The 143,358-nt window shown below is 42.3% G+C and overlaps 15 protein-coding genes across 16 annotated transcripts in view; 7 read left to right on the top strand and 8 right to left on the bottom strand.

Moving 5' to 3' along the window:
* LOC310933075 (sodium- and chloride-dependent betaine transporter-like) overlaps positions 1-899 on the top strand; it is a gene marked incomplete at both ends in the record, with an annotated part of 11,329 nt that extends 10,430 nt beyond the window's left edge. Inside the window, one exon of the mRNA XM_083896497.1 lies at positions 780-899. Within this exon, the coding sequence (XP_083752623.1) occupies positions 780-899 (120 nt within the window). The remainder of the gene's footprint in view (positions 1-779) is intronic.
* A 1,218-nt stretch (positions 900-2,117) lies between these two features.
* LOC310933073 (sodium- and chloride-dependent betaine transporter-like) lies at positions 2,118-20,017 on the bottom strand (the record flags this gene model as incomplete). Its single annotated transcript, XM_083896495.1, has 14 exons — positions 2,118-2,243; positions 2,329-2,496; positions 3,760-3,860; positions 6,015-6,117; positions 6,211-6,348; positions 8,067-8,179; positions 8,270-8,394; positions 8,484-8,587; positions 10,071-10,205; positions 12,814-12,946; positions 13,056-13,164; positions 13,256-13,393; positions 17,533-17,667; positions 19,888-20,017. The coding sequence occupies 14 exons, from the start codon at positions 20,015-20,017 to the stop codon at positions 2,118-2,120; spliced, it is 1,758 nt and encodes a 585-aa protein (XP_083752621.1).
* Positions 20,018-29,102: 9,085 nt separating this feature from the next.
* Positions 29,103-47,561, bottom strand: LOC310933320 (guanine nucleotide-binding protein subunit alpha-13). Its single transcript, XM_083896785.1, has 5 exons — positions 47,264-47,561; positions 38,619-38,848; positions 34,875-34,925; positions 29,773-29,973; positions 29,103-29,589 (listed from the first exon to the last, which is right to left on the bottom strand). Exons 1-5 carry the CDS (start codon positions 47,544-47,546, stop codon positions 29,218-29,220), a joined length of 1,137 nt encoding a protein of 378 aa, XP_083752911.1. The 5' UTR covers positions 47,547-47,561; the 3' UTR covers positions 29,103-29,217.
* Positions 47,562-49,626: 2,065 nt separating this feature from the next.
* rgs9a (regulator of G protein signaling 9a) lies at positions 49,627-59,117 on the top strand (the record flags this gene model as incomplete). The annotated part of the gene is made up of 17 exons (XM_083896034.1): positions 49,627-49,695; positions 50,306-50,402; positions 51,689-51,739; positions 51,825-51,931; positions 53,222-53,273; positions 53,601-53,659; positions 53,813-53,889; positions 54,101-54,182; positions 54,311-54,373; positions 54,946-54,975; positions 55,082-55,143; positions 55,528-55,641; positions 55,939-56,054; positions 57,541-57,628; positions 57,722-57,860; positions 58,740-58,822; positions 58,961-59,117. 17 exons carry the CDS (start codon positions 49,627-49,629, stop codon positions 59,115-59,117), a joined length of 1,446 nt encoding a protein of 481 aa, XP_083752160.1.
* A 301-nt stretch (positions 59,118-59,418) lies between these two features.
* On the bottom strand, positions 59,419-71,780 carry cog1 (component of oligomeric golgi complex 1). The gene is made up of 15 exons (XM_083896425.1): positions 71,402-71,780; positions 70,267-70,514; positions 69,998-70,179; positions 68,809-68,985; positions 68,488-68,644; positions 68,078-68,288; positions 67,637-68,000; positions 67,118-67,551; positions 66,559-66,705; positions 66,308-66,469; positions 66,053-66,177; positions 61,463-61,571; positions 61,184-61,293; positions 60,977-61,082; positions 59,419-59,614 (listed from the first exon to the last, which is right to left on the bottom strand). The coding sequence occupies exons 1-15, from the start codon at positions 71,726-71,728 to the stop codon at positions 59,477-59,479; spliced, it is 2,997 nt and encodes a 998-aa protein (XP_083752551.1). The 5' UTR covers positions 71,729-71,780; the 3' UTR covers positions 59,419-59,476.
* Positions 71,781-72,277: 497 nt separating this feature from the next.
* On the bottom strand, positions 72,278-89,768 carry LOC310933072 (uncharacterized protein; the record flags this gene model as incomplete). Its single annotated transcript, XM_083896494.1, has 22 exons — positions 72,278-72,697; positions 72,828-73,001; positions 73,239-73,412; positions 73,578-73,751; positions 74,474-74,647; positions 74,729-76,586; positions 76,714-76,964; positions 77,942-78,050; positions 79,396-79,532; positions 80,958-81,208; positions 81,323-81,500; positions 82,361-82,534; positions 82,637-82,810; positions 83,683-83,856; positions 83,930-84,103; positions 84,281-84,454; positions 84,544-84,717; positions 85,175-87,008; positions 87,168-87,358; positions 87,453-87,569; positions 87,745-87,867; positions 89,638-89,768. The coding sequence occupies 22 exons, from the start codon at positions 89,766-89,768 to the stop codon at positions 72,685-72,687; spliced, it is 6,933 nt and encodes a 2,310-aa protein (XP_083752620.1). The 3' UTR covers positions 72,278-72,684.
* A 1,502-nt stretch (positions 89,769-91,270) lies between these two features.
* On the bottom strand, positions 91,271-94,039 carry ppp1r35 (protein phosphatase 1, regulatory subunit 35; the record flags this gene model as incomplete). The annotated part of the gene is made up of 5 exons (XM_083896493.1): positions 91,271-91,569; positions 91,646-91,736; positions 91,819-91,919; positions 93,221-93,311; positions 93,854-94,039. The coding sequence occupies 5 exons, from the start codon at positions 94,037-94,039 to the stop codon at positions 91,271-91,273; spliced, it is 768 nt and encodes a 255-aa protein (XP_083752619.1).
* A 2,915-nt stretch (positions 94,040-96,954) lies between these two features.
* On the bottom strand, positions 96,955-101,044 carry lin7b (lin-7 homolog B (C. elegans)). The gene is made up of 6 exons (XM_083896429.1): positions 100,806-101,044; positions 99,151-99,269; positions 98,918-98,989; positions 98,619-98,828; positions 98,349-98,512; positions 96,955-97,598 (listed from the first exon to the last, which is right to left on the bottom strand). Exons 1-6 carry the CDS (start codon positions 100,879-100,881, stop codon positions 97,577-97,579), a joined length of 663 nt encoding a protein of 220 aa, XP_083752555.1. The 5' UTR covers positions 100,882-101,044; the 3' UTR covers positions 96,955-97,576.
* Positions 101,045-102,434: 1,390 nt separating this feature from the next.
* snrnp70 (small nuclear ribonucleoprotein 70 (U1)) lies at positions 102,435-111,759 on the bottom strand. Of its 2 annotated transcripts, none has more exons than XM_083896277.1 (10): positions 111,574-111,759; positions 111,102-111,248; positions 110,938-111,000; positions 109,435-109,489; positions 109,277-109,341; positions 109,129-109,191; positions 108,660-108,741; positions 105,219-105,320; positions 105,001-105,100; positions 102,435-104,052 (listed from the first exon to the last, which is right to left on the bottom strand). In XM_083896277.1, the coding sequence occupies exons 2-10, from the start codon at positions 111,246-111,248 to the stop codon at positions 103,302-103,304; spliced, it is 1,428 nt and encodes a 475-aa protein (XP_083752403.1). In that variant the 5' UTR covers positions 111,574-111,759; the 3' UTR covers positions 102,435-103,301. The 2 variants fall into 2 exon arrangements, with proteins under 2 accessions (XP_083752403.1, XP_083752402.1); XM_083896276.1 differs by having other exon boundaries at positions 111,102-111,255; positions 111,580-111,759.
* Positions 111,760-112,863: 1,104 nt separating this feature from the next.
* scaf1 (SR-related CTD-associated factor 1) lies at positions 112,864-121,046 on the bottom strand. The gene is made up of 6 exons (XM_083896360.1): positions 120,889-121,046; positions 115,872-119,395; positions 115,229-115,311; positions 114,710-114,985; positions 114,478-114,606; positions 112,864-113,726 (listed from the first exon to the last, which is right to left on the bottom strand). Exons 2-6 carry the CDS (start codon positions 119,293-119,295, stop codon positions 113,571-113,573), a joined length of 4,068 nt encoding a protein of 1,355 aa, XP_083752486.1. The 5' UTR covers positions 119,296-119,395; positions 120,889-121,046; the 3' UTR covers positions 112,864-113,570.
* A 1,997-nt stretch (positions 121,047-123,043) lies between these two features.
* Positions 123,044-124,381, top strand: LOC310932824 (tubulin beta-4B chain-like; the record flags this gene model as incomplete). Its single annotated transcript, XM_083896193.1, has 1 exon — positions 123,044-124,381. One exon carries the CDS (start codon positions 123,044-123,046, stop codon positions 124,379-124,381), a length of 1,338 nt encoding a protein of 445 aa, XP_083752319.1.
* A 2,019-nt stretch (positions 124,382-126,400) lies between these two features.
* On the top strand, positions 126,401-127,738 carry LOC310932926 (tubulin beta-4B chain-like; the record flags this gene model as incomplete). Its single annotated transcript, XM_083896331.1, has 1 exon — positions 126,401-127,738. The coding sequence occupies one exon, from the start codon at positions 126,401-126,403 to the stop codon at positions 127,736-127,738; it is 1,338 nt and encodes a 445-aa protein (XP_083752457.1).
* A 2,255-nt stretch (positions 127,739-129,993) lies between these two features.
* On the top strand, positions 129,994-131,331 carry LOC310933070 (tubulin beta-4B chain-like; the record flags this gene model as incomplete). Its single annotated transcript, XM_083896492.1, has 1 exon — positions 129,994-131,331. The coding sequence occupies one exon, from the start codon at positions 129,994-129,996 to the stop codon at positions 131,329-131,331; it is 1,338 nt and encodes a 445-aa protein (XP_083752618.1).
* A 3,028-nt stretch (positions 131,332-134,359) lies between these two features.
* On the top strand, positions 134,360-135,697 carry LOC310932732 (tubulin beta chain-like; the record flags this gene model as incomplete). Its single annotated transcript, XM_083896077.1, has 1 exon — positions 134,360-135,697. The coding sequence occupies one exon, from the start codon at positions 134,360-134,362 to the stop codon at positions 135,695-135,697; it is 1,338 nt and encodes a 445-aa protein (XP_083752203.1).
* Positions 135,698-139,931: 4,234 nt separating this feature from the next.
* On the top strand, positions 139,932-141,269 carry LOC310933069 (tubulin beta-4B chain-like; the record flags this gene model as incomplete). The annotated part of the gene is made up of 1 exon (XM_083896491.1): positions 139,932-141,269. The coding sequence occupies one exon, from the start codon at positions 139,932-139,934 to the stop codon at positions 141,267-141,269; it is 1,338 nt and encodes a 445-aa protein (XP_083752617.1).
* Positions 141,270-143,358: the final 2,089 nt, after the last annotated feature.

Here is a 143,358-nt window from a genome sequence, read left to right as displayed (position 1 = left end):
ACACCAGATCAACACATTTACGGAAAAATCTTTCAATTAATATTTGGCAAAATCAGCAACTGCCGTTGTAGGTCACTTCCATTGTGGCGTTTGTATTAGTGTTGTGGTGTTTGTGTTTGCGTTATGTCGTTTGTATTTGCGTTGTGGCGTTTGTGTTTGCGTTGTGGCATTTGTGTTTGTGTTGTGGCGTTTGTGTTTGCGTTATGTCGTTTGTATTTGCGTTGTGGCGTTTGTGTTTGCGTTGTGTCATTTGTATTTGCGTTGTGGCTTTTGTGTTTGCGTTGTGGCTTTTGTGTTTGCGTTGTGGCGTTTGTATTTGCGTTGTGTCGTTTGTGTTTGCGTTGTGGCTTTTGTGTTTGTATCGTGTCGTTTGTATTTGCGTTGTGACGTTTGTGTTTGTGTTGTGTCGTTTGTTTGTGTTGTGGCGTTTGTGTTTGCGTTGTGGCGTTTGTGTTGTGGCGTTTGTATTTGGCCTGACACCTCGGGGCCCCCGTACAACTCCCCCTACTGGCGACACAGAGAAAATGGGGGGGGGGGGGGGTTCAAAATACACTCCTGTAATACAAAGATTTGACTTTGAAAAAAACACAGCATCAAAGAAAATAAACAAATACATATCAAACAAATAAATCAACAGAGGCACCCACAACAAGTGGTCACGGGGCCCTAACGGGCTTAGTTCCCTTATGCCTTTGGGCCGGCCCTGATCCTCACACATACATATTGGTTCTGTTTAATGTATTTAATGGTGAATTTAAACATGTTTTTGTCCTCAACAGCGTCTGTTGCTGCTGTGGCTTCCTGCTGCAGAACCTGACGTCGCAGTGACAAACAAACTAAATCTAGGGGATGAAACAGAGATGACGCCGATGTCGGTGCCCGACTCTGACGTGTTATGACTCAGTACGGGTGTTCCTGAAGAAACTATTGCATAAAAGAAGAATGAACCTGTGATATATTAACGGGGGCAGCCGTGGATAAGTGATGAAGTGTGTGACGGTCATAAAAACCAGCTTATGAATGGTGACGATAAATGGACAAGCAGCTTTGAGTCTTTAAAACTACAGAAAAGTGCAAAAATAACAACAATACAGATGACATTATTGACCTTAACATAATTATATGTGAGCATGGTACAGCTGGATGGTTCTGAATGATCTGTTTATTGTGCAATAATCTACAATTATGAGACTTTTTTTTTTAATGATATTGTTATGGAGGAAATATCTGCTGTAAGAGTCTAAGTAAATATTTATTGTGCAGCTTTTTTTCTTCAGTTCTTTTGTGCGTTTCCTCGCCAACTCCGTGGAGTTTTTATCGTCGTCGCTCGTCCAAACTTATATAAAGAAAGAAAGAAAAACACAATTATTAGAGATATACATATATACATATATTTTGCATATTATAGAACAGCAGGTTGTTTTTTTTAACAACAGCATATAGGGATTATTTACTAATTTAAACCAGGAAGTGATTATTATTATTATTATTACAGTTCATTTATACAGATTTTAGACATGCTTAATCCTAATCTCAATAAAAGTACAGATGAATTCAGTGATACCACGTACAGCATGGGGTCCATTACCCCCCCTGATAACAAGAATAACCACTATAATACATAATATATTCACAAATAGGTTAGATAATAATATAATGGAGGGATTATTTACTTATTTAAACCAGGAAGTGATTATTATTATTATTACAGTTCATTCATACAGATTTAAGACTTGCTTAATCCTAATCTCAATAAAAGTATAGATGAATTCAGTGATACCACGTACAGCATGGGGTCCATTTCCCCCCCTGATAACAAGAATAACCACTATAATACATAATATATTCACAAATAGGTTAGAGAATAATACAATGGAGGGATTATTTACTTATTTAAACCAGGAAGTGATTATTATTATTATTATTATTATTATTATTATTCTAATAGTTTGTTCGTAGAGATTTTAGACTTGCTTAATCCTAATCTCAATAAAAGTACAGATGAATTCAGTGATACCACCATATCGTCGTGAGCGATCATTTACCGGGTTTTCAAAAAAAATTGACTATTAAAGCAAATGTCTAGTCGTAGAATATAGTAACCCTTTCAGAAACACTCATGCTAACGTGTCCGAGTCACGCGTTTTCATCAGCGTCTTCATCTCCGTGTCGTCGTCCACGTTTATTTCCTTCGTCTTGGTTCCATCGGGTTCTGCGACGGGGAGCCACAGCAGCATCAGACGCTGTCGAGGGCAGAAATCTAAATAAGTAAAGCAGAACCAAAACAACAGAAGGGATATATCGATGATTGATGGACGATGATCTTACTTGTTTGAGGGAGCCCTGGCTGAGGCACATGTTGCCCACGGCCCAGATGGGCGCTAACAGCACAGAGGACAAAGCCAGGGCCCAGCCCACGTGGTACGCCCAGTCTGGGTACACGTAGGTCCCGATAGTCAGGGGTTGATATTCCAGAAAGGAGTTGATGAAGCAAACCTGGAGGGAAAAAAACACAGAAAGAAGCTGAATCAGCACCATGAATGGAGCCCACACTGTGAATATGTCGTTATTTAATGAGAAATTCAAAGAATTTTGTACCAGCCCCAGTCTTTATAATGATCGAGGCCAATCAGGGCCGGGCCCAAGGCATAAGCGAACTAAGCCGCTGCTTAGGGCCCCGTGACCACTAGAGGGCCCCCAAGAGCAATTAACTAAAAAATAAAATAAATAAAGTTTGGATTGCTGTATTTTACCAAAGCTTTTTCACAGTTTTTACATAATTGTCAGATGCTATTATTTAACTTTATATTTTATTTATAAACCATTTTTATGACCTTGTTCCAGGTGCCTTTGTTGATTTACATTATTATTGTAAGTATTTGTTTGATATTTATTTGTTTATTTTATTTAATGCTGTGTTTTTTACATGTACAAGTCAAATATTTGTATTGCAGGAGTGTATTTTGAACCCCCCCCCCCCCCAAGATTGTGCACATTTTTAGATTTTCAGACCTTAATATCTTAATATTTTATCTATAAACTGTTGTTTTATGTGTTGATTCTCTGTGTCGCCAGTAGAGGGAGTTGCTGATTTTTTAAAGATTTTTCTGTAAGTTCTGCAAATCTGGCGTGTGCTTCCATGCAACAAAAAGTTCTCACATTTAGTTTTACAAATGTATTCGAGGACCACGATGCTGCTTTTAAATGCCGCGTGTCCTCCATTGTGAAGCAGAGGGAGTCAGAGATCAGTTTAAGATTTATTTTTTAAAGTAACACGGCCATAAAATGAGGTTTATCAAACATACATCTCTTGGTAATGGCTGATTTATGTCCTTATGTCTTGCATTAATAATCATCACATTTAATGTATTAAAGAAATACATGGAATTGACAAATTGTAGTTTAAGTTACAATTAAGTTTTTATTTTTAAGCCTAATTATTTGTGTTATAGCAGAATTTGACCATATTTATAGACATTTTTTATTGTTTCTAACAGAAGTAAATATCCATATCTTGCCTTTAAGATGTTGTTTTCCCCCATATCACTCAGGACTACATTTAAATATTGACTGATCTCAGTACAGCAGTGTCTCCTTCATGCATACACGTGTGTAATTCAGAGGCTGCAGCAGGTTTCTGCCTCTGAAAGAACAACTTCACGCCGCTTCCTGTCATGTTTCTGTCAGGTTTTGTGGACTCAGTGTCGAAGGACTCTCTTTAGCCATCGCTGCAGGCAGCTGCGTCAAAGTGTAACTCACCATGCAGATCAGAGGGGTGATGTACTGCCAACACACTTTGAAAAGAGCACACGGCCGCTGACCCGCCATGTCTTCAACTGCGTCGAGCATCCGCTCGGCCCCTGAGTGACAGATAAGAGTTATTAATATATACTCAACAAAAATATAAACGCACAAACTTGAAATGGTGAACGTCATGACATTTTGCTCAGATTCTTGATGCGTTTGTTTATGGAATGATTTGTTTTTGCTCAAACCCAGTAGTCCAGTGTCACTCGGCCACTCCTATTGACTACTATTGACACTCCTTATGGTCTGGTCAATAAAGGGCACACCAAAATGTGGACTTTTGTCACTCGTCAATATGCCACAGATGTCACAAATGCATGCCGAGTGCTGGGTTGAGCGTTACAGCTGTGGCAACACGACTGAATGAGCGTCATTCCAGGCCACGATCGACAACCTGGTGACGTCCACGCGTCGCCGGTGTAGCGCTCTGCGTGAGGCTAACGGTGGACACACACGTTGTTGAAGTTTGTGAACTTGGATCATCGACCCCCGTTGTGTTCTTCCTGCCGTTACTCCAGGACTTTTTGTTTTGAAATTGATCCTAATCAGGGTCTCTGCAGGTTTCAACAAGTCAAATTTAAGACTTTTTAAGACTTTTTTTAAGACCATAATGAATACAATTTAAGACCCATTTCACATCCATACTGGCAAAAAAGTACAAAAGACATGGAGGAAATGTAGAGCCACAAATCATTGAACTTGCACTTACCCATCTTATGAAAGCGATTCGGCTTAGCTGTGGGCTTTCGTTAAGTTTTCTCCGCTGCTAAGCTAAACTGTAACACACCGCGGCGCGCGCACAGCACGCTAGCTAGTGGTGCTCGATAAATTCTCCCCAGGCAGCACAGGTGACCTACTTTAGTTCCGTGTTGTAGTTATGTTATCGCATCCTCAAAAATAGAAACATTTCAAAGCGAGACTGAAGTTTATGCATGTTTTAAATAAAAGTCACGTTGATAGATTTTTAAGACATTTCAAAACTGTATTTAAGATCTTTTAGGAGATTTTAGGAGAATTTTGGACAAATTATTATGATATTAATGATTGGATTTAAGACTTTTTAAGATCCCGAGGATACCCTGCTAATGCTCGCAAATTAAAGCCACTTTATTGATAAAGTTATACCGTTATTTTTGCACAGTTACTCTGTTTTGTCACATAACAATAACTACAAGTTTTTCTTTGTGCGTTTATATTTTTGTCGAGTGTAGTAATACTACTCAAAAGGAGGGGCATAACTGTGCTTTGCACATCTGCATGTACAGTAAAGGCAGATGTCCTATTGTGTGACGTACGGCCTCAAATCAATATCAGGATATATTGAGCAGCTCACGTCGATAACGATAAATGAACGATAAGTTTGAAGTTGCTGATGATGTCATCGCCTAATTTGCATTATTGACCTTTTTGCCTGAAATAAGCATGTGCATCGTGACACACAGATATCAGTACTGACACATATCAGACATAACATATATATATATATATATATATGTATATATATATATACATATACATATATACATATATATATATATATATATACATATATATATATATACACACATATTTATACATATATACATATATACACACACACACACATATATATATATATATATACATATATACATATATATACACATATACATATATATACATATATATATATGTGTGTGTTATGTTTGATATGTATACGCTAAACACGTGCGAGTGTCTTAAAGGGACATGAACATACCGGTAAAACTACTTTTATTTAGTTTTCTTTCAAAAGAAAACAAAAGTTTGTTTTTTTGTTGTTTTTTTTAAATTATCGAATACATTGAAAACGGCAAAATGTCGTCGATTATCGCCGTAAATTTCGCATTTTCGATATATATCGCACCAGACCTAGTTCTGAGTCTGAGTAAAATCAAGCTTTTCTTAGTCAGACTAACACATCTGGATCATTTGATTCATAATAGTCTGATTACTCTAGTACTTTTCCTTAAAGCTTTGTTTTTGATAAGACACACCTGATAATGACAGACAGAGACGCTGCGGATTTTGCCTCCAGGGAAAACCTCTCCTCCGTCTGGACTTGTGCTGATAAGACGCCGTTTTACTGTCAGAATGACTGACAGGTAGGTGTGTGTGTGTGTGTGTGTGTGTGTGTGTGTGTGTGCGTGCGATAAGGAACCGGTTCATGTTTATGACTCATCTCTTACCAAAAGCCCAGCCCACAGCCACACTCTGGATCAGAGACACGAACAGCAGACACGCTCCACTGCAGCCGTAGTAATCGATGAGCTGGAACAGGTAGACGCCCCCCTGTGGACAACAGAGGACACTGACTCAGCACAGAGAGAGACATCTGAGGACTGATATCATCACACACTCGTGACTCGTGGTGTTGTGAGTGACCTGTGTGGTCAGAGGGATCTCCATGAGGAATAAGAGCCAGCAGATAACAAGCAGGAAGATTTCTCTGCGCCACGGTCGTCGTAACATTCCCGGGAATATGTCGATGGCTGAGGAGACGATGGTTTCCAAACCTGAAAACTGACACGTGGACAAAAGACAGAGAGGACAGAAGAGACAGAAGAGACAGAGACAGAGACAGAAGAGACAGAAGAGACAGAAGAGACAGAGACAACAGAAGAGACAGAAGAGACAGAAGAGACAGAGACAGAGACAGAAGAGACAGAAGAGACAGAAGAGACAGAGACAGAAGAGACAGAAGAGACAGAGAGGACAGAAGAGACAGAAGAGACAGAAGAGACAGAAGAGACAGAAGAGACAGAGACAATAATCCTTGCATCAATATGTACATAAAGATGTGTATGTGTGTGTGTCTCTTCCTGTGTGTGTTTGTCTATGAATGTGTGTCTCACTCTCTCTCTCCCTGTGTGTGTCCATGTGTGTATGTGTGTCTCTCCCTGTGTGTGTCCCTGTGTGTGTGTGTGTGTGTGTGTGTGTATGTGTCTGTCTCTCTCCCTGTGTATCTCCCTGTGTGTGTGTCCATGTGTGTGTTTGTCTCTCTCTCCCTGTGTGTGTGTGTCTCTGTGGGTGTCTTGCTCTCTCCCTGTGTGTGTGTTTGTGTCTCTCCCGTGTGTGTGTGTCTCTCCCTGTGTGTGTGTCTCTCCCTGTGTGTGTGTGTGTGTGTGTGTCTCTCTCCCTGTGCATCTCCCTGTGTGTCCATGTGTGTGTTTGTGTGTGTCTCTCTCTCCCTGTGTGTCTCTGTGTGTTTCTCTCTCTCTCCCTGTGTGTGTCCCTTCGTGTATCTCCCTCTGTGTGTGAGTTTGTGTGTGTCTCTCCCTTTATCACTCTCCCTGTGTGTGTGTGTGTGTGTGTGTGTGTGTGTGTCCCTGTGTGTGTTTGTCTCTCCCTTTATCACTCTCCCTGTGTGTGTGTGTGTGTGTGTCCCTGTGTGTGTTTCTCTCCCTATGTGTGTGTTTGTGTGTATGTCTCTCCCTGTGTGTGTTTGTCTCTCCCTGTGTGTGTGTCCCTGTTTGTCTCTCCCTATGTGTGTGTTTGTGTGTGTGTCTCTCCCTGTGTGTGTTTGTCTCTCCCTGTGCGTGTGTCCCTGTTTGTCTCTCCCTGTGTGTGTGTGTGTGTCTCTCCCTGTGTGTGTTTGTGTCCCTGTGTGTGTGTGTGTTTGTGTGTCTCTCCCTGTGTGTGTGTGTTTGTGTCTCTCCCTGTGTGTGTGTTTGTGTGTCTCTCCCTGCGTGTGTCCCTGTGCTTGTGTGTGTTTGCGTGTCTGTCACTGTGTGTGTGTGTGTTTGTGTGTCTCTCCCTGCGTGTGTGTTTGTGTGTCTCTCCCTGTGTGTGTGTGTGTCTCTCCCTGTGTGTGTGTATGTCTCTCCCTGTGTGTGTGTCCCTTTGTGTATCTCCCTCTGTGTGTGTGTTTGTGTGTTTCTCCCTTTATCACTCTCCCTGTGTGTGTGTGTGTGTGTGTGTGTGTGTGTGTGTGTGTGTGTGTGTGTCCCTGTGTGTGTTTGTCTCTCCCTATGTGTGTGTCTCTCCCTCTGTGTGTGTGTCCCTGTGTGTGTTTGTCCCTCCCTATGTGTGTGTCTCTCCCTCTGTGTGTGTGTCCCTGTGTGTGTTTGTCTCTCCCTATGTGTGTGTCTCTCCCTCTGTGTGTGTGTCCCTGTGTGTGTGTCCTTGTGTGTCTCTCCGTGTGTGTGTTTGTGTGTCTCTCCCTGTGTGTCCCTGTGTGTGTGTGTGTGTCCCTGCGTGTATGTTTGTGTGTCTCTGACATTGTCTCACTGTGTTCTCACCACTGTGTCCAGGCCCAACATGATGAGCATGATGAAGAAGCAGGCTCCCCACAGCTGAGGCAGAGGCATCATGGCAACAGCCTGAGGAAACGCAATGAACGCCAGCCCAGGACCTGAGAAGAGACCAAAGAGACACATATTTGAATTCTCATCTTCTGCACCGACAGTATGAACATGGATTCATATAAATCATCGGCTTTCACCTGAATCCACAACCATGTCGATGGTCGTTCCCTGAGCCTGAGCCATGAAGCCCAGAGAGGAGAAGACTGCAAAGCCGGCGACGAAGCTGGTGCCACTGTTGAGGACACACAACCACAGACTGTCCCTGCAGACACACACAACATCAGTGTTCATGGAAATATGATAGAGACAGCGACAAGTTAAAGAAAACTCTATGAACTACGCGTGGCTTACTTATAACAGTTGTTCTTGACTTTGTTGTAGCTGCCCAGAGTGATGATGGTTCCTGATGCGACGCCATAGGACCAGAGGACCTGACCGCACGCTTCCATCCACACCTTAAAGACAAAAATATAACATTTTAAAACTTTAGAAACATTAAAGGTGCATTATGTAATAAATCTAAATCAACTGGCCATAAAATCCTCCTAATATGTCACAGAGACTCAGGAATAATGTTCATATAACAAACTGAACTCACCAACAACAACAGTACAGACAAAATATTTGCATTTAAAAAAAAATATTTTGCAGACTGCAAATCATGTTTATGTTTTGAAATCATGTTTTGGCATGTGGCGCCACCTACCGCCGTCTACCAATCATTGCACTCAGTAGAGTCTCAGCTGCCGAGCAACCACGGGTTGCCAGTTACGTCAGAAAACTAAACCTAAAAGACCTCAGTATTTTGAATTTGAATGTAGTAACTGTTTTTGGCCACATTCTTACATATGGCACCTTTAACCCTAGAACACTAATCGCTCAAATTCAAAACACCATCATTAACGCCGGGTGATTTTTACCCGAGATAATAAATTCACCCCATGAAAAGTACTTGTCATTAAAATATATCAAAACATGACAAATTTGAGTAGTGTTCTTTTATTTTAAACTGTGTCATGTCTAACAAAATGAAAGAAAAGCACCATGAGGGGACAAATATAAAAATGCTCCAAAATTACTGGAAAATTAGGGAATTTGGGAACAAATTATTTTTTTTTTTAAAACAAAAAATTTCAAAAAAATACAAAATAATGAAGATGAAAACGTTTTAGTTTTCAGGAAAATCACATACATTTATTTGCTCGGGTGAAAACCTGGCAATGGTGTTCTAGGGTTAAAATGTACACTACCATTCAAAAGTTTGTGGTCACCTATAAAAATGTTTGTGTTTTCCATTAAAAGTCAGACTTTTATTCATCAAGAGTTTCAAAATGAATAGAAAATACAGTCAAGACATTGAGAAGATTAGAAATAACGATTTTTATTCCAAATAAAACTGTTTTCAGCTGTGCTAACATCATTGCACAAGGGTTTTCTAGTCATCCAATAGTCTTCTAACACCATTAGCAAACACAATGTACCATTAGAACAGTGGAAATGGGCCTCTATACACCTATGTACATATTGCATTAAAAACCAGACGTTTGCAGCTAGAATAGTCGGTTACCACATTAACAATGTATAGAGTGTATTTCTGATTCATTTAATGTTATATTCATTGGAAAAAAAGTGCTTTTCCTTCAAAAATAAGGACATTTCTATGGTAGGGTACAATTGGAACAAAAACCCAATTATAACAGAGTCATAAAAGAATGAAATATAACCTAAAATGGAGCGTAAAATATGATAATTTACTCTAAAATGATTAAAATAATGTCGATTCCTGACTCAGTGTGTGTGTGTGTGTGTGTGTGTGTGTGTGTGAGAGAGTGAGAGTGTGTGTGTGTGTGTGTGTGTGTGTGTGTGTGTGTGTGTGTGTGTGTGTGTGTGTGTGTGTGTGTGTGTGTGTGTGTGTGTGTGCGCGTGTGTGTGTGTCACCTGAAGGTCTGCCAGACGAGAAAGTTCTGGATACAGATAGTAGACGATGCCCTGCCAGGCTCCCGGCAGCGTCAGGCCCCTGACCGTCAGGATGGCCAGCGTTATGTAGGGAAACACGGCCGTGATGTACACCACCTGAAATCACCACGTACTTCTCTCATTACATCTGTAGCTACAGCGACATCCGAGCTCCTCCAACCACGCTTGAAAATCCTCGGAAATCGGCTACCCGGACCCTTTTTAGCCCAGGTACAAGTGGCCGTAATCTTCCTAATGATTAAATTTAACACGTACATCTGTCCAAAGTAGCGCTTTAGAAGCTACGCCACTGAGCTAGCACCGAAACAAAAATTAGCTTACATCAGCGCTGCCTCTGATTGTGTGTTAGCTATGAATTGAGAGGTGGAATCAGATAAACATGTTTGCTAATGTGGATCAGCTCCTGGTGTCGTACTCCAAAACCTTCATCTCTGAGTTACATTGGAGCTGCAGACTAAAAGTCTGATGCGCTAGCATTTATGCTAAGCGTACCTCGAGCGTACCTCGAGCGTGCCAGTGGAAAAAAATCCAGTTTGACTCAGAAGTTCACCATCACAAAGGATGAATGAAACTTAGATTGGTGATAAAACATAGACTTATAAAAGCTTTGTAATGATTCAGGGTATCTGCGGGGTCTTAAAAAGTCTTAAAAAGTCCTTAATCCAATAATTCGAATTTAAGACCTTAAAATGTCTTAAATTCTCCTAAAATCTCATGAAAGGTCTTAAATACAATTTTGACTTAGGTCTCGCTTTGAAATTTTTCTATTTTTGATGATGCGATAACAGAACTACAACACGGAACTAAAGTAGGTCACCTGTGCTGCCCGGGGAGAATTTATCGAGCACCACTAGCTAGTGTGCTGCGCGCGCGCCGCGGTGTGCTACAGCTTAGCATAGCAGCGGAGAAAACGTAATGAAAGCCCACAGCTAAGCGGAAATTGCTTGCATAAGATGGGTAAGTGCAAGTTCAACGATTTGTGGCTCCAATTAACTTAAATTGTATTCATTATGGTCTTTAAAAAGTCTTAAATAGTCTTAAATTTGACTTGTTGAAACCTGCAGAGAATCCTGTGATTACAAAATTCAGTAACGTGTAACACGTACACCTGTCCAAATTAGCGCTTTAGATGGTACGCCACTGAGCTAGCACCTAAACAAAGACTAGCTTAAATCAGCACTGCCTCTGATTGTGTGTTAGTTATGGCCAGATAAAGAAGTGAAATCAGAGATAAACATGTTTGTTAATGTGGATCAGCTCCTTCATCGCTGACTTACATTGGAGGCACAGACTAAAAGTCTGACGTGCTAGCATTTGTGCTAAGCGTACCTCTAGCGTGACTCAGAACAAGTTCACATCACAAAGCAGAGGATATCAGAAACCTGAGACCGATGATGACGACAAACCTATAGAAGCCTTAGGCTGCATGGGGCTTGACGCACAAGCATGGAATGTCTTATCTTTGTCTAATCTTTTACTGCGACTATAAAGCTCAACTGCTAATGCTGTTACTGTTGCGTTCAAAAGTTTGGGTCACCTATACAATTTGTCCTCGCTTTCCATTAAAAGTCAGACTTTTGTTCATCAAAAGAGTTGCAAAATGAATAGAAAATATAGTCAGGACATTGACAAGATTATAAATAATGATTTTCCTTGAAAAATATAACTGCACAAGGGTTTTATAATCATCCAATAGCCTTCTAACGTGATTAGCAAATACTATGTACCATTAGAACACTGGAAATGGGCCTCTATACACCTATGTACATGTAAAAACCAGACGTTTGCAGCTAGAATAGTCGTTTACCACATTAAACGTCACATAGAGTGGTCGTGTTGCACATATATGTTAGTTATGGAGGTCTACTTACATATATTAACTTGTTTTTATGGTCAAAAACCTCCTAGTTGCTGTGAACTAGCCGATAGAAATCCTCTTTTCTGACGGTGTTTTTCTGCTGCGAGATTTCAGAGTGAACTTTCACCCCCAGAAAACAGAGTCTTGTGATTGGCCAGTACTATCCAGCACATCCGTTCTCAGAAGCGCAGCGCCCCCCTCTGGAACGGCGGATGCACTGCTACTCATTATCAAAACATTGTTTTAACAGTGTTTAAAAATAGCTTCTTCACAACTCCCCGCCGCAGTCACTTTGACGACCTTTGACCCAGAGTCAGAAGACACTGTTGCTCGTGAAACACCTCCACAACGGACGTTATTCTTCTTCTGCGGTTCAATGTACGCAACCGGATGTGCCCGGACTAGTGCCCGGAGCAGGACGATCGGTTGTTCAGGAGAACCGCTGCTTACGTAACTATTACGGGATTTTCAGGGTTAGGGTTAGGGTCTCGTTGAGCCCCGAGATTACAATAAAACACAACGTTCTCAGCAATGGCTGAACTGTTCGTTTCGAACCGTCAGGGCTTCATAAACAAGGTAATGACGCAGATACACACCAAAAAAACAGCGATAATAGGAACTTCCGGTCTAGTTCCGCTTTAACAATAAGGAGAGTGGCCTTTGACCCAAACCTTTGAATGGTACTTTTACCCATGGCACCGAGCAGAATCCCAGTGGGTGTTGGACCCAACCAAGGTCGCTCAGGGACAGCATTTGAAGGTACGGCCGGGGTGGCGAGGATGTCTGTTTTGAAAACACCTTACGTAGGACTATGTTGGCTTTATGTCAAATGTGTTGATGACCAACCTTTCCCGTGGAGCGCACGCCTTTCCAGATGCAGAAGTAGCAGGCCACCCAGCAGGCCAGCAGACACAGCGCCAGCTCCCACTTCACCGCGCCGACCTCGTCGATTCCCCCGGACATGGACAACAGTCCCCTCCTGTTTAGAGACAGCAGACGATGTGAAGATGTGAAGATGTGAAGAGCTGCTACTGCTGCTGCTGCTGCTGCTGCTGCTGTACTGGTTACGAGAGAATGTCAGAACTCACTCCCAAAACTCAGTGACTGAAGACGTGAGATTCCCTGATGTGAAGTTGAGCGTCTGGTTGCCACTGCGTAGCGCTGTCAGGTTCACAGAGGTGAGGTCCACACATCGGCCTGTCGATGTGATAGTACAGAGAGACTGTCAGCGCTGAAAGTGATACAGGGTTATAGTCGAAGGGCTTCCTCGATAGAATCACACACTGACCCGTGTTCCAGGGATTGTCGCAGGTGGCCCAGGGCAGCGTGGCTCTGAAACAGTAGCCGAGGTAGAGCAGCGCCCAGGCCAGGACGACGCAGTAGATCTTGGAGTACAGCTGGATTACGATGATGGAATAACCAGCTCCTTTACAAGAGGAAAAACATGCTTTAGGACTTTGAAGGCGACATCTTGATGGGCATGAGCAAATGTGTGGGGGAAAAGGATAAGACGACCATAACATGAGAAGAAAGAGAACCTGAAGGTGGAAGTAATGCAACGACGTGGATGTCGGCTGCCATGAAACACCAAAGAAACACCCCGTCCTCTTCCACTGGGACCTGAGCAAGTGCTCGCTCCTGAGTCTGGCTGAGACCAGGGCCTTCACAGGGTCTCTGCAGGTTTCAACAAGTCAAATTTAAGACTTTTTAAGACTTTTTAAGACTTTTTTAAGACCATAAAGAATACAATTTAAGACCCATTTCAAATCCGTACTGGCAAAAAAGTACAAAAGACATGAAGGAAAATTGGAGCCACAAATCGTTGAAAATCGGCTTAGCTGTGGGCTTTCATTAAAGGCGCCATATGTAAGAATGTGGCCAAAAACGGTTACTACATTCAAATTCAAAACACCGAGGTCTTTTAGGTTTCGTTTCCTGACGTAACTGGCAACCCGTGGTCGCTCGGCAGCTGAGACTCTACTGACCGCAAAGATCGGTAGACGGCGGTAGGTGGCGCCACATGCCGAAACATGATTTCAAAACATAAACGTGATTTGCAGTCTGCAAAATATATGTTTTTAAATGCAAATATTTTGTCTGTACTGTTGTTGTTGGTGAGTTCAGTTTGTTATATGAACATTATTCCTGAGTCTCTGTGACATATAAGGAGGATTTTATGGCCAGTTGCTTTAGATTTATTACATAATGCACCTTTAAGTTTTCTCCGCTGCTATGCTAAGCTGTAACACACAGTGGCGCGCGCACAGCACGCTAGCTAGTGGTGCTCGCACGTTTTAAATAAAGGTAAGGTTAATAGATTTTTAAGACCTTTCAAAATTGTTTTTAAAGGTGAAGTAAGTAGTTTATAGTGCCATCTAGAGGAGAGGCTGAAATTTACAACAAAGAACTGCTCCTCTGCTCACCCCCTCCCTTCCCTGAGCGCTACGGTGTCGTCAGCCGGTCAAATGTCGTCCTCGTCGTCTTTCTCCGTGTCAGCAGATGAGGTTTCTAGTATTTATTCAGATGTATAAGTGTGTCTTTTGTTTATACCTCATGACTTCCTGCTCCGTCAGTAAAGCGACGCTTGGTTTGTTCTCTCGCGTTTGTCCTTACAGGCTCCGGTAGAAACATGGCGTCTCGCTGCTAACAGTGGCTATGCAACAGCGTGACCATGTTATTTTACATGACTTTTTGAAACACTACCAAAATGAAACAAAAACTATTATACAGCAACTAGACAATGCAGGAGCACATAATATGTATTAAAAAAAAGTGGATTTTGGGTCATATAAACCCATAAATACTACACAGTGTCCCTTTAAGACCTTTTAGGAGATTTTAGGAGAATTTAAGACATTTTAAGGCCTTAAATTCAAATGATTGGATTTAAGACTTTTTAACCCTGCTTCAGACAGGCCCACACCTCACACCTGCTTCTTGCGGCTCTTCCAGATTGCGAGCTTAGCAGATGCCAACCCTCAACCCCCCCCCCCCCCCCCCCCCGAAAACAAACATGGAAGCAGGAGACGGGTTAACGGGGAAGGGCTCCCACACAATACACCACCCGTGACACGAAACACCAGCCCAAAAAAGGCGATTGTGAGGAAAATACCACCACCACCACCAGGAAAGCAGGCTGTCACCGAGACCCCAGCACCTGTCCAACAGAGAGGGGACAAATTAACCACAGCGCCGTGATATCACATGTTCACAAGAAATCCCAAAAGGAATCAACACAATCATCTTCAAAGTAAATATATGTAATATTCAAATGAACTAAAACCAAACTTTATAATCCTGTATCTTTAGAGCAAAGAAACATTCAGCACCTTTTCGAGTTGACTGGAGGCGTTTAACAGACTTTATAGTAATCTCATCTTATCTAATACTTTAACGACAGAATGTTTCAAGTTTTCATCATTTTCCCCGAAGGCCGTTCTGTAAATGAGCTTTATGTGTTTCAGAGTTTTAAAAGTAGAAAAGTTACAGGTCATCCTTCACGTCTCTGGTTTGAGTTGAACAAACTCACTGATAAATAAACATGTGTGTCAAACTGAGTGATAAATAAAGCTTTGTGTCATCTGCATATCAATGAAAGTGTATGTTGTGCTGTCTCATAATGTTCCCTACAGAAAGCATATATAAGGTAAAAAAAAGAAGCAACTTTTTCGTAGAATTACTACTTTTTTTCATAGAATTACAACCTTTTTTGTAGAATTACGACCTTTTTTCTCGTAGAATTACTACTTTTTTTCTTGAATAATTAAGACTTCTCATGTAGAATTATGCCTTATACTGTAGAATTGCGACTTTTTTTCATATAATGACTACTTTTTCTGGTAGAATTATGACTTTTTTCTTGAATAATTAAGACTTCTCTTGTAAAATTATGCCTTATACTGTAGAATTACGGCTTTTTTTGTAGAATTACGACTTTTTTTTCATAGAATTACAAATAATTTTTTTGTTGAATTACTACTTTTTTCTTGTAGAATTACTACTTTTTCTCTTGTAGAATAGCGATGTTTTTCTTGAATAATAACTACTTTTTTTCTCATAGAATTACAACTTTATTCCTATGATATTATTCCATGAGTTGAACAAACTCACTGATAAATAAAGCTTTGTGTCATCTGCATATCAATGAAAGTGTATGTTGTGCTGTCTCATAATGTTCCCTACAGAAAGCATATATAAGGTAAAAAAAAAAGCAACTTTTTCGTAGAATTACTACTTTTTTTTTCATAGAATTACGACCTTTTTTGTAGAATTACGACCTTTTTTCTCGTAGAATTACGACAACTTTTTTCTTGTAGAATTACTACTTTTTTTCTTGAATAATTAAGACTTCTCATGTAGAATTATGCCTTATACTGTAGAATTACGACTTTTTTTCATATAATGACTACTTTTTCTGGTAGAATTATGACTTTTTTCTTGAATAATTAAGTCTTCTTGTAGAATTATGCCTTATCCTGTAGAACTACGACTATATCATAGAATTACTACTTTTTTTCATAGAATTACAACCTTTTTTGTTGAATTACTACTTTTTTCTTGTAGAATTACTACTTTTTTTCTTGTAGAATAGCGATGTTTTTCTTGAATAATAACTACTTTTTTCTCATAGAATTACAACTTTATTCCTATGATATTATTGCATGAGTTGAACAAACTCATTGATAAATAAACATGTGTCATTTGCATATCAATGAAAGTGTATGTTGTGCTGTCTCATAATGTTCCCTACAGAAAGCATATATAAGGTAAAAAAAAAAAGCAACTTTTTCGTAGAATTACTACTTTTTTTTCATAGAATTACGACCTTTTTTGTAGAATTACGACAACTTTTTTCTTGTAGAATTACTACTTTTTTTCATAGAATTACGACTTTTTTTCTTGAATAATTAAGACTTCTCTTGTAGAATTATGCCTTATACTGTAGAATTACAACCTTTTTTGTAGAATTATGACAACTTTTTTCTTGTAGAATTACTACTTTTTCTCGTAGAATTACGACTTTTTTTCTTGAATAATTAAGACTTTTCTTGTAGAATTATGCCTTATCCTGTAGAATTACAACTTTTTTTCTCATAGAATTACAACTTTATTCCTATGATATTATTCCATGAGTTGAACAAACTCACTGATTAATAAAGCTGTGTGTCATCTGCATATCAATGAAAGTGTATGTTGTGCTGTCTCATAATGTTCCCTACAGAAAGCATATGTAAGGTAAAAAGTATAGGCCTAAGCACTGAGCCCTGTGGAACGCCACAATTCCCACAGGTGAACAGGTGAACACACAGTTATGCCTCAGTCTTTTCTTGCTCTTCCTCAAACATTTCATCCAGTGAGTCAAAACCAACCGTGTTTGCTGTGTCAATAAACCTTATAAACCTTATGTGGCATCAGTGAGTCAGCGCTTTCAAAGACAACTGTCCCGTGTCATCCTTTACCAGCTCAACCCTCCTCTGCCACATCTGTCACACAGTCACCAATCGACTGAGCCCAGGCCTAGAAACCTGCAGCCAGCAGAGGCAGCAGAGGCAGTGTTAGCGTTACCTTTTGCTAGCGGGCAGATCTTAGTCCAGCAGGTGATGGTGCTCTCCTGGGTGTACTGACCGATGGCCGTCTCCAGCATGAAGAGTGGTACGCCCAACAGCACGGCAAAGACCAGGTAAGGAAACAGGAAGACACCTGCAGACACACACACACACACAACATCGACTTCACTGATGAGGATTATAGTATCCGGAAGCGTGGAAGTTCTTGTGACATTATGACTTTTTTTCTTGTAGAAATACGACAACTTTTTTCTTGTAGAATTACGACTTATAATGTAGAATTCCGCCTTTTTTTCTCGTAGAATTACTACTTTTTCTCATACAATTACTACTTTTTCTCATACAATTACTAATTTTTCTCATACAATTACTAATTTTTCTCGTAGAATTACGACAACTTTTTTCTTGTAGAATTGCGACATATACTGTAGAATTACGACTTTTTTCTCATAGAATTACGACTTATACTGTAGAATTACGACTTTTTTCTCATAGAATTACTACTTTTTCTCGTAGAATTCCGACTTTTTTCTTGAATAATTAAGACTTTTTTCTTGTAGAATTACGATGACTTATTTCTTGTAGAAATATGACTTTTTTTCTCATAGAATTACGACTTAAACTGTAGAATTACGACTTTTTTCTCATAGAATTACGACTTATACTGTAGAATTACGACTTTTTTCTCATAGAATGACTACTTTTTCTCGTAGAATTCCAACTTTTTTTGTAGAATTACTCCTTTTTTCTTGTAGAATTACGATGACTTATTTCTTGTAGAAATATGACTTTTTTTCTCATAGAATTAGGACTTATATTGTAGAATTACTACTTTTTCTCGTAGAATTACAATTTTTTTTCTTTTAGAATTACGACCTTTTTTGTAGAATTACTACTTTTTTCTTGTAAAATTACGACGACATTTTCTTGTAGAACTACAACCTTTTTTGTAGAATTACGACTTTTTTTCTCTTAGAATTACTACTTTTCCTCATAGAATTACTACATTTTCTCGTAGAATTACGCCATTTTTCTTGTAGAATTACAACTTCTTTTTTGTAAACTTATAAAATTATAAAACAATAATGTGCTGGTTAGAGTCGGCAAACGATGACTTTTCCAAATGCTAACTGCTGTTAGCTGCCGTTAGCCTCAGTGACGCTGACGTAGTTTCCTGTGTCTCAGGAACAGGTCTGTTTTGGCAGGATGATTGAACTGCTGTGGTGCTTCATCCTTAAGGTATTTGGACCAAAGCCTAATGTCACAGACATGTTCATTAGGACACCAGGGAACTATGTTAACATGTAGAAACAGGGTATGATGTGTCTACTTCAAGTGTTGTGAAGTTTGACGCTGCCACTCTTTATCTCATTGGTTCTCAAAGTGCGGCGCGGGGGCCAATGGCGTCCCGCAGAAACATTTCTGGCGGCCCCGCAGTGAATTACAGTTGATAGTTTTAATCCAGGAGCTACTAAGCTTGTTAAATGTTTATCGGACATTACTGGATACAGACCAATAAGTGTAAACAAAAATACTGGGTATTTACCTGGTTTCTATATGGTGAATTTTTGTGTATTATTGGGTTATAAGCTGGTAATAAGCAGGTAGCTACAGCCCCCAATTACTAGCTATTTACCCAGTAAATATATGGTAACAGAAATGTGTTACTTGGTATTAACCTGTAATTAGAAGGTAAGAACAATGGCCAAAATACTGGGTAATTACCCAATAAATTATAAAGCGTTATTATTAATGCTTAAATTACATTATATTAACGCTTTTTCTTTTCTTTATCCCAATTATGCTTTTTCTTTGTTTTATGAGATGTTGTATGTTTGGAAACAAACAAAGAAGAGTACTTAATCTGATTTTATTCCCCAGGTATATTATATCAGGTAAAATATAGTGATGGTGTTACAAAAGTGAACGTTAAGTATTCTTGGGTTAAAAGATCTGATTCAAGAAGCTTTAATTATCCCAGAGGGAAATTTCTGTGCAACAGTTCAAATTAGAGCTGCAACTAGCGCTTCTTTTTTCGTAATCGTTTAATCTGTGGATTACTGAAATGACGATGTTCTCCGATGTCTTTGTTTTTGTCCACAAACCAAAATGATACAGTTTTAGCGATTTCTTTGTTTAAATATTCACATTTAAGACGCTCAAACGATCAGAAATCATGAAACAAAAGCTTCAAACCCGATTCATCGATGATCAAAATAGTTGACGATTCATTTAGTAATCGATTCATTAAAATTAGAACTGAATGATCTAATTTAATCATAAAAAATATATTTTTGAATGATCATTATTGACAGCGTTTTCCCCCCTCAAATGAACAAAGCTCCATCTTTACCTCCTCCATTCTTATAGCACAGGTAGGGGAACCTCCACACGTTGCCCAGACCCACCACGTTTCCGGCCATGGCCAGAATATATTCCCTCTTCTTGGTCCACTGCTCCCTCGTTCCCTCACTGTTCTCCATGGCTGTGTTCCGTCGTCTGTCTCCCGCTCGGCATTACCTGGAATATTATCAATACATTTGCATTTTAGGGGGAGGGACATGAAAAAAAAAAAAGCCTATAATAACATGTTCCTCACGACAAAAAAAACCCCCCCCGCAATTACTCGGTACATAGTTAAATAAGTGATCAGGGTTGGGTTTGGCTCCAGAGGTGAGATGAGGGTGAATGTGGCCTGACTGGATATGTCATGATAGATTTTCCACATCACATGCACATTCACATTCAACTGTAAAGAGCGTGGATGAAGATTGATTTACAAGGCCGTGCGGGGGGGGGGGGGGTGAGGTCCCTGTCTGTCTCTTATGATCCAAAATTCCATCTCAACCTGTTGCTGCTTGTGTTTAACATGTAATGAGCTGCAAAGCGTGTTCTCAGATTTGCCACATTGGCAAAAGGGTCACAGACGTGTGTAATTACATATTTCAAAAAGTCAATTTTTATTATTAAATAAAAAAAAATCGATGTGAAAATAGCCTGAGGGCCATGTCATGTTTAGTCCTGTCTCCATGTATTTGTTTCTCTATGGTATGTGCTGTACATTTACGTTAAAGGAGTTGGAGGAGATGATTATTTGTTTTATACCGACTTGATTGTGTGAAAACTGAAAATTATCCATGGGGACAATAAAGAACAGACAATGACAATGAATTTGTTTCTTTGTCTCTTAATGTTAAAAATGTACATATTAGATTTGTGTGTATAATTTGCAGTTTATTAACTACATGTACAAAATGTCAAAACACATTTTGGCAACAATTTTTCAATAATGCCCTCTCTCTCTCTGGTACTCACTCACTTAAAGGTGAAGTAAGTAGTTTATAGTGCCATCTAGAGGAGAGGCTGAAATTTACAACAAAGAACTGCTCCTCTGCTCACCCCCTCCCTTCCCTGAGCGCTACGGTATCCGCAGCCGGTCAAATGTCGTCCTCGTCGTCTTTCTCCGTGTCAGCAGATGAGGTTCGTGAGGCGAGGGAGAGGGCGGAGCTACCGCGGCCGTAGCAGACGAAGCGGAGAGAGAGGAGGCGAGGACTTCCTGCTACAAGTAAAGAGACGCTTGATTTGTTCTCTCGCGTTTGTCCTTACAGGCTCCGGTAGAAACATGGCATCTCTCTGCTAACAGTGGCTATGCAACCGCGGCCCGGGACCATGTTATTTTACATGACTTTTTGAAACACTACGAAAAATTCCCTCTCTCTCTCTGGTACTCACTCACTTAATGTGAACAAAGTGATAAAAAAAAATGTGCGATTAATTAATCTCATTTATAATCTCACTTAAAAATTGCTGAGAAAAGCCCTCAACTTGAGGTATTTTCATTTAAATTCATTATTACATTATTGTGGCAGATCAAACGATTGATATATAACAAAAACGTGGCTTTATAAAGTAATGTATTGTTTTGACAAAGCCATTTACATTCTGCTGTAATATTGTCAAACTCTAAATCATTAGAAAATACAAATAAAAATCAGGTCCATATAATGTGGAGTTCTTCATTAGAAGCGGTTTGTTTTGATAAACAGCAAAGGTAAGACTACATTTCTGCTTGGGCACCGCGTTGCATTCTGGGACGTGGCGGCCATGTTGATGGCTTCGCCAATGTAAACAAACGGCAGGTGAACGAGGAGAAGAAGCAACGTTGGGAGAAAGAAAATAAATAAATAAATAAATAGATAACGTGTCTGTGATTATGCAGCATGTCTGTGTTTATTAAAGTTACATCTGGTTTCGGGGGGGGGGGGGGGGGGGGCATCCGTAAAGAAGAGATTAAAAAACCATAACGCGTTAAATATGACTGTAATTAATGAATGAATCGCAATTAACGCTATAATTTGACACCCCTTGTTAGTACACCACCGTAAAACTTACTTTAGAATGAGGACTTCACTGTCCATGAAGTCTATTTAGCCTTCTTCTGCTGTTGATGTTGGCTCAACGCACTCCAGCAACGAGCGGTCCTCTCGTTCAAATCTTCCTCTTCTTCTGTGGCGATTCTTCTTCTTCTCCTAATAAATGTGGGTTACAAATATTTGTGGTACATAGCGCCACCTAGTGTACAGGAGGGACTTAGCAGTCAATAGGCGTCTCTCACTGATTTCAAAATGCAACTGGCTCCTTTCGACAAGACGTGCGGTACCGTCATCGGGGGGGCAGAGGCGATTCTAGAGTCTGTAGGGGGCCCTACGCAAAAATTCCCAGGGGGCCCTTCCTTCCAACCAGTGTTCATCACCATTATGTTATAAATAATCTGACACCAACGCAAAAATGTATGAGTTCAAAATATTTTGAAATTATGAAATAACATGGAAAAATGTAATTAAAAAGTATGTGGAAATATAAATGTAAAGAACAATAAAATACTGTAAATAGCTTTAAAAAAAAACTATATAAACTGAGTAAAAAATGCATTACACTGTAAAGAACCCACATTATAAAACACTATAAATATGTAGAACAATAAAATACTGTAAATAACTGAAAAAAACATATATAAACTGAGTAAAAAAAGATATGATTACACTGTAAATAATCCTCTTCATTTTCCAACTTGCAGAACGATAACTTCACACAGGTTAAAGTGAGGTGGGGCCCCTTTAGGGAGGTTTACTACTGAGATGTCATTGCAAATCAACCTTTGTTTTTTAAGGGGGACGGGGAGGCGGCTGCTCACTGCACATTGGGGGCCCCCTATCGGCCCGGGGCCCTAAGCAGTTGCCTGCCTTGCCTGTTCACAAGCTGCGCCCCTGTCTGTAGGGGGGGGGGGCACCTGGGGGTCCAGTGCTACCCCAGCCTCCCCTCTAGCTCCGCCACTGCTAACAATACTCTGATGGCAAAATGAGACAAAGACACTTGTTAATAAAACAATAAACAAACAAACAAACTTGTGTCTGAAATGATTCTCTGCTCGTTCATGCAGCATCATGTAAACTCCATAATCTGCACTACTCAATGCTACCAGCAGAGTGCAGTACAATGTCACAAACGTCACCAGTGCACAGCTTCATAAAACTTTGGCTTTGCATTTGGCAAAAACATGAACTTTCCTTTCCTACTACAATTAGTAAAAACAAAAAAAACGTCATTTACAGATGTTTATATTCGAAATGTTTAATTCATGGAGTTTTATATGTGTAAAACCTCCCTAAAAGGCCATAAAAAGACAAGAAAAAATGCATATTTCCCAGAGTGACGTCACAGCTGTACGAGCATACCAAAGCACGGTCACATGGGAGATGTGAATTAAAAAAAAAAAAAAAAAAAAGGAACTATCCCTTTAAATGTATCTCTCATCTGTATAATAATAATAATAAAAAAAATATCACTTCATAAGTGATTTATTTTTATTGAATATATCAACTATTCATTGTTCCATGTCTAAATAAACACTTTTATTTTGAAATGCAGTGCCCCCTGCAGGTACAGTTGTGTATTTCAAAAAGACAGAGACATTTTTTTTTTATAAAAACAGCTGGATTTATTTCAGAGAGCAGAAGATAAAGACAGTATAAGTTAGACTGTACATGGAAAAGCTTCTATCGTCTATCTGAAAAATACCAAAAAACTGGGAGGAGTGAGTTACCGAGCACGAGGACTTCAGACTGTTTGTGTGGCACAAGTATACACACACACACATATATATATATATATATATATATATATATATATATATATATATATATATATATATATATATATATATATATATATATAAAAATAACAAAAACACAGTATTAAACCTTTGTTAAGTGGTGATTGGACAGCAGAGGCAGAGGCCGGGAAAAGTAGGCACTAAAAACATCCGCGAATTTGGCAAAAATCATAATTCTACGATTTAACACTAGCGCTTAAAAAAAAAAAACGAATCGTCGGTCAGTGAGATCGCGAAGTTTAAGTCACGGCTGATGCATAGTTCGGACTACGTTCGACGTGACGGGCTGCGATGTCACGCCTGGAGGCACGGGACGAAGCAAGTCGGCGGAAAAGTCACATGGCAGCGCCACCTCAAGGCCAAATCCACGCCGACACTCCGACTTGAGACGAGGAAACAGAGGCAGCAGCATTTTCACTTTCACTCATGGGGGCGGGGCAGAGGGGAGGGGGGTGTGGTCTCCAGCTCTGACGTCACATCCACGATACATTAGAAAATGGCGTTTTAAGCCGATTCTCTCTCTTTGCAGTTTTAGAAAACGCTTACGAACAAAAGTATTCCATTTACTCTGGAAGTCGGAAGTGGGAGTGACCTCACCTTTGAATTAAACGCTAAACAAAGGACACAAACAAATCTTGGGCTAGCCATCGTTAGCGGAAACCAGTGGAAATCAAAACTATGCAGTATTTTTCCACACACTAACAGCGTAGCGACAGGTTTACGAATAAAAACAAAAACGGAACGGTACGGTCTACGACTCTCTCCGAATAGGAGTTTTCCTGACAACTGGAACGCACAACTAAAGATTTAACGGAGGTTTTTGTTCATGGCTGAACGTGGGATTTTTTTATCTTAGTTGAAAACACGTTATCCAATCAGGAAGCAGAAGTCCACAAAGAGGCGGGCCTCTCTCCGCTCAGGAAGTTGGGCCGTTTGCAAACCTCTTCTGATCACACGACACAGGCTAATTAATACCTAGCGTGAACACTGAAGGCGGCGAACAGCGTCCCGGCTCACGGTTACGACTCCTGAGCACAACGTTGACGTTTTAAGACACACTGGTGTGGTTTTTTGGCATGTGCTTCGAATACAGAGGTCAGTGAAGGCAGCACTGACCTCTGTATTAGTTTACGGGAGGAGCTAACGAGATGCATTCAAAGACCATAGCAAATTTCCACACAGACAACAGCAGCTACTTCCGTCGCTGTGATGCTCCGAGTTTTAGGATTCATAGTGTGGAAGCTACGAAAGCCGTGGTTCCACCGCGTGGAATGGTTCGGTTTTGGTACAGTACAGTTTGCATTAGGAGTAGCAACAAGTAGTTCCATTCCATTCTCAGTCGGCAGATTTGGGTGACAGAAAAACGTCACTCCATTTTGCGACGGGTGCAAATATCCCACGAAAGTCGAGGCCACAAAACGAGCAGGGGAAAAAAAGAGCTGCTGGATGTCCTCCTTTGTTGTCATCGCAGTGGTACAACGTCGCGCTACGACGCTACCGTCAGTCACAGCTCGCACCCCGTCTGCCAAATAAAAAGCACTGCTCTCAGTCGAAACGCAAGCCTCAACCACGGCTTTACCTTTCCAAAACCATACCGTACTGTACCAAACCAAGCCAAACCATACCAGCAAAAGACAAACAAAAAGGCATCGAGTTCTTCTCGAGACTGCACACGATGTCATGAAACAAATATTTACCATGAGGAACGGACATTACTGGCTGCTTAAAAAAATGCAATTTGAATGTTATTCGTTGGATTCTAAACTCCAGCACATGAGAGCTAGTTTAAGTCATGCAGGGTTCACAGCACGTTGAGCTAAAACGGGAGGAGCTAACGAGATGCATTCAAAGGCCGTGGTAAATTTGGCAAACACTTCTGCAGAAAAAAATAAATAAAAAAGTTGGGCAAAATTTGAAGAATTTCAATACTTTACACTACAACTGTGAAAATTTGCACCTGGTTCAACAAATAACAGGAAGTAGATAGACATGTACACTGGTTTATACCCGAATAAAAGTGGTTTAGGTGGTTTACATTTTCATCATTTCATTTAAAGACAGTGGTGCAGGGGAATCCTGGAGGTTTGTATGAAAAGTTTCCAATCAAACCTTGATTTTTTTGGAATTGAAAGCATTTGTTCAGAAGACGAGCGGAAAGGGAACTTGGCTTGTAACTGGAGGGTTGCTGGTTCGAGTCCCCACCAGGTGATAAGCTGGGTTACCCCCTGAGCAAAGTACCCAATCCCCATTGCTCATTATTGACATGTCCAGTGTAAACCTAGTGCTAGTGCTAGTGCCAAAGCCCGGATAAATGAGAGGGTTGTGTCAGGAAGAGTCCGGCGCAAATCAAATATGAAGAACAAAATAAAACAGAAAAATCAAAAGTTAAATTATCATTTGGTAATGTGAAATAAAATACGTTTTTCAATCTGACAAAAGGAGGATTTGCGGAGAGGTTTGGGAAAGTGATCAGTATTAAACTAACGGTTTTAAATGAGTCCGAGTGCAGTCCTAGTCATTTATTATCACCCTCAGCTAAAGTGTTAGCATAGATCATGTGGAAGTGTCCATGTCTCTGAAAGACAATTAAGGCAGTTTTTAAACATTATTTAAACATTCGAAAGAGTAGCGACAGCGCTCGCGATCCTTCTGAGCGGAGGCTAACCGCTAACAGCGGTGCGTAAAAAGGGCGGGATGACGACGATTCAGAGGATAATGATGAGAAGTTCACATGACCTGCACACAAGAGTGAGAGCAGCAGCCTGCAGTGACACACGGCCTCCTTATCCCTTTTTCCTTATTAGCTTGTTAGCTATTGCTGCGGTAACACCGGACGCATTTCAAAATAAACCGATTTCTGGAGCGCTAATGCTAATGCTAAAAAAAAGGCACAAAAGTGATCCTGCCGTGGCGGGGATGGCATGGCGTAACCGGACCTCATCACTTCCACTATACGACTAAAAACATTTCACTCATTTTGAGTGGCGTGGAGAGCTAAGACGCTAAGTGGTCGTAGGTTTTAACATCAACCCCATCTTACATCGTCTATACTGTATGTGTCAAAGATAGCAAGAGAATAACAAGAGTGTTTTAATGTTAGCATAATCACAGAGCAGTGTGCGGCCCGGTAGTAGTAGTTTGTTATCTCAATTCCTGGGAAAAATGTGTAATAATTCACTTGGAAAATCCCAAAATTTCATGATTCTGACCAAATTAATTAATAAGTGTAAAAAAAATAGGTTTCAAAACCAATATATGTGGACAAAAAAAGGCAAAAACAAGAATTAATCGAACTTATTCAGCATCATGTTAATGTTTTTAAGGAAACGAGTGATGATGTATGAATGTGTGCTTTTATTTGCAAATGGCAATTAATGAACAAAATAATTAGAAATGAATGAGAAATTGTTAATAGTTCCAAAAAAAAAAAAAAAAAAAAAGAGTGGTCTAACTCACCAAAACACAGTCTTAGTGATTTATTTCGAAGTGCCACAAGGGGGAGCTGGCATCTTTCCAGTCAGTCCAAGGCCTCGGGATTTACAATCATCTTATTTACGATGTGGTTTTTTCACTGATAATCTGTGAGGCAAAATCTATTGTTTGTGTTTTAGAGCCATTATATATTCTACTTTAATCATGACATGTTTGTTTTATATATATATATATATATGTGTATGTATCATAAATAGTGCTGGGCGCGTTAACGGCGTCAACGATAGCGCACAACGCGTTTCCATGAAGACTGACCGGAAAAAGACGCGCGCGACGCCATGTTTACGCGACTCCCCGATTGTTAAAACGAGTCTCTAAAGTAACGCTAAACTTTAAAAACAGAGGCACACATACGCAGTTACACAGGTACGCTGGTTACTTGTTAGCGCTGCTCTTTTCCTTTAATAAACAGACCGCTCCAGTTCCACTGTAGGCGCGCTAACGGCGCTAAAGGAGCTAATGCAGCTCACGGAGCCAACTGGTAAACGGCGCCTGGATTCCGGTGTCGCGGCGCGTAAACATGACGTCACGCGGGTCTTTTTTCTAGTCAGTCGTCATGGAAAGCGTCATGTTACGTTAACCCAGTGCCCAGCACTAATCATAAAACTCCGATCAGATTTTGGTACGTTTGCCTTAAAAACAAACTTTTCATAACATTAGCATAACTAAAGGCAAAGGCGTGTGTGGTCAGACGTCGTCAGTCGTTGTACAAATCACAAAGGTTAGTGGTCACGTGTCGCGCTCCTGACGCTGATGCTCCGGATCGAATGACGGTCAGAGTTTTTAGGGTTTTTAGGGTTTTTGCGGACGCGTGACGGACAGAGAGAAGAAGCCTCGTCACAAACGGGCGGAGCCTTTAAATCACAGAGAGGTGGTTCACAGTGAGTCCTGAGAGAGAAAAAAGCTGAGTATGACACGTGAGTGTGTGTGTGTGTGTGTGTGTGTGAGCTCACCAACCCCCAAACTCATGCAACTGTAACAGAGTCCATCAGCCAGTCACACGTCCACAAAGTGTAAACCCCTTTAAAATATAAGTTAAAGGAAAATGCATAGGTACATATACAGTATATTCATAGACGAGAGAAAGGGGAACTAAATGATTAGAAAACTAGAATCAAGTTCAGAACAGGAATTCCTGTGTGTGTGTGTGTGTGTTCTTGTATTTGTGGCATACTGAGGACCAGGGAGGGTTTTTAACCAACAAAGTGAGGTCATTTTTACGGAGTGAGGACATTTTGTTTTCATTGAAATCACTTCCTTAGGTTGTAAACATGCGATACACTGAGATCCTCAATTTGGTACAAAAACCCGCTTTCCAGCACCTGGCGTTTCACACACTTTTTGCTCTGGGGCTCCACCTGCAGACATTTTATGGTACTGCACCCAGTGGGGTCTTTGCAGACGTCATTTATGAAGTAGATATTTGTAAATGTATTGATTTATAAAGTGGAAAAGCTGGTCCTCACTTTGTCAGCACTTTTACCTGGTCCTCAGTATGCAGCAAGTACAATAGTGTGTGTGTGTGTGTGTGTGTGTGTGTGTGTGTGCTCCGCTCTTTCCTGTTCCACCGCTCTCAGAGGAAATCCACACCCCGGCCCTGTGATGTCATCAACAAGCGCCGGTGGAGGCGGAGCCTGGCAACGCTCGCCAAAGCCCCTCCTCCTCTCTCTCTCTCTCTTGTTGTTTGTCAACAAAGCGGTCAAAGAAACACGAGGACAGAGTGAGGACGTGAACCAGAGGGGGGGGGGGGGGGCGGGGTCATTTAGAGGTCATTTACAGTGGTTTTTTTGGGGGTGGGGGGGGCTCTGAGCCAAAAGCAGCCGTTTTAAGTCACAGTGATCAAGCTCAGTAAGGCAGAGAGTTAGCATTGGGAGGGGGCGGGGCAAAGTAGTGGTGGCTTTAATACACAGTCAAAGTTCAAAAGTGACACCGCCTGCCGTTTACAGGCCGGTGGCGGCAGCGAGGCGACGTCTCCGCCCTCGCGCCGACGCCATCCGTCCACCTACTGGTCAGTCCCGCTCACTGCAGCATCAGCTGCTTGAGGTTGTCGTGCAGGATGGTGTCCTTGACGTCGCGGAACACCAGCCGTATGTTCTCCGTGTTGATGGCGGTGGTGAAGTGGTGGTAGAGCGGCTTCTGCTGCTGCTCGCGCCGCTTCTTGCGGAAGCACTCCACCAGGAAGCGCTGGACGTCGGCCAGGCTGGTGGGGTCGCCCGAGAACTCGGGGAAGTAGTCTTTGATGGACACCTGCTTCACCTTGTCCTCCAGCAGGTCCGTCTTGTTCAGGAAGAGGATGATGGAGACGTTGCTGAAAACCCGGTTGTTGACGATGGTCTCGAATATGTTGAGGGACTCGCTCAGCCGGTTGGTCTGCCGGTCCTCCATCAGCACCTGCAGGAGGGGGGGGGCAGAATGCAGACAAGTTGCCCTGGAGTCAGAGGAGATGGTGACAGAGCGCTCCTGGTACGAGACGGCTCCACGCTCACCTCAACCAACGAGGCTACGGTTTCAAAGGCGTGGCTTTAATCTGTACATTGTTGTCCTTCCCGTCTGCAAACGTCTGAATTCACTCACCTGGTCGTATTCCGAGGAGGAGACGAGGAAGAGGATGGAAGTGACCGAGTCGAAGCACTCGAACCAGCGCCGCCTCTCCGAGCGCTGACCGCCCACGTCCACCATCTTGAAAGGCACGTTCTTGATCTCAAAGTCGTACTCGTGGATGCCCTTGGTGGGTTTTCTGGCGAGGAGGATGTCCTGCTGGCTGGGGAGGTAGTCCTGCCAACAACACACGAGTGCAATCAATACAAGTTATTGACACCGTTTACACTCCACATGCTTGCTTTTGTGTGCAGGAATCTCCTGATTCGGCTGTTGCTTAGCCTGGGTGACATGCGTTAGCCAGGCGTGTGGTCAAAAAATGCTTTTATGCAAAAATCGCGACTCTTGTCCTCAATGATTGAGTCAAAACGGCCAAAAATCTTCAGTTTTATGAAGTGCTGGGCACGTCAGCGCGTCAACGTTAGTGTTTCCATGACGACCGACGGGAAAAAGACGCGTGTGACGTCATGTTTACGTGACTCCCGATTGTTAAAATGACTCTCCAAAAGTCTAACGCCAGTAACGTAAAACAGAGGCACACACGTACGAAAAGGGCAGCGCCACAAATAATCGCTCCATTTAGACTGTAGGCGCGCTAATGACACTAATTGAGCTAAGGCAGCTAACGGAGCTAACTGGTAAACGTTGCCTGGGGTCAGGCGCCGCGGCACCTAAACATGACGCCACACGCGTCTTTTTTTTTGGTCAGCTGTCGTGGAAACACATCATGCGCTAACGTGCGTTAACATTGACGCCGCCAACCCCCTAGTTTTATAACAATTGAGCCAAGGTTTGTCGTACACTAGCACAACTTTTACAGCCCATTCCCTGTGCACGTTTAGCTTAAGTAGCTAACCGACAATTGCGTCGTCTCTCCCCAAATATTGACGCTGCCTAATCCTGCGAACACTTTACTGTGACACCACACGACAGCAGAGTAGATCCTCAGATCAGCAGATCTATGAACTGAATCATAAAAATTATTTTATCTACGTCCCCTGACCACGCCTCTTTAAAGTGGGAGGTGCCTACTACACCCTCCCCCAGACTTCTACTGCAGTCTCACATGAGACTGAGATTAGAGCTGCAACTGACTATTATTTTCACATTCGATTAGCCTGTCGATTCTTTTCCGACGACTTTCTCAAATGTCTGGTTTTGTCGACAAAATCAGCGTATTCAGTTTTAATGATTTCTTTGTCGTACGGAGCAAAGACACGAGAAAATATTCACATTCAAGAAGATGAAAAAAAATCTGGGATTTCTGTCACAGTGCAGACCAGTTTAATGTCGCAGCTGCTTTGACACACAACATTCCTGACATACGAACACACGCACACATGCACGCACGCAGACACACACACACACAACTGTGAGGCCGTCAAAGAGACGGAGGGAGGGAGAGGACTGGAAGATTCTCCTTAACAATGACGATCAAGCCAAGACAAATAAAAAAGTGGATCTTTGATGTTGTGATGTCGTATTATTCCCAGTCATGTTTTAGCTCTGTGTGTGTGTGTGTGTGTGTGTGTGTGTGTGTGTGTGTGTGTGTGTGTGTGTGTGTGTGTGTGTGTGTGTGTGTTCTTGTACTTGCGGCATACTGAGGACCAGTGAGGGTTTTTAACCAACAAAGTGAGGTAATTTTTACGGAGTGAGGACATTTTGGCCGGTCCTCACTTTGTTTTCATTGAAATCACTTCCTTAGGTTGCTATAACATGCTATACTCAATTTGTCAAAAATTTTAATTTTGGACGACTTTTTCTCAAATTTTGGACCATAATTTTTTTTTCAAATTTTGGACCATAATTTTTTTTTCAAATTTTGGACCATAATTTTTACGACATAGTATAGAATGACGTTTTTGTCAATTTTTTTTTTAAAATCTGGGTCAAATTATTTTTTTTAAATTTTGGGTCAATTTTTTTTTTTACATATTTGGTCAAAAAAAATGTTCAAACGACATAGTATAGTATGCCGTTTTTGTCAAATTTTGGAGCAAAAAAATTTTTTTTAAAGATTTTTTCAAATTTTGGACGACCTAGAATTGTATGACGTTTTTGTAAAATGTTGGACCAAAAATTAAAAAAAAAAAAAATCAAAAAAGTTTTCCAGCCCTTTCTGCTCTGGGGCTCCACCTGCAGACATTTTATGGTACTGCAACCAGTAGTTCTTTGTAGATGTCATTCATGAAGTAGATATTTGTAATTGTGTTGATTTATAAAGTGGAAAATGCTGGTCCTCACTTTGTCAGCAACCCAGTCCTCAGTATGCAGCAAGTACAAGAATGTGTGTGTGTGTGTGTGTGTGTGTGTCCTGAGAGACAACTAACATTCCTAACATTCCAGAGGTGATGACTCATTCCTGACACAGGCCATGCTTGTGAGTGCATGACAGCACAAAGAGAAATAACGGATAGTCTCCCAGTTTTCCTCCTCCTACTAATCCATTCATCTGTGAGGAGTTTTTTTTTTTTTTTTTTTGGGTCCATTAAATGTCAGAATATGTTGATCCCAAACCCGGATAATGATGATGTTCTCAAATGTCAAATAGTTTTGTCCACAAACCAAGATGATTCTGTTTAATTTGCATAAATATTAACCATTTTAAATATATAATAGGAGTTTCAAATGTTACATGAAATGTGTTTATTTTAAGTGTGGCCTCAATTCAAGTGTTTCTTTGTTTTTTTCCAAAAATGATTTTTTAGCTTCTTATATACAAACATATATATATATATATATATATATATATATACATATATATATATATATATATATATATATACATATATATATATATATATATACATATACATATACATATATATATATATACATATATATATATATATATATATATATATATATATATATATATATATATATATACATATATATATATATATATATATATATATATATATATATATATACATATATATATATATATATATATATACATATATATATATATATATATATATATATATATATATATACATATATATATATATATATATATATATATATATATATATATATATATATATATATATATATATATACAGCTTCTTATATACATACATGTATGTATATATACATACATATATATATGTATGTGTATATATATATATATATATACACACAAACAGCTTCTTATATACATACATATATGTATATAGATATACATATATCTGTATACAAATATACACGCATGTATACATGTATGTATATACATATAAACGCATGTATACATGTATATATACACATATATACATACATACATACTTGTATATGTGTGTGTCTATATATACACATATATACATAGATACATATATATATATACATACCCATATATAGACATACATACACATATGTACACACATACACATATATACACACACACACACACACACACACACACATATATACATATACACACACACATATTTATACACACATACATACAGACACACATATATATATATATATACACACACACAATAAAGAAAGAAATCATTAAAACTGAATTATGCCATTTGGAGACATATAATACTATATATATTAATATATAGTATTATATGTACTATAATAATTTCATCTTCAAGACATTTCACTATTGTCAACTAATCCATAATGAAAATAATTGTTATTTGAGCCCTAAATTCAAATATAAACCTTGAACCCGGGTTAAAAACACTGACATTAACTCCACTGAGAAAGATAAGACCACGTTGTTGTGTTAGTGTTTGTCACGTAAGAGGACACATTAGAGGACACATTAGAGGACACCAGCGTCTGTAAAGTGATGTGTGGACATGTTTCCACACCACAGCTGTCAGAGTAACACACAGAGCGTGACACGTACTGAGAGCACGTTATTAGTGGCAACTTCATAAGTGATTTCATCATGTTCCTCTTTATCTCTGTGTGTGTTTGAGCGTGAGGAAGAAACTCAAATGTCACGTCGAGTCATAAAACTTGATATTTGGAAAAAGTGAGGTTGTAAACTGTCAACAGTCCATTGAGAAAACGAGTCACACGCTTCATGTTATGCATTTAATTATGTCTGCGACCATTTCAAGCCGTCAATCGATTACTAAATTCATCATAAACTCATTTTAGATTTAAATAATCATCGTAATAATAAAGTGACAATTTTCTGCTTTCTGTGCAATATATATATATATATATATATATATATACACACACAATTATTATGAAAATAATCATTAGCTGCAGCCCTACACATTATTTAAAAGGTTGTAAGTGGAAGGCAGCATGCATATATATATATATATATACACACACACAAATATACATATACATATATATATATACAATTATATATTATATACATATACACATATATATATATACACACATACATATATATATATATATATATATATATATATACACACACACATATACATAATTATACACACATATATATATATATAATCATATGTATATACACACATGATTATATATTATATACACACACCACAGCCTCTTAAATAGATAAATATTTTCTATAGATTCTTTGTTTTTATATTTTCTACAGTAATGTATTGTTTTATTGTTTGTTCTTAGGTCTATTAGGTCACACATTTGTATGTTTTATTTATTTATCTCTGATGTAAAGCACTTTGTTTCAGCTGTTGTTGTTTTTAAAGTGCTTTATAAATAAAGTTAGATTGGATCCGTTTCTAATAATGACCGTCGTATATTAGAAACAGCATAGAGTGAGTGAGTGACCAGGAGGAAACGTGGGTGACGAGGGAAACTACAGCGTGGTTTCTCTGTGACAGAGAGGGGGTTTTTTTTATGACTTTACGTCACATGACCACATGTGTTTCATTACAGCTCACAGGGCATGCTGGGTAAATGACTGTGAGGGATGTCCCGTCAGCATCACCTGCAGAGTATTCCACTCTGGCTACGCCACACAGACAACCAGCGAGGACGAGAAGGCGTCAGTTTCACTTCTCTTTTTCCAACATCATCACACTCATCTGCAGCATCACACTTCCTGTGAACTGTGGAGCAGCGAGGGGGGGGGGGGGGGGACTTACCGACTGTGCCAGTCTCTCCAAATTGTCCAGGAAATACTTGACGGACTCCCCCTGAGAGAAAGAGAAGAGATAGTGACTTCACTATAGACAATTTAATGAGACACAAGGTTTTTAATGAGCTACAACATCAGTATAAAAATGACCTTCAACAATAACAAAAAAAATCCCTGTGGCTTATGAATAATATCTAATAATATTTAGTCTATATCCTCATATATGAGATATACGGGGATATAAAGCTGGTTGTTCCTCTGAACTCATAAAACCCTACTGTAAATAAAATTATCTACTGTTTATGATCTGTATTACATGACCTTAAAATACATTTATTATTACCCTATTTTCCGCACTATAAGGATTATAGGCCTTATGCAGTGGGTTGGCAAGCGCCTTATAACCGGATTATAAGGCACACCTTCACTGAATGTCCTATTTTAGAACTGTTTTCATATATAGGGCGCAACAGATTATAAGGCGCATATAGAATAGAAGATATTGCAGTCAAACGTTTGACTGGGATTGTGTTATGCATCCACTAGATGGAGCTGTGCTAAAGGGAATGTCAACAAAACAGATAAAGTCAAACTTTACCAATTGATCCATATATAAGGTGCTCCGGATTATAAGGCGCACTGTGGTTTTTAAGTGCGCCTTATAGTGAGGAAGATACGGTACCTTTCATTTCAGAGAATACCTGCTTTATTTCTTTGACTTTTCAACGTTGAATGAAGGATATTTACATGAAATTGACTCTAAATGTGGTCAAATTCTGTTATAGCACAAATAATTACAGACATTTGACATTTTAAAATGTTTTTTGCTCTATTCCATGCATTTATAGTCATATATTTCATTTGAAATCCATTTTCTACTACTTGTGTGTGTGTGTGCACCTGTAGTTAGTGGATGTGATGGAACCTCCTACAGATACAGAACATGTCCATTAAATAAACTCCACTCACTGACGACACACCTTCCAAACTACCAAAGACCATAGTGTGCATTGCTGAAATTCCTCCACCGCGTTTACTTCCTTTACTTTTAGTCAGTCATCGCAGTTGCTGCGTTTACATGTGGTGCCCATACGTCCATCGTGAACTTCCTCATTTTAGTTTGAAAACTCAAGTCAGGAATTTGTAAACTTTCCTAAATCGGGGCAAAAAACGCTTACTTCATTCTGCTGTGAAGCGTGTGTTTGAATCATGTGAACCCAACATCACTGCATCATTACACTCAATCATTCAATACGCCTTCACTAATAAACCTGGGACACATCAAACCACCTCGTAAGATTTAGTAAAGATGGCTAAAGAGTAAAAATCCGACCAGCATAATCTGGATTAAAAGATGACAGGTGGACATTTAGTGATTCTGAGAAAGATTAATTTTGAGTTTTAAGTCATTTTTACTGGGAGAAAAGATTATTCAAAATCTTCTACTGTAAAAAAATTCAATCCCAAAAGTCGGCAGTGACTGAGTCTCTTTGTGTCAGAGCTGCACACACGCACACAGTGTGAGTGTGCGTGTGTGTGTGACAATCACACACTGTGTCTCAGTTAGTGTCTTACAGCTATTTAATTTGCATAAGAATTTCAACAAATGACTACAGCTACAACTGCAGCTTTAAAGACGCCTTCATCATAAGGGCATTGTGGCTCCATATAGCTATTATTTTATCATTATTGTATTATACGTCTGTCGATCGTTTTCCTGATCAATCGGGTGCTTGTTTGGTTGTTTTGGTCAGATGACGACGACCACTCTTAAATGCCACGTTTTGTCCACAAACAAAAAATTGATTAAATCGAAATAAATAATTATTTATTTAAATAATCAAATAATTTCTGCCATATATTGAACAAAGGAACCAGAAATGTGTGTGTGTATATATATATATATATATATATATACACACACACATATATATATATATACATATATATATATATATACACACACACATATATATATATATACATATATATATATATACACATATATACATATACACATATATACATATATATACATATACACATATATACATATATATATATATATGTATATATATATACACACACACACATATATATATATATATGGATATATATATATATACACACACACACACACACATATATATATATATATATATGTATACACACACACACACATATAGATATATATATATATATACACACACATATATATATATATACACACACATATATACACAGAAATATATACATATACTGGAAATATAAAATAATTGTTGTAGCCCATCATCATATTGCCAATCTAGCAGATTTTTACAGATTAGGACATATTATTCCAACCATAACTCAGTTTTGATTGTGAAGAAACAACTTCTCTGTAAAACAGCAGAGTATCATTGAGTATCATCAGAAAAGAGTGAACACAGGACTCTGTGAACGTGGTGAAGTCCCTGATTTCCCTGCACGACAGTTACACATCATTTCCCTGTGACTGAGACACAGTTAGAGCACAACTTTAACTTGTGGGAAATGATGAGGGAGACGGCGAGGAAGGAAGGGCGTGGGGAAGCAGAGAGAGAGAGAGAGAGAGAGAGAGAGAGCCCTTCATTAGCTGTGTGTGTGTGTGTGTGTGTGTGTGTGTGTGTGTGTGTGTGTGTGTGTGTGTGTGTGTGTGTGTGTGTGTGTGTGTGCGCTCAGCAGCTGCAGCTCTGTGAGGAAGAGCCTTTATCTCCTACTGTCAATGCTCGTCTGTACACTCGACGCTCTGTACGCTGCTTACAAGTGATCTGCGACGCACAGTCAGCGCATTTACGTGCACGTTAAAAGTCAGATTTTAGTCGGACTCAAGCGATAATCTGGTTTTCTTCTCAATATCAGGTAAAAACAGCTGTGTTCATCTATAACACGCTGGTGCATGTCGAGCCCTGAATGAACTTGGGACATCACTAGAGCTGCAGCTAACGATTTGTTTTCGTAAATCGATTATTTTCTCGATTTAAAATGTCAGAAAATGTTAAAAAACGACATCAGGGATGGAACTATCGTTTATTTTCATTATCAACTAATCGGACATTTACTTGTTCCATTAAATTATTTGATTATTTGGTCCATAAAATGCAAAAATCAGTGTTTCCAAATCCGTAAAATGATGATCATGCAACTAGCGATTATTTTTGTAATCGATTAATCTGCCGATTATTTTCTCAATAAATTGTTTGGTCCATAAAATGGAAAGAAAATATTCACATTTAAGAAGCTAAAACAATCATGAAAAACGATTATCGACGATCAAAATAGTTATCGATTCATCATTTCTTTATCTGATGGACTTTATGAAATCTTGACTCAATTCTACACAAACCATGGCCAAGTGGAAACGGAACTTGGTTTGTAATGCAGAGGTTTTGCCGGTTCAAATCCCGACAGGTCAAGGATCTAGGGAGCCTTTGAACGAGGAACCAAACCCCCATCGTCCCCTGGGCGCTGCTCAGTGGCTGCCCACTGCTCCTAGTTCTACAAAGGATGGGTAAAATGCAGAGAGGAATTCCCCTATGTGGACCAATAAAGTCCCAAAAAAAAACAACCCTGAATCTATAAGAACGGGAACTCGTAAGCATAACTGGAAACGAAATTGATCAAATTCAAAAGACGCCCCAGCCCTATGAATAATTAAAAGCGCAGTGGATCACAAAAAAAAACTGTCTGTGTGGAAACACGACTCGCAGCACAGATACCGGGTAACACTCACCAGCTGGAACTCCCTGCGGCGGTCGTAGGCGTTCTGAATGCCCTGGTCGGCCCACAGGGCGCGGATGGACGGCAGGTAATGGTGGAAAACTTTGGGCTCCACCAGGCCGTGACCGCGCGCCATCGCCGACCGGGTGTCAAACGCCATCATGGTGTCGCCGTGCCGCTGGTTGGACGGCTTGCCCCATCGGATGTGAAGCTTTTCTCGAGCGTCCACCAACACTCGGATACCTGAACACAGAGACAAGAGAATATCAATTCAAACTTCATTAGGATGTTTTATAGGGATGTGAATCTTTGGGTGGCTCACGATTCGATTCAAAATCAATTCTCGATTCAACCGATTCGATTCATACGATTCTCCATTCAAATGATTCTCCATTCAAACAATTCTCAAAATTCAAAAATGTTTTCAATGCATATGTTAAGGCGAATTATGGCATCAAAACAATACAGTTTGTATAAGATAATGTGATAATGTGATCACAGAAAGGCAAACTCAATTTAAAAAGTTAAAGTTAACATTTATTTATTCAAAACAAATAAAATCTTAAGTTACTGTATAAAAAAATAACTTGCATAAATAAAAGCTTAGGCTAGCTGCCTTTTTCTCCCAGAAGTTACAAAAATAAACTGTACACAAATAACACAAAGTGGTGTTTTGTGTGGTTTTTCAAAATAATTTTTAAAACGTATTGATTTTTTTAATTGATTTTTTAAGTTTATGAACCGCAATTCTTATGTGAATTGATTTTTTTCCCCACCCCTAATATTTTATGGTGCCTAATGGCTGCACTGCGAGTAGTACATGGTTTTTAATGGTGGTCTGATGAAATAAATAATATTGAGCTCCGTCGCACTAAAACATCGCTGGTACATGTCAGCAATTAAACATGTTAAATGCTAACAGGAGACATTCAAAGACTGTGGGAAATCTAAAATCACTTCTGTAGGATCTACAGCTGTGTTGAGCGTCGAGGTGCATTCAAGGAACCTCGTAAATCCCGTCGTTAACTGAACGCTTAATAGATGCAGCACAATTCAGAAGACTTGTTTTAATATTATGTGGACGCTTAAGCAGCTTGTTATAGATTTACAGCAGCAGAGAGTTACACAATCTCTGCTGACCAATGACATATATATACATATATTTAGGTTTCTAAACTCAGGTCAAATACACTCATGACGCCACATGAGACATTTTAAAGTGTAATACTACCTGTCTGGGTTTTATACATTAACAAATCAATATCCTCGTCTTGCCACAATATATACAAAAATGATAAGTCATACCTTTTAGAAATTGAATTAAACTAAAGAATTAAATCATCCGACATGGTGTAAAACAGACGGTGTGAACTCAATGCTGTGGTAACTTGGCACCATATTTTTTTCATCGCTGTTCAAATAGAGTTGCTAAGGGAGGCCGCCACCGTTCGTCACGTGACTGGTTTATCGGCTTCAATCTGGGATTTTAAGAGAAACGGGACACGTTCAAACACAATAAAGTAAAGGTGTTATCCTATTAAATGACACCGATGATGTTACAGCAGACGAATGTCGCCAACGTGTTGCTTCAGCAAGCTGCACGGCAGCTGCGCGCTGTGCTCTTTGCTCCACTCACCCCACACTGACCCGACCATCAGCTCAGCAGCGCCAGGACAAATCCTGACGCATCATTGGACGACCAAAACATCCATTATGGTTTAGATCATTCTCAGCACAACAACTCCATGTTACACCTGTCCTCTCTTATTAAAAACATGTACCTGAAAGCCAACTGTGCACTTTAAGAAGTCTGCAGTTACAATAATTATCCAACTACAGTAATAACAGCAACGTTGTGGGATGAGTTGTGTTATGTTATCGCACAGATTGTTATCCTCCATGTCCCTGGAATGCAGAGATAGAGCCGTGCTACAGTGGTACACCCTCGGGAGGAGAGCGCTGGGTCGATTACATGTATATTGATTTATTTTGTACCCTACAGAAAACATATACACATCTGCTGCGACATGAATATGAAAAATATCACGTTAATATATATCGGACATCGGCAAAAAAGTCAGTTACGGTGCGTCCCTGATTTTATCGAAACCTCCATCCAGTTCTGCATTTGCCTGGTTTATCGTGTTGGGCCAACATTTCAATGGTCAAAGTATAATAACATCAGAGGTTTAAAAAACTGAAAATCAAAAGACCCCGTTGAAACAACGAATGAATCGTCAACTATGTTGATCCTCGTGATTAAAAACAAGATTTCTGCTCGTTTCAGCTTCTTAAATGTGAATATTTTCTTTGTTTCTTTGCTGAACTGAATCAAACTGAATCATTTTTGGTTTGAGGACAAAAACAAAGACATTGGAGAACGTCGTCATTTCCAGGTTTGACAAACACTGATCAACGTAACTTAACATTTTATGAACCAAACGATTCTTCGATTACTTTCATAATCGATACGTCTATAAAGTCGCAGTTGAAACCCCATAAATTCACTTTTTTCCATCGGTTCAGATAGCGATGTTATTCTCAGGTTGTAAGTTCAGGTGTGTAGCGTTAGCTCGCTAACGTCGCGCTCTGTTGGTCTATTAGTAAAACCCAGACACACGGCACAGTATCAACATCATCTCTGTCCCCGTTTATCATCTGACAACAAAGCACAAAGGATTGTGTGAACTCGCCGCTCGACACGCGTCCACGTGTGACCGCAGATTTAACAGTGTGTTTGCATGTTTACCATCATTCACCACAGAAGCACCACCACTACAAAGCTGTGTGTGCAAATGTGTGTGTGTGTGTGTGTGTGTGTACACACTATGTTTGTGTTTCTAATGAGGCAATAAACACTTATTTCTTATTTACAAATCACATCACAAGTGAAAGCGAGAGGACACACCTGAGCAGCTCATGTAATAAAGTGAGTGTGTAGCCCTCTGTTTGAGACTAAACAAAGTTGTTTTACCTCATTATTTTTGTACTTTTATTAAAAAGATAAAAACAGGATGGAGGAGGAGACATATATCAAACGTCCCTGAACAACAACCAGGTTCATTGCCAGTGTCGTTCACCTCTAAAGGTCAATGTGTGTACGGTATTAACTGCATCTAAACAGCTGCTTTGTTGCTCTTCGTGAAACACCCACGTGTTGATTCAGTAACTGCACATGCATCGATGTTGGCTACAGTAAAACTCCATTCAATATTAATGGCATTAATATGAAAGCGTTTGGCAGAAGCGCATCGATCTGCAGAATCAAAACGTCTTCGACCAGTTCAGTTTTCACTCTGCCTTTAAACTGAAAACGTCCCCTCAATGGTTTCCCCCACGGCTCGTCGCTGATAACAGCTGCTGCTATCATGAAAGGTCAAGGGTCAAGTGAGTGGAGTGACCCGAGGGGTGAAAAAAGTGCCATGTGCAAATATGACAGGAGGGTTTAAAATACTGCAGATGACGCCATTTTAGTCGCGTTTCAAACACTTGTCACACAGGTTTTCTTTGTTTACCAACATTAGTTGACATTAGGGATGAAACTAATGATTATTTTCACATTATTATCATTTAATCTGACATTTACTTGTTTGTTTGTACGTGCTCATTTGCACTACTCCGCACTAGCGCAACTGAGACTCTACCTGTTATTTATTTAATATTGTAAATACCACGAGTGCCTGTTCATTGATTATCGTCTAGTTTATGTATATTTATACTCTCTTTGTTTACCTGAGAATATTTATTTATTTATTAAATATTGTATATTTATATATTTGCACAGTGGGTCAGAGAAGACGGAAATTTCATCTGTGCTGTATGTCCTGTAATTGACAAATAAAAAGTAGAAGTTTGGTCCAAATAATGCAAAAATCCGTGTTTCCAAATCCTCAAAAATGATGATGTTCTCAACTGTTTTGGTCTTGTCTGGTCTACTAATCGAAATTGATCAGTTTTAATGATTTCTTTGTTTTGTCGATCAAAGAATATTCACATTTAAGAAGCTGAAAACCAAAAAAAGAGCTTGTTTTAATTATGAAAAAATACACAAAGCAATCATGAAAACAGTTGTATGTGTCATTGAGTAATTGTCAACTGTCCACTTAAGTCATTTTTAAAGATTACAAACTCTTGCTATGCCATTTTCAATACAATTCATGTCACAAGAGTATATATTTTGCATTATTTTGTGTTTGTAAATAACTTATTCCCATGAGATATTTGATAAATCTCATTAAAATGTCATTTTATCCATGTTATTTTGCACCAACGCATATGAATAAGCTTTAATTCTGGCATCCAAAAAGCTGATTTTGACATAAAAGCCATTCCTAAAGTCACCCAATATTTACTACAGTGCTTTATGAATCGATATATTAAAAAGTCCACACACTCCTCTCCTCAGACCACCTCCACCGGCTCATCATGCAAAGCAAAGTCAAACACACACACACAGGTGGCTGAGATGCTGTGATTTCCTATTATAACCGATCTTTCTGTAATGATTCATCGTGACAAAACGGACAGAATTAAACACCTAAGAATAGAGTTTTAACGCGACACGTGGAACACGTGAGACTTGGTCATTATAGAGTCATGATCAGTCCCTGCACAACAGATCCAGATGTTCCCATTTAATTAAACAGCATTTTACTACCTGGATACGACCACGTATGATCTGTGTGTCAACATCAACGTCAGCCTCCGTGTCCTCACCCGACGTTTATCCCGAGACGACGCCACGACACCTACGGTTTCCTTTTTGGCTCAGGACCACGCGTCGAGCATCAGCGACTTCCTCCTGGCCGCCGCTGAGCAAGCCTTTCCAGTCCGACACAACAACACACACTTCCCTGTTCACGCTACACGACGAGAGGGCATTAACACTGCACTGTGACAAATAAGATGCTTGTGTCTCTGCCAAGTCGTTAGCTCAAGACAGCGAGTGAGCACTAGTGCTAAAATACAGACAAAATATCGCCTAACAAGTAGGTCAGCGATCTCCAAAGACTGGTTTGGGACCCATAGATTCACACATTTGCGGAATCTTCCCTACCATTAAGTGAACTTTTATGTGTTTATGTTTTAAATAAACAAAATATCTTTGGATGAGAACACTGAGGCTTTAGGTCAACACCCCAGAAGGCCATGGATATTCAGCTGCTGCTGATGCTCCATGACGGAGATATTGCAAGAAATGGGTCTTTTATCCGGTCTACATATCTGGCCAATGTGCTTCTGTGCAAATGTATAGTGCGTTTGAGATTGGCCGTGAAGCAATCAAGCTGAAAAGTTCAACATATATACCTACTATGAAATGACGAAATGGACGACCAGGTGTGGATGCATCGTAAGAGCAGATTCAAAGCAGCTTCGCAGCTGATTCACAGATACTGGGCCACTTTAAAATCAGATAGCAATCAGATAACAATCGGAAAGCGCTTCACCACGTGCATTTACACATGGTTTTTCTGGCGTCCACATCAACATCTGATTACCATCCGATCACGGCCAACCCCCTCCTTTCATCACTTCTTCTGCAGAGAACACCATCGCCATATCGACGACAACATTAGCCGCACGTGAAGTCACGCCGTTGTACGGACGACTCTCTCGGAAAAGTGCTGAGACCGTGCCGTTTTGTCTGCCACTTTCACGTTAGCTGCATTTACACTTCTGTTCTACGTGGTCACAACGCATTCCCAAACGCCTCCCGACGGACGCCACACAGAGAGAGAAACTGCAGCTCCACCGGCTTCTCATTCAGTAAATGAACATATCAAACCAGTTTACTCAGAGGAATCAAAACACAATGTTTACACTCACACTGTAATTACCTGGTTACTGTAAACACGTATTCAAACACACAGCACGTCGGCCATCTTTTAACGATGGTGCTGCTGCGACAACAACAACACAAACAACAACAGGCTCAAGAGGACAATCGTTTCATCAACTGATTTTACAACTAGAAAAATACAGTTCGGGAAAACTGAGATGGCAACATAGCGTAAGCAAACAACCACAAGGCAAACAACTGCACATACAACTGTACGTGAAGCCAGCACTCGCCAGATTATATTTACAGTCGGGAGCTGCAACTATCAACTCATTTTATAATCAATTAATCGGTTTGAATGTTTTTTTAATAATTACGCTTCTTAAAAGTGAATATTTTCTAGTTTCTTTGCTTCATATGACACGATTAAAATTAAGATTTGTGTGTGTAACTCAGGTGATGCTTACACACGGGGTTCCTCCGATTGTCGGAAACAAAAACAAATGGAATTCCCATTCAGTGACTAATGTTTTCTGTTCATTCATCTCACTCACACACTCATTCACACACAGACCGACAGCTGATCCATCTGCACCTCCTCCTCACACACACAACGTGTGAAGCCTCAAATCAAACGATAACACAAAAAGCTTAAGGACAACTTGGCTCAGAGAAGACGACGCTGTGTCACTATATACTTACACTACATCACTGATATACACCTGTGTTCAATGACACCTGTTCAAAATGAAGGTGTCCAACAAATCTTTGAAAGTGCGACTCATTTTCCCCCTATACATTGATCAATGTGTGACAACAGAATCAGCACCGACTGTCACAAATCGATTCGGTCTTTTTTTTTCGCCCCATCAACGCCTTTGAAAAACACAAGGTACCGTTCTATTCATTCATCATAGAGACACGCACGCATGAGCACTCGCATATTAAAACAACTGGTTTAGTATAATATAGTGTGCTGTCCCAAGTTGTAAAACGTGAGGTTCACTTGGGCCAAAAAACAGATACTGATATACACAACTCTTTCCCTGCATCCAACTGCAAAACTGATATATTTTTCATGCTCTATTGAGCAAAATAGACATAAAAAAATAATGGTTGTAAAGAGCGCCAGCATAGACGTCAAGGAGGCTGCAGCCTACAGTCATATTGGCGTCACATTGGTGCGTTTGCCGATATCAAATCCAATATCTGCCGATACCGATATTGTGACGATAACACATGTAGGTCCTTCATAAAAACCTGTGTCTAGTCATTTGACGAGGTGATTGGACACATTCAGGCTACGTTTACACTAGCTTTCCCCCTGCGTTTGTGCATTTCGTTTACACACAAGCGGCGATTTCGCCTCTGAAAACTCCGGCAAAAGCGGAGATTTTGGAAAACTCAGTTTTCGCGTTTGCATGTAAACGGAGAAACACAAGAGTTTTAGGCAATCTACGCTGCAAAAATGCAACCTTTTTACATTTGGTTATGATCATTTTTACACGTTTGCATTTGCAAATACAGCTCCTATATTACTCCTATATTACAGAGGAGCAGAGACGTGTTTTGGGTTCCGACCTGGACGGACTGCTGTCTGGTGGGAGAACTTTGAGAATGAGGTTATTGTTCTGGAGGAGTGGCATAAGAATTTTAGGATGTTGCGATTATCGCTGCTGTCACTCTGTCACTTGTATAGTTACGTCCATACATCAAAGGTGAGAGGTCAGTCTTTGTTATTGTCGATAAGGATTCTGATTGGCTTGTACGGCTTTCTCCTTCTACCTACACTGCCGCCCACAGGCTTGGCGTAGTTATGACGGCTCTCGACAGCTTATTTACGCGGGTTAATATAAATGGAACCTTTTTTGAAAACGATGATGTGTGCACAAAGTTATTTTGGAAAACGGAGGAAAGAAAATATCCGCTCGTGTAAACCTGTAGCCTCAGACTGGTCCAAAACCTACTTACCCCTGGGTTTAACTGTGTTTTTGACATCTGCTGCTGCTGCTACTACTGTTATGTTCTCTTCTATAATAACCTGGCCTTGTAGACTACAGTTGAGGAGATGATGTCCTCATGTGCTCTTACATGCACCAAACTTGATGTCACACTGAAGTGGTTGCATCATGTCACGCTGTGCGGTTTGTACTCCACTGACAAACGTGCTGAGATGACAGTTTGTCAGAGGCTGACGGTTAAAAAAACCACCGACCGACACACTGTGTTCACCTCTGCTCCACTTTGTAAAGCAGACTTCATTCAAAGTGCTTCGTTTTAAATGATGCACGTAGAACACAGCTCAAACTTGGTTAGTATAAGGATGCTCAAACTTCGCAGCGGGTTGCTTTGTGATTTAACCGGCATGTCAACGTCAACAAAACCCCCCAGACACAGCAGTCAGCAGGGGAGAGAGGAGAGAGGAGAGAAGGGGAAGCACAGGCTCTCGTTGAGCTGGTGGCAGGTTTACAGTAAACACTTTTGGTGCTGTGTTTCAGCGGGGAACACACGAGCACAACAAACCACAGTGTGTGTGCGTGTGTGTGTGTGTGTGTGACTCCACAACAAAGTGAAAAGAAAAGTCCTCGTGTGTGTAGTTGTGAATAAACACCTAAACACCATCACCACCGACAACAACCAGCGCGGAGGACCACACCACACACAAACACCATGGGCGTTTCTGGAGCAGCTAACCGGACTAGCTTTGGTGGAGCACAGCAAAGTGCTGGCATCGCTTCAGCAGCAGCAGCAGCAGCAGCCACAGCAGCAGCTAGCATGGCTACCAACTTCCCACTATGTTACACAGCCCCAGAGAGTTCAAAAAAACAAGCCCGTGTCACCGCGTTAAAGTGCCGGGGGCCGCTCGGCGTGAAACTTACCTTTAATAACGTTGCTAAAAATCGTGGCTCTGAACTCCTCCTTGGCCTTCTGATCGAAGTCCTTCCCGTGGATAATGCGCATCTGCTTGAGGAAAGTGGACTTGCCGCTCTCGCCCGCCCCGAGCAGCAGTATCTTCACCAGCCGCTTCACGTACGTCTTATCGCGATTAATACACTTATCTATCTCCTTGGACTTCCGCAGCTGCTCCGCCTCGCCGCTCGTGAGGAGACAGTTCGGGAAACACACAGATAAAAGAGAGCGGGACGGCAGGAAGTCCGCCATCTTTGAAACAACTTCATCGATACACACACACACACACACACACACAGACAGAGAGAGAGAGAGAGAGAGAGAGAGGACGAGAGAGCAGGCTGCGCTGTCCCTGCCCGCCTGGTGCCTTCACGGGCCGTCGGAATCCACGGCTTCGCAGAGGCGATTCTATTCTCGAGTCTGTAGGGGCCCTAAGCAAAAATTCCCAGGGGGCCCTTCCTTCCAACCAGTGTTGATTCACCATTATGTTATAAATAAATAAAAAATATGTATTTTTTTCGAAATGAATGAAATAACATGGAAAAACCTTGTAATTGAAAAGTATGTGGAAATATAAATGTAAAGAACAATAAAATACTGTAAATAGCTTTAAAAAATATATATATATAAACTTAGTAAAAAAAAATACATTACACTGTAAAGAACCCACATTATAAAACAATATAAATATATAGAACAATAAAATACTGTTTAAAAAAAACATATATAAACTGAGTAAAAAAGATATGCATTACACTGTAAATAATGTCAGGCTCTGAGTGTCGGGGGCCCCCTATCAGCTCGGGGCCCCAAGCAGTTGCCTGCCTTGCCTGTTCACAAGCTGCGCCTCTGTACATTGTAGATACTAATCAAACATATATAACTAAATATATATGTATTATTTTATTTATATATATTTGGTAAAATATTTTACAATAATAATAACTATTATTATTATTTATTTTTGGTTCACTGATGTTTTGACTTAAGGCAAAGTGTAAAACGGACATTCAAAAAATATAAATGCAATAATAAAACCAATCAAAATTCACCCAGAGTTGAACTTCTGACAAATACTGCATTGTTCATTTATTTTAAGCAATGTACTAGGTTGCCATAACATTGCATATGAAAACTTGTGACAACTTCCTGGAATTTGTGATTTATTTAGTTCAATACACAGAGTTGGAACGTAAACCAAATACATTTACTCAAGTTACTGTATTGAATACTTCTTTTGTGTATTTTGTATTTTTTAAGTACAATTTCAAATTAGGATTTTGTATTTTACTTGAGTACATATTGACCCAAGTATTGTACTTCGTTACTGAGTAAAAATAAAAATTCCGCACCCCACGCAAAGTAACTAAGTAACTTTTACTTAAAGAACATTTCAAATGAACTATTTTATTAAAACAATATTTTAGTACTTTAACATATACATATACATTTACAATACATACTGCATATGCGTGTATTTAAGTGTATCACAAAATACTGTGTTAGTAATAGTAATAGTTGTAGTGTGTGCGCCAGAACCAAAACCCGAAGAGTGTTGTTTTTTTTCCCAGCACACGTGAAGGCAGCACGAGCCCGAACAGTACAGTGGCTCTAGAGGCGCGCTCACGATACAACACGGGAGCGCGCCCACGCTTCCAGCTCTTGGGCGGGTCGCACAGATTACTACAGCATCTCTGAATCTGAGCACTTTTCTAATTAAAGACATCATTTAAATATGAATCAATAATCAAATGAAATATTATTTGCAGCTTTAATACTAAACCGTTTGAGTTAGTCACATATGGGAGTATGACTGTATTGAGTGAATATTTGCAACAACAAAAAAAAAATAAAGTTTATAATTTGAACATTAAATATCTTATCTTTGTAGTGTTTTCAAATAAATATAGGTCAAAAAGGAATTTTGCAAATCAAAGTGTTTTATAATTATGTCTACTGGTCTTTTTACATTAATTAATTGTGTTGATACGTCATCAAAACAACCCACAAATTCTTAGGTGACTGTGACACACTGCAGCCTCAGTGCATGGTCAGTTAAAGCATGGTCAGTTAAAGCATGGTCAGTTAAGTGCTGCCACTGACTCTCTCCTCACAGAAGTTAATTTAAGAACCAGCTTTTCTCTATAATTACTGAGGGGATAAGAGGTTCACTGCTGCTGACTGCTGTGCCTGATAAATCCATCCTTGACATCTTGTCTTACAGTCCTCACACACACTGTTCTCTCCAGTGGACTATTTCACACCGGGATTTATTTATTTATTTAGTTATCTATCTATTCATTTCTGATCGAGTCTCCATTTGTCTGCAGATATGACGATCAGAACAGTTCGCCCTGACTGTGTGCAGCACTTCCGGCCGCGCATGCACTGCCTGAAAAAGGTGAGTGGTTTATCATCATATCGTCTTTGGCTGGGCTTTATATTAAGTGCAATTTATTAATTGTGTATATTAGAATGATCCTTAATGTGCATTTGATGTCAAATGTGAAAGTTGGATTAGATTTCTGTAAAACACTGGCCTTTAAACAATGGAAACTGCAGTTAATACATTTAAACATGTTTTTCTCACCTCAGGCACCAAACGTTGAAGCTAGATTGTAGGTTTCTGAGGCTGGATTATCAACACAAACTATTATTCACTATCTTTAGTGACAGTGAGGATAAAGCAGTAGACAATGGATAATGGAAAATGATGTACCCCAAAGATCTGCTTTAATGACTGTGTTTGGAAACGTATAAACCCCTGAAATTGAGCCAATGCATTTTCAAAAGAAACATATAACATATATATATATAATGTATAAAAAATCCCCAACATCCAACATTGTACACTTTCAATGCATAGATTTCCTGCCAAAATGGCTACCATGCTCTACTTTTTCTAACTGAAACATGGGTTTCTGAGCTGAATATACAGGCGAATGTATGTGACGCTAACAAACTTTATTAACTGTTCTCTGGATGATATCAATAAGTGCACTGTTTTCCAGCTGGAGGTCATTGTGGTGGAGATGCAGGACCCAAAAAGTGGAGTGAAAAGCTCAGAGCAGAAACTCAACGTCACGACCATCCCACATGTCATCACTGGTGAGATCTATCTATCTATCTATCTATCTATCTATCTATCTATCTATCTATCTATCTATCTATCTATCTATCTATCTATCTATCTATCTATCTATCTATCTATCTATCTATCTATCTATCTAGCCATGATACTATCTATCTATCTATCTATCTATCTATCTATCTATCTATCTATCTATCTATCTATCTATCTATCTATCTATCTATCTATCTATCTATCTATCTATCTATCTATCTATCTATCTATCTTGCCATCATACTATCTATCTATCTATCTATCTATCTATCTATCTATCTATCTATCTATCTATCTATCTATCTATCATCTATCCATCCATCCATCTATCTATCTATCTATCTATCTATCGATCTATCGATCTATCGATCTATCGATCTATCTATCTATCTATCTATCTATCTATCTATCTATCTATCTATCTATCTATCTATCTATCTATCTATCTATCTATCTATCTATCTATCTAGCCATCATACTAGCTAGCTAACAATCCATTGTCAGTTAGCCATTGTTAGCAATACCAGTCACTAACAACATGTTTTTTTTGTTAGTGTCCGCAGATTACAAATTAAACCAGACTATGTGTACGACCGATTCACTGTGAAACAAATGAGACAGAAGTGCTGTTAGCGCTAAATAAAAGTAGCAGCGTTTGAACGGTGGCGGCCATCTTAGAATCCTGTCGGGGTTGGTGACGTTTGCTGTGTTCCATTTGTGTGTTTGTTCAGCCTTATTTTTTGGCTGCAAATTGTACTTTTGTCTACAGGTTATTTACAGTAAAATGCGGTGGAACTTTATTAATACGAATCAATAAGTAATACAACCATAATCAGAAAATTGAAAAACTAGAATTAGAATTCTCTTAAAGCACAAGAGTGCGTGGAGCCTCTGACAGGCTGCCTTCACTGTCTAAGCTGCTAACACAGGCTAAATAAGGCTAAACACACAATTGGATAAGATCTGGATGGAGCTTTAGGAGGCAAGGCCGTGCTTTAATCCACTGTAAGTCCAGCAAGGGCAAAGGTTAGCATTGAATATAGAGCAAAGCTACCATGTGATGTGAGTAATAAGCACTACAAACAGTTGAGAATGGTGTGATTCAGCCATAATGACTGTTAGTTTGAGTTATTTATGTGTGTTTGTGTCTTCAGGCTGCTGCTTTTTATTTTGTCCTGCATTGTCCCTACAGATAGTCAAGTGTGGGGGGGGGGTGTGATGGCACCAACTAACACCCCTACCTGTGTGAATTGTCTCATTGTCCACACAGGTAAGGACACAATTGCATGGATTGCCGACAAGATGAAGACTCCGACAGAAGGTAGGAGAATTGTAAACGGAGAAGATTCAAAGACAAAAAAAAATGAAATTGTGACCTCTGCTGCCCCCTGTCTGTGCTGTTCCAGAGGCTAACGTCTTTGGCACCATGTTGGTGGCCTACGGCTACGTCTACCCCCTGCAGAACCACAAGAAGCTGGTCATGTGCAACGACGACAGCCTCTACCGCTTCCAGGTAAAACCGAACCTTTGCCTTTTTTTGCCTTTGATTCTTACTTACTTTGCAAAATAGATACAGACAGTGATCGTATGAAAGTGGCCAACAAATGATTGCCCAGTTAAGGGATATATTCAGACTGACAATATGGGTCCCAAATGGGTTTGTCCATGGTTTCCATGGTGGCCCCTGCCTCTCAGTACCCAGGTAGCGTGGGAAGCCCTACTTGAGACCAACTCGGAAACTGGGAGTAACCTCAGTAATTTTGGGATTCCAAAATGGCTGCCACTCTACAGACACTGCTCACTGCTATTTTTACTCCCATTAATAGCACCTCTGTCGTATATGTTTCACAGTAAATCAGTCATTTGTGTTTGCCCTAACCCTAGCTACACTCAGTGCTTGTGAGCGCCAAAATAGTAGGCTTAAGTCATATGTTTTTGGGCCAATTCCAATTCCTATCTTAACCCTTAATCTTAACTGGCCTCAAAACCAAGTGTTGAGGGTTATTTTGTCACTGAGAAATGGGACACCCCTTAAACGCAGATACGTCTTCAGACTGTAGGGGGCAGAATAACGCCAAAGCTGCGTCCAGTCTGTCAACTCCAAAAAAGAAGAAGAAGAAGAACACATTTACGTCAGGATTATTTATTACGATCCGTTTGTCAGTCAAGTTATTAGGTTGTCAGTTAGTTATAAGATGATACTCATACAAATATTCAGCTGACAGTTACCACACACCACGACTTATTGAAAAGTAAACCATAGCAAACCATCGCTTGTCCGCACCGGCCGACTATTGACAAAAGATCGTAAAATAAAAAAATAAATGTTACACAACAATGACGTCAGTAATCCATAATATGGGCCTAAACTAAGATAATACAATGGTTTTCATTATTTTTATATCTCTATTAACAAAGAAAATACTTCATTTGTAGCGTACTCGTTTAGCTGCATCTTTGTTATGTCAAAATACGCAATGCATTCTGGGTAGCCCTTGCTCCCAAGGGTGGTTTCAGAAAATCTCAATATTGAGGGCGATACAGCCCTTAAACTTGGCCCTCAACTTAATTTTTCTGAGAATCGGGACAGCACTTGCACTAGAGGGAGCACACATTTTTGAGATTGAGGGTTAAGATAGGAATTGGAATTCCCCCCCCTTTATGTAAACATAGTCAGTTTGGTGAATGACTGAGCAAATGTCCCAAAAGTGCTATTACTATCATAGCATTACTGATATGTGTTATTCTTCACGTTGATAGACTGTAGGATCGTCCGTTTCACACAACAATGATCTTTTTTCAGACGCCCTACTTCTGGCCGACTCAGAAATGGGTCTCAGAGGACACCGACTATGGTAAATAGTAGATAGAACAGGAAAAAACAGCAGCTTCAGTGACTCTGTGCAAGGAAACAAACAGGGAGACTGATGAGTCACAAGCTCAGATGCCTGATGTCTAGTTTTATGATGGGCCTGCAGGTTCTGAGTGGTGATTTCACAAAGCACTTTTGTTGTGTTTCTTTAACCACAGAAACTAAGCAGCTAAGTGCCATTAATTCAAATTTCCCATTTAAAATGCCATTATTATTATTATTTTTGCTGATGTAACAGGACTGCTTGAGATTTAGATATTGCCATGTTTTAATGTGATTTTTTTTTTGCATTTCATTTGTGTGATCGCAGCTATTTATCTGGCCAAGAGGAACATCCGAAAGAAAGGCATGCTAGAACCTTATGAACAGGTGCGTTCCTTCTCACACCAGCAGCAGGTGTAGCCCCCTGGTGGTGGCAAACTGCTGTTATTTTAAACAGCTGATGGCTTCTCCAGCTGCAGCAGATGTAGATTGATTCTGCAGCCACTGTGTGTGTGTGTATGTGTGTGTGTTTGAAACCAGGCTCATTACGACCATCTCCATAAATGGCTGAACCACAAGTGGGACTTCATCGTGATGCAGGCCACCGAACAGTACAGGTATGTGAAGGCATCGCACTGAGGAAGTCAGCCCGGGCTTCATAATGCAATACTGCACACACACACACACTCTGTGTGTACATGTGCAGAATATATCTAGGGAGGTAATCTTACTTGTACTAACACTTCATTTTGTGTGTGTGTGTGTGTGTGTGTGTGTGTGTGTGTGTGTGTGTGTGTGTGTGTGTGTGTGTGTGTGTGTGTGTGTCAGGGCTGGTAAGGAGCGAAAGAAGCCAGATCGCGTGGTGTTTGACTGCCAAGAGAGAGCTTACTGGATACTGAACAGGCCTCCGGTCAGTGTGTGTGTGTGTGTGTGTTTATATTCAATGTAGATCTTATTATAGTCATGTAATTATATTACGTTTATCATGGACTTTTCTCTGTGTGTGTGTGCGTGTGTGTGTGTGTGTGTGTGTAGCAGCGGCATACTCACAGTGCGATGGACTGTGGTCCGGAGCGTCTCGTTGATCCTGAAGAAAATCAGGTAACAGGTCAGTATTCACACACACACACACACACACACACACACACACACACACACACACACACACACACACACACACACACACACACACACACACACACACACACACACACACACACACACACACACACACACACACACACACACACACACACACACACTCCTGGCCTAACCTGAAAATGGCCGTTGCTGCTTATTATTTACATCATCACATTCTACAGTATTAGATCATTTTCACATTCTTTACACAGATAATCAGACGCTAGAATCATTTGCTTGATTTTTTTCTTCTTCTTTCTTTTTCTGCTTTCAGACAGATCGTACGCTGATGACAAGCGAGTAATGTGACCAGAAAAAATACCGTCTTTCTTTTACCCTAGACTGTGATTTTTGTGTGTAAAGTAGATTCAAGTGAATGAATGAATGAATGAATGAATGAATGAATGAATGAATGAATGAATGAATGGTCCATCTAGTCTTTAGTCAGTCCCTCCAGGAAATGGTGACACTGTAAATGTAGTTTCCGTTAAAACTAACGTCTCTGTTATTGTTGTTGTTGTTGTTGTCTTCAGAAAATCAGCTTCGACCAGTACAGACGCATGGTAAGACATGAAGTATCATAGCTATATACATATATATAGATATATACATATATATGTATATAGTTTATTAATAAATGGTATTGTTTGTTTTCCTGTTTTATTCCAGAACGTGTTCTTCCAACAAGCCATCATGAGGTCAAAGGTTAAATCAAGCGTGTCTCTTGGAGCGTAAGTTCATCTGCTACCTCCCTTACAGGGAACGTATTATTATTATTATAATAACAATTTAAATGTGTTGTTCTTGTAAGAGCAGGATTAACTGTGTGTAACTAGTTTAGCCAAGATTCTGCAGCTAACTACGTCCAATGCCTGATTTTGAAAAATGCCTAAGAAGTGGGCTGAGAGCTGAGGGAGGTAGTAGATTTTTAATGTATAATTAATAATTTCAATATTTTACACTAAACTGTTACTATTTAACATTATCTAAATACACATATACACTGGTTTATACCTGGAAAAACTACTGTGGTTTAGGGGGTTTAGTTACACCATAGAAACATTTTAAAGCGTGATTAACAAAGCGTGATCACGGTTACGTTTTTTTTTTTGCAGACTGGTCAAGTACGTCACGACGTACAAAACCCACGACCCCTTCCTGGCTCCGTGTTTACCCAGCAACCCCTGGCAAACAGACAGTGATGCTTACTGGAATCTCAACACGAGAAGGTATAGTAGCAAAATAACCAGCCTCATCAGTAAAATGGTACAGTACGAGTCAGACAGTAAGCTGAAAACATCACTCCCTTTTGAAATTTACCAAGGTCCTTGAATGCATCTCTTTAGCTGCTCCCGTTTGACCCTACATTACTTCTACTAGCTCTCATGCACTGGAGTTTAGCAAATTCAAATATAGTATTTATTGCTAGAAAGGCCCATCATGAGTATATTTTATTGATTTAGGTTTTACCACGCTACATGGAGTGATACTGTGTTGTGTGTGTGTGTGTGTGTGTGTGCGTTCAGAGTTGACTTGCCCACTAAGATGAGGGTGGAGCGCTGGTCCTTCAGCTTGTTTGAGCTGCTGAACGACCTGCGAGGCCGAGACGACTTCAAGATCTTCCTGAAGAAGGAGTTCAGTGGTATGTTTCTTTAAAATTTTTAAAAAAAAAACTCAAATGCTAATTACGTTATCACCTCAAAACATCCGAGAAGTGTTGAATTAATGCTGGGCTAAAACTACACAATACAGTATATATATGTTGTGTATCCGATGTTAGGGGCGGGTCAAAATATCGATTTATTGTGATATATTGTCGTCCTTCCTCGTGGAATACAATCATCGATGAGCAGGGCCGGCCCAAGCCTCCATGGGGCCCTAAGCAAAATTTGATTTTGGGGCCCTCTGTTACTGCCAATATTAATAATTATTGATCATTCACACACCTACTATACTAAAGTTATTCTACTTATTCTACTCTGTCACAAATACGAATACACTTGTAAAACTAAGTGTGAGAACTTTTTGTTGCATGGAAGCAGACACCAGATTTACAAACTTACAAACAAAAATCTTTCAATTAATATTTGGCAAACTCAGCAACTCCCCCTACTGGTGACACAGAGAATCAATACATAAAACCAAACAGTTTATAAATAAAATATTAAGATATTAAGGTCTGAAAATCTAAAAATGTGCACAATCTTTGGGGGGATTCAAAATACACTCCTGTAATACGAAGATTTGACTTTTATATGTAAAAAAAACACAGCATTAAATAAAATAAACAAATAAATATCAGACAAATACTTCAATAATAATGTAAATCAACAGAGGCACCTGGAACAAGGTCATAAAAATGGTTTATAAATAAAATATAAAGTTAAATAATCACATCTGACAACTATGTAAAAACTGTGAAAAGCTTTGGTAAAAATGGGGAGCAATCCAAACTTTTTTTTTTTTTAGTTAATTGCTCTTGGGAGCCCTCTAGTGGTCAGGGGGCTCTAAGCAGCAGCTTAGTTCGCTTATGCCTTGGGGCCGGCCCTGTCGATGAGACAGGTCAAATATCAATACTTTAATAAATTAAAAGTGCTAAAGTCCTTACCAGTTTCATTTGCCGGGCGTCGCTACTCGATGTCTCCTCACGGTGGCGCTGCTCACATGAATGAGTGGAAACTTGGGTGGAAGTGACCTGTCTGAAGAAGAGAGAGTTTATATAAAAAGTTATTACAATATTAGACATTAGATATTATTGCGTTATCGGGCTCTGCAAAAATAATGCTAACCTAATAATGTAGTCACATCCCATGAATGTAATCATTTATAACATCATCAGTGCAGATATTATCACATTATTAGGAAGTGCACGTTATTATATTATGGACTTATGAAGAGATTTCTATTACATTTTGGGGGGGAAATAACAACATTATCAGGTTTTACACAGTCAGCAGTTGCAGCGGAGAGTAAATGACCTTAGACAGACTCAAAGTGCAGCAAACAGACAACGTTGAACAAAGTAAAACAAAGAAGTGAGCGCAAAATTGAGGAAGCAATTAGTGTCACTGTGAAGTTCCTAATATGCTCATTATATATCATTTATAAAATAACTAACTGTGTCTCAGGGGAGAACTTGGCTTTTTGGGAAGCAGCTGAAGAACTCAGGTGGGGAACGGCGTCATCTATGAGATCCAAAGCTGAGACCATCTTCAAGTAAGTGTGCCAGTGCTAGTTATGGTTATGGCTAAAGGAGCGTCCTCTGACGTCATATGAACCCTGACCGTGTGTGTGTGTGTGTGTGTTCAGGACCTTCCTGGCCCCCGGTGCTCCTCGTTGGATCAACATTGACGGTCGGACCATGGGTCTGACGGTGAAAGGCCTGGAGCATCCTCACCGCTACGTGCTGGATGCTGCGCAGACTCACGTCTTCCTGCTCATGAAAAAGGTGCGTTAGAGTGATTTAATAACTGAAAGACAAACCAAACCCCGTCGTCTGCAGTGAACTCCACCCAATGCCTGATTTGAGACTGCAGAGTGGTTAAGGGGGCGTGGCCTGGTAGTGAAATCTGACACGGATGATGTCAGAGTGCACCAGTATAGCCAATGACAAAATGTGAACGCAATAGCAGGCGTTTGACCAGAGAGGCAGTAGATGTACATATTTTTATCACAACATGTATAAATTCAATACTTAAATACTACATACTACTTAACAAATGACAAATGACTACAAACACATGTTGACTAGATTTCACCTGGAAAAAAAGACATTGGGTTATGGATTTAGTTTTACTTATACTAAAAGATTCAGCTTTAGCCCCCAAATCTGTCTACCCACCTACCCATCTGTCTATCTATCTAGCCATCATACTAGCTAGCTAACTATCCATCTATCTACAGTATCTATAGAGCTAGCTAGCCATGATACTAGCCAAATATCTATCTATCTATCTATTGAGCAAGCTATCTATCTAGCATCATACTAGCTAGCTAACTATCCATCTATCTACAGTATCTATCGAGCAAGCTAGCTAGCTAGCATGATACTAGCCATCTATCTATCTATCAAGCAAGCTATCTAGCTAGCCGTCATACTATCTATCTATCTATCTATCTATCGAGCAAGCAAGCTAGCTAGCTAGCCATGATACTATCTATCTAGCCAGCCATCATACTAGCCAATAATCATCCATCTACAGTATCTATCTATCTATAGAGCGAGCCATCATACTAGCGAGCGAACTATCCCTCTAACTATCTATAGTATCTATCCATCTAACTATCTATAGTATCTACCAATCTCATCAGTCTTGTGTTGTTGCAGGACACTTTCTTCCGTTACCTCAAGTCTCCGGTGTACAAAGACATCCAGAAGAAGTCGCTGAACCCTGAGTCTCATAACTTCAGGTTAGCGACTGCGCTCTTTTCACTTATTTTTTCCCTTTCTTTTCTTGCTTTTGAATGAATGTGCAATTTTGTGATTTTTACCGCGAAAAAAACAACAACAACAACAACACTCTTCTTCTCCCTCTCTCCATCCACCAGTTCAGCCCAGCTGGAGCAAAACGCTCAGAACCGAGGCGTGGGCATCCATCCCATCATCCTGTGGCACCAGGAGGAGGAAGAAAAGGCTAAAGCAGCCGCTGCCTCCGCTCCGGTCGACGTCAAGGCCATGATGAGCAAAATCGACAGGAAGAAGTAGAAGACGTCCATGGGTACATGAGCAAAATTAGACGTATCAGATGCTTTATAATGTCTGATTTTATCTTATTATTGTCATGTTTTCCATCCATATAAACTCCATATGAGTGTGTGTAAACACTTAATACTAAGCATAAGATTTAGGATTCCCGTCAGATTATATTCAACTATCTATGTACGATCCTGCAAATTCAAAACAACAGAGCACAACAATCTTCTGAGTGAATAAAGATGATATAAACACACATAAAGAAGCCTTTTTTTTCTCCAAAAAAAAAGAAGACAGAATTTATTATATTACATATTATTTTTGACAAAGCTCAGTAAAAAGTCCTGTGTGTGACGGTGAACGTGTCGCGATTACTTGGCCATGCCAGAGAGCCAGCTCAGTTTGAACAGAGACGGAGCCGCCGTGTCTTCGTCCTGATTGGCCAGCTGTCTGAAGAGGCTGCCCGGCCGGAATGTGTCCTCCACGCGGACCACAGAGGGGGGCGGAGCCTGAGGGGGACGGAGGGCAGACAGATGAAGATTTCTGTCATTGTTATGGATTCGTCGATGCACGAGAATACAGAGGACAAGCAAACTGTTTATTTACATTTAATAAAAACATTGATCAGTGTTTCCCAAACCTGGAAATGATAACTCTGTTTTGTCCGCAAACTAAAATCATTCAGTTTTGATCATTTATTTGTTATATGGAGCAAAATAAACTAGACGATATATTAAAATCAGAGAAGAAAAACTCTTCACGGCATTCATTTTGTAAGTGATTAATTAACCAGGGTTCCCACACCTTGGTTGACATCAAATTCAAGGACTTTCCAGGACACGGTCACTGCAGGTTTCAACAAGTCAAATTTAAAATTTTTAAAGACCATAATGAATAAAACGTAAGACACATTTCAAATCCATACTGGCAAAAAAAAAGCAGAAAAGACATGAAGGAAAATTGGAGCCATAAATCGTTCGGCTTAGCTGTGGGCTTTCATTAAGTTTTCTCCGCTGCTATGCTATGCTAAACTGTAACACACCGCGGCGCGCGCACAGCACACTAGCTAGTGGTGCTCGATAAATTGTCACCGGGCAGCACAGGTGACCTACTTTAGTTCCGTGTTGTAGTTATTGTTGTTATCGCATCCTCAAAAATATAAACATTTGAAAGCGAGACTGAAGTTTATGCATGTTTTAAATAAAGGTTTAAGACTTTTTTGGGGGATATAAGACTTTTTAAGACCCTGCGGATACCCTGCAGGACACGGCTAAAGATGGGAAAGTGGTAACTTGTAAGAGCGTGAGTCATGGTTTGCTCTCTTGCTCAACTTTACTCGCTCACCGTTCTGGAATCTCACATCAACGGCAGAGAGAGAGAGAGAGACGGTGGACGGCGTCGGCTTAGTCTACATACATCAAGCAACGCAGGGCGTGAAACAGTAGGTGGCGTCGTAACAAACTACTTTCTTGCATAAAATCCAAGCACTTTCAATGACCCATGTCTATTTAGGGTGATTTTTTTTAAATTTCAAGGACCTGCGGGAACCCCGTGTTAACATGCCGATTGTCATTTGTGCAAATCATCGAATCACAACACTGCAAAACACACACTGCAGAGTTTGTAAAGCAAGACACCGCTACCAACACAACTAACACACACTAACACACACACACACACACACACACACACGGATGGACTTGCCTGTGCGTCTCTCACACTGAGAAATGCTGGAGGACAGAGGATGTGACAGATATCGTTCACCCCGAGTGAAGACAAACAGTGAAAATAAAGAGAAATGGGAGACAGAAGTGCAATAAAACGCTGTGTCCCCCTGCAGCCAGCAGGGGGCAGCGGTCGCTCTTACTCACCAGCTGGCGAGGAACCTCAGAACTCCTGGAGGAGGAGGAGGAGGAGGAGGAGGAGGAGATCTTCGACTTCCTCTCGTTGGACATGCTGAGCGGCAGCAGCCCGAACCTGCAGGTTTGACAGGAAGTGGATGGAAAAAACATCGATGTAAACACAACGTAACCAATCCGAGCCGGATTGTGTTGTTGTTGTTGTTGTTGACCTCTGACCTGATCTGGCTGCTGGCGAGCGGCAGGATGTTGTAAGGTTCCTGAGAGTTGACGCTGCTGCTCCGCGACACAAACTGCTTCTCTGAGCCCGTGATCAGCCCGAACAGCACCTGGAACACACACACGGCAACAGGATGTTAGTCCTCCAGGGAGAGCATGGATCGGGTATAATAAGAGTAATCAGAGTCCCGATTTAAGGTTTGGGCGGAGCCACTGAGGAAATCGTTAAAACATCTGTACTGCAGTTGTTTCTCTGACGATAAAGGGCTAAGAAAGTACCGAGGTCCTCTGCGACAGGCGGTTGAGGTTGGCGTTCAGCAGAGGTGTGAACACGTCCAGGTCAAAGGGGTCAATGAAGCTCTCCAGCCAATCACAGAGCTCGTGGAATCTGGAGGAGAAACAGAGAAACAAACTTTCTAAACACTGCTCAAGGAAGAAATAAAACTTATTTGCTAACAGTTACTATTTCTTGATTTACTTGATTATTTTAAACCTAACGAAATTGAATGAAATGATCCATTTGCCCTAATGCACTTTGACAGTGAGCCGAGTTTAGTCTCAAAAACAAGAAGTATCTCGGAAACACTTGAAATTGACCATCATAATAGTCGGTATCTCCCTGAACAAGGATCCCTTGAAATTATTCGCATATCTCTTAAGGAATAATTTTAATGAATTTTTGAATATCAGGAAATGATCCATTTGCTCTGATGCACTTTGACAGTGAGCTGACTTTTTTCAAAAAAACAAAAAGTATCTCAGAATGACTTGAAATTTACCATGATAATAGTCGGTATCGCCCTGAACAAGGATCCGTTGAAAAAATTTGCATAGCTCTTAAGGAATAATTTTAATGAATTTTTGAAAATCAGGAAATGATCCATTTGCTCTGATACACTTTGACAGTGAGCTGACTTTTTTCAAAAAAACAAAAAGTATCTCAGAATGACTTGAAATTTACCATCATAATAGTCGGTATCGCCCTGAACAAGGATCCCTTGAAATTATTTGCATATCCCCTAAAGAATAATTTTAATGAATTTTAGAAAATCAGGAAATGATCCATTTGCCCTGATGCACTTGGACATTGAGCTGAGTTTAATCTCAAAAACAAAAAGTATCTCAGAATGACTTGAAATTTACCATGATAATAGTCGGTATCGCCCTTAACAAGGATCCGTTGAAATTATTTGCATATCTCTTAAGGAATAATTTTAATGAATTTTTGAAAATCAGGAAATGATCCATTTGCCCTGATGCACTTGGACATTGAGCTGAGTTTAATCTCAAAAACAAAAAGTATCCCGGAATGACTTGAAATTTACCATCATAATAGTCGATATCTCCCTGAACAAGGATCCCTTGAAATTATTTGCATAGCTCTTAAGGAATAATTTTAATGAATTTTTGAAAATCAGGAAATGATCCTTTTGCTCTGATGCACTTTGACAGTGAGCTGACTTTTTTCAAAAAAACAAAAAGTATCTCAGAATGACTTGAAATTTACCATGATAATAGTCGGCATGGCCCTGAACAAGGATCCGTTGAAAAAATTTGCAAATCTCTTAAGGAATAATTTTTATGAATTTTTGAAAATCAGGAAATGATCCATTTGCCCTGATGCACTTGGACATTGAGCTGAGTTTAATCTCAAAAACAAAAAGTATCCCAGAATGACTTGAAATTTACCATCATAATAGTCGGTATCGCCCTGAACAAGGATCCCTTGAAATTATTTGCATATCCCCTAAAGAATAATTTTAATGAATTTTTGAAAATCAGGAAATGATCCATTTGCCCTGATGCACTTGGACATTGAGCTGAGTTTAATCTCAAAAACAAAAAGTATCTCAGAATGACTTGAAATTTACCATGATAATAGTCGGTATCGCCCTTAACAAGGATCCGTTGAAATTATTTGCATATCTCTTAAGGAATAATTTTAATGAATTTTTGAAAATCAGGAAATGATCCATTTGCCCTGATGCACTTGGACATTGAGCTGAGTTTAATCTCAAAAACAAAAAGTATCCCGGAATGACTTGAAATTTACCATCATAATAGTCGGTATCGCCCTGAACAAGGATCCCTTGAAATTATTTGCAAAGCTCTTAAGGAATAATTTTAATGAATTTTTGAAAATCCGGAAATGATCCTTTTGCTCTGATACACTTTGACAGGGAGCTGACTTTTTTCAAAAAAACAAAAAGTATCTCGGAATGACTTGAAATTTACCATGATAATAGTCGGTATCGCCCTGAACAAGGATCCGTTGAAAAAATTTGCATATCTCTTAAGGAATAATTTTAATGAATTTTTGAAAATCAGGAAATGATCCATTTGCCCTGATGCACTTTGACAGTGAGCTGAGTTTAATCTCAAAAACAAAAAGTATCTCAGAATGACTTGAAATTTACCATGATAATAGTTGGTATGGCCCTGAACAACGATCCGTTGAAAAAATTTGCAAATCTCTTAAGGAATAATTTTTATGAATTTTTGAAAATCAGGAAATGATCCATTTGCCCTGATGCACTTGGACATTGAGCTGAGTTTAATCTCAAAAACAAAAAGTATCCCGGAATGACTTGAAATTTACCATCATAATAGTCGGTATCGCCCTGAACAAGGATCCCTTGAAATTATTTGCATAGCTCTTAAGGAATAATTTTAATGAATTTTTGAAAATCAGGAAAGATCCATTTGCTCTGATGCACTTTGACAGTGAGCTGACTTTTTTCAAAAAAACAAAAAGTATCTCAGAATGACTTGAAATTTACCATGATAATAGTCGGCATGGCCCTGAACAAGGATCCGTTGAAAAAATTTGCAAATCTCTTAAGGAATAATTTTTATGAATTTTTGAAAATCAGGAAATGATCCATTTGCCCTGATGCACTTGGACAGTGAGCTGAGTTTAATCTCAAAAACAAAAAGTATCCCAGAATGACTTGAAATTTACCATCATAATAGTCGGTATCGCCCTGAACAAGGATCCCTTGAAATTATTTGCATATCCCCTAAAGAATAATTTTAATGAATTTTTGAAAATCAGGAAATGATCCATTTGCCCTGATGCACTTGGACATTGAGCTGAGTTTAGTCTCAAAAACAAAAAGTATCTCAGAATGACTTGAAATTTACCATGATAATAGTCGGTATCGCCCTTAACAAGGATCCGTTGAAATTATTTGCATATCTCTTAAGGAATAATTTTAATGAATTTTTGAAAATCAGGAAATGATCCATTTGCCCTGATGCACTTGGACATTGAGCTGAGTTTAATCTCAAAAACAAAAAGTATCCCGGAATGACTTGAAATTTACCATCATAATAGTCGGTATCGCCCTGAACAAGGATCCCTTGAAATTATTTGCATAGCTCTTAAGGAATAATTTTAATGAATTTTTGAAAATCCGGAAATGATCCTTTTGCTCTGATACACTTTGACAGGGAGCTGACTTTTTTCAAAAAAACAAAAAGTATCTCGGAATGACTTGAAATTTACCATGATAATAGTCGGTATCGCACTGAACAAGGATCCGTTGAAAAAATTTGCAAAGGTCTTAAGGAATAATTTTAATGAATTTTAGAAAATCAGGAAATGATCCATTTGCCCTGATGCACTTGGACATTGAGCTGAGTTTAATCTCAAAAACAAAAAGTATCTCAGAATGACTTGAAATTTACCATGATAATAGTCGGTATCGCCCTTAACAAGGATCCGTTGAAATTATTTGCATATCTCTTAAGGAATAATTTTAATGAATTTTTGAAAATCAGGAAATGATCCATTTGCCCTGATGCACTTGGACATTGAGCTGAGTTTAATCTCAAAAACAAAAAGTATCCCGGAATGACTTGAAATTTACCATCATAATAGTCGGTATCGCCCTGAACAAGGATCCCTTGAAATTATTTGCATAGCTCTTAAGGAATAATTTTAATGAATTTTTGAAAATCCGGAAATGATCCTTTTGCTCTGATACACTTTGACAGGGAGCTGACTTTTTTCAAAAAAACAAAAAGTATCTCGGAATGACTTGAAATTTACCATGATAATAGTCGGTATCGCACTGAACAAGGATCCGTTGAAAAAATTTGCAAAGGTCTTAAGGAATAATTTTAATGAATTTTAGAAAATCAGGAAATGATCCATTTGCCCTGATGCACTTTGACAGTGAGCTGAGTTTAATCTCAAAAACAAAAAGTATCTCAGAATGACTTGAAATTTACCATGATAATAGTTGGTATCGCCCTGAACAAGGATCCGTTGAAATTATTCGCATATCTCATAAGGAATAATTTTAATGAATTTTTTAAAAAATCAGGAAATGATCCATTTGCCCTGATGCACTTTGACAGGGAGCTGAGTTTAAACTCAAAAACAAAAAGTATCCCGGAATGACTTGAAATTTACCATCATAATAGTCGGTATCGCCCTGAACAAGGATCCCTTGAAATTATTTGCAAAGGTCTTAAGGAATAATTTTAATGAATTTTTGAAAATCAGGAAATGATCCATTTGCTCTGATACACTTTGACAGTGAGCTGACTTTTTTCAAAAAAACAAAAAGTATCTCGGAATGACTTGAAATTTACCATCATAATAGTCGGTATCGCACTGAACAAGGATCCCTTGAAATTATTTGCATAGCTCTTAAGGAATAATTTAAATGAATTTTTGAAAATCAGGAAATGATCCATTTGCTCTGATACACTTTGACAGGGAGCTGACTTTTTTCAAAAAAACAAAAAGTATTTTTTATGACTTGAAATTTACCATCATAATAGTCGGTCTCAAATGTCTCAAATGTTACAGACAAGACTCTAGGAGTTAACACTCTGAGGTAAAGGAGGATGTGATACCTGGGGTCTTGATGGGAGCGCGAGCTCTTGCTCTCCTCCTGTCTGCTGCCCAGTGTGGTGTTGAGGTAACGGAGGTCAAAGAGCAGCTGCAGGGCTCTGTTCTGAGTCATGGGAAACACATCATCCTGAAAGAGAAAGACAGTTCGTGTTATTATGTAAGGCTAAGTGACACAAACATCTGTTCCTTGTGTCCCTGCTGGCAGCCGTGTGATCACCGTCAGGGTCTCACAGTCCAATAGAAGAGCGTGTCCTTACCTTGGTGTGGTCCTGCTGTGACAGGCTGTGGTAATGATGCAGAGCCCCCGTCAGACACGTGTGCAGCAGCTCCTGCTGCGTGGGCCGGGGCAGAGCGTGACCGCCCACCCTGTTCACCTCCACACACAGCTGGAAGAGCAGCGACTGGACAAACCAGGACAGCTGCAGGAGACACAAGACGTCCACATCTGTTTAAAATCACTGTACTTCCTCTGTGTGTGTGTGTCTGTGTGTGTGCGTGTCTGACTCACCTGCACAGGAAGACGGATTTTGGACGTGACGCTGCTCCCAGACTCCGCCTCTTCCTGGATCTCCAGGTCCTCCCAGTTTGTCGCCGTGGTGAGGATGACACCGGCCGACTGTGTGTGCAGCACCGCGCCAAACTTATCCAGCAACACCTGTCACCACACAAAACACCGTAACTACGCGAAACACCGTAGCTGCGTGAAACACGGTAATTACGCATGGTAACTACACAAAACCCCGTAGCTACACAAAACCCCATAATTACGCAACCCCATAGCTACGCAAAACCTCGGAGCTACGCGCACTGTAATTACGCAAAATACTGTAACTACAAAAAACACCATTACTACACAAAATGCTGTAACTACGCAAAACACTGTAGCTATACAAAACACGGTAATTACACAAAATACTGTAACTACGCAAAACACCGCAACTACGCAAAAAAACTTAACTATTCAAAACACCGTAACTACGCAAAATGCCTTAACGTCACAGGTTTTTCTGGATGCAAATTTAAAGAAAACGGAATGCCTTTAATTTGAAGAATGGTGAGCATCTAACCTTGGAGAGGGCGGAGCTCCAGATGCGGTAAGCCTCCATGCTGCAGTTGAGAAGCTCCTCCTTCAGCCCCGCCCACTTGGCCTGGGCGGGGCTGACCTCTGTAGCGGCCCTAGCTTTGCCCAGCTTCTTGCTTTGCCTCGGTGCGACTCTGACCCGGGCCTCAGAGCCGCTCTGCTTACCCAGGACGCAGAGCTTCAGGTTAGGACAGAGCTCGCCCATGGACTGGCACAGCCTGGCCATGAAGAGGACGGAACTGAGGCGGGCGGGACTGGGGTCGGGCGAGGCTGCGGCCAGCTCTGCGTGGATGGAGGACAGGATGTGGTGGACGCAGGTCAGGGAGCCACCGCGCAACGCCTCCTCCACGGCCGGAGAGTCCATGAAGCGGTTAAATGAGGAGGGCGATGAGGCGTCAGCAGCAGGTCCAGAGCCAGACCCTGAAGAACACCGAAGATCATCATTTATCACCAGCACAAATAACCGAACTGAAAACACATCTTTTTCAGTTTTTCCACCACCTACCTGTGTCCTGGGAGGGAAGGTAGTACTGGAGGTCCTCCAGCCTGGCCTTCAGCTTCGCGTCCATGGACGAGCAGAAGTTCTGGACACAAGGCGTCAGGGCCTGGGTCTTCATGGCCAGGCCGCTCCTCTGCTGCTGCTGCCTGCGCTGGGACACGCTCACCCAGCCGGCGTCACTCAGCAGGTCGCCTGGAGACTCGGACCAGAGGAAGGAGGCCACGTCCACCTCGTACTGAGCCTTGCGGCTGCAGCTGGGGTTCGCACCTGCAGGTGTTTGGGTGCTCTGAGACTCCAGGTCCCTCAGAGCCGAGACCAGGTGCTGGACAGAGCTGGAGGAGATGGCCTCGGTTTCCTCTTTGGTGATGGCCTTGAGGAATAAGAGGGAGGAGTTATTGGAGGAATACAATACTATGTACAGTACACAGGAACTGTGGTGACGCCAACCTGTAGGCGCTGAAGGAAAAGCTGCTGGAGGAAGTCGTCCCAGACGGCCAGGGGGCGCTCCAGGAGCCGCTGGCACACCGTGCCCCAGTGTTGACTGATGGAGTCGGTGGAGAGGAGGTCCCACACGGCGTCTCTGATGGCCGCCAGACCCTTCAGGCTTTTCACATAGACCAGGAGGCCGCCGACGCCACGGCAAATGTCCTCCTTACACCTGAGAGCACACCCCGGGTCTGTCAGATTCTGAGATTATTGGCATATGGATTAGAACGACGTGACTGAATGTAAGTCGAAATCAAAGAGTACCTTGAATTTGCACTATTTTACAGACATTTACTGTGAAAATTTCTCTCAAAAGAGACAAAATCTGTCCTTTTAAAACTGCATCATTATTATAGATGTGTGGTTTTTACGTGTTGATCCACTGCTGCAGCGTGTCCCGCAGCTGCTCTCTCTGGATGGGCTGAGCCAGGGTGCGGAGGGCGGGCTGGAACTCGGTGATGGAGGGAGGCAGGTGCTTGAACCAGCCGCCTGTGCTCGTCTCCTCCTGCAGCACCTTCCGGACTTTAGCTGAGGGATGGAGGAGGAGGAGGAGGAGGAGAGGATTTACAGCAGAAGCCAACAATAAAATAATCTCTCTATTAATCCGAGGATCGTCTCGTCTGGGTCGACTACGAGATACATCAACATAAAATATATTCAGAAGCAAGTGCAGATTTTTTGTCACACTGTACCTGCAGGACTGATGGAGGTCACGTTCTCCAGGATGGAGAAGAGCATGCCGCAGCTCAGAGCGCCCTCTGCAGTCCTGGGGACTCCCTCTGGGGGCAGGTAGAAGACGGCGTAGGCCTGGAACAGGGTGGTGACCAGCAGCTCCACCAGGCTGCACACCTGCGCCTTGATCCCTGCACCTGGATACAACAGAATAATAATACATGCTCATGAACTGGTGAAGATTAAAAAATAAAAATTATAATAATAATAAAAAAAAATCCTACTTCTCTGATGATTTATGTCTCTATTGTGCGATAAAATATTAAAACTATGTGTGGGAATCACAGTGCTCCTCACAATACGAGACACAATCCATTGATTCGTCCGTCTCATTATGTCCACAAACCAAAACTATTCAGTTTAAATTATTAATTTGTTAAATGAAGCAAAGAAACTCCTAAATCAGGGGCCTCACAACAACAAAAAATACATTTATGACGCATAATGAATCTGTAAATAACAAAAACAGACAGAAATAAAACACAAACATTAAATCAACATATACGTGAAGACAATTGTAATTAAAACACCAGACAAGCTTATATACATATATTATTAAAGGTGCCATATGTAAGAATATGGCCAAAAACGGTTACTACATTCAAATTCAATGCCAAAACATGATTTGCAGGCTGCAAAATATTTTTTTTAATGCAAATGTCTGCACTGTTGTTGTTGGTGAGTTCAGTTTGTTATATGAACATTATTCCTGAGTCTCTGTGACATATTAGGAGGATTTTATGGCCAGTTTCTTTAGATTTATTACATAATGCACCTTTAAATGTTGAATTTAATCATTTCAAAATAAGAGTTTGAGACCCCTGCCCTATATAGTTCACATTTAAGGAACGGAAAGATCAGAAAACCCCGTTATAAACAATAAAATGTTGTCATAAATGAATATCCGTTAGGGGTTGCAGCTCTATATTAAAATCCATTGTTAATGGGCTGAAATAGTGTTTGTATAAGTGTCAAAAATAGATAGAAGAGCGCCATTTCATGGATTTTCAGGTGGAAAAAAATCATGAACTCGCACATTTTTTTAATAAAATGTCCCCATGAAAATGTGAAGGAATGTTAGACAGCACCAAAGCTTGGACACCGCTCTGCTCTCCACATGCTGACAGGCGCTAGAAAAGAGAGGAGTACCGTGCTGTGGTTGGTTGAGCAGCTGATGGATCGAGGCTTTCCTGGCCAGCAAGAAGTCGGCCAGCGCCTGCCGCGGTGAGCTGTCCTCCAGCAGCATGGTGGACACCAGGGCCTCGGCGATGGCCTGGTCCGACACGGCCCGTCCCCGCAGCAGAGACCTGCTGTCCAGCAGAATGGTTGACCTGCAGAGAGACGTGCTGCTTACTGACCTGTGATCATCACTCACTTATAATCACGACCATCATGAGAGAGAAAACACACACGAGTACCTAAAGTGACCAGTGGTGGCTACCTGGCGGACCAGGATAGGGAAGCGGGCCAGGACAGGGCTGTAGTGGCCCCCCGTTGCCTTGTCCAGCTGCAGCAGGCTGTGCAAGTGGCAGCACAGCAGGTGCAGCTGGGTGGCCTGCAGGTACTGCGACGCCTCCATGGCGCTCCAGACGCGCTCTGGGATCTCCAGCAGGAGCTTTATCTGGGCCGCCATGGTGTAGAACTTGTCCTGCCACTGCCTCTGGTTCTGCAAAAACCAGAGATAGTAAAAAAGGGATCGTAAACAACTCCCTCTCCCACACCAAAGCCCATTATCGAGACAATCAGCGATTTTACATCGATAAACAAAACAAGGTTTTGTTGCATCAGTACTTTAGTATTAGAAATACTTTGCTGTGTTTGACCACAGCGCCACAAAATACACAAACAAGGCAGCAGTTGTCGAGCTAGCGTTAGCTTACAACTGAGCAGAAGTCAATGAGAGGGCCTATATTTTAGGACGTAAGGAAATATTAGCATAACATAAACATAAAAACCTGCTAATAAATATCTGGTGTTCATAAGTTCATTTAAAATATTATTTTAAATTGACGCGTTTTCCAGCAGAGGGCGCTATGAACACAGCTTGACCTGCATTCATGCCCTGTTTGCTCATGTGAAGAAACACAACAGCGATTACTTTGTGTTGACACACATATATATATATATATATATATATATATATATATATATAGACTAAACATGTTAAAATGGTCCTTTAATAGTAAGCCCTGAGGGATTCAACATGGCTTTAAATAAAAACATATACAGCCTCTACTGAATTCTATAATTGGCAGCTAAATATCTCGCAGTCTTTTTTGGCTGACAGCTAACCGGAAGTAGACGGACTAGCTTACTGAAAAGCAGGAAGTGGCCGTGCATATTAGTACAATAATAGTAATAGCGATGCTCTGTCCACGCCGAACTGATCGAAAGTTCACTCTCACACACACTGCGCATAAAGCAACAACATAGCTGCGGTTACTGGTTACGAATCACGTGTAAAAAGAATGAACTGTCACTTTTTTAAGTGAAGTTTGGTGAAGCTAAGGTGATTTCTCTGGCCAGGTGTTGTCACTCCGGTTCTCTCCTCACCTCCTGCCTGCTGCTGCTGCTGCTGCTGCTGCTGCTGCTCACAGCGGCTCGGCCTTGTTTCAGACCGTGACAGTACTGGTGCATGTCCTGGATGGACAGGACCACGCTCTCCGAGCACTGCCGCATCTCTCCGATGGTGTCGGCGGCGTCTATGAGGTCCCGGTACCGCTCACCGACCATCTGCCGCAGCTCCTCCTTCTTCTGCTCGATCTCGCCGCGGACTTTGCGCTCGACGCGGCGGATCTCCTCGGTGTTGTAGCGCTCGAAGAGCGCGGCCGGGTTCTTAATCTCCGACACCCGCAGGGACAGCGCTGGGTCGTTGGCCATCGCTCCGCCACCAGAACATCAACAACAACAACAACTTCAGAACGCTGAGGGTACTCCGCCAACCCGGAAGACTAAGCGGATACACACTTCCGGCTTCCACGTCAATATAGGTGTGACGCAGTAGTAAATGACGCGTTCATTGGTTAATAAATATTTCTGTCATTGTCAACGTCACCGCCCACCTGCACCGCTGAGCCAATCACATGTTTCCAAGCGTTTAACCTTTATTTTCACATGAATTGAACCATAATAAAAATGTGCAAATGTGTCACAGAAGGACAACGGACTTCATTGATATATAATATACAGTAATAGCTTATTATTTCCTACTAAAGTGCATTGCATTCATTTGAAAAAAATTAAAATAATAGTAATAATAATCATTATATATATATATATATATATACATACGTGTATATATATCATTTATATATGTATATGTATAATATACATATATAAATTATATATACACACATATATATTATATGTATGTGTGTATATATATATATATATATATATATATGTATATATATATATATAATTTATAGACATGTACAGTATATTTATGACTAGCCTCTATCTACATTAACTGTACAACAAGAAAACAACTACAAAGAATCACAAATATGTGGTTAAGCTCTATAACGGACTCGTATAACGAGATTCCAGATGTCAGAGACACATCATCAGTTGTGTACCTTGGTGTTATTATGATTATGAGTGTGCTTAACATCTTGGGGTCTATTTGGGCGTCATTCTGCCCGATCACAGCGTTCTGCAGGTCTTCATGTGAGGTCTTTTCTGCTCAGGCACATCGTGGCTTGTCTATAGATTCCAACATAATTATGTCTTTGATCAAACTAAAGGTTGTGTGTGTTGCGTCAAAGTCCCTGCAGTCATACTCCAGTAGTGGGTCGTCAACATCATCCTCTTGAGGTTATTCACCTTCACCGAGATCATCGCTTGTATCTATTGAGGGAAGAAGACAACAGTGGTGATCCTTTCATCAGTCAGTGAAGAACTGTCATAGATGATTTATCTGACATATATATACATGTATATATATTTATATGTTTTTTTGACCAAAGCATCAACTGACCTCAGTGTCTCCAGTGCACAGTCTGAACTGTCCACGAGCTCAGACAGAGGCTGTAAATGCACATCTTGCAGCTTGTTGGAGCTCAGGTTCAGGACTTTGAGATAGGAAGGGTTGACCCTGAGAGCTGAGGCCAGAGAAGAACAGCTGACGTCTGACAAACTGCAGCTCCTCAGTCTGAATAATAAAGAATGAATAGAAAAGATTAGTTTTGTTTTGTCCGTATTCTGTCTACTCAACTCTGGTCAGAGAGTGTCGTCACTGGAAGAATCAAAGCTGTAGAACTGTATAATGGAAAAGTGCTGGTCACTTTCAACAGTGAGTTAGTTCTGAATGTTCAAGTGAACGTTGATAATCCAACGGCCAGTAATGACCTGCAACTGGAAATATGCATCGACATGTGAATGAACTGACCCCAGATTTTCCAGCTGGCAGCGTGGACTCTGCAGAAAACCACACAGCTCCTTCACCCCTGAATCCTGCAGCTTGTTGGAGCTCAGGTCCAGGATCCTCAGGTGTGAGGGGTTTTCTCTCAGAGCTGACGTCAGAGAAGCACAGCTGGTTTTTGACAAGCCACAGCTCACCAGTCTGAATGAAGAGTGAAACGTGGAAACAAGAGAACTCATAGAATCACTTAAATGACACAGCGAATGACGATGATTTATGCAAACCCCATTTCCAAAAACATCATCGTCACTTAACACTTGCAAAACTCTGCAACCCGACAACAGGATGCAGCGTCGGTGAACGCACCCCAGAATCTTCAGCTGACATTGCTGACTCTGCAGAAAACCACACAGCTCCTTCACTCCAGAGTCCTGCAGCCTGTTGTCGCCCAGCTCCAGGTGTCTCAGGTGAGAGGGGTTGGATCTCAGAGCCGAGGCCAGAGAAGCACTGCTCACTTTGGATAAACCGCAGTCCACCAATCTGAGTAAAGAACGATGAAATATGGAGATTTAGTCCCCGTCCCAATAACACTCCCCTAACCCTACATTTTGCGCGTTCACGTGAAGGGTGGAGCAAGGGGAAATGTGATATAAGTTTTTAATATAATGTTAAAATAAGTGACGATTTATGAAAGCAGCTAGCTAACTAGCTAGCGAGCGGCTACACGCAGAGCGCCCCGAGAGAGCACGCCCGCCACGCAGAGCTGCATGACGGGCAAATGTTCTCGAAGCACCCCCGCCAGCCAGCTCTGCTACATCTGGGTAGTTTTGTCAGTGTTTGGATGTGTGTACCGGCGTTCACTTGAACACGAAAAACCCTGGACTTGTCAGGTTTACGAGAAAAACGAGCGTTGACGGAGTAAAACAAACAGCTGATCCAACGGCATTTTTCCTGAATGAAACTAGTAGCACGCTCCACCGGTTGAATTGTCAACATGTGACGTAGGTTAGCACGTTCGTTACGTTCACTACGCTAATTTGCATGTAGTGATGTCCCAATACCACTTCCCTCAACGATGGGAATTTACGGTTGAGGGCACTCAAAACCAAGGTATTGGGATGTATTGGGACGGAGCCTAAATAACGGTTATTTACTATCACACATCTTTAATAACCCTTCAGGGTTAGAGATAAGGGTTAGTAGGGATAAGGTTAGGGTTAACCCACCCCGTGGGGTAAAGTGTCTTTGTTGAACAAACTCACGTCAGAGTCTCCAGTCTACAGTTAGGACTCTCCAGTCCAGCACAGAGTCGCTTCACTCCTGAATCGTGCAGCTTGTTTCCGCTCAGATAAAGCTCGGTCAGGTGGGAAGGGTTGGACCTCAGAGCTGAGGCCACGATTTCACAGTCGCTCTCTGAGATCCCGCAAACGATAAGTCTGCAATAATCAGAGGAAAACATTCAAACTTCAGACCTGGTTAAAGTGATGGCCCTTTATGTCCGTCATGTCTGGACTTACTGAGCCTTCCTGCAGTTCCTCACAGCTGGGATCAGTCTCCGTCGTCCCTCCACCGATGTGTTGTAGTTGATTGGGATCAACGCGTCCAGGACCTCTGACATCTGCAGCATGTAGGCCAGAGCAGAACAATGGATCTCAGAGAGGTTTTTCTCCAATCTGTTCTCTGACCTCAGAAACTCTTGGATCTCCTCGTGAACGGTCTGGTCGTTCATCTCCATGAGACAGTGGAAGACGTTGATGCTCCTGTCAGGAGAAATGTCCTCACTGTTCATCCTCTTCAGGTTGCAGATGGCTCTGTGCACGATATCCGGACTGTTTTCTGTACTTTCCAGCAGGCCTCCGAGGATTCTCTGGTTGGACTCCAGACAGAGGCCATGAAGGAAGCGAACAAACAGGTCCAGGTGGCCATTTTTACTTCTGAAGGATTTCTCCATTGCTCTCCGCAGGAAGTCCTCAAACGACAGATCACTGAGTGACAGATCGCTGTTATCGGACTTTCCTAAATACTTAGAAACCCTCTTGAGGACAGACGGTGGTTTTGAGCTACAGTCTTTTCCCAGAAACCCTCTCAGCACCTCCGTCTTCATGTCGGTGTAACAGTGGAACATGTAGACTGCAGCCAGAAACTCCTGAACGCTCAGATGGACAAAGCAGAAGACAGTTTTCTGAAAGATCACACACTCTTTTTTGAAGATCTCAGTACAAACTCCTGAGTTCACCGAGGCCTCGGTCACGTCAAGACCACACCTCTCTATGTCTTCTTGGTAGAAGATGATGTTTCCTTTCTCCAGCTGTTCAAACGCAAGCCTCCCCAGCTTCAGAAGAACGTCCCTGTCGGCCTCTATCAGCTCCTGTGGACTCATCTCATGTCCCTCATCAAACTTGTCCTTCTTCCTCTTCGTCTGAACCAGCAGGAAGTGAGAGTACAGGTCGGTCAGGGTCTTGGGCAGCTCTCCTCTCTGCTCTGTGGTCAACATGTGCTCTAGCACTGTAGCACTGATCCAGCAGAAGACTGGGATTTGACACATGATGTGGAGGCTCTTGGACGTCTTGATGTGCGAGACGATTCTCTCGGACAGCTCTACATCGCTGGATCTCTTCCTGAAGTACTCGTCCTTCTGGGTGTCGGTGAAGCCTCGTACTTCCGTGATCCTGTCGACACACGTAGGAGGGATCTGATTGGCCGCCGCAGGTCGTGAAGTTATCCAGACGAGAGCCGAGGGAAGCAGATTCCCTCGGATGAGGTTGGTCAGCAGCAGGTTCACCGGTGACCTCTGTGTGACGCCAGAGACGACCGTCCTGCTCTTAAAGTCCAGCGAGAGTCTGCTTTCGTCCAAACCGTCAAAGATGAACAAAGGTTTACAGACGGCGAGCTTCTCTGCTGTGACCTTCTCTAATGTTGGATGGAAAACACGGAGCAGCGTGAGAAGACTGTAGCGCTCGTCTCTGATCAGGTTCAGCTCCCTGAACGAAAGCAGAATCAGCAGATCCACGTCCTGGTTTTCCAAACCCTCGGCCCAGTCCAGAGTGAACTTCTGCACCGCAAAGGTTTTTCCAACACCGGCGACGCCGTTGGTCAGGACCACTCTGATGTGTCTCTGCTGCTCAGGTAAGGCTTTAAAGATGTCGCAGCACTTGATCGGATCGTCGTGGATGATCTTGGAACCTGTTTCCAGCTGCGTCACCTCATGTTGGGCGTTGACATCTTCACTCAGTCCCTCTGTGATGTAAAGCTCGGTGAAGATCTTGTTGAGGAGGGTTCTACTCCCTGTTCTCTCAGTTCCTTCAGTCACAAGTTCACATCTCCTCTTCAGACTGATCCTGTGTTCATCTAAAGCCTCCTGCAGACCTTCATCTGCTGAAAGACAAGAGACAGATTCATTTTCATCATCCACAGAAAAGACAAAAGCACACAGAATCATTTTAATGGTAAGATAATAATAATAATAATAATGATTTAGAACATAAATACATCTACTGCTTACTCTCTCTGGCACTGGGTTGTCCGGCTATCTGCAGTCCAGGTTTGGTTCTGGTTCTTTGTCCACACTGAGGACACGAGGCGTCTCCAGGTGAACTGGTCTGATCCCAGTATGAGTTGATGCTTTGACTGCAGAACCAGTGTCCACAGCTGGTAGAGAGCGGATCCTTCAGGTCTTGCTCACACAAATCACAGGAGGACAACTGCTCCTCTTCCTCGTCCTCCTCCTCGTCCGAAACACCGCTCTTCTTCTCTCTGTAAATACATTTATTAATCACTTAATGTCACAGTTGAAAGTGATCATCTCTTCTTTGATTGGCAGCAACCAGAGACACGAGAAGACGACTGGATGACTCGTGATTTTGTCCGTTTGAACATTAAAGGTGCCATATGTAAGAATGTGGCCAAAAACAGTTACTACATTCAAATTCAAAACACCGAGGTCTTTTAGGTTTCGTTTTCTGACGTAACTGGCAACCCGTGGTTGCTCGGCAGTTGGGACTCTACTGACTGCAATGACTGGTAGACGGCGGTAGGTGGCGCCAATATTTAGTCTGTACTGTTGTTTTTGGTGAGTTCAGTTTGTTATATGAACATTATTCCTGAGTCTCTGTGACATATTAGGAGGATTTTATGGCCAGTTGCTTTAGATTTATTACATAATGCACCTTTAACCTACACTCTTAGAAATAAAAGTGCTAAGTAGAACCATATAAGGTTCTTCGGCTTGTTCTCATAGGAAAACCCTTTTTGGCTTCTACCTGGAACCCTTTTGGAGGGTTTAAAACCCTTTTTTCAGGAAAGGGGTTTTAAAGGGTTCTCTGGATCAAAATGGTTCTTACTGGAAGCATTAGTGTTACCAAGAACCCTTGAAAAACCCTTTTTCAAAAGCAAATGGCTCCAGGTAGAACCTCAGCCCTTGTAGAAGAACCCTTTTGGAACTTATTTCTAAGAGCGTAGATAATATATAAGTCTTTTATAATATAATAGTACATAATATATAAGTCAATTTTATGGATCTATGGATTATTTATCCTTTATTTTTAGCCAGAACAGTCCTGTTGAGACACAAGATGTCTTCTTCTTCCAGGAAGTCCTGATCCAGACAGCAGCACAGATGGTACAGTTCCAGAAATGAGACAATGTCAGATACAAAAGGTGTTTAAACGAGAGAGAAAGCAGTTTTACCGAATTCCATGAATGTATATTTCAAAGAGCTGAGTCAAACTTACTCTGTGTCTGTGCTTACAGGTTTATCAGGAAAGGCCGGAGGGAGGTTTTTGGACTGGCTGCTCTTTAAAGAGTGACAGCCGGATCCTGTAGAATGTGCAGTGCTGACCTCTGCAAACACAAATATACAGTTTATATTTAGTGATATATCACAACAATCCCTAATAAACCCTAACCCTAGGGTCAGGGTTAGGTTTAGGGGCAATGGTAGCTCTGCCACTAAGCTTCCATTGCCCCAATAACAATGCTGATAGACTTAATCAGCATGATGTGAACTCATGTGACAACAGTTTAAACCTAACGCAAGGACGTTTGTTTATATTAGGGTTTGGGTTAGAGTGTGAAAAGTTACACTCTAGTTTTAAAGGCGCCATATGTAAGAATGTGGCCAAAAACAGTAACAACTTTCAAATTCAAAATACCGAGATCTTTTAGGTTTCGTTTTCTGACGTAACTGGTAACCCGTGGTTGCTCGGCAGCTGAGACTCTACTGACTGCAATGATTGGTAGACGGCGGTAGGTGGCGCCACATGCCAAAACATGATAAACATTTTTTTTGCAGTCTGCAAAATATTTTTTTAATGCAAACATTTTGTCTGTACTGTTGTTGTTGGTGAGTTCAGTTTGTCATATGAACATTATTCCTGAGTCTCTGTGACATATTAGGAGGATTTTAAGGCTAGTTGTTTTAGATTTATTACAAAATGCACCTTGTAAGGAATGGTTTTGCTTTACCTTGAACTTAAACTCACTCACTCGTGCATAAAACAACAAAGAAGAAATGTTGACAGAGAAAGTGTTGACATTGACACAGTAGATGTCACCACACCTGCTGCCCTTTAAACACACACTCGCGGAGCTGCACGACCACATTTTTTCCATCTTTCCACTTCTCAGGTGTGTCAGGGTGGACAAATCACACCGAACATTTTGTGCTCATTAACAGAGGTCACGTGACCTCTAATGACTAGGTCTGTCACACGTGCTCATCAACAACAACAACAACAACAACATTAAAAACCAGTTTGTTTTGAATCCATTTAAAGAATGGAAACCCTATTATTTTTGATGTTTCCATGGCACGAAATCAAACGTTAGTGCCTGCAACTGGGAGCAAGGAAACATTACGAAAATATATCGGACAAGACATCGTCCAATTAAAGCAGAACTAATTTAACCGCTTCAAAGTCGTTGTGAGGGTTAAATGTCTTGTTGTGGGGAGACTGGGAAACATCCTTCAAGAATGAACACATGTAAATATTCTCTGCTAAATCTAAATATGTGGATCCTCCGTCTGTTTTCTCCAGTCTGGTCGTGCACATTATAGCCAATAAACGGCTTTAAAATCTTTAAAAAGACTGAGGGAAAATGTTCAAATATCTTTGCATCATCAGATCCTTTTGTGTTAGCGATAACAAACACTGGTGAGGTCAAGAGTTTGCAGCAGGTCTCTTACTTTGAGTGAGAGGATCCAGGTTTGACTCTGAAGCGTTGGACCACTCAGTCTTTATGAACTCTGCTCCGTCTCCGTCTTCCTCTTCTTCCTCCTCCTCTTCGTCGACATGACCGCTCATCTTCAGAGCGTCAGTCAGCCTGAGAGAGAAACCCTGACACTGACACTGACTGTGAGCTCACAAACATCAGGAAGAATCAGGAAGAAACAAGACAGAAGTATCTGAGACACGCCCAGAAATAACATGCAATTATGAGTTATGAATAGCTGCTGACCTGTAAAGTCAGATCATCTAAATGTTAAATGTGACGCACTGGGTCATATCATCATTTCATGTATACAGCCAACAGTCTGTGGAAAGGAAAACACTTTCACATATTAAAGAAATCTACATATCTTTAGATACATGCAAATATCTAAATAACCTTTTATTTTATTTTGTTGATTTGATTTTACTGCCCCAAAAAATGCAACATTCTGCTTCACAAGGTATCAGGATACAAGTAAAAGCCCAGTTTAAGGCAGCGTAAATATGTCGTTTTTACTATATATACTATTTCTGATAAACTGTCAAACAACGCGAGACACTTTTCTACATTTTAGGACTAACTATTAAAACAACCAGTAAAAAGACAATGTCAATATTGGATGTTTTTGGACCTTTCAAAGTCCAACAGTCAGTGATGGACACATGATCAATATTTTTTGTCTTAAAGCAGCTTTATTTACAAACTCGCGCAGATTTATACGCTGTGACCATCACTCGACTTCACCTTCACCCACAAACCAAAGAAACAGACAGAAAATACAACTAATCAATAAGAAAGCAAGTGTGTGTGTGTGTGTGTTCTTGTACTTCCGGTTACTGAGGACCAGTGAGGGGTTTTTAACCAACAGAGTGAGGTCATTTTTACAAAGTGAGGACATTTTCAGCCGGTCCTCACTTTGTTTTCATTGAAATCACTTCCTTAGATTGTAAACATGCTATACTATATGTTTTTAACAGAGCTCTTCAATTTGGTACAAAAAAAAACAGTTTTCCAGCCCTGGTGTTTCACACACTCTTTGCTCTGGGGCTCCACCTGCAGACACTTTATGGTACTGCACCCAGTGGTTCTTTATAGATGTCATTCATGAAGTAGATATTTGTAATTGTGTTGATTTATAAAGTGGAAACGCTGGTCCTCACTTTGTCAGCACTTTTACCTGGTCCTCAGTATGCAGCAAGTACAAGAATGTGTGTGTGTGTGTGTGTATATTGGGGTGTATGTTAAGTTGTCTTCATAGATATTTGAATACTGGAGACCTGGTTTTTGGTAAAACTGCTCAATCAATGAACCTTGAAGAGAAAAAAAACAAATCTGATCTTCCGTAATATGAAACTATCTATGTGTGTGAATTAATGTAATTATTTTATGTACAGTAGACTCTGGCTTCCTCCCACAGTCCTAAAACACGATAAACCCCTATATAAAATAAACCGTAAGGAAATAAATTACACTTATATACAACATTAGCTTGGATTTCAGACACTGAAGTCGCACAAACAACACATTTGAACTCACTGACGGAGGAAGCAGTGGATCAACATCTCCTCTGCGCTGTCGTTGATTTTCCAGTCCATGGACTTTGGTGTGGGAGAGTGAGTAGTTTCTAAAAGTCTGTCCAACGGTAAGATAAAGACATCAAAGATTTCATCAGGATGTGATTGACAGTTGTGTCTCCTGGCTGTCGACCACATCCTGATCCTGGAGGCTTCAAAAGGTTCGGAGCTGAAAATCTTCACTCTCACTTTTTTCTGGGCGATTCGTTCCATCTGTTGAGGAGGAAAAGTGCATCGTTCTTTTATTGAATAATCAGGACTCTGAAGCTGTTAAATCACATGTGAGGATTCTGATGGAGGCAGCAGTGGACGGAGAAAACTCTTTACCGACCTCAGGTATTTCAGGAGACAGTCTGGACTCTCCACCAGATCTTTGAGAGGCGCCACGTGTTTCTCATGCAGCGCGTTGAAATTCAGGTTCAGAGATTCCAGGTGGGAGGGGTTGGACTTGAGCGCCGAGGTCAGAGCTGAACAGCTGACCTCTGACAAACCGCAGGCCTCCAATCTGTTTAAGACGTACACAAATAAAGATTATTACTGACACAGGGGATCACGAGGACGCTAACCACTCGTGATGGGACTAGTTAATACCAGGTCTTGGGGGGGAGGGGGGTGCATAGGGTGTACAACAGTAAGGGTGAGTTCCAATTCCTATCTTAACCCTCAATCTCAAAAATGCGCTCCCTCTAGTGCAAGTGCTGTCCTGATTCTCAGAAAAATTAAGTTGAGGGTCAAGTTTAAGGGCTGTATCGCCCTCAATATTGAGATTTTCCGAGACAACCCTTGGGAGCAAGAGCTACCCAGAATGCGAGTACGTTACAAATGTAGTATTTTCTTTGTTAATAGAGATATAAAAATGATGAAAACCATTGTATTATCTTAGTTTAGGCCCATATTATGGATTACTGACGTCATTGTTGCGTAACATCTATTTTTTATTTTACGATCTTTTGTCAATAGTCGGACGGTGCGGACAAGCGATGGTTTGCTATGGTTTACTTTTCAATAAGTCGTGGTGTGTGGTAACTGTCAGCTGAATATGTCCGTGGTTGTGGTATTTGTATGAGTATCATCTTATAACTAACTGACAACCTAATAACTTGACTGACAAACGGATCGTAATAAATAATCCTGACGTAAATGTGTTCTTCTTCTTCTTCTTTTTTGGAGTTGACAGACTGGATGCAGCTTTCGCGTTATTCTGCCCCCTACAGTCTGAAGACGAATCTGCATTTAAGGGGTGTCCCATTTCTAAGTGACAAAATAACCCTCAACACTTGGTTTTGAGGGCCAGTTAAGATTAAGGGTTGAGCTTGAGGGTTAAGATAGGAATTGGAATTGGCTCCTAATACTCAATGAACTGACTCTAGTTTCTCCAGTTGACATTGAGGAGTCTTCAGGAAACCACACAGCTCCTTCACTCCTGCATCCTGCAGCTTGTTCATGCTCAGGTCCAGTTCTTTCAGGTGGGAGGGTTTGGTCTTCAGAGCCGAGGTCAGAGAGGAACAGCTGACCTCTGACAAGCTGCAGCCCTTCAATCTGAATAAAGAACGACATTTGTATGTGTACAATCGCTTTAAAAAAGCCTTAGAATAAGCCTTATATGTGTCCTTTTAATGGCCGTCACCGTCACCCACTGACCCGAGGTTCTCCAGCTGACAGTGTGGACTCTCCAAAAACCCCCGCAGCTCCTTCACCCCTGAATCCTGCAGCTTGTTGTCACCCAGCACCAGGACTTTCAGAGCGGACGGTTTGGACTTGAGCGTTGAGGCCAGAAAATAGCAGCTCAGGTGCGACAAGCTGCAGCCCTGCAGTCTGAATAAAGAATGATTCGATTAGAGAATGTGTTGACAAATTATACGCACACAGGATATTCTGTTTCCTGTCGTGATGAAACTGCAAGCGATCGTCTGCCATCGTTGAGTGCATTCTATTTAAAAAATACCGCCATAAATTACTCTAAACATGATGCAACACTAGTTTTAAATGTTAAAGCTCACATAGAGTGGTCCTGTTGCACATATATGTTAGTTATGGAGGTCTACTTACATACATTAACTTGTTTTTATGGTCAAAAACCTCCTAGTTGCTGTAAACGAGCCGATAAAAATCTGTCTTTTCTGACGCTGTTTCCCAGCAGCGAGATTTGAGACTCAACTCTCTCAACCCGGAAGTGATATATCAGCACACCCGCTCTCAGAAGCGCAGCTCCCCCCTCTGGAACAGTGGATGCACTGCTACTCGATATCAAAACATTGTTTTAACAGTTTTTAAAAATAGCTTCGTCACGACTCCCCGCCACAGTCCCTTTTATGACTTTGACCCAGAGTCAGAAGACACTGTCGCTCGTGAAACACCTCCACAACGGACGTTATTCTTCTTCTGCGGTTCAATGAACGCAACCGGATGTGCCCGGACTAGTGCCCGGAGCAGGACGATCTGCTGTTCAGGAGAACCGGTGTTTACGTAACCGGACCGGGTTTTTTCAGAGATCTCGTTGAGCCCGAGATTACAATAAAACACAGTGTTCTCAGCAGTGGCTGAACTGTTTGTTTAGAACCTTCAGGGCTTCAGGACTAAAAAACAGCTTTAATTGGAACTTCCAGTCTAGGTCCGCTTTAAGAATGAATTCAACATGAATCGGTGCAAGTTCAGTGATCTGCTACAGTAAAACTCAATGTACTGACTTCAGTTTCTCCAGCTGACATTGAGGACTCTCCAGGAAACCACACAGCTCCTTCACTACCGAATCCCCCACTTTGTTTAAGCTCAGAAACAGGGTCTTCAGATGGGAGGGGTTGGACTTCAGAGCCGAGGTCAGAGAAGAACAGCCGACCTCTGACAAACTGCAGCCCTTCAATCTGAATAAAGAACAAAACCTGTGACACCTGTCGCCTCACTGTCACGACGTAATGAAACAGTCAGGAAACTGACCCCAGATACTTCAGCTGACACAGAGGACTCTGCAGAAAGCCACACAGCTCCTTCACTCCTGAATCCTGCAGCTTGTTGGTGCTCATGTCCAGAGTTCTCAGTGTTGATGGTTTGGAACTCAGCACTGAGGCCAGAGAGGTGCAGCTGTTTTTGGACAAACCACAGTCCAACAACCTGAATGAAGACATTCACAAACACACAGTTGATCCCCTGCACAAAACCTATTTGGTCGTCTAATGTTGGTGCACTTTTTGGCTGCTTGAGTCCTACATATAAAATATATATCGATAAACTTAGGTTCAGGTGGACATCAACGATAATAAGTCGGTAAAAGATCATCAGTAAACTCACCCAAGAGTCTCCAGTTGACAGTGTGGACTCTGCAGAAGACCACACAGGTCCTTCAGTCCAGAATCCAGCAGCTTGTTGCCGCCAAGCTGCAAGTTTCTCAGATGAGACGGTCTGGACTTCAGCGCCGACACAAGCGAAGCACAAGCGACTCTGGACAAACCAGAGTTCGGCAGCCTAAACGAAGAATTAGAAAATATGGGTTCATCATTTTTAATCCGATAAAGATACATCCTTGTCTATGAACTAATGCATAGTGAACTGACATCAGAGTCTCCAGTCGACAGTTTGGACTCTCCAGTCCGACACACAGCCTCTTCACTGCTGAATCCTGCAGCACATTTCCCACCAGAGCCAGCTGGATCAGATGGGAGGGGTTGGATTTCAAAGCCGAGGCCAAAATATCGCAGTCAGCCTCCGAGATTCGACAAGCGAAAAATCTGAAATCAGAGGAAAAAATACACAAATCGCAGTTAAAATCAGCTCAGTTCCCTGGAGACACCATCCCTGACAAATCAATGAATCAATAGAATTCTTGTCGGAGCTGGACTACTGTGCTAAGTAGCCCCATGGAAGGGTGTCAATAACAAGGACGATTGGTTATTTTGCTACAATAGAACCACAAATAACTGCACGATGTACAAATCTGACCCAAACTATACAGGTCTGTGGAAATGCTATTGCTATTGCTAAAGCTATTGGAAGGGCTCCAGTTGATGCCAACAAAGGCAGACGGTGCTGCACACACTGTCCTGACAAGGGATTGGCACATTTTTCATATGGGTGATGTGTCCAAAACACAGGGCTAACCCTAACCCTAACCCTAACCCTAAACCTAACCCTAACCCTAACCCATCTACCAATCTATACTGATTGAACGCAAAGTCCTGGACTTACGTAGCCTTCCTGCAGTTCCTCACAGCCGGTATCAGCCTCCGTCGCCCCTCCTCTGACGTATTGTAATGAAATGTGTTCAACTCGTCCAGAACCTCGGACATCTGCAGCATGTAGGCCAGAGCCGAGCAGTGGATCTCAGAGAGATCCTTGTTTGATTTTAAATTCGACCTCAGAAACTCTTGGATCTCCTCGTGAACGGTCTGGTCGTTCATCTCCATGAGACAGTGAAAGACGTTGATGCTCCTGTCAGGAGAAATGTCCTCACTGTTCATCCTCTTCAGGCTGCAGATGGCTCTGTGAATGACTTGCGGACTGTTATCTGTACTTTCCAGCAGGTTTCCCAGGATTCTCTGGTTGGACTCCAGACAGAGGCCATGAAGGAAGCGAACAAACAGGTCCAGGTGGCCATTTTTACTTCTGAAGGATTTCTCCATTGCTCTACGCAGGAAGTCCTCAAGTGACAGATTGCTGTTATCAGACTTTGCAAAATAACTGAAAACCTTGTCGAGGACAGACTGTGGTTTTGAACTCCAGTCTTTTCCCAGAAACCCTCTCAGCACCTCCGTCTTCCTGTCGGTGTAACAGTGGAACATGTAGACTGCAGCCAGAAACTCCTGAACGCTCAGATGAACAAAGCAGAAGACAGTTTTCTGAAAGATCACACACTCTTTTTTGAAGATCTCAGTACAAACTCCTGAGTTCACCGAGGCCTCGGTCACGTCAAGACCACACCTCTCGAGGTCTTCTTGGTAGAAGATGATGTTTCCTTTCTCCAGCTGTTCAAACGCAAGCCTCCCCAGCTTCAGAAGAACATCCCTGTCGGCCTCTATCAACTCCTGTGGACTCATCTCATCGTACTTGTCCTTCTTCCTCTTCGTCTGAACCAGCAGGAAGTGAGAGTACAGGTCAGTCAGGGTCTTGGGCAGCTCTCCTCTCTGCTCTGTGGTCAACATGTGCTCTAGCACTGTAGCACTGATCCAGCAGAAGACTGGGATTTGACACATGATGTGGAGGCTCTTGGACGTCTTGATGTGCGAGACGATTCTCTCGGACAGCTCCACGTCGCTGGATCTCTTGCTGAAGTACTCGTCCTTCTGGGCGTCGGTGAAGCCTCGTACTTCCGTTACCCTGTCGACACACGTAGGAGGGATCTGATTGGCCGCTGCAGGTCGTGAAGTTAACCAGACGAGAGCCGAGGGAAGCAGATTCCCTCGGATGAGGTTGGTCAGCAGCAGGTTGACCGGTGACCTCTGTGTGACACCAGAGACGACCGTCCTGCTCTTAAAGTCCAGCCAAAGTCTGCTTTCGTCTAAACCGTCAAAGATGAACAAAGGTTTACAGACAGCGAGCTTCTCTGCTGTGACCTTCTCTAATGTTGGATGGAAAACACGGAGCAGCGTGAGAAGACTGTAGCGCTCGTCTCTGATCAGGTTCAGCTCCCTGAACGAAAGCAGAATCAGCAGATCCACGTCCTGGTTTTCCAAACCCTCGGCCCAGTCCAGAGTGAACTTCTGCACCGCAAAGGTTTTTCCAACACCGGCGACGCCGTTGGTCAGGACCACTCTGATGTGTCTCTGCTGCTCAGGTAAGGCTTTAAAGATGTCGCAGCACTTGATCGGAGCGTCGTGGACGATCTTGGAACCTGTTTCCAGCTGCGTCACCTCATGTTGGGCGTTGACATCTTCACTCAGTCCCTCTGTGATGTAAAGCTCGGTGAAGATCTTGTTGAGGAGGGTTCTACTCCCTGTTTTCTCAGTTCCTTCAGTCACAAGTTCACATCTCCTCTTCAGACTGATCCTGTGTTCATCTAAAGCCTCCTGCAGACCTTCATCTGCTGAAAGACAAGAGACAGAGCCAGACTGAAGACAGAGAACCTGAGGATCTGGTTATTCCAATCCGGAGCCTATAACGCAGTACGAAACAACAAATCATCTACAGAAATTAAAACACGGATGTTCATTCTTACTCTGCAAAATGCTTGTCTGTAGTCTACGTATTGTTCCTGGTCTTTGTCCACACTGAGGACAAGAGGAGTTAGATCCAGTTAGATCCCAGTATGAGTTAATGCACTCTCTGCAGAACTGGTGTCCACAACTGGTAGAGAGTGGATCCTTAGGGATGTGCTGACACAGAGCACAGCAGGATGACAACGACTCCGCCACAGAAACACCACTTTTCCTCTCCCTGTGAAAACAGAAAGTACGTTTTTTGTTTTTGCCTTGAAACGTTTCTTTTGACAGAATCTTGAGCCCAATTTTCAGTTGAAACTGTTTCTTACGTTGTGTGTGAGGGTGCAGGTTGATTACTGAAGAACAGAGGAGGTTCTTTAGACTGGTCGCTCTTCAGAGACAGACAGATGGACCCTGGAGACTCGGCTCGTGTGTGGCACTGAGACCTGCAGACACAAAAACATGTGTTTTTATTCACATCGTCACATTCACCATCGTGCGTCACGGTGTTGTAAATGAACCTGCGTCGAGTCAGTTCAGAAGAAGGGTGATCAAAAGCCGACACGGTCAGCCACAAGTTGAGAATCATGAGCCCGGTTTTCAGTTGAAACTGTCTCTTACCTCACTGTGTGTGAGGGAGCAGGTTGATTCCTGAAGAACAGAGGAGGTTCTTTAGACTGGTCACTCTTCATGGAATCACAGATGGATCCTAGAGACTCTGCTCTCTGTCTGTGGTGCTGACCTCTGCAAACACACACACACACACACACATCAGTGATGGTAACGACAGACGTGTGTTTGACTGAAGGATCAAAACCCTGTGAGATCATGTGTTTGTTCCTGAGGTTTCTCCTATTTTGTCAATGTACAAGGGTTTTGTGGAGTTTTTCCTCGCTCGATGTGAAGGTCTAAGGACTGAGGGTCTAAGGACTGAGGGTCTAAGGACAGAGGGTCTAAGGACAGAGGGTCTAAGGATAGAGGGTCCAAGGATAGAGGGTCCAAGGACAGAGGGTCTAAGGACACAGAGTCTCAGGACAGAGGGTCTAAGGACAAACTACACTGCACTGAAACCAGTGATGTACCACCAACTCTTGTTTAAAGTGTAAAAGTCTAGAAAACTTGTAAAACCTGACAAAAAAGGTCACATATTTATTTACCACAAGTTAATTCAATGATAGACTGTGTCCTTGGTCTCTTACCTCACTGTGTGTGAGGGAGCAGGTTGATTCCTGAAGAACAGAGGAGGTTCTTTAGACTGGTCACTCTTCATGGAATCACAGATGGATCCTAGAGACTCTGCTCTCTGTCTGTGGTGCTGACCTCTGCAAACACACACACACACACACACACACACACACACACACACACACACACACACACACACACACACACACACACACACACACACACACACACACACACACACACACACACACACACACACACACACACACACACACACACACACACACACAGATATCAGTGATGGTAAAGACAGACGTGTTTGACTGAAGGATCAAAACCCTGTGAGATCATTCAAACAATGTGTTTGTTCCTGAGGTTTCTCTGATTTTGTCAATGTACAAAGGTTTTTGTGGAGTTTTTTCTCACTCGATGTTAGGGTCTAAGGACAGAAGATCTAAGGACAGAGGGTCTAAGGATGGAGAGTCTAAGGACAGAGGGTCTAAGGACGGAGAGTATCAGGATAGAGGGTCTAAGGACAGAGGGTCTAAGGACGGAGAGTCTAAGGATAGAGTGTCTAAGGACAGAGGGTCTAAGGACAAACTACACTGCACTGAGAACAGTGATGTGTCACCAACTCTTGTTTAAAGTGTAAAAGTCTAGAAAACTTGTAAAACCTGACAAAAAAATACTTCATTCAATGATCGACTGTGTCCTTGGTCTCTTACCTCACTGTGTGTGAGGGAGCAGGTTGATTCCTGAAGAACAGAGGAGGTTCTTTAGACTGGTCACTCTTCATGGAATCACAGATGGATCCTAGAGACTCTGCTCTCTGTCTGTGGTGCTGATCTCTGCAAACACACACACACACACACACACACACACAAATATCAGTGATGGCGTGACAGTGGAGAGGAAGCTGACGACAGACCGGTGCAAGTGTGGATTCAAACGGGGAAGTGACACAGGGAATTATAGCGAAGGTTAGCTAACTCTCGCCTCTCTTTGTTGTGGGTATTTACGAACGCAGACACTTTCAATCTCCACCATCTTTACTGTACACACTCAACAACAAACCCTGTGAAATGATCCAAACTGTGTCGTTAGCTCGTCTCTCAACACTTTGTGACTCATCAGCTGAGAAACTAGAAACCTTTTCAGTAGCACTCGGGGAAAAACGACACACAAAAAACTTTTAAAAGAGTGTTTTTTTCCCCAGATTATTTTACGAGAAGCAAGCAGTGTCAGTGTTTTCTGAAGCAGAGAGAGTTGTTGTCGTTTCCCCGTCACAGACGGTGACGTCATTATCACACATAACAGCCGGTCTCTTACTTTGTGTGTGAGGGTGCAGGTGGACGACCGATGAACAGAGGAGGCTCCATGGACTGCTCGCTCTTCACGGACACACACATGGACCTCAGAGACTCTGCTCCGTCCTCCTCTTCCTCCACACAGCCGTCCATCTTCAGAGCACACACACAGTCAGTCTGAGAGAGGAGAAACCTGCAGTGACAATGACCTGAGAGAGCTCAACACAACAAGGAATCAGGAAAAACCAGACTGTTCCACACACACACACACACACACACACACACACACACACACACACACACACACACACACACACACACACACAGAGTGAGTAAGAGCTATCACGTTACCAGTGGCGACTGTACATTTGCACACAGCTCCATTCCCCCGTGGAGCCAATTAAATTAGACAACGCCGTCTCCAGGAACAGTGTCAACAACTTTGTACACGATGCGTTTAAATGCGCTGGGAATTTCCCCCATAACAGTCAAAGCTATGAACTATTCAGTACGTTTATTGCTGTCTGAAATAACGTTTCCATGCTCACGAAAAGCACCAGGTGGCAGTATAAGGATCAGATACATTCAGGTTACTTTTTTCACTGCAGTGATCTCTTCAAACTGAAAACCGCCACCGAAAGCTTTGTTAACCCGCGGAGTCGCGTGACATCTGGAGCGCTGAATTCATTTCAGACCATCATCAGAGGGTGGAGGAGCTTGAAAAGACTTTTATTATTGGACAAAACAAAAAAAAACTGTACTGTCCTCTGGTTTCAATAATTTAAAATAAAACATTTTTTTTTAAAATCAGCTCAATTTCAGCAGTAATCAGCATCCAAACTCCTCATGGAGCAGCGGTGGATCAGTGGTAGAGCAAGTGCTGTCTTTATGGAAGGTCGAGGGTTTGATTCCTAGCATGTTTCCACGCCCTGGGAAAGACACTTAAAGGGATAGTTCGAAAGTTTGGACATAAGACCTATTTTCCAACTCAGCCGCTGTGATGGAGACGTTCAAGAAATTTCATTCAGTTCTAGTTGCAGAGTTCACTGGTGCTATGGCTAGCGCAAGTCAATGGTACCAGTTAGCATGGCATTAGCAAACACTCATACCGACTCCACAGTGCACCTGAGGCAAATCAATTGTAACGGCAGACTATCGATGTACATATCTGTGTTGATAGAATGTTTGAAATAAAAACAACATTGCAATTTGAAGGATTTATGTCTCAGCAGCAGCAGCGCGTCATACTTCCTGTTAGGCTACGGCAGCGGCGGAATGATTCCGATAGTAGTCAAAAATTCATGCGATGCGAGGTTTTTGTTTCAAATATTATTCTATCAACACAGATATGTACATCGATAGTCTGCCGTTACAATTGATTTCACTGTGGAGTCGGTATGAGTGTTTCTAATGCCATGCTAACGTGTACCATTGACTTGCGCTAGCCATAGCACCAGCGAACTCGGCAACTAGAAGAACTGAATGAAATTTCTTAAAAAATGTCTCCATCACACCGGCTGAGTTGGAAAATAGGTCTTATGTCCAAAATTCCGAACTATCCCTTTAACCCCGCGCTGTTGCTCCTTTCATCGTTTGAGATGTAGCGTCCGAAATAACTCCAGTCCTTCCGGGTTCATTTTAACGCATCGCTATCATCAGGACGTGCCCTCCCACCGCCGTTGTCTTCTGAAGAGGTCAAAGGTCGAGTGGGCGGGCCGCGATGACGGCTTGGGCTTGTCGTGCGTGGGCTCTCCGTTCTGGGGGAGGGGCTTCTGTCTGACCGTGTTAGAGGACACGAAGACGCTCAGGGAGGGGCCGTCCGCCGCTCTGATGTCGTGGCACGGCGTGTGAGCGAGCGGGCGGTCGTGAAGAGCGTGACTGATGAGCTGATCCTTCTGCACGCTGACGCTGACCAGAGAGGTGAAGAGGTGCTGGGAGCGAGAGACGTTCACCACTGCGGGCAGAGAGGGAGGTGAGGAACTTTGTGAGAGAGCAAACTTCACAACAACGTCAAATACATCAACGTTTACCTTCGGTCGCTCTCGTGTTAATCAGGTTCTTGGTCCTCTCTGATCGACGCAGAGTCTCCTGAACGGCCCTCTGAGGATCAAACTCCACGCCCTGTGGGACGACGGAGACGTTAGCCAACAGTCTGAGGCTGTTTTTACGTGTTTATCATGAGTGATGACAAAGACAGTTGGACCTGCAGTGACTGAAGCTCCGCCTTCAGAGCCAGTGTGGTGTTTAGCCCCACCGTCTCCATACAGCCTGGATCACCAGGACACTCCGACAACTGTCTGAGGACTTCAGCGAGCAGAGGAGACGAGGACAAATGTTACTCAGAGTTAACGTCTGTTAAAGGCGCCATACGTAAGAATGCGGCCAAAAACGGTTACTACATTCAAATTCAAAATACCCGAGGCCTTTTAGGTTTCGTTTTCTGACGTAACTGGCAACCCGTGGTTGCTCGGCAGCTGAGACTCTACTGACTGCAATGATTGGTAGACGGCGGTAGGTGGCGCCACATCCCAAAACATGATTTCAAAACATAAACATGATTTGCAGTCTGCAAAATATTTTTTAATGCCAATATTTTGTCTGTACTGTTGTTGTTGGTGAGTTCAGTTTGTTATATGAACATTATTCCTGAGTCTCTGTGACATATTAGGAGGATTTTATGGCCAGTTGATTTAGATTTATTACATAATGCACCTTTAAACACCAAACATATGCAATGTCACATGGAGTTTAATGTATACACAACCGTTCAAAGGTTTGAGGTCACTTAGAAATCTCCTTATTTTTGAACGAAAAGCACTTTTTTTTCAATGAATACAACATTAAATGAATCAGAAATACACTCTATACATTGTTAATGTGGTAAACGACTATTCTAGCTGCATTAGAGCTTGGAGCCCGACCCGACCCGACAAAATAACTGTAATTACGAGCCTGATTTAAACCCGACATTTTTTATAATACGCGAGCCGTAAATGTACACGTACGTCCACGTCCTCCCCACAGCGAGAGCTTGTTTACAACAACAACAGAGCCGCTGAGATCCGCTTCCATGAACGCATATGTTGCCAATGATGATACGCTTCCTGGTTTTTACACCTTCACACAATACGACATGCTATAACATGCCACGCGAACACGACGAGAAAGAAAGGATAGTGCATAGTGGCGGGGGCAGAGAATCTAAACTCTAAGCTGCAAACGTCTGGGTTTTTAATGGAATATGTACATAGATGTATAGAGGCCCATTTCCACTGTTCTAATGGTACATTGTGTTTGCTAATGTTAGAAGACTATTGGATGATTAGAAAACCCTTGTGCAATGATGTTAGCACAGCTGAAAACAGTTTAGCTGGTTCTTTGACAAAAGGGCAAAATGATTATTTAGAATAAAAATAATTATTTCTAATCTTCTCAATGTCTTGACTATATTTTCTATTCATTTTGCAACACTTTTGATGAATAAAAGTGTGACTTTTAATGTAAAATAAAAACATTGTATGGGTGAGCACAAAACTTTTGAAAGGTAGTGTATATATTAAGTACAAGACATCAGACACTGGTTACCATGGTGATATGCCACTGACCTCTGACTGGCTGCTTATGTGGGGCATCTTTGTGTGACGTGACGTGAGGCTCCAGAGTTACTGTGCCCTCTGCTGGCTCCTCACAACACATCTGCAGGACAAGGAGACGGAAGGAAATCAGGACACAAACACATTAAAGCTGACCATGATGTCATCACAAACAAACACACAGTTTTACACAGCTGTGTAGAGATCTGTGCGAGATCTATGTTCTGTTAACATCGGAAACTCAAATGGCAATATGTCTACGGTTAAAGCATTAAAGGTGCATTATGTAATAAATCTAAATCAACTGGCCATAAAATCCTCCTAATATGTCACAGAGACTCAGGAATAATGTTCATATAACAAACTGAACTCACCAACAACAACAGTACAGTAAAAAAATATATTTTGCAGACTGTAAATCATGTTTATGTTTTGAAATCATGTTTTGGCATGTGGCGCCACCTATCGCCCTCTACCAGTCATTGCAGTCAGTAGAGTCTCAGCTGCCGAGCAACCACGGGTTGCCAGTTACGTCAGAAAATGAAACCTAAAAGTCCTTGGGTATTTTGAATTTGAATGTATTAACGGTGTTTGGCCACATTCTTACATATGGCACCTTTAAATTACGACCGATTTTTACATCACCTTCTTCCTGACGGCCTGTCCATAAGAGCGATGGTGCAGCTTTGGTTGGTCACTTTTAGGAGACGGGGAGGCGACGACAGAAAGGTCGAGCTCTGGACAGCCGGTCACTGAAGAGGTCAACGCCAGTGGTCGAGGGGCTGGGAGAGGAGAGTGAGGAGGGGAGAGGAGTGACGACGAACTTCTCATACTAAGAGGAAACACCAGAGGGTTAGGGTTAGGGCTGAGGAGAGGATTTTTAGTGTAATGCTCCACTGAAGAACACGTTTGAACAGTCAATGTCTGCTGTAAACATCACCGCCAACACAATTCAGTACATATCTAATACAAACACCTTTGAACTAGAGCTGAAGCGATTAATCGTTGAATCGATTATTAAATTTACCGCCGACTATTTTGATAATTGATAATCGGTTTGAAGCTTTTTTCATGATTAAAACAAGATTTCTGATTGTTTTAGCTTCTTAAATGTGAATATTTTCTTGGTTTCTTTGCTCTATTAAACAAATAAATCATTAAAACTGAATAATTTTGGTTTGTGGACAAAACAAAGACATTAGAGAACATCATATTTTCCAGTTTTGATAAACACTGATCGACGTTTTTTAACATTTTCTGACATTTTATGAATCGCGATTCTAATGATCCACGATTCAGAATCGATTCATAAACTTCAAAAATAGATTTTTGAAAAAAAAAAAATTAAGTTTCTATTTTGAAAAACCACACAAAAAACGGTTTGTGTTATTTGTGTACAGTTTATTTTTCTTCTGGGAGAAAAAGGCAGCTTGCCTAAGCTTTTATTTATGCAATTCATTTTTTTGTACAATAAGTAAGTTTTTATATGTTTTGAATGAATAAATGTTAACTTTTGTCTTAAGTTTGCCTTTGTGTGATCACATTATCTTATACAAACTGTATTGTTTTGATGCCATAATTTGCCTTAACGCACTGCATTTTATCAATTTTTGAATCGAGAATCGTAGGAATCGAATCGGTTGAATCGAGAATCGAATCGTGACCCTAAGAATCGGAATTGTGAGCCACCCAAAGATTCACATCCCTAACCAACATGTAATTAAAATACACAGAAAACACACAGATAATTCATATTGAGCAAATACTTCCAGATTACAAACTCATTGGTTCTCGACATAAACAATAGACAAAATCAAACACTATTTTAATGAATATTTGGACTCTGTGACGATTTGAGCATAATTAAGTATATTAAGTATTAAGTATTAAGCATAATAAAATGCAGGGAAATGTCCATTTTGAGCATCTTTATACAGAAGGCGGTTTCACAACCTGCCAAAAGTATTTTTAATGGATCTTTTATAGGTTTCTCTGCGACGACAGCAAATCCCTTAAACAAGCTAATAAATAGTGAAAGTCACTTTCCGTCCGTTGAAATATCCTCTTACGTAAGAAGCTGCGGACTTTTAAATGACTTTTTAATGAGCATAAGAAGAAGAAAATGTTAGTTTACTCAGTGTTCATTCTCTGCTAATGTAGAGAATTAACCAAATTTAACCAAACGGTCAAACACGTCAACAAGTGGCAGCTACAGCTAGCTTTGAGATGCTATAAAGCTAGTTAGCTGTGTTAGCTCGCGCAAAGTAACTCACCTGCTGCTAACGGTGCGTTAATTAATCTGTTAAATCCAGTTAAACACGATAATTCACAGCAAAGATATTTACTAATATCTGCCTTTGAATGACATGACAAATGATCCCAGCGTTTGACGACGTTTCCGTTTCAAAAATGCCCCTCAAACCCGTGTCTTCTTCATCTGAGGGCTTTGACGTTAGCTTGGATTCATGTGTTTGCGTTAGCGCCATCTTCTGGCTCTGGATGAACCATCAAGAATAGAAAAGCTATATATTATATTATGATTCTTTATTATATTTTTTAAAAATAAAGACAATTTACTATAGTACCAAAGGTTTGAAACCTTTACAAATGGTTTATAGAGTGAATTTTAAAGCAGCGGTTCCCAAACACTGGGTTGAGACCCACACATGGGTCACATGGATTTATTTTGGGACCCCAAACTAATTTTTCGCAAGAATTTAACCTACATTTTAGTTCAGAATTGCATACATATATGTTTTAAACATCAAACATGATGACAAAAAAAACTGTCAAAACAGCTCTTGGAAATGCTAATGGCAGCTAGCTGTCACAGATACGGCTATAAATGAACATTATGTACAATTTTGTTTTGTATTGAAGTTACACATATTGCACGGTTAAGTTGCGGTTTTCACTAGCATAGTATCTGTTACCAAGTACTTTTTTTTTAAATACCTGCTCTGGGGAGGTTCCAAGTGTGCTGAGAAGATCAGTAAAAAGACTTAACAATCCACAAAACGTGGGTTAATCACCAACAATTACCAGGGAAATTTGCAGTGGAAATGCAACCAAACCTGTGCCGTGCCAAGGTGAGGCGAAACGAGCCAGGACCATAGTGGAAAAGGGCCATTTGTCCCTGTATATAGTTTGGAAAACACTGCTCAAATGTATGGTTTTGAACATGTCTTACCTTTGAAACAGCATTTTCACTTTGTGTTAAAATAAACACGGCATTAAATGCTGCCTTCAGAATCAGACTTTATTTTTCTAGATATACTGCATACATAACTAATACTAATACATACACAAGGAAAAGAAAAAAGGCAGTTACACACATGTGAACGTAGATTCATACGGTCATGCCTACTCACACAGGATTGCAAAACAACAAATCAAAACGTTTTGGTCACAAATGTCCCTTTAATTCCTCATAAATGCAAACTTCAGCTACATGAGAATGGGATTTTAAGATGTTGCAGTAGACTTCAATACTTTTTTTTTCACAAGTAATTATGCAACTAAATAAACATAGTACATAGAAATAAATAAATAAATACAAATACAATAAATACAAAAACGCTTTGTCTAACATGAGTCTCGCCAACTACAACGTCACTGTCGTTCTTTAAGGTCCAGTGTGTAACATTTAGGAGGGTTTATTGGCAGAAAGTGTGTATAAATATCACTTTAACAAAGTCCCCCTCCCCCCCCCAAACTTGCCTGGAAAATTCAAGATGTGAGTTATTGACACACACTGGACCTTTAACGCTAATGAATGGTCCAAACACAGTCGACACTGATGCAATGCAGTACACCACGTATGATACAAGAATACGCATAATAAATATTGCTCTAACCTAAACTCCCTTGAACCCCCATCTCATTCCAAAGTTTGTGGTCTGCTGTAACTGGTGTGAATTATTAAACTGTTCTCCTATGAGCAGGAAAGCCATAAATCATCACTACAATACATTTTGTGAGGAGTTCTGAAGGTAAAGACCCATTTATGCGCTATATTTTCACTTGTTTTACATCGTCTATGTGTGTCTGGGAATAGGAACATAACACAATATAGTTTTAACCTTTTCCTCTGAGAATGTCGATGGTTTGAGTTCGATAAACACGAAGATATCATGAGGTTTTGAGGCAATAAGATGAAAATAAATGGGTCTAAAAATTAAACTGAGGACTAAACAAACAAAGAAACAAACAAACAAAAACACTGCATTGTTGGCTTCATGAAGCAGTTCAGGTAACAGGTGACAGTAGGCTCTTTTGGTTCTTGCTTCTCCTCGACAGTCTTTCCTCCCATTGGAACAGAAGAGGCAGGAGGGTTGTACTATGAGGTGGATGAAGGCGTTGGATCGACTAACCCCGAGACTCCAGTGATCTGCAAGAAGAGAGGTAGAATTACGCTTCCACCCTGAGAGAAAAAACGGAATCTCAAAACAAACGCAAATCACAAACGCAAATGCTAAACAAAAAACAAACGCAAATCACAAACGCAAATGCTAAACAAAAAACAAACGCAAATCACAAAACGCAAATCACAAAACACAAACGCAAAACAAAAAACGCAAATGTCAAAACAAACGCAAATCACAAACGCAAAACAAAAATCACAAACGCAAAACAAAAATCACGAACGCAAAACAAAAATCACAAACGCAAAACACAAACGCGAAACAAAAAACGTAAATGTCAAAACAAACGCAAATCACAAAACACAAATGCAGATCAAAAAACACAAATGCAAAACAAAAAACAAACGCAAATCACAAACGCAAATCAAAAAACAATCACAAATCTCAAAATCACAAACTCAAAACAAAAATCACAAACGCAAATCACAAACACAAACACAAACACGAAAAAAAAAACGCAAAACACAAATCACAAAACACACTGATGTGTCGTTGATATCAGACGCTAAGAAAACACATTAAATTCAAACACTGGTTCAGTGACATCTATGGTGCAGCAGCAATTCTTTATCCTGAGGTGGAAATATATATATCCTATATAGCAAATTGTGATTTTTCATATGAACACAGTATATAAAATAACTGTGTATTAGGGATTTTTTGGGACCTGCTGAGACACCGGTTATCAAAGATTAGGGACTAAAGAGCAGACTCACGAGTAGCTGGCGTGCTGCTGCCGTCGGCGGGCGCTCCTCATCTTCTCGAAGCGAGCTTCCATTTCCTCAAGGACCTTGGGGGTGTAACGAACCACCAGTTTGACTGAACCCTGGGCAGCTTTCAGCAGCTCCACCGCCTTCTCGTGGTGCTCCCCCTCAACACTCTGCCAGGACGACGATAACGACACATGGGTGAGAGTTTTAAGTTACACTCGTCACAACAGCAGAGGAGGAAAATGAAGTTAACAGAGGATCTCCAGATCTTCTTACCACACCATTGACAGACAGCAGCTGGTCGCCTCTCTTCAAGCCTCCTTGGCGGTCAGCCACACCACCAGGGATCACTCTGGAGATGTAGATGGGCGAGTTCTGCTCCTTGCCACCCATGATGTTAAAGCCCAGACCCTCTTCTGTCTTGGGGAGTTCCACCACCCTTGGGTGCGCGTGGCCCTCGCTCGCTGCAAACGCTGCCACTGTGGCCTAGACGGGGTAGGAATCCAAATGAATCAAATTATTTACAAAAGTACATCACAAAAGTAGCCTTTAATTAATGAACATGCGGGTAATACCTTGGCTGTTGCCTGTGCTCGCACCTCTGGTCCTCCAACGATGTCGAGAGTGTCATACAGCTGCTCATACACCTGAAGGACAGCAGGTTAGTGGATGTGTGTTTGATGTGACGGTGCTAGCAAGGCACAGATAACTCTTATGGCAATTTCTACTGGAATCATCTCTTTCATTTCTTCAAAATTCCTGCATAGTTCTGCTGTAACGTGTGACATTTCTGCCGTGCAAGCCTCACCTCTCTGATGGCAGCACAGAATTTACTCTGCAGGACTCTCTGCAAGGCCTGGAGTTTGGGCGGAGGCAGCTCGCCGCTGCGCTGCAGACGGTCCAGGAGCTCGATCACTCTGCACACGTCTACAGAAAAACAACAACGAGGGTTACCGTGCTGCAGCAACTCTCTCATAAAGTTACATTTCAAATGATACGAGTTTGGTAATGACTTTTCTTATTATGCTATTTAAAGGTGCATTATGTAATAAATCTAAAGCAACTGGCCATAAAATCCTCCTTATATGTCACAGAGACTCAGGAATAATGTTCATATAACAAACTGAACTCACCAACAACAACAGTACAGCCAAAATATTTGCATTAAAAAAAATATTTTGCAGACTGCAAATCTAGCTTATGTTTTGAAATCCTGTTTTGGCATGTGGCGCCACCTACCAATCATTGCAGTCAGTAGACTCTCAGCTGCCGAGCAACCACGGATTGTCAGTTAGTCTGAGCTACAATGGTGGAGAAAACGAAGCCTAGAAGACCTCAGTATTTTGAATTTGAGTGTAGTAACCGTTTTTGGCCACAATCTTACATATGGTGCCCTTAATGAAAGTTATTCTTATAGATATGGACCATTCCACTCGTTGGAAACACGGATTTAGAGGGTACACGTCACAGATACAGCTTCTGTCATTGTGTGTGACGTTATGTGAAGTCACTATTTTTGCATTATGTCAGCGAGTAGTTTCAAGCCAAACTTCGATTCGAGTAATCGTTTGGTCCATAAAATGTCAGAAAACATTAAAAAGTGTTGATGAGTGTTTGTCAAACCTGGAAATAATGAGGTTCTCAAACTCAGGTCTTGTTTTTGTCCATAAACTGAAATTTATTTGTTTTATGGAGCAAAAAAACAAGAGGAAATATTCACATTTTGAAGCAAAAACAATCATAAATCTTGTTTCGATCATGAAAAAAATATTCAAATCTGATTAATCGATGATCAAAATAGTCGACGATTAATTTAGTAATCAATTACTTAAGTAATTGTTTCAGCTCAAATCTAAACATCTTCATAGCCTATTTCCAATCATTCCTGGAATCATGTATTATTTGCGCAAACCCGAATGTGTATTTTTGTTTTAATTTGTTCGACTTATTGTTGCATTTTAATGTAAAAGAGCGCATAAAGAGCGAATGTACTCAAATATGATTGAAAGAAACCGTGATACCGCTACCTGCTCGGGTCGGAAATGACAGGTGTTATGCGCAATTCCGTCCTCCGTGAAACCGTAAAACGATTTTTTTTCCCGTCCCCACCCGGGCCTCTACTCGCGCTACACGACATAGTAATAGCTACATGTTAATAAAAAAAATGTCATATAACCACTATTTACATGATATGAACCGAGAAATTAAACTAAAAAGCTGTATTTAAGAACGTTTGGTGCTCGGCTGTCACGGTGCGACGGACGGAGGGGGGCGGGCGAGCATCGGTCGCGCGACAAGCTAACCCCGAACGTTAGCAGTCAATTAAACTGCGACACCGACTTCACCGGAACATTTTAAATGACAGCCGAATTATTCAGCGTTAGCTTCGGGTACAAAATATTGAACTCTGCGTTACTGTCACTCCGTCCTCGGCTTGGTTTCCTTCCTTTCTTCTTTCCTTACCTCTCTCGAGGCAAAGCGGCTCCGTCATGGCCGCCATGTCTGCATCCTTCACGGGGTGGTAGTAAGTGGACATCATTGTGAGAAAATCTCCGTCAAAATTCACGCCACAAAAAAACACCAACGCGTAAACAAAACGTTATTCACAGAGATGTGACGTCCATCTTTTTCAGGGTGACATGTGGAGCAGCAGCGGGGTGAAGGAGAGGAAAGAGACGCCGGAGGATGCTGGAGCAGACGAGGCGACCTGACGCAGAGGATCACAGGTGTTGCGCGGAAAAAGGTCCGCCTGCCGAAAATCGACTGCATCCGACGTGAACGCGCACCACGGGCGTAGTGCTGAACTGTGTCTCTCTATGATTGATTTATTCATTAGGGTTTCTTTAAATCTTATATTGTGTTTTTGTATTTTTTGAACAACAAATTCGACTTTTTAAAAAAATGGATATTTTCTGCTAAAAATTATTCCAGAATAGAGTTACATATTCACATAAACATATGTTCAGGGCAGACCCAAGCCTACATGGGGCCCTCTGTTACTGCCAATAATAATGATTATTGATCATTCACACACCTACTATACTAAAGTTATTGTACTTATTCTACTCTGTCAACTATGGATGGAAGCAGACACCAGATTTGCACATTTACAGAAAAATCTTTCAATTAATATTTGGCAAAATCAGCAACTCCCCCTACTGGCGACACAGAATCAATATATAAAACCAAAGGGTTTATGAATAAAATATAAAAATGTGCACAATTTTTTTTTGGGGGGGGGGGGGGGAAATACACTCCTGTAATACAAAGATTTGACTTTTATATGTAAAAACACAGCATTAAATGAAAAAAATACTTCAATGATAATGTAAATCAACAGGAGGGCCCTCTAGTGGTCATAGGGCCTTAAGCCGCGGCTTTGTTCGATTATGCCTTGGGCTGGCCCTGCATAATTTCTAATGTTTCTATCAGATTGTCGCAGAAGGTATATTGTCATTAAAATTAGAGACACGTTCATGTAATATCATTGATTAATTTCTAATAAAAAATATTATTGAATGTCTTCAAGTGATGCTGTAATTGGTTATAGCGATATAATAAATATAATTTGCAGCACGATAAAGTAATAATAGTGGGAGTTATCACAGTGATTAAATAAAATAAATAACATTTTCGAAAAGCGAGAATTCAGAGATTTAAGTCGGTATTTAAGTTAAACTTCAGTAATACTTTACAATAAAAGGCTGGTTATCATTCAGAACTGATGCGCGATCATGTCGGATGCAGTTGATTTTTGGCTCAATTTAACGCCATCAGAAGCGGCTTCAGCCATAGGTTTAACAAATAAACATTAATTTCCTCATTAAGTCATTGCGATGGTTAAATACTGTCGGCAAGTGGAAAACCAGCCTTGTAAGATTGTGGCCCGCCAACCTGCATTCGAAACACAAATCAAATCAAAACAGATCAAGGCAGCGATAGCGTTACGGCGAAAAAGAAGCAGAGAAAACGGCTGTCGGAGTAAACGAGGAAGTGGAAACAACTTTAGGGTGAGCGTAATACAGACCAAAAAAAATAAGAGGTCAGTCAGAAATGTAGAGAAAAAAAAACGTATGATGAATAAACTTGGGCTCAAGTCACATCTTTATTAAAATGACCCTGCGATTCTAACATACAAATATAGCAGACGTAAAAAGAATCCAAACGGAACTGAAAAGCCTTCTATCACCACAAAAATACGACACTTCATTCAGTTTCACATACACGGCAGATATTGGTAACTGGGCCCAAATAAAGCGTACGTCACAGCTGCTTTTCGCTGAACATGGAAATAAAAGATACAGTCGAGCCATCTCAAAAATGAATGAAGTGTGTTTTACCCCCCAAAAAATCAAGGCTGATTCAAGCACAGATCAGTTGAGCAATGCAGCGTTAAAGGTACAGTAGGTAGATTTATTTAGGCATTACTGATCAATCAATTTTTATTTCTTTTTTTTTTATAATGCAAGTGTTTACAGCCTCAAGATCAAATCTGTGGCGTCACAAGAGTCTTCAGATCAAAGAGGATGTTCTTGTTTACACCTAACAACCGCCCATACTGCAAAAAAACTATAAACGGGAGGTCTAAAAAAAAAAAAAAAATTAACAGTTTGACAATAAATGCAATAAAACTGAAGTCACTAAGAGCAGAGATTCAGAGAAGGAATTTCAGAGTTTTTTTTTTTTAAGATGTGGATGAAACTCAAAAATCATCTATTTTTTTTTTCCAGTGATCCTGCCTACTGCAGCTTTAAGATCATACACATCAGGCATGTGCATAAATCTGTGTACAACAATATTAAGAGGAATACATTTCAGATTGTTGACAGGGTGGTAACGAGGAGACCGTGCCCCTCCAGTTAGGCCGTTTGTGCCTGGACACAAATTGAACAGCCAAGTTCAGTATAGAACAAAATGACGTCAGCTCAGGGGTCTGAAGGAAAGGGAAAGGAGACGTGCTCAGTACTCATCTGGCGGCTCCAACTTGTAGCCGTTCTCGCTGGAGCCGTAGCCGTCGGCCGACGGCACCGACTGCTGGTCCATCAAAATCCCGTCCTGACTGTACTCCTCCATGTTCGGCGGCGCTCCTTCGTCGTCCTCGTTGCCCATGTCATCCTGGGGGCCCACGTCGTCTCGTAGGGAGCCGTGGCGCTCCTCCCGGCGCTCTCCTTTGTCCCGGTCGCCCCGCTCCCGTTTGTGCTCCCTGTCCCGTTCCCGGTCTCCCCTGCGCCTGTCTTTGTCCCTGTGGCTACGCCTTCTGTCTCGGTCTCCCCTCTCCCTGTCCCTGTCCCTGCGCTCGTCCATGCCCTCGGCAACTTCTCCTTCCTGCTCCTCCTTTACCCTCTCCCCGCCCTCGGGGGGACCCTCTCCCTGGCCGATCTCCTCGCCATCTAGCCCCTTGCCTCTATCCCTCTCTCTCTTGCGATCCCGGCTCCTGCTCCTTTTTTTCCGGTCTCGACTCCTCTCCCTACTCCGGCTGTCTCCCCCCGCTGCCGCCACCGCCACCACCCCGCGCTCCCTCTCTCGCTCTCGGCGCCTAGCGTTAGGGGTGCCGACTTCCTCGACTGCCGGTCTTTCTCGCTCCCTTTCGCGTTCTCGTGAGCGGGTACGACGGCGGCGCTCGCGGGACCTGGACCTCCGGCGTTCTCGGTCTTTGTCCCTCTCGCGCTCCCTGCTGCGCTCCCTCCGTTCGGGACGCTCCGGCCTGTCACTGAGGGAGAAAATTAAGACCGTTATAGACAGCAGTACACAACTTTATTATTTACTTTATTACCCATCTTTATTAACGGGTCAATGTTTGCGCGGCCGAGTGGAAAAAGACGTGCTTGACATCGAGTTTACGTGACTCCCGACTGTTAAAAAGAGTCTCTAATGTAACGCTAAACTTAGGGCACACAGGTACGCTGGTTATTAGAAGCGCTGCTAGGTGCGTGCCTCAACGCCGGACGCCGCTAACGTGCCTTACCACTGACACCGATAACGCGTCTTAACCTTGACGCCATTAACAGACGCCAGCACGCCTTAACGCTGACACCTGTAACCGCCGATAAAGTGCCTTAACGCTAAACTTTAAAAACAGAGGCACACGCCAGTTAGCGGCCTACTGTTGACACCGCTAACGCGTCTTGACCTTGACACCGTTAACCGGCGCTAGCGCCCCTCAACGTTGACACTGGTAAATGCTGCAAACGTGCCTCAACTCTAAACTTTAAAAACACAACACATTGGTTATCTTTTCGTTTAATTAACAGACAGCTAACGGTTGACTGCGTTAACCGCCGCTAACGTGTCTTTACCTTCGACACTGCTAATGCGCCTTAACAACGTTAACCGACGCTAGCTTGCCTCAATGTTGACACCATTAACCGCTGCCTACTTCCCTTATCACTAAACTTTAAAAACAGAGGCACACGCCTGTTAGCGGCGTTCTTTGTTATATTTTCGTTTAATTAACGGACCACTCCAGTTCCTCTTAGACCTAGCGCAGCTCATGGTTGATGGTGCCAGCGTGCCTTACCGTTAACGATGTTAACTGCCGCTAATGAACCTTAACGTTGACTCCGTTAACTGCCACCAACATGCCTTAACGTTGACGAGTTAACATGCCCAGAACTACTTTATATAAAAAGAATGAGGGGTCTTCTGTTAAAGCACTCACACTCCCAGTGGGCGGTCGTCATAGCGAGATGCATCATCTCTGCCAGAGTGTTTGATGTTGACATCGGCTCCACCTCTCCGGGTGCCACCCAAACCTCCACCTAATCAAGAGAACACACAAAATGGAGTACATTTAAAAACAGTGGTCTGAATTTGTTCACAAAAACACATGCATGCTGTAATTTCTTCCATCTCACAGAGAAAACAAATACAACTGACCTAGCCTGCGTGGCTGCCATCCTTTGACGGTGCGCCCTCGCTCCACGTCCACCAGCACCCTCCGGCCGTCGATCTTCTTCCCGTCGGCGTGTTTGTAGGCAGCTGGAGGAGAGGGATCGGGAGAGGACGAGTGTGTGAGATAAGAGTGCGACCGTTGTCAATGTGGCCAAGGAAACAAACAGTGCATTATTATACTGACCAGGAGCAGGTGAAGCCGAGATGGCTGCTCTCTGGGTAAAAGCCGAGGGATAATGGGAGTAGACTTCCTTCCACCCGATGAGTGATAAGTTACACTATTAACTTGGATCGTTTAAAAACGCCCAGCGTTCAGTTACGGTGCTGGCGTACAAATCTACCTTGGAGTTGCGAGGTCTTGCAGAGGACCACGTGGATTCTTAACAAGATATTTTAAGAGCCGCTCGGTCTCTTATGGATTTGACCATGGCAATTAAGGATAGTCAACTTTTCAGTGAATGAACATATCTCAATGGAACATCAAAAACGAAGTATTTGGCCTCACTGTGAATGTCTAAACAGCAGCAATATCTAACATACGTTATTCACAGTCCAAGTGAGCGAAATAAAATGTGCTGATTTTTGCTGTAATTGTATTATTAGAGTACTCAAACATCAGTAATCATACATGAATAACCATTGGTTTAGAGGCTTTAAAGCCTTCAATTCAATCAGTCTAATCAAACATACTGTGTCATTCACATTAAGCCCCATTGTGAGGAGTTTAATGTGTTTTTTAACGTTTAAATGGTTGATTAAGAGCATACCAAGACAACAGAATTGAAGCCATCGGTAAGCAGCCTCATCCAACAAGGACGTTTCAATTCAAACTCTGTCCCACATCTCAAACCCATTACAGCACACAACAGTTGATTACATCCTCTTGTTAGATCAGAGGACATCCAGGCAGCTCATACCAGTTGCCATTGGTGTGATGTAGTGGTGATCCCAGGGGAAAACTTCCGTCAAAATTCGGGGGCCTTACCAAAACCCGCCAGCTCATAACATCACAGTTAATGATCTTACCATCATCCCCTCACCGCCGAGCTGCATGACAGCCTCTGTCTCTATCGTAGGGGTTTTTACCAAAACAGCCCCAGAACCAAAGTACACAGTACTGTCGCGACACCTTCGCGATACCAGGGGCCTTACCAGAACCCCTGTGCTGACAACATCCTATCCAATGACAGGGCCTTACCAAATCCCCACCAGTCCTACTAAAGCTGATCAACTGAAAACACACCAAGACATGAATAAATCAGAGCTAAGTAAATAAAAAAATGGGGCTATGTTCCTGACGAGAGTTGCCTTATCGCAACACGGACCAACTACTTTAAGTGACATGTCTTGGATTTGGAAATAGAACTACATGTTTAACTGGTTTGGTGGTGTAAAGTGAAAGAAACCAAGTATTGGCTCATACTGTACGGCTACACTGACATGTATGTACCCTCTGTTATATGGTGAATAAAAATGTATGAATCAGCCACGCGGCAAAACTGCCAAACAAGTTCCCCTCATTTGCCTTTTTCTATTAAAGCCAGCGCAGATGTCTTTAGGCCAGAGTCACACTTTCCTGTGTCCACACAGGGTCACGTGACATGTCCATGGAGGTGCGCGCTGATGTTTTGCAGAACACAAGCACCTCCATGTTTTGTGACAACATGGATTGTGTGAATCCATGTAGCACAACACTTCTCAGTCCAGTTGGCGGCACACCGTTGGTTTTCGGTCAGACGAGACAATGAAGACGCCGGTAATAATGGAAAAGTAACTTTTTACGTGCACCTGTATCTACGTGCGTACAACTCACCACTCCGAGGATATTAATTAACGAGGGCAACTTCCTTACAAAATGATGCAGAATGTTAAGACTAACAAAGACCTTCATTTTTAGAATGAATGGAATCACAGCCATGTACACGCATGAAGAAATGCACATCTGCAGACACAGAACATATGACCCTGGCCTTTGTTTGGGCAGTATATTGTCAACGCTGTCTCAAAGACCCCGGTTGGGAAATGTTGGGTTTCTCTACAAGACATACTGCGACACCAAACTTACCAAATTAAGTTCCGTGTAACCTCCCTACAACGGCAGCTGTAACACAAGAGTCGGGGCGGTAGGTTGAGATTTCTCACCCTTCATACAAGCTTAGTAACTGCTGTTGCATGAGATCTATGTAAAATGTGGTGGCTTTAATACAAAGGGCAGAATCATCGGGCAACCTTTCATACCCTAATGGTCCGGGGTGTGTTCGATGGTCATAGCCTAAGATCTTATTGTGATTACGGCTCTTCAAAGCTCTTTTTTTTTTAACCCATTACATGTAGCTGCTCTTCCCTATGTAGGAGATGGAGGGTGGAAAGAAATCTTACCCATCATACAAACCCATTATACCAACCATATACTGAGCTGTGGTAGTAGGGTGTAGATGTATCATAACCATCATCATCTGCCAGCCAGCTCTGGCCAATAGCCATCACAGATTGGCGGCTGCAGTGGCAATGAGAACAACACACAGTTAATATTACTATTTAATCCCACGTCCCCCCGCAGTTCACCCCCTGCTGTGACAACATGGCTATAGCTGTGATTCAGCAACTCTGGTCTTGAAGAGCTGATCACCATCAATATCCCAGAATGGTGTCACTGTGGTGGATGCACCATTTGCTTGGTCTGGTTAAGACTGCGGTGGCATCACCACCAGTTTAAAATATCTCACTAGTGCACTGAAGATGAACTATTCTCACCATGACCAGGGTTGAAGACCACCAAAAAAAAAATACATGACAAACAAACTCGGTACCTAGTCTAATAAAAAAAAAATATGTGGGTTTTCTTACAGGACGGTCGTTGACACCTATGGTTAAAACCATTCAGTGCTTAGTGACCAGTCTGACCGTGTGCTTACCATTTAAGTCCGACCAGGAGAGCTGCTCTTCCACAGAACTACAACAGTACCTAACAGTTCAAAGACAATGTGGCCCTTGACAGGCAAAGATGGTCAGGGTCACAGGAGAAACATTTCTACCCCCGTGGCTTCTCTTTCGTTCTCTTTTCCAGTGATGCCCCCACTGAGTAAAGCAAATTCCCCTCTTCAGCCGGAAGACACGCATCAAACACAGACACACACCACACAACTACAAGACAGTAGTTTAAACATGCAAATTGTACCACACACATCTGTAGGGAGACTCCTTCAAAAAAGCCACAACCATCAATTTGCTCACTGGACAGGTCACCTTCCCCCATCTCCCAACCCCAATCATTACAAAAAAAATAAATATGGATAGAGAAAATGGCAAAGGGAGTAGGCCTACACCTGAAGAACCACCTTGCACATCACAGAGATCAGTCCACATCAATGTGTGACCATATACAAAAGTTGGTTCTGTCTGACACGTTTTACAGTCGGTACTCACAGTGCATGTCTCGTTCGTGCTCGTACTCGATGAAGGCATAGCCCCGAGGCTTCCCCGTCCTCTTGTTGTAGACGATGTAAATCTGCGACAAAGAGAGCGAGACATTAGCTGGCACGACGATATATAAATCAAATCAATATTAACGCAAGACTGGGCCATAGGGGTGTCACGATTGTCTAAAACCTTGATGGTTGGTGTTATAACGTCCATTATTTGTTGACCTTATTGTCAAATTTAAATCATTTACTATATGAACGTAGGGTTGCAAAGACTTGAATAATAAACCAACATCCACTTTTCACAGACTGATTACAAAAACCTAATATTTGTATTTTTTAAGTCAATTTAAACAACTGAATATATGACAAAGTAAATATTTGTTTAACATATGTTGCTTAATATTTTCATGTCAGGTTTTGAGCGTGTAAAAAAACATTAGCAAATATTGAGAAACAGCTGCTTAACATACCCGTTTGATGGGACCGTAAACCTCAAACTCGCGCCGAAGTTTGGACTCTGTTGTATCGTAGTTCTGCAGAAAAGACAGTCCACCGCTCGTTAGACATCAAAATAATAGCAAAAAACACCTTTTTAAATCCTTTTTTAAACATACTCACCACGCGTGCGACAAACAAGGTCTTGAAAGCATCCCCTTGAGCATTGGGATCATTATGGGGGTCCCCTGGTGTAATATAAACAGAAAAGCAGGATTAATTTAAAGTTTAAATCACGGGACAAGAAACAAAGTGACGTGCATGTCGCTGTGGAAACTTACAAATCTTGAGTTCTGTCTCCAGCACCGTTTGCCTTCGCTCGATTTTCTCTCGCCTCTGCAAACAAAAAGTTGTTGAAAACATGGCTGCCAGCAGGAACAGAATCATAAACAAGCCTGCTAAAATCTACAATATATCAAATATATACGTCTGCCACTTATGCCCAACGTCATTCACCCGTTTTTTCCGACTGGTTTGAGGCGTGCACAGTGCAGTAAACACCGACTGTAGTCATTTTCATAGTAGATTCTATTCAATCAGTGTAGATCAGGGCTATTCAACTCAAAAATTTCCAGAGGGCCAGCTTTTCGGAAGGCTGTCCAGCCAGTGGGCCGGTCAATCTCTGTACTACTATTTTGTGTTGCATGTACAGTAAACGGATACAAATAAATACAAAATGTTATACGTTATTTAGCACTTATTTATTGAAATGGCTGCTAGTTTAGTGCAAAAAAAGGTAAGTAACAAAACCACCAACATTCAGGTACAATACAATTTGCGTATAGTGCAAAAAGGTTACAGTACCACCAACATTTGGGTATAACAGTCACAATTGGCTCTTACACAGTTAGAGGTAACAATATAAACAACATTAAGGTGCAATGGCCACAAAAGGCTATTTTTGCAAAAATATAAGTAACAGTACCAATAATATTCAGGTACAATTGCTACAGTTGGCTTGTGGTGCAAAATATTCTGGTAAATACACAGGCTGCATACAATTACAGCTGTACTAGTATTTGCCAAAAAGGGACGCCAGGTAGAGCTGCAACTAACGATTATTTTGTAATCAATTAATCTGTTGATTATTTTCTCGATTAATTGATCGTTTGGTCCATAAAATGTCCAAAATGTTGTAAAAAGGTCAGTGTTTGTCAAACCTGGAAATGACGATGTTCTTGAAAGTCTTGTTTTGACCATAAACCAAAATGATTCAGTTTTAATGATTTCTTTGTTATGTGGAGCAAAGAAATAATGAAAATATTCACATTTCAGAAGCTAAAACGGTCAGAAATCTTGTTTTAATCATGAAAAAAGCTTCAAACTGATTATCGATTATCAAAATAGTTGACGATTAATTAAGTAATCGATTAATCGTGTCAGCGCTAACGCAAAGTGTCACAAAGTGCCAGAAATAGGCGCCGCTACATTTTTTCGGGCTTTTTAATAATACTTTCATTATTTATGGGTCCAAATTGCATGAAGGGCTGGATCTGGCCCCCGTACCATAAGTTGAATAGCCTTGTTGTAGATTATCCGGAGTTTCGCCGATGAGATTTTTGCAATACCTAATTCAGACTGAGGTAAACACTGGATAATCTACAATTAATTTCTGAAGACATTCCAGCCAGTACCTCATACTATCATACTTTAAAAAAATGGAACTATGCCCTGTCATTTAAGGTGAAAACAGCCTAAATGTCCTCAGTGAAATGTTAAGAGCCAGATTAGGTTTTCAACAAAATCAAGATAAGAACACACATTAAATCACTTCACTAGCTCACCTTTCTCTCCAACCGCTCGTCTCTGGTTTCGGCCCGTGTCGGTGGAGGAGCATCTCTAGGATCCTTATCACAGAGAGAATATAAACACGTATAAGATGAGGGACCGGAAAAAAAGATTAAACCACACACACCATCCATATCAAGAGCTACAGTATAGTATTCACCTCGAAGTGCCTGATGAACGGCGCAATGCCAGAGTACGGTTGGTTGTGATGTTTTTCATGGGGCAGCTTTTCCAGCTGAGGCAAGAAAGGTATGGGGTCCCGCGGCGCAAAGAGGGCCAACAGGTTAGGGGGGAGAAACTGTGTCATCTTTCACCTGAATGAGGAAATAACAAACAAAGTTAAGATGCAGCCAGAAAACATAGCCCGCACGATGCTTCCGGCGAGCGGTGGACAGCGTCACGGGGCTAATGTTTCACCGCCCCGGGAGCACCGCCATGTGGCCGGTACTGGAGCATTTTAAACAGTTAAACATGATACTTTAAGCACACGTAGCTTCAACAGCACCCAGGCACATACATATAAGCGTTTACGCGTCCACTATTGCATCTTAAACGCGCACTACTTCAAGTTATTAGCACTACTCACGTTGCTAACTTGGCTAGGTATGCTAACAATAAGCTCCGAGTGCGACTCTTACCTTCTCTCCACCGCAGTTAGACAAACGTCACACCATGGACCGGACAAAGAAGCGCACACTGTACGCAGGTCCCTCGCACACCGACTCACGACTCGGAAAATATCGATATAAAAGTATAAACGGTCCACTTTGGGTGGCGTGATGCCACAGGGCCGCAGGTTAGCTCGACGTGTGTGTGTGAAATGCTGCTCGCCTGCAGTAAAATGGCGGGCTGCCGTAGAGGAGCGACTACTGCCGCAAAGTTAACAACAGGCAGGCAAGTACGCATGCGCGTCTGGCCTGGAGTTATTGTGCTCATTAAAAAGCATTTAAATGCAACAAATACAAATAATTAAAAACAACAAATAGTAAATACATAAAACTAACATTAATACATATCCACTATAATATTTGCCTGTAGCAATAGTTACAGTATTTTTTCATTTATTTTTTTAAATCCACAGATTCTTGGGAGTGTGTAAAAACTAATAGACTCTGTATAGATCGGCATATATTTAGTCATTATAAAGGGGGTATAGCTCAGTGGTAGAGCATTTGACTGCAGATCAAGAGGTCCCCAGTTCAACTCTGGATGCCCCCTAATGTGTGCGATCTATTATTTCTACACATTCATGTACCTGCAACGTTCATCATCTTCTCCACAGCACCAAGTTTTCTACATTGTTGTGATTTTACACTGCAAATTCCCCCAATAAAGGAATATCTTATCTTACCTAAATTTGACGTAAGATCACAAGGTCAATGTACAAGTTACTGTAAATACGGGTGGGTGTAAACATGTAAGGGTGCTGTGGCTTAGTTGGTCAAAGCGCATGTCTAGTAAACAGGAGATCCTGGGTTCAAATCCCAGCAGTGCCTTAAATTGCATGGATGAAACAATATTGTGCGGTTTCAAACCAATGCAAATATTAAAGGTATTTCAATTAAAACAATGTTGTGTTTGTAATTTGTAGTAATAATCGGTACGAATGTGGGCCCTGAAAGTATTTTGTCTTATATTTGGTATATCGGAATTGAATTTTGATCTTCTCAGACAGACCACACAGCTGGTGTTAGTGGTCACCGGGGTTCAAGACCTTTGAGAACATCATTTCGAGGTTTGAAAAACACCCATTGACACTGATTTGTGGACCAAACCATTATGAAAATAACTTTCAGCCCTAGATTTTATTGCAAAAATCAATGATAACGGTGGTACGTCGTGTTAAAATAACAAATCAATAAAACCCACAACCCATTTGTACTGGTTTTTCAGGCAACATTTATATTGTGTTGGTCAAGTCATCTTATGAGGAGATTGAGCAACTTTTTCCACAACCTCGGTAACACATGCACACGACACAGACGGCAGAATCCAAGAACTAAGAGGTCGGGTGTCTGCGTGTTTGAAGCATCATTCCAAAATGTCCCAACTTCACTGTCCATGTCCATGTCCAAGCCCAGCTTGCATATACTGTCCACAGAGACTCGGAGACATGGTGCGGAGCCTGTGTGTGTGTGTGTGTGGATAGTGTCTTATGGTAAACGTGTAAATATTACAACTCCACTCAGCTTAGACTTCAATATACATGAGGATGGGAGGAGGAGGGGTGGGTGGGGGGGGGAGGATCTACCATAAACATCTAAAATTAATTAAAAACATTAATGATAAAAAAAAAGATAAAAACAGCCCCGTCTGTTGAAATGCTCAGATTCTCAGAGGTGGTATTGTATTGCAGGGTTGTTGTTGTTGTTGTTGTAGTGGACATTATTAGATGACACAGTACGTGCGTCACCATCTGCTTCCTCAGTATTTTTTGTAAAGTGAGACATATTTACACTGCGATCAGACACAAGGAGAGGAGATTACCGTCAGATAAAAGCAGGAAAACACAGTGGGCTATGAATAAAAGCAATAAACATGTCATGACATAAACAATCAGAGTGTGTGTGTGTGTTAGCCCAGGTTCTGAACAGAAGGCGGTGTGTTTTCTTTTCTTTTTTTTGTAAGTCTATGAGGAATGCAGCGATCCAAACTCCCTGTCGCTCCGGTCCTCGTCGTCCATTTTGCGTCCGTGTTTCCTGAAGTACTTGTAGCGCTGGACGTAGAGTTTCACAAGGTTGCTGACTTTGACTGGGTTTATTTCTCCAGTGCGGCTGTGGCAGATCTGGAAAGAGAGACAAAATGTGATTTTACGTGAGAACACAACACACACACACACACACACACCTCTGGATCTCTGCACATCAAACTGTGTGCAGCATATCAGGGCTGGGAAAACATATGTATCAGGGAGGCAATTTGCCATGATTGGTCAACTTTTTTCGACAAATATCAAAATTAAATTGTGGATAATTGTCGGTTACATCATCCAACAGCTTTTAGATCTTTTTCTGTAGACATGGAGTGACTCATCTCACTTTATCTCTGCTGGGAGCTGAACAACATCATTGTTTATTATAGGGAGTGAGACATCTTGCTTTCTATCCCATCTTTGCTGGGAGTCACACGTGCAGTGAGCAGCATGATAACATCAGAGCAACGTGGCTTCCGACGACGCGAAAATATCAAAAGTATTATCTGAAATTAAAAGGTAATAAGTGTATTTCAAGATCATAAACAGTAGATATTTTATTTAAGAGTGTATTATTTACACTGTATTGTCATCGTCTCCATTGAGAAGCACAAACATTGCACAAACGAGTGCAGAGAAACGACCCGTGTGCCGCTTTATATCTCTCGTATATCGGGATACAGCCTAAAAATATCCGCATATTAATAATAGGCCACATCCCCCAGGCTTACAGAAACAATGATTTGATTTATACCTTGATATATTTAAATCAAATGATAGTTAAAGTCAACAAAGGGACGAAAAAGCGGTGATCTGGTAGTAACTGTGTGACTGAGGGTTGTACCTTATGCACAGCTTTCCTGAGGATGTCTTTGTAATCGTCCTTGTTGATGTCTTTGCGCTGATAATAAGGTTTGATGGCGAGCTTCACCTCCTCCACTGCCCGCTCCTGGGTGTGCAGTTTCTTCAGGTACTGGATGGAAATCGGGTAACAAGACATAACAAGCGTGTCAGCAATTATAAAAACCCAAATACTTTAGAGGTGTACATGGGCTGTTCAACTACATTTTAGTTACCTTATCCGGGTCTTTGGTCTCAATGTCCCAGCCACCGTCACCGGAGCTTCCAGTCAGGCCCACAGACATGATGGGGGGCGGAGACTGCACACAGGGGTGCAGGTGAGACGGCGGCGTTTTGGTGCAGCCGACCATCGGCATGGAGCTGTGGAGGATGAACTGCGTGGGGCTCAGCCCAGGAGGAGGAGGCACGGAGGGAGGAGGCGGGATCTGCGAGGAGGAGGCGGCTAAGGACGAAGGATCGTGGGACTGGTTCTGATTGGCCTGTGAGAGGATCTGTGTGACAGACATAAGAAAGAGAAGACGTCTCAGTGCATCCCCGAAACTATCTTTATTTTGTTGTTTTGAGGAAGATTTCTGTAATGATGTCATCATTTCAAGAAATGACTTCATCTTTTATATCAACGTACATGTATTCTATCCATATCTCAAAGAGAGTCGGACATTAAACTCAATAAAATGCATAAACACACACATACTGTATATTAACAATGAGTCATTATAGAGACGTTCACTCACCTGGTTGGTTGCTTGAATAAACTCCTGCGCTTTGGCTCTGCTGGTGATATTTGCTTCCTCCATTTTAAAAAGCAGAGCTGTCACTGAGCCCAAAAAAAAAACAAGAAAATACACTTATTACAGAAGAGCGTATGAAAATATGCATGAAAATGTAACATTGACAGTTTTATTGAACGTTTGTCAAATAAATAAAGCGCTTGCATGATTAAAAAGAAGGTTTGTATATAATTATGCTTTAACTGAAAGAGCAGGAGGATGGTTGATGCATCTTAAAGGGATGGTTCAGTTTTTTTAAGTGTGGTGTGCTGCTGTTGTGGGGACCCAGATCATTCGCCTTCGTTAAAGGCACCAGCGATACACTGGGGGACACCATGTGTCATTATCTCTCAAATACACTTCAAAAAGTCTGAAATGGTTTTACGTTTCTATTTTTACGGGATAGAAAGTCAGGTTACTGAACTCTGGAATTATACTAACAAAATATCCACACGAAACTAAACACACGTAGTAAAAAGTAAGCTACAGTTGTTTGTTTGTGGATCGTAGTAAAGATACAAAAAATAAATAGTTAAAAAAATCATAAGCGAATCACATCCTGAGATCCCTAAACATTCCCACCCCTAGTTTGAATGATTAAACTCACGTGCTAGAACACCTCCGGTCGTACAGTCCACTCCAGTCTGCAGACTCCAGGGAAGAGCAGGCACTGCCGGAGGTGGAGGAGCCTTACTAACGGATGAAGAGGACACAGACGACGACGAAGGGTCTGATGAAGACGGCGGCATCGACAGAGAAGCGAGGCCACAGCCCGCCGAGGAGGACGTGCAAGACGGTGAGAGCAGAGACTTGGGCGCATCGTCCGGAGGAGGTGGTTTGACTGTGGACAAGGCGATGCCGAGGCCAGTTCCCTGGGGGGTGGACAGACTCGACGGACTGGATGTCGGGTGTGTGGGACTGGTCTGAGACGGGCAGTCCTCGGCTAGGAAAGAAGGGTCCGGAGTCTTACAGCTGCTGTCCACCGTCTGAGAGTCTGGCGAAGAATCCCTGGTGTCCCGCGAGGGGGGTATAGATGGTGGAGGGGTGTGCGGTGGAGAGGAGGAGGGCGGGAGCACACTAGTGGAGGAGGAGGAGGAAGAGGAGGAAGAACAGGGCGCAGGAACAGCTTGGCCTGTATGTGGACTGACCGTCTTGCTCCCATCTCCAACAGGTGACTGAACTTCTGAGGAGGCTCCACCCCAGCCCTCAGACATGGCATTTGTCTGGCTGCCATCTACGGTCGGTAACCCTGCAGCTCCACCTTTTTCTCTCGTCTTCTTGGCCAGGCGACGGCGGCGCTTAGTCGCCAAAGTTAAAGAGGGGGAGGAGGCCGAGGAAGACGTGGATGTGATGGAGCTCGGTTTAGTTTTTTTGGATTTCAGCATCGTGGGACCGGACAACGAGGACGGTGGTGCAGCCAGGCTGCTCCGTTTCCCCATACCGGACAGATCTTTGTTACGACCGGTCAGCGACAGCGGCTCCGAGCACGGTTTGAGGAACGGAGACCTGCTCTCGTTGTCCCTGCAGAAAACTACTGCTATGGAGCCACCGACCACAGAGCCTCCAGCGCCTACCCCTGCACCTCCTGACCCGAGAAGGTCCATGCCCAGCTTTCCAGAGCCAACAGAAGCTCCTGTGGTGCTGCTCACACCCTCACGCACCAGCACCGACACTTTGGACTGAAGCTTCCCCTTACGACTGTTGCCGCTTTCTTTCTTGGACTTGCCGGAGCGACTCAAATCCTTTCTGTTGCCTTTGTCCCGCTCTTTGTCCTTCCCCACTTTCTTGGCTCGCTTTGCAGAGGAAACGCCAGAGGAGACAGAGGCAGATTCTGAAGTGACCATCAGCGACGAGAGGCATTTGTTTTTGGTCGCGTTGGTAGACAAATGAGATTCAGACTGGCCAATTTTCTTCAACGCACGGGACTTCTTTTTTGGGTGATGCCTTCCAGATTTTGGGATGTTTTTCGATTTCGGGCTGGGAGCAGGTGGTTCTGGGGGCAAGGCAGCAGGCGGCGTATCCTCCAAAGATGGATAGTCGGAGTCCAAAGCCTCACCATCCAAAGACAACACGTCAATGTCCAATTTGTCTGAATAGCGGTCCGACTCGTAGCCGTGATACATGGGAGGCGAGAGCGATCGTGACTGGCTGCGGCAGCTTCCCCGCTCCTCCGCCTCTCTGGCCGAGTGCCATTTTCGCTTCTTCTTCCTCTTGTGGTGCTTATCGGAGTCCTGTGTGGGTCGGCAGGGGGAGGTCGGCGTCAGTCTCGGGGACCCAGGTACGGTGGTGGTGGTTGTGGTTGTGGTGACCGTGATGGTTCGCTTGATGGCAAAGAGGTCAGACCCATTGAGATCTTGGATAGACGGTGGGACAACGGGACGACCGTCGCGCCGCCAATCCCTCTCATGCTGCCGATCTCTATCACATTCCCTGTTTTCCGTGCTTCTTTGAGGCCTTGTTAAAATGACCCTCTCTATGCTGCCTGAATGGCATTTCCCCTTCTCCCTCTCCTTTCTCGAGCTAGAACCTTGATCTCTTTCATCTTTTCTATGGCTATGACTCTGTTCCCTCTCTCTCTCCCTCTCCCTGTCTCGTTCTCTTCCCCTCTCTCTATCCCTATTTCTATCCCTTTCTCTGTCTTTATCCCTTTCTTTCTCTCGATGACGTTCTTCAGAGAGGCTTGAAAACGAGCGTCTGGTTTGCCCGCCTCTGCTTGAAGAGTTGCGAGACTGCGACACGTCCGGACTGCTGTGACGTCTTTTCCTCCTCTTGCGGCTGCTGCTCCTGCTGCTCCTCCTTCCCTTAACCTCTTTTCCCGTCGTGTGCCCTCGCTCCTTTTCTTTGCTCTTCTCTCTGCCCTCCTCCTTTTCCTTTCTTCTCTTCTTTCTCCTTTCCTCCTTCTCGCCTGCCTTTCTGTCCTTGCTCTTTTGCTTGTCCTGGTCTTTGGAACTTTTGGACTTGTGGTTCTGGGTGCTTTTCTCATCGGGAGGTGTGACGGGAGGAGGAGGAGAGGTGGGAGAAGCTGAAGGATGAGAGGGAGGCGGCGGCTGCTGAGGAGAGAGCGAAGAAGAGGCAGGAAAGGACAGGTACCTTTCCTTTCTCTTACTGACCAGCTTCCTTCGGAGATCCTCCACTCCCACCACAGGCTCGTCCTCGGGTTCCTGGTCCACCTCCCAGCTGCCCTCGGCACACACGGACACAAAGCCATCCCCGTCCAGCACCCGCAGGATTCGCTCTGGCTTTGAAGCAAAGAATGAGACGGTCGGAGAATTCAGAGGGAGGATTTCTCCAGTTGCTCTCTTAATGCCTCCGCCTCTGTCGATAGCCCCCACTATCTCCCCCTCTTCTATCTCGGAGTGATCAGAATCACCACTGTCCCTCGGCTGTCCAGACTTGCTGGTTCTACGACCCAGTCTCCTGCCCAAAGGGCGCTGGGTAACCAGACGGGGGCTTGGCAGATCATTCAAAGTGTCGGTGGAATCTGGAGGGTCTTCCTCTTTCTCCTCCTCGTCTTCTCCCTCACCCTCGCGTGTCACCTCCCTAACTTTGCCAAACTCGTCATCAATGTCTGACGCAGGAGAATTAGTTGGGTCAAAAGGGTCATATTTCTCTCCTTCTCCTTCCTCCTCCTTCAACCTTGCCTCCTTGTCTCCCTCAGTGGGGTGGAAAGGATCGTACATCTCCCTTTTGCCGTCCTCTTTTTCACGGTCTTGAATTTGCTGCACCGAATTTGTACGGGTGGTGTCGAGTGTACAAGCGTGGAGAGATTGCGCTGCTAAAGACGCAGAAGTGGAGGAAACCTTGGTGATCTCTTTCCTCTGGGCGAGGCCTTTTGCATGGTTCTGAAGAACTGAGGAGCTGGCACATATAGAGGAGGAAGCAGACGAGGGTGACGGTGGACCAGATGATGGAGAAGACAAAGATGCAGTGGGTGAACAGAGAGGAGGACTCCTGGTAGTCTCTCTAACTCCACTCGGGGAAGAGGAGGCAGCAGGCCTCCTTTTGAAGCCTGTGGGTGAACTTATGTCCATGAGCCAGGGAAACTGGTGGTCCGGTACACTAACAGAGGGACCAGGTTGGAAGTGATGAACGGGATCCACGCGGAGAGAAAAAAACAGTCCAGGAACGAACCTAGCAGAAATGACAAAATATTCGTCATTCAATGAAAAGCAACCAGGAATGTTAAGAAAACAAGCAGCCAATGGTATTATTTTATGAAAACTCTGTCTGTCTGTAAAAAGATAGTCACTTTCATATACATATCCTATACTGTACATACCGAAATTAATAATATTCCTGTACAACTTTTGTGATAAATAATTGAATTTAAAAGTGCCATATGTAAGAACATGGCCAAAAACAGTTACTACATTCAAATTCAAAATACCGAGGTCTTTTCATTTTCTGACGTAACTGGCAACCCGTGGTTGCTCGGCAGCTGAGACTCTACTGACTGCAATGATCGGTAGATGGCGGTAGGTGGCGCCACATGCCAAAACATGATTTCAAAACATAAACATGATTTGCAGTCTGCAAAATATTTGTTTTTATGCAAATATTTTGTCTGTGCTGTTGTTGTTGGTGAGTTCAGTTTGTTATATGAACATTATTCCTGAGTCTCTGTGACATATTAGGAGGATTTTATGGCCAGTTGCTTTAGATTTATTACATAATGCACCTTTAAATGTTTTCATGTTATATCTATATTATTATTATTCATATTTTATATTTTGGTTGAAGGAACCATATCATTGTTTTTTTAAAGTGCACAACATGACTATCTCACAATATCGACATGTGCAACATACATATCCCTTAAAATATATGCAAAGACATAATAAATGCAAACTACTTGGGCAAATAAATGAGAAAATAACCGATTTGAGAGACAATGCAGTTTGAATTGTATTAGTTATTTCAACAAGCTATGAAGATGTGTTTTTAATTATCAGTATAAGAAAATGCCACGCTCAAATGTTTATGACTTACAAATTACATAGCAGGCATATCATAAATAACAACAAAATCATAAGCCAATGTGCATTTTTGTGTACAACACCTTATTCTTAATACAGCAATAATTACTGAAACATAGATTTGTCACATTGTGTAAGACTGGACCTTTTTAATGCTATAGAAGTGTAAAAATGTCACGATAACGATTGTTGTTGGATGATTATAAGCCCTATGATGGACAGCTGAGAGCAGACCTGACCTCACTACTATCATCAAGTATAAACACACACCACACATGGACCGGGTCTTACTCTGTTCTGTTGTTGTGCTGTGCGATAACAACACTGTCCAGTTGTTACCGGAGAGTAAGAGCAGGAGCCTCAGTGCATTTGTTTCTATTCACTCTCAGCCGGTGTTAGCATTGACGCGTTAATGCGTCGAGCTCTTCGTCTGAAAAGCCCCGTGCCCCACTCACGTGAACGTCACATTATTTCTAACACTTTTACATACATTACATGGCATTCGATCTTGGGGAAAACTACGTTGCACCATGTGTAAGGGTTTGTCAGTGGCAGCCATTCGGCTAGCTAGCTGTTTAGCTGGTGTAGCTTACTGTAGCTAGTAGGCAGCAAAGAAAAAGCAGCAGGAACTGTGCGCTCCTGAGTTACCTTGAGACCTTCGGCAATCCGTGGTCAACGCGTCCGCCTTGTATTTTCCGCTGTTTCGATCCGAGACATTAAACGAACCGGTGCGACGCGGCGTTCAATTCTTTATTGCCGTTTTACAGGCGAAACAAGCACCAGCCCCAGTCAATCAACCGCCGCCATCTTCGTTTTCCCTCAGACCGGGCGACAAGGAATTGTGGGAAACGTCGTCTTGATGCGTTAACGTGCCGCAGGAATGACGCATTTCTGTATGCCAACTGCCAAACAGTGCTTGAAATGTAAATGATTGAACTCCACAAATTATATTATTACATTTTTACTATTCAACCCCTGTTATATTGAGTATCATTTTCATAAATGAAGTCAAAATCATTGTTTACTTATACTAGTGACTTGTAAAGCAGTTATTTTCAGTCTAGCCTACTGAATAATTACTCAGTTAATTAAAAAGATTTGTTCGCACAGTATTTCCAGCATGAACTGAAATATGTAAGAAGGGCTCGAGATGTGGCTCTAGATTGACCCTATCGGCAGTGCAGTCAGAGGCGATTCTAGAGTCTGTAGGGGCCCTAAGCAAAAATTCCCAGGGGGCCCTTCCTTCCAACCAGTGTTCATCACCATTATGTTATAAATAATCTGACATGAATTTCAAAATGAATTAAATAACATGGAAAAACCTTGTAATTAAAAAGTATGTGAGAATATAAATGTAAAGAACAATACAATACTGTAAATTGCTTCTTTTTTTTTTTAAACTATATAAACTTATTTAAAAAAATACATTACACTGTAAATAATCCTCTTCATTTTCCAACTTGCAGAATGATAACTTCACACAGGTTAAAGTGAGGTGGGGCCCCTTTAGGGAGGTTTCCTACTGAGATGTCATTGCAAATCGCCCATTGTTGTTTAAGGGGGACGGGGAGGCGGCTGCTCACTGCACATTTCAGTAAAAACAGCCCTCAGTCTCCAAGTGTTGGGGCCCCCTATCGGCCTCATCTAAACAAATGGAATGGAATTGGGATTCAGCCTTAGTATCAGCTCAGCTTGCTTGGAACGTCGCCAAAGCAAGTACTAAAAAAAAAGTACCAGGTACCAGGTCCTATTGCTCATGGGAAAGCTGAAAAACTGGAACTGAAAATGGAAAACTGGAAGTGTGCAGTGGCAAAGCGCCATTAGACAGTTGGGAATGACCAGGATGGACAGGATTAAAAATGAGCATATCGAGGGACAGCTCCAGAGAGACAAGGTTGAGAGGAGGGACAGTCGTGATATTGGACAAAGGATGTTGAAGATGGAGCTGAACATTTTAAGAGAACTTTGGGCTATGTTGAGGAACCTTGGGCTGCATTTGGAGGACTTTGGACTGTGTTGAAATGCTTTGAACAGTGGAGTGGGAGCTTCGAGCTCTGTGTGGCGGCATTGCGTCTCTTAGTGTGCAGCCTGCTCAAAATTATTAGAAGAACAAGGAAGTTGAACTTTGAGAAAGAGCTCACTCGAGAGTGATCAATTCTTTATTAAAATAACTTTTCTACCACTTTATCCTCCACATGAAGGCCTTGGAGGGGCTGGAGCCAATCCCATCTGACAGAGGGCAAAAAGCAGGGTCCATCCTGGTTCCAACAAAGGTTGCCAGTCCATCACAGGGCCAAGCAACCTTCTTTCTGTGAAGCAACAGTGCTAACCACTGTCCCAGCTTGTGCCCCTAAGAATAATTTCTAAATGAGATTAAAAACAAACAAACTGTTTCATTTGGAATTATTTGTTGTGGCGCTAATCAACAACATCTGGTTCAGATAAAAGGCAGATTACAGAATACTACAAAGGAATATCACACCAACATTAAAGATCATGGTCTAATATACCTTGTGACATCAGAGGTTTCAGATGCTAAGAGGAAGAAGAGTGACTTTAACTGTTATTCAGAACGTCAAATTGTAGAGGGATGTATTAGATATTTCAGGATTTAGCCTGAGGAAAATTATTAGACGTAGAAACAACAAATGTTAAGTTAAATATTCTAGGGACGGGATAATAATTTGACTAGCAGGTCTGAACTGTAATGAATTAGTAGAAAACTATTAGAAGAAAGATTCTGCCCTTGAAGTTGCTCTAAAACTCAAGTGTTCAATTGTTCAAGACTCAAATTTCAACCACAATGAGGGAAATCGTTCACCTGCAGGCAGGCCAGTGTGGCAACCAAATTGGAGCCAAGTTCTGGGAAGTGATAAGTGACGAACACGGCATTGACCCGTCCGGGACGTACCACGGGGACAACGACCTGCAGCTAGAGCGAATAAATGTGTACTTCAACGAGGCAGCAGGTGGGAAGTATGTTCCTCGCGCAGTGCTGTTTGACTTGGAGCCAGGGACCATGGACTCTGTGAGGTCTGGTCCGTTTGGCCAGATCTTCAGACCAGACAGTTTTGTCTTTGGCCAGACTGGAGCAGGTAACAACTGGGCTAGAGGTCACTACACAGAGGGAGCTGAGCTGGTGGACTCTGTCTTGGATGTGGTGAGGAAGGAGTCGGAGAACTGCGACTGTCTCCAGGGCTTCCAGCTCACACACTCCCTGGGTGGAGGTACTGGCTCTGGCATGGGCACGCTGCTCATCAGCAAAATCAGAGAAGAGTATCCAGACCGCATCATGAACACTTTCAGCGTGGTTCCTTCGCCCAAGGTCTCAGACACAGTAGTGGAGCCTTACAACGCCACCTTGTCTGTCCACCAACTGGTAGAGAACACAGATGAGACCTTCTGCATTGACAATGAGGCCCTGTATGACATCTGCTTCCGCACACTCAAACTCACGACACCCTGCTACAGTGACCTCAACCACCTTGTCTCAAGCACCATGAGTGGTGTGACCACCTGTCTGCGCTTCCCTGGACAGCTCAACGCTGATCTGAGGAAGCTGGCCGTTAACATGGTGCCCTTCCCCAGACTGCACTTCTTCATGCCAGGCTTTGCCCCCCTGACCAGTCGGGGCAGCCAGCAGTACAGAGCATTGACGGTGCCTGAACTCACCCAGCAGATGTTTGACGCCAAGAACATGATGGCTGCTTGTGACCCACGCCACGGACGCTACCTCACAGTGGCAGCCATCTTCAGAGGCCGTCTTTCCATGAAGGAGGTGGACGAACAGATGTTGAACGTGCAGAACAAGAACAGCAGCTACTTTGTGGAGTGGATCCCCAACAACGTCAAGACGGCCGTCTGTGACATCCCTCCCCGTGGCCTCAAAATGTCCGCCACCTTCATCGGCAACAGCACGGCCATTCAGGAACTGTTCAGACGCATCTCAGAGCAGTTCACCGCCATGTTCCGCCGCAAGGCCTTCCTCCACTGGTACACAGGTGAGGGTATGGATGAGATGGAGTTCACTGAGGCTGAGAGCAACATGAACGACCTGATTTCCGAGTACCAGCAGTACCAGGACGCCACTGCTGAGGAAGACGGCGAGTTTGATGAGGAAGGGGAAGAGGATATGGATTAGACACCTGTCACGACCCATTCTTACAATGTAAAAGTGAATGATAAGTTGTTTTAAATCAATTAAGACCACAGAGAATGATCATGGATGTTGTGAAGGACACGAGGACAGTGGGTGTAACACAAGGGATCGGGCAAGATGGAGGCAGATGAAAGAATGAAATGATAATACCGATGCATCATAATGCAAAGTTATATAATAAATTCAAAGCTGGAATGCATAAGCTTTAAATACAAATCTGTGACATTCAAACAATAAACACTGTTTCACACAATGCAGATTTCGCCTATAAGTTCCACACAACTCAATGTGTCTCTCAACATAACAGTGTTTTGATTTTGTACTTGTGGCGACCTTCAGCCCAGGAATGTTGCCACACATACAAAATACGGATTTTTTTTTTTGTCATAATCAATGAAGGGAAGTCAATAGGTGATAGCATAGTGATGCTAGCAGCGCTTTGGTGACATGCATGAATTACGCAGCACAGTTAAACAAGAGTATGTACTGTACTTACGTTAGCTTTTATCAATGCAAATGTAAACAGTCCGTCAACTGGAAAACTATACGCTGTATTTGTGAAAACCAGAAAAACACATTCACAAAGTAACACTTGGGAACCAAATAAAACCACTTCATCAAAATGTCTCATGATTTCTTAATATAAGAGCATGACTTTGCGCAGTAGTGGTTAGCACTCTTGCCTTTGCAGCATGAAGACCCGGGTTCCTGGGTTCGAGCCCCGTTTGGAACAACTTCGGGAACGAGGGCCTTTCTGCAAGGAGTTTGCATGTTCTCCCCATGTGTGCGAGGGTTTTCTCCGGGTTCTCCGGCTTCCTCCTACAGTCCAAAAACATGCGACATGGGGATTAGGTGAATTGGTCACTCTAAATTGACTGTAGGTATGAGAGTGTGAGTGAATGGTTGTCTCTATATGTAGCTCTGCGATGGGCTGGCGAATTGTCCAGGGTGTACCTCGCCTATCGCCCAATGTCAGCAGAGATAGGCACAGCACCCCCCGCGACCCTCTGTTGGAGGATAAATCGGTAGATAATGGATGGATGGTTGGATGGCATTTGAGCAGTAAAATGTCTGTACCAGTCCAGCAACTGTCATACAAAACTGTTTTCTTTAAACTGGATGGATGATGGATGGATCCTGCCAAGAAGGTTGAGCTCAGTCACCATTTGGTCGAGTTGAAGGAAATTCAATTAACTTTTAAGAGGCTAAAGAAGCGTAGTACAAAAGCATTGAGTATAGCAAATGTAGACCCCACCCTGAAAGCTTGATGCCCACTACCACGGTTGCCACGATAACCCGCATACAGTTCGAAGGAAGGCGAGGGTGACGTCTGTCTGGGCAGAAACCCGTTGAGTGGCTCGTACAATACTTGTAAGATTCATTGGAAACGCCCTAAAACTTGGCCAGATTACAACACGACAAGGCTCTTAAAAGTTCTCCAGTCAGTCGACCTGAATAGACCTGAAGAAGGCCGGCGGCAAAAGATCGCAGATAACAAAATGGTGGCACAAAATATGAAAGGTGTTTTTCTTTCTTTTAGGTGTTGGAATTTGGAACGTTGCATACCTGCACAAATGGGAAGTGTGGATGATATAATAGCATCTGGCAAGGCTGAAACTTTGATGAAAAACACTCTTTACCTGATATTAAAGTTGCTTGGTGAGAAAACTGGTCTTGATAATAATACGATAATGATGAACTTACATTCTTTCAAAAATAATATTTGGTATTTTAAAACTGCATACAGGTTTCTTTGTATTTCTACATGTTCTGATTGAGAAATAATTGTACCGATATATCAATAGAAAGGATCTTCATTGCCATCTACTTCAGATGAAAGGCTTAATAGTTCTAAGGAATATGACATCATGTAGATGCTATGAAACGCCAACATCAAAATTATTTGAACAGTTGAGAAATCGTGTTTGCATTCTCAGTGTGAAAACAGTGAAAAGTCGGTCTTTCTAAATTGTTGTGAAAGACTTTCAAATTTCGATCACAATGAGGGAAATCGTTCACTTGCAGGCAGGCCAGTGTGGCAACCAAATTGGAGCCAAGTTCTGGGAGGTGATAAGTGACGAACACGGCATTGACCCGTCCGGGACGTACCACGGGGACAACGACCTGCAGCTAGAGCGAATAAATGTGTACTTCAACGAGGCAGCAGGTGGGAAGTATGTTCCTCGTGCAGTGCTGTTTGACTTGGAGCCAGGGACCATGGACTCTGTGAGGTCTGGTCCGTTTGGCCAGATCTTCAGACCAGACAGTTTTGTCTTTGGCCAGACTGGAGCAGGTAACAACTGGGCTAGAGGTCACTACACAGAGGGAGCTGAGCTGGTGGACTCTGTCTTGGATGTGGTGAGGAAGGAGTCGGAGAACTGCGACTGTCTCCAGGGCTTCCAGCTCACACACTCCCTGGGTGGAGGTACTGGCTCTGGCATGGGCACGCTGCTCATCAGCAAAATCCGAGAAGAGTATCCAGACCGCATCATGAACACTTTCAGCGTGGTTCCTTCGCCCAAAGTCTCAGACACAGTAGTGGAGCCTTACAACGCCACCTTGTCTGTCCACCAACTGGTAGAGAACACAGATGAGACCTTCTGCATTGACAATGAGGCCCTGTATGACATCTGCTTCCGCACACTCAAACTCACCACACCCTGCTACAGTGACCTCAACCACCTTGTCTCCAGCACCATGAGTGGTGTGACCACCTGTCTGCGCTTCCCTGGACAGCTCAACGCTGATCTGAGGAAACTGGCCGTTAACATGGTGCCCTTCCCCAGACTGCACTTCTTCATGCCAGGCTTTGCCCCCCTGACCAGTCGGGGCAGCCAGCAGTACAGAGCGTTGACGGTGCCTGAACTCACCCAGCAGATGTTTGACTCCAAGAATATGATGGCTGCTTGTGACCCACGCCACGGACGCTACCTCACAGTGGCAGCCATCTTCAGAGGCCGTCTTTCCATGAAGGAGGTGGACGAACAGATGCTGAACGTGCAGAACAAGAACAGCAGCTACTTTGTGGAGTGGATCCCCAACAACGTCAAGACGGCCGTCTGTGACATCCCTCCCCGTGGCCTCAAAATGTCCGCCACCTTCATCGGCAACAGCACAGCCATTCAGGAACTGTTCAGACGCATCTCAGAGCAGTTCACCGCCATGTTCCGCCGCAAGGCCTTCCTCCACTGGTACACAGGTGAGGGTATGGATGAGATGGAGTTCACTGAGGCTGAGAGCAACATGAACGACCTGATTTCCGAGTACCAGCAGTACCAGGACGCCACAGCTGAGGAAGACGGCGAGTTTGATGAGGAAGGCGAAGAGGATATGGATTAGAAACCTGTCACGACCCGTTCTTACAATGTAAAAGTGAATGACAGTGGTTTGAAATAAAAATATAATGAAAGATTATAAAATGATTTTATTGATGCAGTTCAATGAATGAATGAGTTAGAAAAAATATAGACAAAGTGGTAGTGCCTAACTTATACATACAATATACTTGAATACAGCACAGTAAACAAATGCCTTTTACATTCGAACAATTGTCACAAGTTCACACAATGCCAATTTAGCCTTTAGCTAAATCCTTTAGCCCTTAGCATTGGTTCAAAACAACTCTCTTGTGTTTATCAATGTAGCAGTGTTTTGTTTTTGTGTGTGGCTACAGTCACACACTGGACAAATAAGGATGGATTTTAGGTCACAACTGATGGAGGGAAGTCCATAGGTTACACCATAGTGACGACGCTAGTAATGCTTTGGTGGTAGAAGTTACACACTGGAACCATCATGATCCATATTTACATAAACATACATTATTTACTTCCTATATCTTTTATCAATACACATGTTAGCAATGTGTCAACATGAATAATAAACACATCTGTAGCATTCACAGATTAACGCTTCTCCGTGTTCTGTTTGGGCTACATGAATATCTTTGCTTGTTGAAGAACATAGAATTCTGTCCATGGGGGCTAGTGAGTTGTCGTTCAGCCGGAAGGTCGTGGGTTCGATTCCCAGTGCCATTAGACTACATGCGGATTTGACCTTAGGCAACAAAGGCTGTGAGTGTAGCATGGGAGTGGGTATGAAATCGCGGCTGTGAGTGTAGCATGGGAGTGGGTATGAAATCGTATCTACCGCTTTATCCTCCACTAGAGGGTCCTGTGCCTATCTCAGCTGACATTGGGCGATTGGCGGGGTACACCCTGGACCGCCAGTCCATAGAGACAAACAACCATTCACTCTCACTCTCACGGTCAATTTAGAGTGTTCAATTCACCTAATCCCATATCGCATGTTTTTGGACTGTGGGAGGAAGCCGGAGAACCCGGAGAAAACCCACACACACACAGGGAGAACATGCAAACTGCCTTGTTCCGAAGTTGTTCCAAACGGGGCTCGAACCCAGGAACCCGGGTCTTCTTGCTGCAAAGGCAAGAGTGCTAACCACTACACCAACCGTGGGCCCAAGATCTTTAATTTTTTACAAAAACACTGTATTTACCTGTTCACAGGATACATTACATTAAATAAACATTAACAACATTATTAGCAGCGATGCTGTATGGTCTAGAGAGAGCGGCACTGCGGTAAAGACAGGAAGCAGAGCTGGAGGTAGCTGAGATGAAGATGTTTAGGTTCTCTTTGAGAGCGATGAAGATGGATAGGATCAGGAATGAGTTAATCAGAGGAACACGACATGTTAGATGTTTTGGAGATAAGGTCAGAGAGGCCAGAATGAGATGGTTTGATCAGGAACAGACGGGTGGATGGTGAATACATTGGTAGAACGATGCTGGAGTTGGAACTGCCAGGCAGGAGGTCAGGAGGAAGACCAAAGAGAAGATTTATGGATGTAGTGAAAGAGGACATGAAGTTAGTTGGTGTGAGAGAGGAGGATATGGAGGACAGGGTTGGATGGAGGATGTTGACTCGCTGTGGCGACCCCTGAAGGGAGAAGCCAAAAGGAAAAGAAGAAGAAACATTATTAAAATAAACAAATGAGTCACAAAGAAAATTGGAGTTCCTCGAATGGATCATTGTGGTCAGGTTTGGCAGCCCCTTCCCCTCCACTGTAGCTCTTGAGGAGGCTACTCCCCTTCCCTGAGAGCCTCTGCCTCCATAGCTCCAGGATCTTATGAGCTATCCTGGCAGACTGGATGCCCAGTAAAGAGCCCACAGCCCGGGAGTACTTCAGTAATGTCGATGAGCCTTTTCAACACCACCAGAGTCCTGGTTCTGCACAGCACTGCCATCGGCCCAGGCATGGCTCCACTACAGACATGGAGTGCGTATAGCCATTATAGCATTGGTACAACAATAAAACTACTGGCCTAAGATTTTTGCACAGTGGTGTACATCAACTACATCTTTGTCAGATAAAAGGTAGCATCTTACATACTACAAAGGAACATTACATCACATCTTTCAAGGGGACATTATAGAGGCCGGGAAACACCAAGAACAAATAACAAAGACGTTTAGTGAAGGACTCTTTCTTAGGTGAGTCAGTTGGTGGAGTACTCCAGCAGGGAAAACTTGGTGCTTTCACATATTTGTTCAAGACTCAAATTTCGATCACAATGAGGGAAATCGTTCACCTGCAGGCAGGCCAGTGTGGCAACCAAATTGGAGCCAAGTTCTGGGAAGTGATCAGTGACGAACACGGCATTGACCCGTCCGGGACGTACCACGGGGACAACGACCTGCAGCTAGAGCGAATAAATGTGTACTTCAACGAGGCAGCAGGTGGGAAGTATGTTCCTCGCGCAGTGCTGTTTGACTTGGAGCCAGGGACCATGGACTCTGTGAGGTCTGGTCCGTTTGGCCAGATCTTCAGACCAGACAGTTTTGTCTTTGGCCAGACTGGAGCAGGTAACAACTGGGCTAGAGGTCACTACACAGAGGGAGCTGAGCTGGTGGATTCTGTCTTGGATGTGGTGAGGAAGGAGTCGGAGAACTGCGACTGTCTCCAGGGCTTCCAGCTCACGCACTCCCTGGGTGGAGGTACTGGCTCTGGCATGGGCACCCTGCTCATCAGCAAAATCAGAGAAGAGTATCCAGACCGCATCATGAACACTTTCAGCGTGGTTCCTTCGCCCAAGGTCTCGGACACAGTAGTGGAGCCTTACAACGCCACCTTGTCTGTCCACCAACTGGTAGAGAACACAGATGAGACCTTCTGCATTGACAATGAGGCCCTGTATGACATCTGCTTCCGCACACTCAAACTCACCACACCCTGCTACAGTGACCTCAACCACCTTGTCTCCAGCACCATGAGTGGTGTGACCACCTGTCTGCGCTTCCCTGGACAGCTCAACGCTGATCTGAGGAAGCTGGCCGTTAACATGGTGCCCTTCCCCAGACTGCACTTCTTCATGCCAGGCTTTGCCCCCCTGACCAGTCGGGGCAGCCAGCAGTACAGAGCATTGACGGTGCCTGAACTCACCCAGCAGATGTTTGACGCCAAGAATATGATGGCTGCTTGTGACCCACGCCACGGACGCTACCTCACAGTGGCAGCCATCTTCAGAGGCCGTCTTTCCATGAAGGAGGTGGACGAACAGATGCTGAACATACAGAACAAGAACAGCAGCTACTTTGTGGAGTGGATCCCCAACAACGTTAAGACGGCCGTCTGTGACATCCCTCCCCGTGGCCTCAAAATGTCCGCCACCTTCATCGGCAACAGCACAGCCATTCAGGAACTGTTCAGACGCATCTCAGAGCAGTTCACCGCCATGTTCCGCCGCAAGGCCTTCCTCCACTGGTACACAGGTGAGGGTATGGATGAGATGGAGTTCACTGAGGCTGAGAGCAACATGAACGACCTGATTTCCGAGTACCAGCAGTACCAGGACGCCACTGCTGAGGAAGAGGGCGAGTTAGATGAGGAAGGCGAAGAGGATATGGATTAGACCTGATCTTATAATGCAAGAGGGTAGGGCCGAGTTATTAAATCTATGATATCAATAACTTGAATAAGTGAGTGGTGACTATATCAGACACGATGTTAAAGATGAAGCTGCCAGGCAGGAAGAAAAGAGGAAGTCCACAAAGAGGGTTCATGGATGTTGTGAAGAAGGACATGAGGACAGTAGACACAAAGGGGAAAGGGTAAGATGGAGGCAGATTTCAACTTAACATTGTCAAATGAAAAATCAAACCTATATGAATTAAGTTCATTCAAACTAAAATTACCAATAAGACATAATGCTTAGCTATATTGCCTAACTTAGTTCCACACAACTCTCTGTGTTTCAGAATATAGTAGCGTTTACATGGAGAGAAGACCATAAATTACACCAAAGCCATATTAGCAGTGCTTTGGCAAAAGTCATCACTCAAGAGTCTATGATCATACATCATCAATATAGTACTTCCAAATATTTACTTCCTTTAGCTTTTATATAAACAAATGTAAGCAATATGTAAACTGGAATAATATACAGCATATTTAGTGTAAACCAGGAAAAGAAACATGTTATTTTAGCAATATTCATAAATAAACACTTGTCCATATTCTGTTCGGCTACATAAATATCCCTTCTTAGCAAATGAATAGCCGAGTCATAAAAAAAATAAAACTGCACTTCAACAAAAAGAAAGTCTCATGTTGTGTTCATTAAAAAGCAAAGAATTCCTCTGTTTCATTCTTTAATTTTTTTTTACTAAACATTGAGCCGTATAGCAGAAAAATATAGAATTATTTAGCCTAGCAACTGTCATACAAATGTTTTTGTTTATTTAACTGTAAATATGAGAGTAAACAAAGACAGGCGACATGGAATTAAATGATGACAATGCATATAAAAGCAAAATGCAATAGAGCCTCGGTACCTGACGACTAACGTAACGCCCTCAGGCAGGAACGATGAAGGTGTTCACCTCTATCCACGTATCTATACTAGACAACACAAAAATCAGGCAATATGTCAGAAAACGTGTCTCTTTGCCAGCTGTTTTTATCGTAAAAGTGAACCAGACAGAGACATGCTAACAGGAGAACATTTTAGCTACCAGGGGAACCACTGCTATGGAACATGCTAACAGTGAGCAGTAGAAAAATGGATTGATGGGAAACCACAGGCAAAGAATCTTTTGGTACTCTTGGCAAATCATGGACTCAAACTGGTTTCCCCCCAAGAGCTAGCTTACACAGCAATGCTAACAGCAATTATTTACATTACACTGCCCGTTGCTAATGCTAACCTTATGTGACAACAACACTATCTTTTGCCGGTAGACTCCAGAGTTGACCGTTTGTCACAGAGCCAGATTTCGTCCATTTGTTTCCCTCCAGGCTCTTGGGAATGTTCAGGGACTCAATGGAGTAAGATGGAAGGGAAGTTAGTCAGGAAACTGAAGATGTCAGGATACTGCAGGTCCAGGAATTCTGTCTTTTCTCCGCCCGTTACGCTGGGGGTATATTGTAAGCCATGTTTCCTTCAGTTTGGTACAGCGCAGTACGGTTTGGAATGGTAAAGCCCTGGGTCAGACGTGCCTTTTCGACGGAGAACGGCGCCTTTACTTGGTAGGCGGGGGTGTGCGCTGTGCTGGCTGAGTCAGCAAGATGCATAGCGTGACATTGTACCAGTGCTACGACAACCAAAAAATGACATTGAATGCAACACAGTGGAGGACACCCGGAGGACACCCGGAGGACAACCGGAGGACACCCGGAGGACAACCGGAGGACACCCGACAGCTCTTTTTTTCAACTCTTTGGTTGGTGGCCAGGGCCCACGGTTGGTGTAGTGGTTAGCATTATTGCCTTTGCAGTAAGAAGACCCGGGTTCCTGGGTTCGAGCCCTGTTTGGAACAACTTCGGAACAAGGGCCTTTCTGCAAGGAGTTTGCATGTTCTCCCCTTGTGTGCATGGGTTTTCTCCGGGTTCTCCGGCTTCCTCCCACAGTCCAAAAACATGCGATATGGGGATTAGGAGAATTGGACACTCTAAATTGACCGTGAGAGTGTGAGTGAATGATTGTTTGTCTCTATATGTGGCCCTGCGATGGACTGGCGAACTGTCCAGGGCGTACCCCGCCTATTGCCCAATGTCAGCTGAGATAGGCACAGCACCCCCCGCGACCCTCTGGTGGAGGATAAAGCGGTAGATAATGGATGGATGGTTTGTGGCCGTTTCTCTCCACTAGACATCGACTTTGTGTGAGAATAGACTGCAGGCACTGAAGGAAAACCCGTCACAGGGTTGTGACGCTTGTGTTGTCGCCCGATCAGCTCACCGTTGAGAGTACCGTACCATTACTCTGGTACCACAAGGCGAGGGCACAGAAGAATGGAACTATTGGGGACTACACTCGGTGGACAAAAATTTGCTTGATTCCATCAGCAAATGTCTCTAACCTGAAATTTGATTTACAAGCATAACGTCTCTACTCTGTATAATTACACTGATTTTATTCAACACGTTGGGAATTCCTGTTTTATCAAAAGATTTTTCAATTGTCTTAGATCCACTTCCATCAAGTGTCAGTGCTCTTTTGATGATTTTAATGACAATGCCCCCAGTAGATTTGGGGTGACTCTCTTTTGGAAGTGTCTGATTGTCATTTATTCTTATTTTGATTGGCAGTGAAGTTGTTAAATCTTTTTCTTCCATGATGCAAGTACATGAACTGGAACTTTTTTACTTCAAAATATGGTTTGGAACTTCGAACTGTGGGGGGCTACTGGTTTATTTGTGAAGAAGTACATACATAAACTATGATTAGCTACATCTACTTCAGATAAAAGGCAGCAGCCTAAATACTACAAAGGATTATGACATCATGTCCTACAGGGTAATATTACAGATGCCATGAAACACAAAGAACGAACAGCAAAGTAAAGGATCCTGCTCTCTCACTTTCAACAGCTGCTGGAGAACTTAGTGAAACTTGATCTTTCTGCGTCGTTATTCAAGAGTTCCAAGTTTCGATCACAATGAGAGAAATCGTTCACCTGCAGGCAGGCCAGTGTGGCAACCAAATTGGAGCCAAGTTCTGGGAAGTGATAAGTGACGAACATGGCATTGACCCGTCTGGGACGTACAACGGGGACAACGACCTGCAGCTAGAGCGAATAAATGTTTACTTCAACGAGGCAGCAGCTGGTAAGTATGTTCCTCGCGCAGTGCTGTTTGACTTGGAGCCAGGGACGATGGACTCTGTGAGGTCTAGTCCATATGGTCAGATCTTCCGTCCAGACAGTTTTGTCTTTGGCCAGACTGGAGCAGGTAACAACTGGGCTAGAGGTCACTACACAGAGGGAGCTGAGCTGGTGGACTCTGTCTTGGATGTGGTGAGGAAGGAGTCGGAGAGCTGCGACTGTCTCCAGGGCTTCCAGCTCACGCACTCTCTCGGTGGAGGTACTGGCTCTGGCATGGGCACCCTGCTTGTCAGCAAAATCCGAGAGGACTACCCAGACCGCATCATGAACACTTTCAGTGTGGTTCCTTCGCCCAAGGTCTCAGACACAGTAGTGGAGCCTTACAACGCCACCTTGTCTGTCCACCAACTGGTAGAGAACACAGATGAGACCTTCTGCATTGACAATGAGGCCCTGTATGACATCTGCTTCCGCACACTCAAACTCACCACACCCTGCTACAGTGACCTCAACCACCTTGTCTCAAGCACCATGAGTGGTGTGACCACCTGTCTGCGCTTCCCTGGACAGCTCAACGCTGATCTGAGGAAGCTGGCCGTTAACATGGTGCCCTTCCCCAGACTGCACTTCTTCATGCCAGGCTTTGCCCCCCTGACCAGTCGGGGCAGTCAGCAGTACAGAGCATTGACAGTGCCTGAACTCACCCAGCAGATGTTTGACGCCAAGAACATGATGGCTGCTTGTGACCCACGCCACGGACGCTACCTCACAGTGGCAGCCATCTTCAGAGGCCGTCTTTCCATGAAGGAGGTGGACGAACAGATGTTGAACATACAGAACAAGAACAACAGCTACTTTGTGGAGTGGATCCCCAACAACGTCAAGACGGCCGTCTGTGACATCCCTCCCCGTGGCCTCAAAATGTCCGCCACCTTCATCGGCAACAGCACGGCCATTCAGGAACTGTTCAGACGCATCTCAGAGCAGTTCACCGCCATGTTCCGCCGCAAGGCCTTCCTCCACTGGTACACAGGTGAGGGTATGGATGAGATGGAGTTCACTGAGGCTGAGAGCAACATGAACGACCTGATTTCCGAGTACCAGCAGTACCAGGACGCCACTGCTGAGGAAGGGGGCGAGTTTGAAGAGGAAGGCGAAGAGGACCAGGAATAGACCGGATCTTATAATGCAAGAGTTTAGGGCCGAATTGCTTTAAAATGTAGAATATAAAAATAGTCTCCCACTTCTTGTAATTCACTTACCATCGTGTCTGAATCATCTAAAGAAAATGTATTTAAAGCTGGCGGCATAACTTTTAAACATAAACAAATATGTTTTACGTTCAAACCGTTTACAAATGAGTTCACATAATGCTAATTAAGTCTGTCAGCTACACATTACTTTTACTGTGTTATTTTGTTGTAGCTGTGTTTTGTTTTGCGTATTTTTGCCGACATTCCCGCACTTCACTAGTAGAGCTGAATTTTACATCAAGAACGATGGAGGGAAGGCCATAGTTTGCACCGTAGCGATGCTAGCAGTCTTTTTTGCAACCGAAGTTATCACTGGAGCTTTTATGATCCATAAAGTGTTTACTTACGCTTTAATCAACACAAAGCAGCAAGTAAGCAATGTGACGACTGGAACAATATACCGTACCGTATTTCTCTAGAGACCATAAAGGAAAACAGATGTGTGCCTTACAGAGTACTACGTGTTCTCTTTCTGAATTACTGGGTTTCATAAATATCTTTGTCTTTACAAATAAATAGCCAAGTATTAAAAAATAGACTTCAACAAACAGTCTTGTTTTGTTCATTGAAGACCATAGAGTTCCTCATTCATGAAATGAGTCAATATTGAAATATAGAATTCTGTACCAGTTTCGCAGCTGTCATGCAAAACAAACAAATAAATAAAACTTAACACAAATAGGTGTCATGGAATTACAATGTGATTACAATAGAAAATTGGTAAGGCTACTATTTAATCAACTCTATTGTTGATAGATTTATGTTCTACAGACCAATGACAGATAGATAGATAGATAGATAGATAGATAGATAGATAGATAGATAGATAGATAGATAGATAGATAGATAGATAGATAGATAGATACCAAAACAGCTAGCAAGATACATGGCTAGATAGCGTGCTAGATATGTAACTAGCAAGTGAAATAGCTAGTTAGTAAGATAGATAGATAGATAGATAGATAGATAGATAGATAGATAGATAGATAGATAGATAGATAGATAGATAGAGACCACCAGGTCTCAGTTACAGAGCAGGACAACAGTCAACAGCCTCTTGCACCCCTTTCACTTTAAATCTGTTACACAACATCTTGCACAACCAGTGTGCACTTTATGTACAGTTCTTCTTACTCATGCATATGTTTATACTTATTTCATGCATATTTATTATTTTAGTTTTTTGGTAATATTTATTTACTATTTTTCTTATGTATATTATACTTTTTAAAACATTTCTTTCTACTTTATGCTGGTATTTTTGAGTGGACAGCAAAGTAAGAATTTCATTGTACAGGGAAACGTGTTTCTTTACTGTGCATATGACAATAAACACTTTGAATCTTGAATCTTTAGTCCTGTTTGAGTTTCAACTTCTTTTCCGAAACTAGTGAAGCGAATGTTTGGAGACCAACGCTGCTGTTCCCTTGACAATGTCATTGTCTTCTACTCCACGATAGATGGACAGAGAACAACAACAGAACGCTGGCTGGCTAAGCTGGCGGGCTTTGAGTGAACAATGCAGATTCCATGTCTTGGCAGCTTCCACCCTAGGGCAATATAGAAGCCAGTCCAGCACGTCTAGGAACTACTGTGCCAGAAAATGGTCAACAGATGCTGACCAGCATGGATATGGTTCCATGGCTTGTGTTGACTGGCTCAGTGTTATTTGTCTGAGGAGCCTCTTTCAGATATATATATAATTGAAGGACAACATGATGTTCCACTGAGCCACTCTAAAGTTGATGAGGCCATACCTCTTAAGGTAGTGCTGGGATTTGAACCCAGGATCTCCTGTTTACTAGATAGGCGCTTTGACCAACTAAGCCACAGCACCTCATCGTTAGGCTGCCATGTTTACACTAACACACTACATGTTACACACTGTTTAAATTATTGGGGGACAATGAGATTTGAACTGAGGACTTTTTGAGCTAAAGTCAAATTCAGGTACAATAATGTACTATATATGAATATGTAGAAAGTTCCAAGTTAACTTACAAATCATGGAACATCACAGATTGGGGGGGGACCCAGAGTTGAACTGTGGACGCTCATGCCTTGCTCGGACGTAAAGGGGGTATAGCTCAGTGGCAGAGCATTTGACTGCAGATCAAGAGGTCCCCAGTTCAACTCTGAGTGCCCCCTAATCTGTGAATTTCTGAATTTGACAAGATCTTTTGACAGCGATTGATTGATTGACTAGCTTGTGTGGAATGGAGCCGAATGCATTAGCCAGGTGGCCTTTGTTCTTTCTGGCCTCCCAGGATTAGCGGTGTCACCACAAAGCCTGGCATTCCTGAGATGCCACCTTTCTGGACTGATGTGTCCACGTAGGTGTTCTTGATCAGGTCAGTGGGCACAGCAGTTTGGAAATGGCACTGAAGAAGACCTTCGCCTCAACATGCAGCAGGGAGATGATGCGGAACTGATCTAACTGGGTGGAGTTTTCCTCTTTCGGGATCCAAACTCCTTCAGCCACTAGCACTAGCACTAGCAAGATCTTCCACAGATACAGTTCTTGTACACTGTATGAAGTGCCACTACAGCTCCAACATATCGAACTGCACTCCCGATTCAGAGTGAACTGTGCATAGGATGATGCTAATGAAGCTACTAGCATAACATTCACATGAACATGAAACTCTACAAACTATGGTCTTTGACATTAACCTCTTCTTCACGGTTGCCCCCGGTTTTTAATAATTTTGTATCTAAGAATTCTCAAATGGCACAGATGGTGCCAAACTGTGCCAAAAGAGAGAACGCCTAGACATCTCTTTACTAAAACCTCTGTAATTTCACTCTGCTTTATATCAGCAGCATCAGACTTTGCACAGCTCATGTCCAAGTGTTGTTACATGACCTCCATGTGTTTTTAAGCTCCTACTGCATATTTTAAAGGTGATATTTGCTTTAAAATGCAATATTTTTTAGGCGAGAGAAAAAAATCCCGGTGATTTACTCTATTTAGTTTGGACATGTCATTTTCGAGCAGGGACTCCAAAAAGAGGGTCAGGGAAGAAGTGGTTAAAGACAACTCACACAGTCACAATATAAAACCAAAACATACAGTCTTTGTGGTCTCATCAACCATGTGCTAAACAAACCACAAGACTCTGTTAGCAGCCTGAGTTTGCACTATATTTCTCTGCTTTATTTGATTACTTCTGGTATTTAACCCTCTCTCAAATGAAATCACTGCTCATGAACAGGCGACCTTCCACAGTAACAGTGAGAAAGTATCACATACAGGGGGTGTAGCTCAGTGGCAGAGCATTTGACTGCAGATCAAGAGGTCCCCAGTTCAACTCTGGGTGCCCCCTAATCTGTGAATTCACATGACTTTTAATATCTATAAATTCTACATATTCATGTACCTGAATGAGCTGGACGAGCTTGTAACACCGTCAGGTTGCCTCCCGGATTAGCTGTGTTGTCCACACAGCCTGGCATCACAGGTTTTTTAGATACATGAACAACTGTATCGTCGGCGTAAACAGCTGGAGAGCAAAATCAGGACAACCATCTGGGAAAAAAAAGTACATAATGGGGGACTGAGACAACCAGGGATGACAGGAAGAGATGTGAGGTGTGGTAGGGATGATCAGGGTAGAAAGTAGCTATAGTAGCTATACAGAGAGAATATGACAGATTAAAGGAGATGGTGGTGCTGATGGATGGTGGGCCACCATTAAATGTGTTGTTTTTGCGATAATGACCATACAGTAAAAATATTATTCATTCATCATTTTATTGGAACATAAAGGTTCTCTGGTGGTACTTTTCTGGTGGCTCATTTTAGGGATTAGTTTAGCAATTTGGTTGGGAGTGACCAGGATGGACAGGATTAGAAATTAGCCACTGGAGGGACAGCTCAGTTTGGACGCTTTGATTGAGATTAAGGTAGAGCAGCAAAGGATGTTGAAGATGGAGCTGCTGAAAAGGAGGAACTCCACAGAGAAGCTCCATGGATGTTGTTGGTACCTCAGATAAAAGGCACCTCATACACCTCAAAGGAATATGACATCATGTCTTTCAAGGAAAAATTCCAGATGCACAGGTATAAACAGTTAAGTTAATCAATTCTGCCTTCTCAGTTCTCACAAATACTCCAGTTAAATCTTTTTCTAGACTTTCAAATTTCAACCACAATGAGGGAAATCGTTCACTTGCAGGCAGGCCAGTGTGGCAACCAAATTGGAGCCAAGTTCTGGGAGGTGATAAGTGACGAACACGGCATTGACCCGTCCGGGACGTACCACGGGGACAACGACCTGCAGCTAGAACGAATAAATGTGTACTTCAACGAAGCAGCAGGTGGGAAGTATGTTCCTCGCGCAGTGCTGTTTGACTTGGAGCCAGGGACGATGGACTCTGTGAGGTCTGGTCCATTTGGCCAGATCTTCAGACCAGACAGTTTTGTCTTTGGCCAGACTGGAGCAGGTAACAACTGGGCTAGAGGTCACTACACAGAGGGAGCTGAGCTGGTGGACTCTGTCTTGGATGTGGTGAGGAAGGAGTCGGAGAACTGCGACTGTCTCCAGGGCTTCCAGCTCACGCACTCCCTGGGTGGAGGTACTGGCTCTGGCATGGGCACCCTGCTCATCAGCAAAATCCGAGAAGAGTATCCAGACCGCATCATGAACACTTTCAGCGTGGTTCCTTCGCCCAAGGTCTCAGACACAGTAGTGGAGCCTTACAATGCCACCTTGTCTGTCCACCAACTGGTAGAGAACACAGATGAGACCTTCTGCATTGACAACGAGGCCCTATATGACATCTGCTTCCGCACACTCAAACTCACCACACCCTGCTACAGTGACCTCAACCACCTTGTCTCGAGCACCATGAGTGGTGTGACCACCTGTCTGCGCTTCCCTGGACAGCTCAACGCTGATCTGAGGAAACTGGCCGTTAACATGGTGCCCTTCCCCAGACTGCACTTCTTCATGCCAGGCTTTGCCCCCCTGACCAGTCGGGGCAGCCAGCAGTACAGAGCATTGACGGTGCCTGAACTCACCCAGCAGATGTTTGATGCCAAGAATATGATGGCTGCTTGTGACCCACGCCATGGACGCTACCTCACAGTGGCAGCCATCTTCAGAGGCCGTCTCTCCATGAAGGAGGTGGACGAACAGATGTTGAACATACAGAACAAGAACAGCAGCTACTTTGTGGAGTGGATCCCCAACAACGTCAAGACGGCCGTCTGTGACATCCCTCCCCGTGGCCTCAAAATGTCCGCCACCTTCATCGGCAACAGCACAGCCATTCAGGAACTGTTCAGACGCATCTCGGAGCAGTTCACCGCCATGTTCCGCCGCAAGGCCTTCCTCCACTGGTACACAGGTGAGGGTATGGATGAGATGGAGTTCACTGAGGCTGAGAGCAACATGAACGACCTGATTTCCGAGTACCAGCAGTACCAGGACGCCACTGCTGAGGAAGAGGGCGAGTTTGACGAGGAAGGCGAAGAGGATATGGATTAGACAGCTTTTCCTTTCATGCAAGAGTGTAAGGCCAAATGACAATTAGTTGTAAATCAATAATTTCGACAATTAAACTAAAATACCTGTCATACATACTTTTAAAAATGTCAAATTTGTTCGCACAAAGCCTATTTGCTCAATAAAATCTCTCTGTTTCTCAATATAGAAGTGTTGTTTTCGTGTCTGTGGAGACATCACAGAGGAGGGAAGGCCGTAGTGATGCTCGCAGTGTTTTCTCTGGAGTCCAGAATATGAATAAACGAAAGTATTCACCTCCATTGGCTTTTATCAATACAAACGAGGGCAGTGTGTCTACTGGAACATCATGGGAGGAGAATTTCTCTGGAAACCAGGAATAGGAGTAGGGGGCACCCAGAGTTGAACTGGGGACCTGTTGATCTGCAGTCAAATGCTCTGCCACTGAGCTATACCCCCTTCATGGCTACTTTGGGGGTTGAGCTGCAGATCACGAGGTCCACAGTTGACCTCTGGGTGCCCTTAATTATAATTTCTGTATATTGTACCTGCATTTAACTACAGATCAAAAGGTCCTCAGTTCAAATCTCATTGTTCCTTAATAATCTAAACAGTGTATAAAATGTACTGTGCTAATGTAAACATAGCTAATAAATGACAGAGGTGCTGTGGCTTAGTTGGTTAAAGTGCCTGTCTAGTAAACAGGAGATCCTGGGTTCAAATCCCAGCAGTGCCTACCAGAGCAGAGCAGTGAAGCATGATCTCAACAACTTTAGAGTGGCTATTTTTTTTTCTTAATCATAGTTTATGGTTATGATATAATAAAAATATAATCATAGCTGTAATTGGGTTGGACTTGAATTGGAATCAGTTGGGGGCCAGATGTGGGCCTCGGGTCGTACGTTTGTCACCTCTGGACGAGGTGTCTGGCTGACGCAGTAAGGAATTTTTGACATAACGGAAACTGAGCAAGGCGACAGACAAACAACTCAGAGCAAGCAGTGCACGTACGGTAAGTCTGCAAGAACATCCAGGCCTTGAAGATCCACCGAGTCACTCTAAAGTACTACTGGGAGTTGAACCCAGGACCTCCTGTTTACGAGACCGGCACTTTGACCAAATGAGCCACAGCACAAAGTCATGTTTCACAGTCATGTTTACACTAACACAGAACTCCTGTATACACTGTGAATACAAAGAGATTCAAAGTGTGGACCCTTTTGATCTAAAGTCAAATTCGTATACATGAATATGTAGAGTTGAAGGCCCTGTCCCAACACCTCCCCTAACCCTACATTTTGCGCGTTCACGTGTAGGGTGGAGCAAGGGGAAATGTGATTTTTCCCTTATAATCAACCCTCAAAACGTACTGAGCAAATGAGCACCTTACAATGTCGACTTGTGTTGGAATATGTTGGTTTGATATACATCCAGAGGACCATTGAGTTTTGAACACTAATGTCAGAAAATAAGTGACGATTTATGAAAGCAGCTAGCTAACTAGCTAGCGAGCGGCTACCCGCCGAGCACCCCGAGAGAGAACGCTCTCGAAGCACCCGGCAAACAGCCTACATATTCATGTTCCTGAATGTGACTTTAGATCAAAAGGTCCTCGGTTTCAATTGGGACAATGAGATAAACAGTGTGTTAAATATTCTGTGTTACTGTAAACATGGCTAACAAACAGAAGAGGTGCTGTGGCTTAGTTGGTCAAAGCGCCTGTCTAGTAAACAGGAGATCCTGGGTTCAAATCCCAGCAGTGCCTTATTATGAATGAAGTATGATCTTAACAACAAACCTTCAACTGGAAGGTTGTGGCATCTAGTTGCCGAGTTCGCTGGTGCTATGGCTAGCGCAAGTCAATGGTACATGCTAGCATGACGTTAGAAACACTCATACCGACTCCTGAGGCAAATCAACTGTAACGGCAGACTATAGATGTACATATCTGTGTTGATGGAATGTTTGAAATAAATCCAACCTTGGAATTTGAAGGATTTATGTCTCTGCAGCAGTAGCGCGTCATACTTCCTGTTAGGCTATGGCCGCAGCGGACTGATATCACCTAGCACTTATAAGTCACCGGTTCTATAATAGTAATAATAATAGTTTA

The sequence above is a fragment of the Microchirus variegatus genome (genome assembly GCF_963457635.1).
Source record: "Microchirus variegatus genome assembly, chromosome: 10".
NCBI lineage: Eukaryota > Metazoa > Chordata > Actinopteri > Pleuronectiformes > Soleidae > Microchirus > Microchirus variegatus.
Note: the sequence above shows the minus strand (reverse complement) of the source record. Positions and strands in the feature narration are given on the sequence as shown.

Bases quoted from the DNA above. Each gene is read 5' to 3' on its own strand.
- LOC310933320 (XM_083896785.1), bottom strand. From the start codon at position 47,546: ATGGCGGACTTCCTGCCGTCCCGCTCTCTTTTATCTGTGTGTTTCCCG. The intron at 34,926-38,618 runs GTGAGTGTTACC...TCTTTCTCTCAG, and splicing joins GCCGCAGGGAGTTCCAGCTG to GGGGAGTCCGTCAAGTATTT. The intron at 29,590-29,772 runs GTGAGTGAATTC...CCCCTCCTGCAG, and splicing joins CCTCCTCGGAATACGACCAG to GTGCTGATGGAGGACCGGCA.
- cog1 (XM_083896425.1), bottom strand. From the start codon at position 71,728: ATGGCCAACGACCCAGCGCTGTCCCTGCGGGTGTCGGAGATTAAGAAC. The intron at 68,986-69,997 runs GTACTCCTCTCT...TGTTGTATCCAG, and splicing joins GCTCAACCAACCACAGCACG to GTGCAGGGATCAAGGCGCAG. The intron at 61,572-66,052 runs GTATCACATCCT...TTTCTCCTCCAG, and splicing joins CGCTCCCATCAAGACCCCAG to ATTCCACGAGCTCTGTGATT.
- lin7b (XM_083896429.1), bottom strand. From the start codon at position 100,881: ATGATGTCCACTTACTACCACCCCGTGAAGGATGCAGACATGGCGGCC. The intron at 99,270-100,805 runs GTAAGGAAAGAA...GTTTTTCTGTAG, and splicing joins GCCGCTTTGCCTCGAGAGAG to ACGTGTGCAGAGTGATCGAG. The intron at 98,990-99,150 runs GTGAGGCTTGCA...GCTGTCCTTCAG, and splicing joins TCTGTGCTGCCATCAGAGAG to GTGTATGAGCAGCTGTATGA.
- snrnp70 (XM_083896277.1), bottom strand. From the start codon at position 111,248: ATGACACAGTTTCTCCCCCCTAACCTGTTGGCCCTCTTTGCGCCGCGG. The intron at 109,342-109,434 runs GTAAGTTTCCAC...ATATTACACCAG, and splicing joins GGAGACAGAACTCAAGATTT to GGGACCCCCATAATGATCCC. The intron at 104,053-105,000 runs GTGAGTGCTTTA...TTTCTCCCTCAG, and splicing joins GACGACCGCCCACTGGGAGT to TGACAGGCCGGAGCGTCCCG.
- scaf1 (XM_083896360.1), bottom strand. From the start codon at position 119,295: ATGGACATAAGTTCACCCACAGGCTTCAAAAGGAGGCCTGCTGCCTCC. The intron at 114,986-115,228 runs GTGAGTGAACGT...TCTGTCACACAG, and splicing joins TTATTCAAGCAACCAACCAG to ATCCTCTCACAGGCCAATCA. The intron at 113,727-114,477 runs GTACAACCCTCA...CTCTCTTTCCAG, and splicing joins TCAGGAAAGCTGTGCATAAG to ATCTGCCACAGCCGCACTGG.